The sequence below is a fragment of the Eurosta solidaginis genome, chromosome 4 (genome assembly GCF_040869045.1).
Source record: "Eurosta solidaginis isolate ZX-2024a chromosome 4, ASM4086904v1, whole genome shotgun sequence".
Taxonomy (NCBI): domain Eukaryota; kingdom Metazoa; phylum Arthropoda; class Insecta; order Diptera; family Tephritidae; genus Eurosta; species Eurosta solidaginis.
The window spans coordinates 171,877,196-172,002,675 of record NC_090322.1 but is presented as its reverse complement, the minus strand read 5'-3'; the positions used below and the strand labels follow the sequence as shown (position 1 = coordinate 172,002,675).

The following is a 125,480-nucleotide window of genomic DNA, read 5'->3' as shown; positions in this document are numbered from 1 at the left end:
AAGCACACATACCCCACTACTTAAGCTATATTTGTTCGCAAGCTAGTTATATGATCTATTGTATACTGCCATAAAACCAGATTAAATACGGAAAAGCACAGATACACCAATAATTAAGTTATATTTGTTCGCAAACTGATTATGCGATATATTGTATACTGCCATAAAACCAGATTAAATACGGAAAAACCACAGATACCCCACTAATTAAGTTATATTTGTTCGCAAACTGATTATGCGATCTATTGTATACTGCCATAAAACCAGATTAAATAGGGAAAACCACACATACCCCACTAATTAAGTTATATTTGTTCGCAAACTGATTATGTGATCTATTGTATACTGCCATAAACCCAGATTAAATACGGAAAACCACACATACCCCACTAATTAAGTTATATTTGTTCGCAAACTGATTATGTGATCTATTGTATACTGCCATAAAACCAGATTAAATACGGAAAACCACAGATACCCCACTAATTAAGTTATACTTGTTCGCAAACTAATTATGCGATCTATTGTATACTGCCATAAAACGAGATTAAATACGGAAAAGCACACATACCCCACTAATTAAGTTATATTTGTTCGCAAACTAATTATGTGATCTATTGTATATTGCCATAAAACCAGATTAAATACGGAAAACCACAGATACCCCCACTAATTAAGTTATATTTGATCGCAAACTGATTATGCGATCTATTGTATACTGCCATAAAACCAGATTAAATACGGAAAACCACAAGATACCCCACTAATTAAGTTATATTTGTTCGCAAACTGTTTATGCGATCTATTGTATACTGCCATAAAACCAGATTAAATACGGAAAAGCACACATATCCCACTACTTAAGCTAATATTTGTTCGCAAGCTAGTTATATGATCTATTGTATACTGCAATAAAACCAGATTAAATACGGAAAAGCACAGATACCCCACTAATTAAGTTATATTTGTTCGCAAACTGATTATGCGATCTACTGTATACTGCCATAAAACCAGATTAAATGCGGAAAACCACACATATCCCACTAATTAAGTTATATTTGTACGCCAACTAATTATGTGATCTATTGTATACTGCCACAAAACGAGATTAAATACGGAAAAGCACACATACCCCACCTAATTAAGTTATATTTGTTCGCATACTGATTATGTGATCTATTGTATACTGCCATAAAACCAGATTAAATACGGAAAAGCACACATACCCCACTACTTAAGCTATATTTGTTCGCAAGCTAGTTATATGATCTATTGTATATTGCCATAAAACCAGATTAAATACGGAAAAGCAAACATACCCCACTAATTAAGTTATATTTGTTCGCATACTGATTATGTGATCTATTGTATACTGCCATAAAACCAGATTAAATACGGAAAAGCACACATACCCCACTAATTAAGTTATATTTGTTCGCAAACTAATTATATGTTCTATTCTATGCTGCCATAAAACCAGATTAAATACGGAAAACCACACATACCCCAGTAAATAAGTTATATTTGCTCACAAGCTAACTATGTGATCTATTGTATACTGCCAAAAAAAACAGATTAAATACGGAAAATCACACATACCTCACTACTTAAGCTATATTTGTTTCGCAAGCTAGTTATATGATCTATTGTATACTGCCATAAAACCAGATTAAATACGGAAAAGCACAGATACCGACTAATTAAGTTATATTTGTTCGCAAACTGATTATGCGATCTATTGTATACTGCCATAAAACCAGATTAAATACGGAAAATCACACATACCCCACTAATTAAGTTATATTTGTTCGCAAACTGATTATGTGATCTACTGTATACTGCCATAAAACGAGATTAAATACGGAAAAGCACGCATACCCCACTAATTAAGTTATATTTGTTCGCATACTGATTATGTGATCTATTGTATACTGCCATAAAACCAGATTAAATACGGAAAAGCACACATACCCCACTACTTAAGCTATATTTGTTCGCAAGCTAGTTATATGATCTATTGTATACTGCCATAAAACCAGATTAAATACGGAAAAGAACAGATACACCACTAATTAAGTTATATTTGTAAGCAAACTAATTATGTGATCTATTGTATACTGCCATAAAACGAGATTAAATACGGAAAAGCACACATACCCCACTAATTAAGTTATATTTGTTCGCATACTGATTATGTGATCTATTGTATACTGCCATAAAACCAGATTAAATACGGAAAACCACACATACCCCACTAATTAAGTTATATTTGTTCGCAAACTGATTATGCGATCTATTGTATACTGCCATAAAACCAGATTAAATACGGAAAACCACACATACCCCACTAATTAAGTTATATTTGTTCGCAAACTGATTATGTGATCTACTGTATACTGCCATAAAACGAGATTAAATACGGAAAAGCACACATACACCACTAATTAAGTTATATTTGTTCGCAAACTGATTATGTGATCTATTGTATACTGCCATAAAACCAGATTAAATACGGAAAACCACACATACCCCACTAATTAAGTTATATTTGTAAGCAAATTAATTATGTGATCTATTGTATACTGCCATAAAACGAGATTAAATACGGAAAAGCACACATACCCCACTAATTCAGTTATATTTGTTCGCATACTGATTATGTGATCTATTGTATACTGCCATAAAACCAGATTAAATACGGAAAAGCACACATACCCCACTACTTAAGCTATATTTGTTTGCAAGCTAGTTATATGATCTATTGTATACTGCCATAAAACCAGATTAAATACGGAAAAGCACAGATACACCACTAATTAAGTTATATTTGTTCGCAAACTGATTATGCGATATATTGTATACTGCCATAAAACCAGATTAAATACGGAAAACCACACATACCCCACTAATTAAGTTATATTTGTTCGCAAACTGATTATGTGATCTACTGTATGCTGCCATAAAACGAGATTAAATACGGAAAATCACACATACCCCACTAATTAAGTTATATTTGTTCGCAAACTGATTATGTGATCTATTGTATACTGCCATAAAACCAGATTAAATACGGAAAACCACACATACCCCACTAATTAAGTTATATTTGTAAGCAAACTAATTATGTGATCTATTGTATACTGCCATAAGACGAGATTAAATACGGAAAAGCACACATACCCCACTAATTAAGTTATATTTTTTCGCATACTGATTATGTGATATATTGTATACTGCCATAAAACCAGATTAAATACGGAAAACCACAGATACCCCACTAATTAAGTTATATTTGTTCGCATACTGATTATGTGATCTATTGTATACTGCCATAAAACCAGATTAAATACGGAAAAGCACACATACCCCACTACTTAAGCTATATTTGTTCGCAAGCTAGTTATATGATCTATTGTATACTGCCATAAAACCAGATTAAATACGGAAAAGCACAGATACACCAATAATTAAGTTATATTTGTTCGCAAACTGATTATGCGATATATTGTATACTGCCATAAAACCAGATTAAATACGGAAAACCACAGATACCCCACTAATTAAGTTATATTTGTTCGCAAACTGATTATGCGATCTATTGTATACTGCCATAAAACCAGATTAAATAGGGAAAACCACACATACCCCACTAATTAAGTTATATTTGTTCGCAAACTGATTATGTGATCTATTGTATACTGCCATAAAACCAGATTAAATACGGAAAACCACACATACCCCACTAATTAAGTTATATTTGTTCGCAAACTGATTATGTGATCTATTGTATACTGCCATAAAACCAGATTAAATACGGAAAACCACAGATACCCCACTAATTAAGTTATACTTGTTCGCAAACTAATTATGCGATCTATTGTATACTGCCATAAAACGAGATTAAATACGGAAAAGCACACATATCCCACTAATTAAGTTATATTTGTTCGCAAACTAATTATGTGATCTATTGTATACTGCCATAAAAACAGATTAAATACGGAAAAGCACACATACCCCACTAATTAAGTTATATTTGTTCGCAAACTAATTTTATGATCTATTCTATGCTGACATAAAACCAGATTAAATATGGAAAACCACACATACCCCAGTAATTAAGTTATATTGGCTCACAAACTAATTATGTGATCTATTGTATACTGCCATAAAAAACAGATTAAATACGGAAAAGCACACATACCCCACTAATTAAGTTATATTTGTTCGCAAACTAATTTTATGATCTATTCTATGCTGACATAAAACCAGATTAAATATGGAAAACCACACATACCCCAGTAATTAAGTTATATTGGCTCACAAACTAATTATGCGATCTATTGTATACTGCCATTAAAACGAGATTAAATACGGAAAAGCACACATATCCCACTAATTAAGTTATATTTGTTCGCAAACTAATTATGTGATCTATTGTATACTGCCATAAAAACAGATTAAATACGGAAAACCACACATACCCCACTAATTAAGTTATATTTGTTCGCAAACTGATTATGTGATCTATTTTATACTGCCATAAAACCAGATTAAATACGGAAAACCACAGATACCCCACTAATTAAGTTATACTTGTTCGCAAACTAATTATGCGATCTATTGTATACTGCCATAAAACGAGATTAAATACGGAAAAGCACACATACCCCACTAATTAAGTTATATTTGTTCGCAAACTAATTATGTGATCTATTGTATATTGCCATAAAACCAGATTAAATACGGAAAAACCACAGATACCCCACTAATTAAGTTATATTTGATCGCAAACTGATTATGCGATCTATTGTATACTGCCATAAAACCAGATTAAATACGGAAAACCACAGATACCCCACTAATTAAGTTATACTTGTTCGCAAACTAATTATGCGATCTATTGTATACTGCCATAAAACGAGATTAAATACGGAAAAGCACACATATCCCACTAATTAAGTTATATTTGTTCGCAAACTAATTATGTGATCTATTGTATACTGCCATAAAAACAGATTAAATACGGAAAAGCACACATACCCCACTAATTAAGTTATATTTGTTCGCAAACTAATTTTATGATCTATTCTATGCTGACATAAAACCAGATTAAATATGGAAAACCACACATACCCCACTAATTAAGTTATATTTGTTCGCAAACTAATTATGTGATCTATTGTATATTGCCATAAAACCAGATTAAATACGGAAAACCACAGATACCCCACTAATTAAGTTATATTTTGATCGCAAACTGATTATGCGATCTATTGTATACTGCCATAAAACCAGATTAAATACGGAAAACCACAGATACCCCACTAATTAAGTTATATTTGTTCGCAAACTGTTTATGCGATCTATTGTATACTGCCATAAAACCAGATTAAATACGGAAAAGCACAGATACACCACTAATTAAGTTATATTTGTAAGCAAACTAATTATGTGATCTATTGTATACTGCCATAAAACGAGATTAAATACGGAAAATCACACATACCCCACTAATTAAGTTATATTTGTTCGCATACTGATTATGTGATCTATTGTATACTGCCATAAAACCAGATTAAATACGGAAAACCACACATACCCCACTAATTAAGTTATATATGTTCGCAAACTGATTATGCGATCTATTGTATACTGCCATAAAACCAGATTAAATACGGAAAACCACACATACCCCACTAATTAAGTTATATTTGTTCGCAAACTGATTATGTGATCTACTGTATACTGCCATAAAACGAGATTAAATACGGAAAAGCACACACACCCCATTAATTAAGTTATATTTGTTCGCAAACTGATTATGTGATCTATTGTATACTGCCATAAAACCAGATTAAATACGGAAAACCACACATACCCCACTAATTAAGTTATATTTGTAAGCAAACTAATTATGTGATCTATTGTATACTGCCATAAAATGAGATTAAATACGAAAAAGCACACATACCCCACTAATTAAGTTATATTTGTTCGCATACTGATTATGTGATCTATTGTATACTGCCATAAAACCAGATTAAATACGGAAAAGCACACATACCCCACTACTTAAGCTATATTTGTTCGCAAGCTAGTTATATGATCTATTGTATACTGCCATAAAACCAGATTAAATACGGAAAAGCACAGATACACCACTAATTAAGTTATATTTGTTCGCAAACTGATTATGCGATATATTGTATACTGCCATAAAACCAGATTAAATACGGAAAACCACAGATACCCCACTACTTAAGCTATATTTGTTCGCAAGCTAGTTATATGATCTATTGTATACTGCCATAAAACCAGATTAAATACGGAAAACCACACATACCCCACTAATTAAGTTATATTTGTTCGCATACTGATTATGCGATATATTGTATACTGCCATAAAACCAGATTAAATACGGAAAACCACAGATACCCCACTAATTAAGTTATATTTGTTCGGATACTGATTATGTGATCTATTGTATACTGCCATAAAACCAGATTAAATACGGAAAAGCACACATACCCCACTACTTAAGCTATATTTGTTCGCAAGCTAGTTATATGATCTATTGTATACTGCCATAAAACCAGATTAAATACGGAAAACCACACATACCCCACTAATTAAGTTATAGTTGTTCGCAAACTGATTATGTGATCTACTGTATACTGCCATAAAACGAGATTAAATACGGAAAAGCACACATACCCCACTAATTAAGTTATATTTGTTCGCAAACTGATTATGTGATCTATTGTATACTGCCATAAAACCAGATTAAATACGGAAAACCACACATACCCCACTAATTAAGTTATATTTGTAAGCAAACTAATTATGTGATCTATTGTATACTGCCATAAAATGAGATTAAATACGAAAAAGCACACATACGCCACTAATTAAGTTATATTTTTTCGCATACTGATTATGCGATATATTGTATACTGCCATAAAACCAGATTAAATACGGAAAACCACATATACCCCACTAATTAAGTTATATTTGTTCGCATACTGATTATGTGATCTATTGTATACTGCCATAATACCAGATTAAATACGGAAAAGCACACATACCCCACTACTTAAGCTATATTTGTTCGCAAGCTAGTTATATGATCTATTGTATACTGCCATAAAACCAGATTAAATACGGAAAACCACACATACCCCACTAATTAAGTTATATTTGTTCGCAAACTGATTATGTGATCTACTGTATACTGCCATAAAACGAGATTAAATAGGGAAAAGCACACATACCCCACTAATTAAGTTATATTTGTTCGCAAACTGATTATGTGATCTATTGTATACTGCCATAAAACCAGATTAAATACGGAAAACCACACATACCCCACTAATTAAGTTATATTTTTAAGCAAACTAATTATGTGATCTATTGTATACTGCCATAAAACCAGATTAAATACGGAAAACCACACATACCCCACTAATTAAGTTATATTTGTTCGCAAACTGATTATGCGATCTACTGTATACTGCCATAAAACCAGATTAAATGCGGAAAACCACACATATCCCACTAATTAAGTTATATTTGTACGCCAACTAATTATGTGATCTATTGTATACTGCCATAAAACGAGATTAAATACGGAAAAGCACACATACCCCACTAATTAAGTTATATTTGTTCGCATACTGATTATGTGATCTATTGTATACTGCCATAAAACCAGATTAAATACGGAAAAGCACACATACCCCACTACTTAAGCTATATTTGTTCGCAAGCTAGTTATATGATCTATTGTATATTGCCATAAAACCAGATTAAATACGGAAAAGCAAACATACCCCACTAATTAAGTTATATTTGTTCGCAAACTGATTATGTGATCTATTGTATACTGCCATAAAACCAGATTAAATACGGAAAACCACACATACCCCACTAATTAAGTTATATTTGTAAGCAAACTAATTATGTGATCTATTGTATACTGCCATAAAACCAGATTAAATACGGAAAACCACACATACCCCACTAATTAAGTTATATTTGTTCGCAAACTGATTATGCGATCTACTGTATACTGCCATAAAACCAGATTAAATGCGGAAAACCACACATATCCCACTAATTAAGTTATATTTGTACGCCAACTAATTATGTGATCTATTGTATACTGCCATAAAACGAGATTAAATACGGAAAAGCACACATACCCCACTAATTAAGTTATATTTGTTCGCATACTGATTATGTGATCTATTGTATACTGCCATAAAACCAGATTAAATACGGAAAAGCACACATACCCCACTACTTAAGCTATATTTGTTCGCAAGCTAGTTATATGATCTATTGTATATTGCCATAAAACCAGATTAAATACGGAAAAGCAAACATACCCCACTAATTAAGTTATATTTGTTCGCATACTGATTATGTGATCTATTGTATACTGCCATAAAACCAGATTAAATACGGAAAAGCACACATACCCCACTAATTAAGTTATATTTGTTCGCAAACTAATTATATGTTCTATTCTATGCTGCCATAAAACCAGATTAAATACGGAAAACCACACATACTCCAGTAAATAAGTTATATTTGCTCACAAGCTAACTATGTGATCTATTGTATACTGCCAAAAAAACAGATTAAATACGGAAAATCACACATACCCCACTACTTAAGCTATATTTGTTCGCAAGCTAGTTATATGATCTATTGTATACTGCCATAAAACCAGATTAAATACGGAAAAGCACAGATACCCGACTAATTAAGTTATATTTGTTCGCAAACTGATTATGCGATCTATTGTATACTGCCATAAAACCAGATTAAATACGGAAAATCACACATACCCCACTAATTAAGTTATATTTGTTCGCAAACTGATTATGTGATCTACTGTATACTGCCATAAAACGAGATTAAATACGGAAAAGCACGCATACCCCACTAATTAAGTTATATTTGTTCGCATACTGATTATGTGATCTATTGTATACTGCCATAAAACCAGATTAAATACGGAAAAGCACACATACCCCACTACTTAAGCTATATTTGTTCGCAAGCTAGTTATATGATCTATTGTATACTGCCATAAAACCAGATTAAATACGGAAAAGAACAGATACACCACTAATTAAGTTATATTTGTAAGCAAACTAATTATGTGATCTATTGTATACTGCCATAAAACGAGATTAAATACGGAAAAGCACACATACCCCACTAATTAAGTTATATTTGTTCGCATACTGATTATGTGATCTATTGTATACTGCCATAAAACCAGATTAAATACGGAAAACCACACATACCCCACTAATTAAGTTATATTTGTTCGCAAACTGATTATGCGATCTATTGTATACTGCCATAAAACCAGATTAAATACGGAAAACCACACATACCCCACTAATTAAGTTATATTTGTTCGCAAACTGATTATGTGATCTACTGTATACTGCCATAAAACGAGATTAAATACGGAAAAGCACACATACCCCACTAATTAAGTTATATTTGTTCGCAAACTGATTATGTGATCTATTGTATACTGCCATAAAACCAGATTAAATACGGAAAACCACACATACCCCACTAATTAAGTTATATTTGTAAGCAAATTAATTATGTGATCTATTGTATACTGCCATAAAACGAGATTAAATACGGAAAAGCACACATACCCCACTAATTAAGTTATATTTGTTCGCATACTGATTATGTGATCTATTGTATACTGCCATAAAACCAGATTAAATACGGAAAAGCACACATACCCCACTACTTAAGCTATATTTGTTTGCAAGCTAGTTATATGATCTATTGTATACTGCCATAAAACCAGATTAAATACGGAAAAGCACAGATACACCACTAATTAAGTTATATTTGTTCGCAAACTGATTATGCGATATATTGTATACTTCCATAAAACCAGATTAAATACGGAAAACCACACATACCCCACTAATTAAGTTATATTTGTTCGCAAACTGATTATGTGATCTACTGTATGCTGCCATAAAACGAGATTAAATACGGAAAATCACACATACCCCACTAATTAAGTTATATTTGTTCGCAAACTGATTATGTGATCTATTGTATACTGCCATAAAACCAGATTAAATACGGAAAACCACACATACCCCACTAATTAAGTTATATTTGTAAGCAAACTAATTATGTGATCTATTGTATACTGCCATAAGACGAGATTAAATACGGAAAAGCACACATACCCCACTAATTAAGTTATATTTTTTCGCATACTGATTATGTGATATATTGTATACTGCCATAAAACCAGATTAAATACGGAAAACCACAGATACCCCACTAATTAAGTTATATTTGTTCGCATACTGATTATGTGATCTATTGTATACTGCCATAAAACCAGATTAAATACGGAAAAGCACACATACCCCACTACTTAAGCTATATTTGTTCGCAAGCTAGTTATATGATCTATTGTATACTGCCATAAAACCAGATTAAATACGGAAAAGCACAGATACACCAATAATTAAGTTATATTTGTTCGCAAACTGATTATGCGATATATTGTATACTGCCATAAAACCAGATTAAATACGGAAAACCACAGATACCCCACTAATTAAGTTATATTTGTTCGCAAACTGATTATGCGATCTATTGTATACTGCCATAAAACCAGATTAAATAGGGAAAACCACACATACCCCACTAATTAAGTTATATTTGTTCGCAAACTGATTATGTGATCTATTGTATACTGCCATAAAACCAGATTAAATACGGAAAACCACACATACCCCACTAATTAAGTTATATTTGTTCGCAAACTGATTATGTGATCTATTGTATACTGCCATAAAACCAGATTAAATACGGAAAACCACAGATACCCCACTAATTAAGTTATACTTGTTCGCAAACTAATTATGCGATCTATTGTATACTGCCATAAAACGAGATTAAATACGGAAAAGCACACATACCCCACTAATTAAGTTATATTTGTTCGCAAACTAATTATGTGATCTATTGTATATTGCCATAAAACCAGATTAAATACGGAAAACCACAGATACCCCACTAATTAAGTTATATTTGATCGCAAACTGATTATGCGATCTATTGTATACTGCCATAAAACCAGATTAAATACGGAAAACCACAGATACCCCACTAATTAAGTTATATTTGTTCGCAAACTGTTTATGCGATCTATTGTATACTGCCATAAAACCAGATTAAATACGGAAAAGCACAGATACACCACTAATTAAGTTATATTTGTAAGCAAACTAATTATGTGATCTATTGTATACTGCCATAAAACGAGATTAAATACGGAAAAGCACACATACCCCCCTAATTAAGTTATATTTGTTCGCATACTGATTATGTGATCTATTGTATACTGCCATAAAGCCAGATTAAATACGGAAAACCACACATACCCCACTAATTAAGTTATATATGTTCGCAAACTGATTATGCGATCTATTGTATACTGCCATAAAACCAGATTAAATACGGAAAACCACACATACCCCACTAATTAAGTTATATTTGTTCGCAAACTGATTATGTGATCTACTGTATACTGCCATAAAACGAGATTAAATACGGAAAAGCACACACACCCCATTAATTAAGTTATATTTGTTCGCAAACTGATTATGTGATCTATTGTATACTGCCATAAAACCAGATTAAATACGGAAAACCACACATACCCCACTAATTAAGTTATATTTGTAAGCAAACTAATTATGTGATCTATTGTATACTGCCATAAAATGAGATTAAATACGAAAAAGCACACATACCCCACTAATTAAGTTATATTTGTTCGCATACTGATTATGTGATCTATTGTATACTGCCATAAAACCAGATTAAATACGGAAAAGCACACATACCCCACTACTTAAGCTATATTTGTTCGCAAGCTAGTTATATGATCTATTGTATACTGCCATAAAACCAGATTAAATACGGAAAAGCACAGATACACCACTAATTAAGTTATATTTGTTCGCAAACTGATTATGCGATATATTGTATACTGCCATAAAACCAGATTAAATACGGAAAACCACAGATACCCCACTACTTAAGCTATATTTGTTCGCAAGCTAGTTATATGATCTATTGTATACTGCCATAAAACCAGATTAAATACGGAAAACCACACATACCCCACTAATTAAGTTATATTTGTTCGCATACTGATTATGCGATATATTGTATACTGCCATAAAACCAGATTAAATACGGAAAACCACAGATACCCCACTAATTAAGTTATATTTGTTCGCATACTGATTATGTGATCTATTGTATACTGCCATAAAACCAGATTAAATACGGAAAAGCACACATACCCCACTACTTAAGCTATATTTGTTCGCAAGCTAGTTATATGATCTATTGTATACTGCCATAAAACCAGATTAAATACGGAAAACCACACTTACCCCACTAATTAAGTTATAGTTGTTCGCAAACTGATTATGTGATCTACTGTATACTGCCATAAAACGAGATTAAATACGGAAAAGCACACATACCCCACTAATTAAGTTATATTTGTTCGCAAACTGATTATGTGATCTATTGTATACTGCCATAAAACCAGATTAAATACGGAAAACCACACATACCCCACTAATTAAGTTATATTTGTAAGCAAACTAATTATGTGATCTATTGTATACTGCCATAAAATGAGATTAAATACGAAAAAGCACACATACGCCACTAATTAAGTTATATTTTTTCGCATAGTGATTATGCGATATATTGTATACTGCCATAAAACCAGATTAAATACGGAAAACCACAGATACCCCACTAATTAAGTTATATTTGTTCGCATACTGATTATGTGATCTATTGTATACTGCCATAATACCAGATTAAATACGGAAAAGCACACATACCCCACTACTTAAGCTATATTTGTTCGCAAGCTAGTTATATGATCTATTGTATACTGCCATAAAACCAGATTAAATACGGAAAACCACACATACCCCACTAATTAAGTTATATTTGTTCGCAAACTGATTATGTGATCTACTGTATACTGCCATAAAACGAGATTAAATAGGGAAAAGCACACATACCCCACTAATTAAGTTATATTTGTTCGCAAACTGATTATGTGATCTATTGTATACTGCCATAAAACCAGATTAAATACGGAAAACCACACATACCCCACTAATTAAGTTATATTTGTAAGCAAACTAATTATGTGATCTATTGTATACTGCCATAAAACGAGATTAAATATGGAAAAGCACACATACCCCACTAATTAAGTTATATTTGTTCGCATACTGATTATGCGATATATTGTATACTGCCATAAAACCAGATTAAATACGGAAAACCACAGATACCCCACTAATTAAGTTATATTTGTTCGCATACTGATTATGTGATCTATTGTATACTGCCATAAAACCAGATTAAATACGGAAAAGCACACATACCCCACTACTTAAGCTATATTTGTTCGCAAGCTAGTTATATGATCTATTGTATACTGCCATAAAACCAGATTAAATACGGAAAAGCACAGATACACCACTAATTAAGTTATATTTGTTCGCAAACTGATTATGCGATATATTGTATACTGCCATAAAACCAGATTAAATACGGAAAACCACAGATACCCCACTAATTAAGTTATATTTGTTCGCAAACTGATTATGCGATCTATTGTATACTGCCATAAAACCAGATTAAATACGGAAAACCACACGTACCCCACTAATTAAGTTATACTTGTTCGCAAACTGATTATGTGATCTATTGTATACTGCCATAAAACCAGATTAAATACGGAAAACCACACATACCCCACTAATTAAGTTATATTTGTTCGCAAACTGATTATGTGATCTATTGTATACTGCCATAAACCAGATTAAATACGGAAATCCACAGATACCCCACTAATTAAGTTATATTTGTTCGCAAACTGATTATGCGATCTATTGTATACTGCCATAAAACGAGATTAAATACGGAAAAGCACACATACCCCACTAATTAAGTTATATTTGTTCGCAAACTAATTATGTGATCTATTGTATACTGCCATAAAACCAGATTAAATACGGAAAACCACAGATACCCCACTAATTAAGTTATATTTGTTCGCAAACTGATTATGCGATCTATTGTATACTGCCATAAAACCAGATTAAATACGGAAAACCACAGATACCCCACTAATTAAGTTATATTTGTTCGCAAACTGTTTATGCGATCTATTGTATACTGCCATAAAACCAGATTAAATACGGAAAACCACACATACTCCACTAATTAAGTTATATTTGTTCGCAAACTGATTATGTGATCTATTGTATACTGCCATAAAACCAGATTAAATACGGAAAACCACAGATACCCCACTAATTAAGTTATATTTGTTCGCAAACTGATTATGCGATCTATTGTATACTGCCATAAAACGAGATTAAATACGGAAAAGCACACATACCCCACTAATTAAGTTATATTTGTTCGCAAACTAATTATGTGATCTATTGTATACTGCCATAAAACCAGATTAAATACGGAAAACCACAGATACCCCACTAATTAAGTTATATTTGTTCGCAAACTGATTATGTGATGTATTGTATACTGCCATAAAACGAAATTAAATACGGAAAAGCACACATACCCCACTAATTAAGTTATATTTGTTCGCAAACTGATTATGCGATCTATTGTATACTGCCATAAAACCAGATTAAATACGGAAAACCACACATACCCCACTAATTAAGTTATATTTGTAAGCAAACTAATTATGTGATCTATTGTATACTGCCATAAAACGAGATTAAATACGGAAAAGCACACATACCCCACTAATTAAGTTATATTTGTTCGCATACTGATTATGTGATCTATTGTATACTGCCATAAAACCAGATTAAATACGGAAAAGCACACATACCCCACTACTTAAGCTATATTTGTTCGCAAGCTAGTTATATGATCTATTGTATACTGCCATAAAACCAGATTAAATACGGAAAAGCACAGATACACCACTAATTAAGTTATATTTGTTCGCAAACTGATTATGCGATATATTGTATACTGCCATAAAAGCAGATTAAATACGGAAAACCACAGATACCCCACTAATTAAGTTATATTTGTTCGCAAACTGATTATGCGATCTATTGTATACTGCCATAAAACCCGATTAAATACGGAAAACCACACATACCCCACTAATTAAGTTATATTTGTTCGCAAACTGATTATGTGATCTACTGTATACTGCCATAAAACCAGATTAAATACGGAAAAGCACACATACCCCACTAATTAAGTTATATTTGTTCGCAAACTAATTATGTGATCTGTTGTATACTGCCATAAAACCAGATTAAATACGGAAAACCACACATACCCCACTAATTAAGTTATATTTGTAAGCAAACTAATTATGTGATCTATTGTATACTGCCATAAAATGAGATTAAATACGAAAAAGCACACATACCCCACTAATTAAGTTATATTTGTTCGCATACTGATTATGTGATCTATTGTATACTGCCATAAAACCAGATTAAATACGGAAAAGCACACATACCCCACTACTTAAGCTATATTCGTTCGCAAGCTAGTTATATGATCTATTGTATACTGCCATAAAACCAGATTAAATACGGAAAAGCACAGATACACCACTAATTAAGTTATATTTGTTCGCAAACTGATTATGCGATATATTGTATACTGCCATAAAACCAGATTAAATACGGAAAACCACAGATACCCCACTAATTAAGTTATATTTGTTCGCAAACTGATTATGCGATCTACTCTATACTGCCATAAAACGAGATTAAATATGGAAAAGCACACATACCCCACTAATAAAGTTATATTTGTTCGCAAACTGATTATGCGATCTATTGTATATTGCCATAAAACTAGATTAAATACGGAAAAGCACACATACCCCACTAATTAAGTTATATTTGTTCGCAAACTGATAATGTGATCTACTGTATACTGCCATAAAACGAGATTAAATACGGAAAAGCACACAAACCCCACTAATTAAGTTATAGTTGTTCGCAAACTAATTATGTGATCTATTGTATACTGCCATAAAAACAGATTAAATACGGAAAAGCACACATACCCCACTAGTTAAGTTATATTTGTTCGCATACTGATTATGTGATCTATTGTATACTGCCATAAAACGAGATTAAATACGAAAAAGCACACATACCCCACTAATTAAGTTATATTTGTTCGCATACTGATTATGTGATCTATTGTATACTGCCATAAAACCAGATTAAATACGGAAAAGCACACATACCCCACTACTTAAGCTATATTTGTTCGCAAGCTAGTTATATGATCTATTGTATACTGCCATAAAACCAGATTAAATACGGAAAAGCACAGATACACCACTAATTAAGTTATATTTGTTCGCAAACTGATTATGCGATATATTGTATACTGCCATAAAACCAGATTAAATACGGAAAAGCACACATACCCCACTAATAAAGTTATATTTGTTCGCAAACTGATTATGCGATCTATTGTATATTGCCATAAAACTAGATTAAATACGGAAAAGCACAGACACCCCACTAATTAAGTTATATTTGTTAGCAAACTGATAATGTGATCTACTGTATACTGCCATAAAACGAGATTAAATACGGAAAAGCACACATACCCCACTAATAAAGTTATATTTGTTCGCAAACTGATTATGCGATCTATTGTATATTGCCATAAAACTAGATTAAATACGGAAAAGCACACATACCCCACTAATTAAGTTATATTTGTTCGCAAACTGATAATGTGATCTACTGTATACTGCCATAAAACCAGATTAAATACGGAAAACCACACATACCCCACTAATTAAGTTATATTTGTAAGCAAACTAATTATGTGATCTATTGTATACTGCCATAAAACGAGATTAAATACGAAAAAGCACACATACCCCACTAATTAAGTTATATTTGTTCGCATACTGATTATGTGATCTATTGTATACTGCCATAAAACCAGATTAAATACGGAAAAGCACACATACCCCACTACTTAAGCTATATTTGTTCGCAAGCTAGTTATATGATCTATTGTATACTGCCATAAAACCAGATTAAATACGGAAAAGCACAGATACACCACTAATTAAGTTATATTTGTTCGCAAAACTGATTATGCGATATATTGTATACTGCCATAAAACCAGATTAAATACGGAAAACCACACATACCCCACAAATTAAGTTATATTTGTTCGCAAACTGATTATGTGATCTACTGTATACTGCCATAAAACGAGATTAAATACGGAAAAGCACACATACCCCACTAATTAAGTTATATTTGTTCGCAAACTGATTATGTGATCTATTGTATACTGCCATAAAACCAGATTAAATACGGAAAACCACAAATACCCCACTAATTAAGTTATATTTGTAAGCAAACTAATTATGTGATCTATTGTATACTGCCATAAAACGAGATTAAATATGGAAAAGCACACATACCCCACTAATTAAGTTATATTTGTTCGCATACTGATTATGCGATCTATTGTATACTGCCATAAAACCAGATTAAATACGGAAAACCACACATACCCCACAAATTAAGTTATATTTGTTCGCAAACTGATTATGTGATCTACTGTATACTGCCATAAAACGAGATTAAATACGGAAAAGCACACATACCCCACTAATTAAGTTATATTTGTTCGCAAACTGATTATGTGATCTATTGTATACTGCCATAAAACCAGATTAAATACGGAAAACCACAAATACCCCACTAATTAAGTTATATTTGTAAGCAAACTAATTATGTGATCTATTGTATACTGCCATAAAACCAGATTAAATAAGGAAAACCACAGATACCCCACTAATTAAGTTATATTTGTTCGCATACTGATTACGTGATCTATTGTATACTGCCATAAAACCAGATTAAATACGGAAAAGCACACATACCCCACTACTTAAGCTATATTTGTTCGCAAGCTAGTTATATGATCTATTGTATACTGCCATAAAACCAGATTAAATACGGAAAAGCACAGATACACCACTAATTAAGTTATATTTGTTCGCAAACTGATTATGCGATATATTGTATACTGCCATAAAACCAGATTAAATACGGAAAACCACAGATACCCCACTAATTAAGTTATATTTGTTCGCAAACTGATTATGCGATCTATTGTATACTGCCATAAAACCAGATTAAATACGGAAAACCACACATACCCCACTAATTAAGTTATATTTGTTCGCAAACTGATTATGTGATCTATTGTATACTGCCATAAAACCAGATTAAATACGGAAAACCGCACATACCCCACTAATTAAGTTATATTTGTTCGCAAACTGATTATGTGATCTATTGTATACTGCCATAAAACCAGATTAAATACGGAAAACCACAGATACCCCACTAATTAAGTTATATTTGTTCGCAAACTGATTATGCGATCTATTGTATACTGCCATAAAACCAGATTAAATACGGAAAACCACAGATACCCCACTAATTAAGTTATATTTGTTCGCAAACTGTTTATGCGATCTATTGTATACTGCCATAAAACCAGATTAAATACGGAAAACCACACATACCCCACTAATTAAGTTATATTTGTTCGCAAACTGATTATGTGATCTATTGTATACTGCCATAAAACCAGATTAAATACGGAAAACCACAGATACCCCACTAATTAAGTTATATTTGTTCGCAAACTGATTATGCGATCTATTGTATACTGCCATAAAACGAGATTAAATACGGAAAAGCACACATACCCCACTAATTAAGTTATATTTGTTCGCAAACTAATTATGTGATCTATTGTATACTGCCATAAAACGAGATTAACTACGGAAAACCACACATACCCCACTAATTAAGTTATATTTGTTCGCATACTGATTATGTGATCTATTGTATACTGCCATACAACCAGATTAAATACGGAAAACCACACATACCCCACTAATTAAGTTATATTTGTAAGCAAACTAATTATGTGATCTATTGTATACTGCCATAAAACCAGATTAAATACGGAAAAGCACACATACCCCACTACTTAAGCTATATTTGTTCGCAAGCTAGTTATATGATCTATTTTATACTGCCATAAAACCAGATTAAATACGGAAAATCACAGATACACCACTAATTAAGTTATATTTGTTCGCAAACTGATTATGCGATATATTGTATACTGCCATAAAACCAGATTAAATACGGAAAACCACAGATACCCCACTAATTAAGTTATATTTGTTCGCAAACTGATTATGCGATCTATTGTATACTGCCATAAAACCAGATTAAATATAGAAAACCACACATACCCCACTAATTAAGTTATATTTTTTCGCAAACTGATTATGTGATCTACTGTATACTGCCATAAAACGAGATTAAATACGGAAAAGCACACATACCCACTAATTAAGTTATATTTGTTCGCAAACTGATTATGTGATGTATTGTATACTGCCATAAAACGAAATTAAATACGGAAAAGCACACATACCCCACTAATTAAGTTATATTTGTTCGCAAACTGATTATGCGATCTATTGTATACTGCCATAAAACCAGATTAAATACGGAAAACCACACATACCCCACTAATTAAGTTATATTTGTAAGCAAACTAATTATGTGATCTATTGTATACTGCCATAAAACGAGATTAAATACGGAAAAGCACACATACCCCACTAATTAAGTTATATTTGTTCGCATACTGATTATGTGATCTATTGTATACTGCCATAAAACCAGATTAAATACGGAAAAGCACACATACCCCACTACTTAAGCTATATTTGTTCGCAAGCTAGTTATATGATCTATTGTATACTGCCATAAAACCAGATTAAATTAGGAAAAGCACAGATACCCCACTAATTAAGTTATATTTGTTCGCAAACTGATTATGCGATCTATTGTATACTGCCATAAAACCAGATTAAATACGGAAAACCACACATACCCCACTAATTAAGTTATATTTGTACGCAAACTGATTATGTGATCTACTGTATACTGCCATAAAACGAGATTAAATACGGAAAAGCACACATACCCACTAATTAAGTTATATTTGCTCACAAACTAATTATGTGATCTATTGTATACTGCCATAAAACCAGATTAAATACGGAAAAGCACACATACCCCACTACTTAAGCTATATTTTTTCGCAAGCTAGTTATATGATCTATTGTATACTGCCATAAAACCAGATTAAATTAGGAAAAGCACAGATACCCCACTAATTAAGTTATATTTGTTCGCAAACTGATTATGCGATCTATTGTATACTGCCATAAAACCAGATTAAATACGGAAAACCACACATACCCCACTAATTAAGTTATATTTGTACGCAAACTAATTATGTGATTTATTGTATACTGCCATAAAACGAGATTAAATACGGAAAAGCACACATACCCCACTAATTAAGTTATATTTGTTCGCAAACTAATTATATGATCTATTCTATGCTGCCATAAAACCAGATTAAATACGGAAAACCACACATACCCTAGTAACTAAGTTATATTTGCTCACAAACTAATTATGTGATCTATTGTATACTGCCATAAAACCAGATTAAATATGGAAAAGCACACATACCCCACTACTTAAGCTATATTTTTTCGCAAGCTAGTTATATGATCTATTGTATACTGCTATAAAACCAGATTAAATACGGAAAAGCACAGATACCCCAATAATTAAGTTATATTTGTTCGCAAACTGATTATGCGATCTACTGTATACTGCCATAAAACGAGATTAAATACGGAAAAGCACACATACCCCACTAATAAAGTTATATTTGTTCGCAAACTGATTATGCGATCTATTGTATATTGCCATAAAACTAGATTAAATACGGAAAAGCACACATACCCCACTAATTAAGTTATATTTGTTCGCAAACTGATAATGTGATCTACTGTATACTGCCATAAAACGAGATTAAATACGGAAAAGCACACAAACCCCACTAATTAAGTTATAGTTGTTCGCAAACTAATTATGTAATCTATTGTATACTGCCATAAAAACAGATTAAATACGGAAAAGCACACATACCCCACTAGTTAAGTTATATTTGTTCGCATACTGATAATGTGATCTATTGTATACTGCCATAAAACGAGATTAAATACGAAAAAGCACACATACCCCACTAATTAAGTTATATTTGTTCTCATACTGATTATGTGATCTATTGTATACTGCCATAAAACCAGATTAAATACGGAAAAGCACACATACCCCACTACTTAAGCTATATTTGTTCGCAAGCTAGTTATATGATCTATTGTATACTGCCATAAAACCAGATTAAATACGGAAAAGCACAGATACACCACTAATTAAGTTATATTTGTTCGCAAACTGATTATACGATATATTGTATACTGCCATAAAACCAGATTAAATACGGAAAAGCACACATACCCCACTAATAAAGTTATATTTGTTCGCAAACTGATTATGCGATCTATTGTATATTGCCATAAAACTAGATTAAATACGGAAAAGCACACATACCCCACTAATTAAGTTATATTTGTTCGCAAACTGATAATGTGATCTACTGTATACTGCCATAAAACGAGATTAAATACGGAAAAGCACACATACCCCACTAATAAAGTTATATTTGTTCGCAAACTGATTATGCGATCTATTGTATATTGCCATAAAACTAGATTAAATACGGAAAAGCACACATACCCCACTAATTAAGTTATATTTGTTCGCAAACTGATAATGTGATCTACTGTATACTGCCATAAAACCAGATTAAATACGGAAAACCACACATACCCCACTAATTAAGTTATATTTGTAAGCAAACTAATTATGTGATCTATTGTATACTGCCAGAAAACGAGATTAAATACGAAAAAGCACACATACCCCACTAATTAAGTTATATTTGTTCGCATACTGATTATGTGATCTATTGTATACTGCCATAAAACCAGATTAAATACGGAAAAGCACACATACCACACTACTTAAGCTATATTTGTTCGCAAGCTAGTTATATGATCTATTGTATACTGCCATAAAACCAGATTAAATACGGAAAAGCACAGATACACCACTAATTAAGTTATATTTGTTCGCAAACTGATTATGCGATATATTGTATACTGCCATAAAACCAGATTAAATACGGAAAACCACACATACCCCACTAATTAAGTTATATTTGTTCGCAAACTGATTATGTGATCTACTGTATACTGCCATAAAACGAGATTAAATACGGAAAAGCACACATACCCCACTAATTAAGTTATATTTGTTCGCAAACTGATTATGTGATCTATTGTATACTGCCATAAAACCAGATTAAATACGGAAAACCACACATACCCCACTAATTAAGTTATATTTGTAAGCAAACTAATTATGTGATCTATTGTATACTGCCATAAAACGAGATTAAATATGGAAAAGCACACATACCCCACTAATTAAGTTATATTTGTTCGCATACTGATTATGCGATATATTGTATACTGCCATAAAACCAGATTAAATACGGAAAACCACAGATACCCCACTAATTAAGTTATATTTGTTCGCATACTGATTATGTGATCTATTGTATACTGCCATAAAACCAGATTAAATACGGAAAAGCACACATACCCCACTACTTAAGCTATATTTGTTCGCAAGCTAGTTATATGATCTATTGTATACTGCCATAAAACCAGATTAAATACGGAAAAGCACATATACACCACTAATTAAGTTATATTTGTTCGCAAACTGATTATGCGATATATTGTATACTACCATAAAACCAGATTAAATACGGAAAACCACAGATACCCCACTAATTAAGTTATATTTGTTCGCAAACTGATTATGCGATCTATTGTATACTGCCATAAAACCAGATTAAATACGGAAAACCACACATACCCCACTAATTAAGTTATATTTGTTCGCAAACTGATTATGTGATCTATTGTATACTGCCATAAAACCAGATTAAATACGGAAAACCACACATACCCCACTAATTAAGTTATATTTGTTCGCAAACTGATTATGTGATCTATTGTATACTGCCATAAAACCAGATTAAATACGGAAAACCACAGATACCCCACTAATTAAGTAATATTTGTTCGCAAACTGATTATGCGATCTATTGTATACTGCCATAAAACCAGATTAAATACGGAAAACCACATATACCCCACTAATTAAGTTATATTTGTTCGCAAACTGTTTATGCGATCTATTGTATACTGCCATAAAACCAGATTAAATACGGAAAACCACACATACCCCACTAATTAAGTTATATTTGTTCGCAAACTGATTATGTGATCTATTGTATACTGCCATAAAACCAGATTAAATACGGAAAACCACAGATACCCCACTAATTAAGTTATATTTGTTCGCAAACTGATTATGCGATCTATTGTATACTGCCATAAAACGAGATTAAATACGGAAAAGCACACATACCCCACTAATTAAGTTATATTTGTTCGCATACTGATTATGTGATCTATTGTATACTGCCATAAAACCAGATTAAATACGGAAAAGCACACATACCCCACTACTTAAGCTATATTTGTTCGCAAGCTAGTTATATGATCTATTGTATACTGCCATAAAACCAGATTAAATACGGAAAAGCACAGATACCCCAATAATTAAGTTATATTTGTTCGCAAACTGATTATGCGATCTACTGTATACTGCCATAAAACGAGATTAAATACGGAAAAGCACACATACCCCACTAATAAAGTTATATTTGTTCGCAAACTGATTATGCGATCTATTGTATATTGCCATAAAACTAGATTAAATACGGAAAAGCACACACACCCCACTAATTAAGTTATATTTGTTCGCAAACTGATAATGTGATCTACTGTATACTGCCATAAAACGAGATTAAATACGGAAAAGCACACAAACCCCACTAATTAAGTTATAGTTGTTCGCAAACTAATTATGTAATCTATTGTATACTGCCATAAAAACAGATTAAATACGGAAAAGCACACATACCCCACTAGTTAAGTTATATTTGTTCGCATACTGATTATGTGATCTATTGTATACTGCCATAAAACGAGATTAAATACGAAAAAGCACACATACCCCACTAATTAAGTTATATTTGTTCTCATACTGATTATGTGATCTATTGTATACTGCCATAAAACCAGATTAAATACGGAAAAGCACACATACCCCACTACTTAAGCTATATTTGTTCGCAAGCTAGTTATATGATCTATTGTATACTGCCATAAAACCAGATTAAATACGGAAAAGCACAGATACACCACTAATTAAGTTATATTTGTTCGCAAACTGATTATACGATATATTGTATACTGCCATAAAACCAGATTAAATACGGAAAAGCACACATACCCCACTAATAAAGTTATATTTGTTCGCAAACTGATTATGCGATCTATTGTATATTGCCATAAAACTAGATTAAATACGGAAAAGCACACATACCCCACTAATTAAGTTATATTTGTTCGCAAACTGATAATGTGATCTACTGTATACTGCCATAAAACGAGATTAAATACGGAAAAGCACACATACCCCACTAATAAAGTTATATTTGTTCGCAAACTGATTATGCGATCTATTGTATATTGCCATAAAACTAGATTAAATACGGAAAAGCACACATACCCCACTAATTAAGTTATATTTGTTCGCAAACTGATAATGTGATCTACTGTATACTGCCATAAAACCAGATTAAATACGGAAAACCACACATACCCCACTAATTAAGTTATATTTGTAAGCAAACTAATTATGTGATCTATTGTATACTGCCATAAAACGAGATTAAATACGAAAAAGCACACATACCCCACTAATTAAGTTATATTTGTTCGCATACTGATTATGTGATCTATTGTATACTGCCATAAAACCAGATTAAATACGGAAAAGCACACATACCCCACTACTTAAGCTATATTTGTTCGCAAGCTAGTTATATGATCTATTGTATACTGCCATAAAACCAGATTAAATACGGAAAAGCACAGATACACCACTAATTAAGTTATATTTGTTCGCAAACTGATTATGCGATATATTGTATACTGCCATAAAACCAGATTAAATACGGAAAACCACACATACCCCACTAATTAAGTTATATTTGTTCGCAAACTGATTATGTGATCTACTGTATACTGCCATAAAACGAGATTAAATACGGAAAAGCACACATACCCCACTAATTAAGTTATATTTGTTCGCAAACTGATTATGTGATCTATTGTATACTGCCATAAAACCAGATTAAATACGGAAAACCACACATACCCCACTAATTAAGTTATATTTGTAAGCAAACTAATTATGTGATCTATTGTATACTGCCATAAAACGAGATTAAATATGGAAAAGCACACATACCCCACTAATTAAGTTATATTTGTTCGCATACTGATTATGCGATATATTGTATACTGCCATAAAACCAGATTAAATACGGAAAACCACAGATACCCCACTAATTAAGTTATATTTGTTCGCATACTGATTATGTGATCTATTGTATACTGCCATAAAACCAGATTAAATACGGAAAAGCACACATACCCCACTACTTAAGCTATATTTGTTCGCAAGCTAGTTATATGATCTATTGTATACTGCCATAAAACCAGATTAAATACGGAAAAGCACATATACACCACTAATTAAGTTATATTTGTTCGCAAACTGATTATGCGATATATTGTATACTACCATAAAACCAGATTAAATACGGAAAACCACAGATACCCCACTAATTAAGTTATATTTGTTCGCAAACTGATTATGCGATCTATTGTATACTGCCATAAAACCAGATTAAATACGGAAAACCACACATACCCCACTAATTAAGTTATATTTGTTCGCAAACTGATTATGTGATCTATTGTATACTGCCATAAAACCAGATTAAATACGGAAAACCACACATACCCCACTAATTAAGTTATATTTGTTCGCAAACTGATTATGTGATCTATTGTATACTGCCATAAAACCAGATTAAATACGGAAAACCACAGATACCCCACTAATTAAGTAATATTTGTTCGCAAACTGATTATGCGATCTATTGTATACTGCCATAAAACCAGATTAAATACGGAAAACCACATATACCCCACTAATTAAGTTATATTTGTTCGCAAACTGTTTATGCGATCTATTGTATACTGCCATAAAACCAGATTAAATACGGAAAACCACACATACCCCACTAATTAAGTTATATTTGTTCGCAAACTGATTATGTGATCTATTGTATACTGCCATAAAACCAGATTAAATACGGAAAACCACAGATACCCCACTAATTAAGTTATATTTGTTCGCAAACTGATTATGCGATCTATTGTATACTGCCATAAAACGAGATTAAATACGGAAAAGCACACATACCCCACTAATTAAGTTATATTTGTTCGCAAACTAATTATGTGATCTATTGTATACTGCCATAAAACGAGATTAACTACGGAAAACCACACATACCCCACTAATTAAGTTATATTTGTTCGCATACTGATTATGTGATCTATTGTATACTGCCATAAAACCAGATTAAATACGGAAAACCACACATACCCCACTAATTAAGTTATATTTGTAAGCAAACTAATTATGTGATCTATTGTATACTGCCATAAAACCAGATTAAATACGGAAAAGCACACATACCCCACTACTTAAGCTATATTTGTTCGCAAGCTAGTTATATGATCTATTTTATACTGCCATAAAACCAGATTAAATACGGAAAATCACAGATACACCACTAATTAAGTTATATTTGTTCGCAAACTGATTATGCGATATATTGTATACTGCCATAAAACCAGATTAAATACGGAAAACCACAGATACCCCACTAATTAAGTTATATTTGTTCGCAAACTGATTATGCGATCTATTGTATACTGCCATAAAACCAGATTAAATATAGAAAACCACACATACCCCACTAATTAAGTTATATTTTTTCGCAAACTGATTATGTGATCTACTGTATACTGCCATAAAACGAGATTAAATACGGAAAAGCACACATACCCACTAATTAAGTTATATTTGTTCGCAAACTGATTATGTGATGTATTGTATACTGCCATAAAACGAAATTAAATACGGAAAAGCACACATACCCCACTACTTAAGTTATATTTGTTCGCAAACTGATTATGCGATCTATGGTATACTGCCAAAAAACCAGATTAAATACGGAAAACCACACATACCCCACTAATTAAGTTATATTTGTAAGCAAACTAATTATGTGATCTATTGTATACTGCCATAAAACGAGATTAAATACGGAAAAGCACACATACCCCACTAATTATGTTATATTTGTTCGCATACTGATTATGTGATCTATTGTATACTGCCATAAAACCAGATTAAATACGGAAAAGCACACATACCCCACTACTTAAGCTATATTTGTTCGCAAGCTAGTTATATGATCTATTGTATACTGCCATAAAACCAGATTAAATACGGAAAAGCACAGATACACCACTAATTAAGTTATATTTGTTCGCAAACTGATTATGCGATATATTGTATACTGCCATAAAAGCAGATTAAATACGGAAAACCACAGATACCCCACTAATTAAGTTATATTTGTTCGCAAACTGATTATGCGATCTATTGTATACTGCCATAAAACCCGATTAAATACGGAAAACCACACATACCCCACTAATTAAGTTATATTTGTTCGCAAACTGATTATGTGATCTACTGTATACTGCCATAAAACCAGATTAAATACGGAAAAGCACATATACCCCACTAATTAAGTTATATTTGTTCGCAAACTAATTATGTGATCTGTTCTATGCTGCCATAAAACCAGATTAAATACGGAAAACCACACATACCCCAGTAACTAAGTTATATTTGCTCACAAACTAATTATGTGATCTATTGTATACTGCCATAAAACCAGATTAAATACGGAAAAGCACACGTACCCCACTACTTAAGCTATATTTTTTCGCAAGCTAGTTATATGATCTATTGTATACTGCCATAAAACCAGATTAAATTAGGAAAAGCACAGATACCCCACTAATTAAGTTATATTTGTTCGCAAACTGATTATGCGATCTATTGTATACTGCCATAAAACCAGATTAAATACGGCAAACCACACATACCCTAGTAACTAAGTTATATTTGCTCACAAACTAATTATGTGATCTATTGTATACTGCCATAAAACCAGATTAAATATGGAAAAGCACACATACCCCACTACTTAAGCTATATTTTTTCGCAAGCTAGTTATATGATCTATTGTATACTGCTATAAAACCAGATTAAATACGGAAAAGCACAGATACCCCAATAATTAAGTTATATTTGTTCGCAAACTGATTATGCGATCTACCGTATACTGCCATAAAACGAGATTAAATACGGAAAAGCACACATACCCCACTAATAAAGTTATATTTGTTCGCAAACTGATTATGCGATCTATTGTATATTGCCATAAAACTAGATTAAATACGGAAAAGCACACATACCCCACTAATTAAGTTATATTTGTTCGCAAACTGATAATGTGATCTACTGTATACTGCCATAAAACGAGATTAAATACGGAAAAGCACACAAACCCCACTAATTAAGTTATAGTTGTTCGCAAACTAATTATGTGATCTATTGTATACTGCCATAAAAACAGATTAAATACGGAAAAGCACACATACCCCACTAGTTAAGTTATATTTGTTCGCAAACTAATTATATGATCTATTCTATGCTGCCATAACACCAGATTAAATACGGAAAACCACACATACCCTAGTAATTAAATTATATTTGCTCACAAACTAATTATGTGATCTATTGTATACTGCCATAAAACCAGATTAAATACGGAAAAGCACACATACCCCACAAATTAAGTTATATTTGTTCGCAAACTAATTATGTGATCTATTGTATATTGCCATAAAACCAGATTAAATACGGAAAACCACACATACCCCACTAATTAAGTTATATTTGCTCACAAACTAATTATGTGATCTATTGTATACTGCCATAAAACGAGATTAAATACGGAAAAGCACACATACCCCACTAATTAAGTTATATTTGTACGCAAAATAATTATGAGATCTATTGTATACTGCCATAAAACGAGATTAAATACGGAAAACCACACATACCCCAGTAATTAAATTATATATGTTCACAAACTAATTATGTGATCTATTGTATACTGCCATAAAACCAGATTAAATACGGAAAAGCACACATACCCCACTAATTAAGTTATATTTGTTCGCAAACTAATTATATGATCTATTCTATGCTGCCATAAAACCAGATTAAATACGGAAAACCACACATACTCCAGTAACTAAGTTATATTTGCTCACAAACTAATTATGTGATCTTTTGTATACTGCCATAAAACCAGATTAAATACGGAAAAGCACACATACCCCACTACTTAAGCTATATTTGTTCGCAAGCTAGTTATATGATCTATTGTATACTGCCATAAAACCAGATTAAATACGGAAAAGCACACATACCCCACTAATTAAGTTATATTTGTTCGCAAATTGATTATGCGATCTATTTTATACTGCCATAAAACCAGATTAAATACGGAAAACCACACATACCCCACTAATTAAGTTATATTTGTACGCAAACTAATTATGTGATCTATTGTATATTGCCATAAAACCAGATTAAATACGGAAAACCACACATACCCCACTAATTAAGTTATATTTGTTCACAAAATAATTATGTGATCTATTGTATACTGCCATAAAACCAGATTAAATACGGAAAAGCACACATACCCCACTAATTAAGTTATATTTGCTCACAAACTAATTATGTGATCTATTGTATACTGCCATAAAACCAGATTAAATACGGAAAAGCACACATACCCCACTACTTAAGCTATATTTGTTCGCAAACTAGTTATATGATCTATTGTATACTACCATAAAACCAGATTAAATACGGAACAGCACACATACCCCACTAATTAAGTTTTATTTGTTCGCAAACTAATTATGTGATCTATTGTATACTGCCATAAAACGAGATTAAATACGGAAAAGCACACATACCCCACTAATTAAGTTATATTTGTTCGCAAGCTAGTTATATGATCTATTGTATACTGCCATAAAACCAGATTAAATACGGAAAAGCACACATACCCCACTTATTAAGTTTTATTTGTTCGCAAACTAATTATGTGATCTATTGTATACTGCCATTAAACCAGATTAAATACGGAAAAGCACACATACCCCACTAATTAAGTTATATTTGTTCGCAAACTGATTATGCGATCTATTGTATACTGCCATAAAACCAGATTAAATACGGAACAGCACACATACCCCACTAATTAAGTTTTATTTGTTCGCAAACTAATTATGTGATCTATTGTATACTGCCATAAAACGAGATTAAATACGGAAAAGCACACATACCCCACTAATTAAGTTATATTTGTTCGCAAACTGATTATGCGATCTATTGTATACTGCCATAAAACCAGATTAAATACGGAACAGCACACATACCCCACTAATTAAGTTTTATTTGTTCGCAAACTAATTATGTGATCTATTGTATACTGCCATAAAACGAGATTAAATACGGAAAAGCACACATACCCCACTAATTAAGTTATATTTGTTCGCAAACTGATTATGCGATCTATTGTATACTGCCATAAAACCAGATTAAATACGGAAAACCACACATACCCCACTAATTAAGTTATATTTGCTCACAAACTAATTATGTGATCTATTGTATACTGCCATAAAACCAGATTAAATACGGAAAAGCACACATACCCCACTACTTAAGCTATATTTGTTCGCAAACTAGTTATATGATCTATTGTATACTACCATAAAACCAGATTAAATACGGAACAGCACACATACCCCACTAATTAAGTTTTATTTGTTCGCAAACTAATTATGTGATCTATTGTATACTGCCATAAAACGAGATTAAATACGGAAAAGCACACATACCCCACTAATTAAGTTATATTTGTTCGCAAACTGATTATGCGATCTATTGTATACTGCCATAAAACCAGATTAAATACGGAACAGCACACATACCCCACTAATTAAGTTTTATTTGTTCGCAAACTAATTATGTGATCTATTGTATACTGCCATAAAACGAGATTAAATACGGAAAAGCACACATACCCCACTAATTAAGTTATATTTGTTCGCAAACTGATTATGCGATCTATTGTATACTGCCATAAAACCAGATTAAATACGGAAAAGCACACATAACCCACTAATTAAGTTATATTTGTTCGCAAACTAATTATGTAATCTATTGTATACTGCCATAAAACCAGATTAGATACGGAAAACCACACAAACCCCACTAACTAAGTTATATTTGTTCGCAAACTGATTATGTGATCTACTGTATACTGCCATAAAACCAGATTAAATACGGAAAAGCACACATACCCCACTACTTAAGCTATATTTGTTCGCAAACTAGTTATATGATCTATGGTATACTACCATAAAACCAGATTAAATACGGAAAAGCACACATACCCCACTAACTAAGTTATATTTGTTCGCAAACTAATTATGTGATCTATTGTATACAGCCATAAAACGAGATTAAATACGGAAAAGCACACATACACCACTAATTAAGTTATATTTGTTCGCAAACTAATTATGTGATCTATTGTATACTGCCATAAAACCAGATTAAATACGGAAAACCACACAAACCCCACTAACTAAGTTATATTTGTTCGCAAACTAATTATGTGATCTATTGTATACTGTCATAAAACCAGATTAAATACGGAAAAGCACACATACCCCACTAATTAAGTTATATTTGTTCGCAAACTGATTATGTGATCTACTGTCTACTGCCATAAAACCAGATTAAATACGGAAAAGCACACATACCCCACTACTTAAGCTATATTTGTTCTCAAACTAGTTATATGATCTATTGTATACTACCATAAAACCAGATTAAATACGGAACAGCACACATACCCCACTAATTAAGTTATATTTGTTCGCAAACTAATTATGTGATCTATTGTATACACCCATAAAACGAGATTAAATACGGAAAAGCACACATACATCACTAATTAAGTTATATTTGTTCGCAAACTGATTATGTGATCTATTGTATACTGCCATAAAACCAGATTAAATACGGAAAAGCACACATACCCCACTACTTAAGCTATATTTGTTCGCAAACTAGTTATATGATCTATTGTATACTACCATAAAACCAGATTAAATTCGGAACAACATACATATCCCACTAATTAAGTTATATTTGTTCGCAAACTAATTATGTGATCTATTGTATACTGCCATAAAACGAGATTAAATACGGAAAAGCACACATACCCCACTAATTATGTTATATTTGTTCGCAAACTGATTATGCGATCTATTGTATACTGCCATAAAACCAGATTAAATACGGAAAAGCACACATACCCCACTAATTAAGTTATATTTGTTCGCAAACTAATTATGTAATCTATTGTATATTGCCTAAAACAAGATTAAATACGGAAAACCACACATACCCCACTAATTAAATTATATTTGTTCGCAAACTGATTATGTGATCTATTGCATACTGACATAAAACCAGATTAAATACGGAAAAGCACACATACCACACTAATTAAGTTATATTTGTTCGCAAACTGATTATGCGATCTATTGTTTACTGCCATAAAACCAGATTAAATACGGAAAAGCACACATACCCCACTAATTAAGTTATATTTTTCGCAAACTAATTATGTAATCTATTGTATATTGCCTAAAACAAGATTAAATACGGAAAACCACACATACCCCACTAATTAAGTTATATTTGCTCACAAACTAATTATGTGATCTATTGCATACTGACATAAAACCAGATTAAATACGGAAAAGCACACATACTCCACTACTTAAGCTATATTTGTTCGCAAACTGATTATGTTATCTATTGTGTACTGCCATAAAACCAGATTAAATACGGAAAAGCACACATACCCCACTAATTAAGTTATATTTGTACGCAAACTAATTATGTGATTTATTGTATACTGCCATAAAACGAGATTAAATACGGAAAAGCACACATACCCCACTAATTAAGTTATATTTGTTCGAAAACTAATTATATGATCTATTCTATCCTGCCATAAAACCAGATTAAATACGGAAAACCACACATACCTTAGTAACTAAGTTATATTTGCTCACAAACTAATTATGTGATCTATTGTATACTGCCATAAAACCAGATTAAATGTGGAAAAGCACACATACCCCACTACTTAAGTTATATTTTTTCGCAAGCTAGTTATATGATCTATTGTATACTGCCATAAAACTGGATTAAATACGGAAAAGCACAGATACCCCAATAATTAAGTTATATTTGTTCGCAAACTGATTATGCGATCTACTGTATACTGCCATAAAACGAGATTAAATACGGAAAAGCACACATACCCCACTAATAAAGTTATATTTGTTCGCAAACTGATTATGCGATCTATTGTATAATGCCATAAAACTAGATTAAATACGGAAAAGCACACATACCCCACTAATTAAGTTATATTTGTTCGCAAACTGATAATGTGATCTACTGTATACTGCCATAAAACGAGATTAAATACGGAAAAGCACACAAACCCCACTAATTAAGTTATAGTTGTTCGCAAACTAATTATGTGATCTATTGTATACTGCCATAAAAACAGATTAAATACGGAAAAGCACACATACCCCACTAGTTAAGTTATATTTGTTCGCAAACTAATTATATGATCTATTCTATGCTGCCATAACACCAGATTAAATACGGAAAACCACACATACCCCAGTAATTAAGTTATATTTGCTCACAAACTAATTATGTGATCTATTGTATACTGCCATAAAATCAGATTAAATACGGAAAAGCACACATACCCCACAAATTAAGTTATATTTGTTCGCAAACTAATTATGTGATCTATTGTATATTGCCATAAAACCAGATTAAATACGGAAAACCACACATACCCCACTAATTAAGTTATATTTGCTCACAAACTAATTATGTGATCTATTGTATACTGCCATAAAACGAGATTAAATACGGAAAAGCACACATACCCCACTAATTAAGTTATATTTGTACGCAAAATAATTATGAGATCTATTGTATACTGCCACAAAACGAGATTAAATACGGAAAACCACACATACCCCAGTAATTAAGCTATATATGTTCAGAAACTAATTATGTGATCTATTGTATACTGCCATAAAACCAGATTAAATACGGAAAAGCACACATACCCCACTAATTAAGTTATATTTGTTCGCATACTGATTATGTGATCTAATGTATACTGCCATAAAACTAGATTAAATACGGAAAAGCACACATACCCCACTAATTAAGTTATATTTGTTCGCAAACTAATTATATGATCTATTCTATGCTGCCATAAAACCAGATTAAATACGGAAAACCACACATACTCCAGTAACTAAGTTATATTTGCTCACAAACTAATTATGTGATCTTTTGTATACTGCCATAAAACCAGATTAAATACCGAAAAGCACACATACCCCACTACTTAAGCTATATTTGTTCGCAAGCTAGTTATATGATCTATTGTATACTGCCATAAAACCAGATTAAATACGGAAAAGCACACATACCCCACTAATTAAGTTATATTTGTTCGCAAATTGATTATGCGATCTATTGTATACTGCCATAAAACCAGATTAAATACGGAAAACCACACATACCCCACTAATTAAGTTATATTTGTACGCAAACTAATTACGTGATCTATTGTATACTGCCATAAAACGAGATTAAATACGGAAAAGTACACATACCCCACTAATTAAGTTATATTTGTACGCAAACTAATTATGTGATTTATTGTATACTGCCATAAAACGAGATTAAATACGGAAAAGCACACATACCCCGCTAATTAAGTTATATTTGTTTCCAAACTAATTATATGATCTATTCTATCCTGCCATAATACCAGATTAAATACGGAAAACCACACATACCCTAGTAACTAAGTTATATTTGCTTACAAACTAATTATGTGATCTATTGTATACTGCCATAAAACCAGATTAAATATGGAAAAGCACACATACCCCACTACTTAAGCTATATTTTTTCGCAAGCTATGATCTATTGTATACTGCCATAAAACCAGATTAAATACGGAAAAGCACAGATACCCCAATAATTAAGTTATATTTGTTCGCAAACTGATTATGCGATCTACTGTATACTGCCATAAAACGAGATTAAATACGGAACAGCACACATACCCCACTACTTAAGCTATATTTGTTCTCAAACTAGTTATATGATCTATTGTATACTACCTTAAAACCAGATTAAATACGGAACAGCACACATACCCCACTAACTAAGTTATATTTATTCGCAAACTAATTATGTGATCTGTTGTATACAGCCATAAAACGAGATTAAATACGGAAAAGCACACATACATCACTAATTAAGTTATATTTGTTCGCAAACTGATTATGTGATCTATTGTATACTGCCATAAAACCAGATTAAATACGGAAAAGCACACATACCCCACTACTTAAGCTATATTTGCTCGCAAACTAGTTATATGATCTATTGTATTCTACCATAAAACCAGATTAAATACGGAACAACATACATATCCCACTAATTAAGTTATATTTGTTCGCAAACTAATTATGTGATCTATTGTATACTGCCATAAAACGAGATTAAATACGGAAAAGCACACATACCCCACTAATTAAGTTATATTTGTTCGCAAACTGATTATGCGATATATTGTATACTGCCATAAAACCAGATTAAATACGGAAAAGCACACATAACCCACTAATTAAGTTATATTTGTTCGCAAACTAATTATGTAATCTATTGTATACTGCCATAAAACCAGATTAAATACGGAAAATCACACAAACCCCACTAACTAAGTTATATTTGTTCGCAAACTGATTATGTGATCTACTGTATACTGCCATAAAACCAGATTAAATACGGAAAAGCACACATACCCCACTACTTAAGCTATATTTGTTCGCAAACTAGTTATATGATCTATTGTATACTACCATAAAACCAGATTAAATACGGAACAGCACACATACCCCACTAATTAAGTTATATTTGTTCGCAAACTAATTATGTGATCTATTGTATACAGCCATAAAACGAGATTAAATACGGAAAAGCACAAAAACACCACTAATTAAGTTATATTTGTTCGCAAACTAATTATGTGATCTATTGTATACTGCCATAAAACCAGATTAAATACGGAAAAGCACACATACCCCACTAATTAAGTTATATTTGTTCGCAAACTGATTATGTGATCTACTGTCTACTGCCATAAAACCAGATTAAATACGGAGAAGCACACATACCCCACTACTTAAGCTATATTTGTTCTCAAACTAGTTATATGATCTATTGTATACTACCATAAAACCAGATTAAATACGGAACAGCACACATACCCCACTAATTAAGTTATATTTGTTCGCAAACTAATTATGTGATCTATTGTATACAGCCATAAAACGAGATTAAATACGGAAAAGCAAACATACATCACTAATTAAGTTATATTTGTTCGCAAACTGATTATGTGATCTATTGTATACTGCCATAAAACCAGATTAAATACGGAAAAGCACACATACCCCACTACTTAAGCTATATTTGTTCGCAAACTAGTTATATGATCTATTGTATTCTACCATAAAACCAGATTAAATACGGAACAACATACATATCCCACTAATTAAGTTATATTTGTTCGCAAACTAATTATGTGATCTATTGTATACTGCCATAAAACGAGATTAAATACGGAAAAGCACACATACCCCACTAATTAAGTTATATTTGTTCGCAAACTAATTATATGATCTATTCTATGCTGCCATAAAACCAGATTAAATACGGAAAACCACACATACTCCAGTAACTAAGTTATATTTGCTCACAAACTAATTATGTGATCTTTTGTATACTGCCATAAAACCAGATTAAATACGGAAAAGCACACATACCCCACTACTTAAGCTATATTTGTTCGCAAGCTAGTTATATGATCTATTGTATACTGCCATAAAACCAGATTAAATACGGAAAACCACACAAACCCCACTAACTAAGTTATATTTGTTCGCAAACTAATTATGTGATCTATTGTATACTGCCATAAAACCAGATTAAATACGGAAAAGCACACATACCCCACTAATTAAGTTATATTTGTTCGCAAACTGATTATGTGATCTACTGTCTACTGCCATAAAACCAGATTAAATACGGAAAAGCACACATACCCCACTACTTAAGCTATATTTGTTCTCAAACTAGTTATATGATCTATTGTATACTACCATAAAACCAGATTAAATACGGAACAGCACACATACCCCACTAATTAAGTTATATTTGTTCGCAAACTAATTATGTGATCTATTGTATACACCCATAAAACGAGATTAAATACGGAAAAGCACACATACATCACTAATTAAGTTATATTTGTTCGCAAACTGATTATGTGATCTATTGTATACTGCCATAAAACCAGATTAAATACGGAAAAGCACACATACCCCACTACTTAAGCTATATTTGTTCGCAAACTAGTTATATGATCTATTGTATACTACCATAAAACCAGATTAAATACGGAACAACATACATATCCCACTAATTAAGTTATATTTGTTCGCAAACTAATTATGTGATCTATTGTATACTGCCATAAAACGAGATTAAATACGGAAAAGCACACATATCCCACTAATTAAGTTATATTTGTTCGCAAACTGATTATGCGATCTATTGTATACTGCCATAAAACCAGATTAAATACGGAAAAGCACACATACCCCACTAATTAAGTTATATTTGTTCGCAAACTAATTATGTAATCTATTGTATATTGCCTAAAACAAGATTAAATACGGAAAACCACACATACCCCGCTAATTAAATTATATTTGTTCGCAAACTGATTATGTGATCTATTGCATACTGACATAAAACCAGATTAAATACGGAAAAGCACACATACCCCACTAATTAAGTTATATTTGTTCGCAAACTGATTATGCGATCTATTGTATACTGCCATAAAACCAGATTAAATACGGAAAAGCACACATACCCCACTAATTAAGTTATATTTGTTCGCAAACTAATTATGTAATCTATTGTATATTGCCTAAAACAAGATTAAATACGGAAAACCACACATACCCCACTAATTAAATTATATTTGTTCGCAAACTGATTATGTGATCTATTGCATACTGACATAAAACCAGATTAAATACGGAAAAGCACACATACCCCACTAATTAAGTTATATTTGTTCGCAAACTGATTATGCGATCTATTGTATACTGCCATAAAACCAGATTAAATACGGAAAAGCACACATACCCCACTAATTAAGTTATATTTGTTCGCAAACTAATTATGTGATCTATTGTATACTGCCATAAAACGAGATTAAATACGGAAAAGCACACATACCCCACTAATTAAGTTATATTTGTTCGCAAACTGATTATGCGATCTATTGTATACTGCCATAAAACCAGATTAAATACGGAAAAGCACACATACACCACTAATTAAGTTATATTTGTTCGCAAACTGATTATGTTATCTATTGTGTACTGCCATAAAACCAGATTAAATACGGAAAAGCACACATACCCCACTAATTAAGTTATATTTGTACGCAAACTAATTATGTGATTTATTGTATACTGCCATAAAACGAGATTAAATACGGAAAAGCACACATACCCCACTAATTAAGTTATATTTATTCGAAAACTAATTATATGATCTATTCTATCCTGCCATAAAACCAGATTAAATATGGAAAAGCACACATACCCCACTACTTAAGTTATATTTTTTCGCAAGCTAGTTATATGATCTATTGTATACTGCCATAAAACCGGATTAAATACGGAAAAGCACAGATACCCCAATAATTAAGTTATATTTGTTCGCAAACTGATTATGCGATCTACTGTATACTGCCATAAAACGAGATTAAATACGGAAAAGCACACATACCCCACTAATAAAGTTATATTTGTTCGCAAACTGATTATGCGATCTATTGTATATTGCCATAAAACTAGATTAAATACGGAAAAGCACACATACCCCACTAATTAAGTTATATTTGTTCGCAAACTGATAATGTGATCTACTGTATACTGCCATAAAACGAGATTAAATACGGAAAAGCACACAAACCCCACTAATTAAGTTATAGTTGTTCGCAAACTAATTATGTGATCTATTGTATACTGACATAAAAACAGATTAAATACGGAAAAGCACACATACCCCACTAGTTAAGTTATATTTGTTCGCAAACTAATTATATGATCTATTCTATGCTGCCATAACACCAGATTAAATACGGAAAACCACACATACCCCAGTAATTAAGTTATATTTGCTCACAAACTAATTATGTGATCTATTGTATACTGCCATAAAATCAGATTAAATACGGAAAAGCACACATACCCCACAAATTAAGTTATATTTGTTCGCAAACTAATTATGTGATCTATTGTATATTGCCATAAAACCAGATTAAATACGGAAAACCACACATACCCCACTAATTAAGTTATATTTGCTCACAAACTAATTATGTGATCTATTGTATACTGCCATAAAACGAGATTAAATACGGAAAAGCACACATACCCCACTAATTAAGTTATATTTGTACGCAAAATAATTATGAGATCTATTGTATACTTCCATAAAACGAGATTAAATACGGAAAACCACACATACCCCAGTAATTAAGCTATATATATGTTCACAAACTAATTATGTGATCTATTGTATACTGCCATAAAACCAGATTAAATACGGAAAAGCACACATAGCCCACTAATTAAGTTATATTTGTTCGCATACTGATTATGTGATCTATTGTATACTGCCATAAAACTAGATTAAATACGGAAAAGCACACATACCCCACTAATTAAGTTATATTTGTTCGCAAACTAATTATATGATGTATTCTATGCTGCCATAAAACCAGATTAAATACGGAAAACCACACATACTCCAGTAACTAAGTTATATTTGCTCACAAACTGATTATGTGATCTATTGTATACTGCCATAAAACCAGATTAAATACGGAAAAGCACACATACCCCACTACTTAAGCTATATTTGTTCGCAAGCTAGTTATATGATCTATTGTATACTGCCATAAAACCAGATTAAATACGGAAAAGCACACATACCCCACTAATTAAGTTATATTTGTTCGCAAATTGATTATGCGATCTATTGTATACTGCCATAAAACCAGATTAAATACGGAAAAGCACACATACCCCACTACTTAAGCTATATTTGTTCGCAAGCTAGTTATATGATCTATTGTATACTGCCATAAAACCAGATTAAATACGGAACAGCACACATACCCCACTAATTAAGTTATATTTGTTCGCAAACTAATTATGTGATCTATTGTATACTGCCATAAAACCAGATTAAATACGGAAAAGCACACATACCCCACTAATTAAGTTATATTTGTTCGCAAATTGATTATGCGATCTATTGTATACTGCCATAAAACCAGATTAAATACGGAAAACCACACATACCCCACTAATTAAGTTATATTTGTACGCAAACTAATTACGTGATCTATTGTATACTGCCATAAAACCAGATTAAATACGGAAAACCACACAAACCCCACTAACTAAGTTATATTTGTTCGCAAACTAATTATGTGATCTATTGTATACTGCCATAAAACCAGATTAAATACGGAAAAGCACACATACCCCACTAATTAAGTTATATTTGTTCGCAAACTGATTATGTGATCTACTGTCTACTGCCATAAAACCAGATTAAATACGGAAAAGCACACATACCCCACTACTTAAGCTATATTTGTTCTCAAACTAGTTATATGATCTATTGTATACTACCATAAAACCAGATTAAATACGGAACAGCACACATACCCCACTAATTAAGTTATATTTGTTCGCAAACTAATTATGTGATCTATTGTATACACCCATAAAACGAGATTAAATACGGAAAAGCACACATACATCACTAATTAAGTTATATTTGTTCGCAAACTGATTATGTGATCTATTGTATACTGCCATAAAACCAGATTAAATACGGAAAAGCACACATACCCCACTACTTAAGCTATATTTGTTCGCAAACTAGTTATATGATCTATTGTATACTACCATAAAACCAGATTAAATACGGAACAACATACATATCCCACTAATTAAGTTATATTTGTTCGCAAACTAATTATGTGATCTATTGTATACTGCCATAAAACGAGATTAAATACGGAAAAGCACACACCCCACTAATTAAGTTATATTTGTTCGCAAACTGATTATGCGATCTATTGTATACTGCCATAAAACCAGATTAAATACGGAAAAGCACACATACCCCACTAATTAAGTTATATTTGTTCGCAAACTAATTATGTAATCTATTGTATATTGCCTAAAACAAGATTAAATACGGAAAACCACACATACCCCACTAATAAAATTATATTTGTTCGCAAACTGATTATGTGATCTATTGCATACTGACATAAAACCAGATTAAATACGGAAAAGCACACATACCCCACTAATTAAGTTATATTTGTTCGCAAACTGATTATGCGATCTATGTATACTGCCATAAAACCAGATTAAATACGGAAAAGCACACATACCCCACTAATTAAGTTATATTTGTTCGCAAACTAATTATGTAATCTATTGTATATTGCCTAAAACAAGATTAAATACGGAAAACCACACATACCCCACTAATTAAGTTATATTTGTTCGCAAACTGATTATGTTATCTATTGTGTACTGCCATAAAACCAGATTAAATACGGAAAAGCACACATACCCCACTAATTAAGTTATATTTGTACGCAAACTAATTATGTGATTTATTGTATACTGCCATAAAACGAGATTAAATACGGAAAAGCACACATACCCCACTAATTAAGTTATATTTGTTCGAAAACTAATTATATGATCTATTCTATCTTGCCATAAAACCAGATTAAATACGGAAAACCACACATACCCTAGTAACTAAGTTATATTTGCTCACAAACTAATTATGTGATCTATTGTATACTGCCATAAAACCAGATTAAATATGGAAAAGCACACATACCCCACTACTTAAGTTATATTTTTTCGCAAGCTAGTTATATGATCTATTGTATACTGCCATAAAACCGGATTAAATACGGAAAAGCACAGATACCCCAATAATTAAGTTATATTTGTTCGCAAACTGATTATGCGATCTACTGTATACTGCCATAAAACGAGATTAAATACGGAAAAGCACACATACCCCACTAATAAAGTTATATTTGTTCGCAAACTGATTATGCGATCTATTGTATATTGCCATAAAACTAGATTTAATACGGAAAAGCACACATACCCCACTAATTAAGTTATATTTGTTCGCAAACTGATAATGTGATCTACTGTATACTGCCATAAAACGAGATTAAATACGGAAAAGCACACAAACCCCACTAATTAAGTTATAGTTGTTCGCAAACTAATTATGTGATCTATTGTGTTAAGAAATGTTTAAAGACCGACAATTGTTTAATATGTAATATGGAATTTAATTTAATAAAATAATTTAGAGAAGTACAATACAAAGTTTAATTATTTTAATATATCAAAATTAAGTACGTTCGTCGTGATGGCCGTTCATCTACCAACTGCCTAGCTGCTCTTCGGCTCACTTCTTAGCTGTCTACGTGATTTCGCTCTCTCTCATCTTTTTATTCTCCAGGCTTGCCATCTGACTTTGACAGCTCGGCCTTTCCTGATCGATCGTATCTCCGGACGATTCTTCGCTGTCGTACCCATCGATATTATTGCAATTGTTGTGGTGATCGGATTTTTCAATCTCCAAGTCGTCGTCTACTAAACTTTGAGTACACCATGGTTTCACGTTTTCATTTGTGAATACGCCTATATAGGGTTTTCGTCGAGTTAAATTATCTGGGAGATCTTCTACTACGTAGCGGTTGTTAGGTAAAACTTTGGTTACCAAATACGGTCCTTTGTACGACGGATCAAGCTTGTGCGAGGTACCAGTGGGTTGAGGTACATAGTTAACCACGATCAAATCTCCTTCGTTGTATGGTTTTGGCGTTTTATGGGTCGCATCAAACCGTTGCTTCCATTTGGCCCTTTCAGAATTAATTCGTTCATCCACTGATTCCATTCGGAAGTCGTCGTGGCGACTAGTATCATCACGTTCATCTTGCACGGCCTGAATCAATCGATTTGTGGTGACGTCACGAAGTTTATATGTAAAAATGAGGCTATTTGGACTCTGCTTGGTCGTTGCATTACTTTGAGAGTTGATGCACCACTGAAGTTGTGGCAGTGCTTCGTCCCAATCCTTGTCGGATTTAGTGCTGCATTTAAGCGATGCCAAAATAGTTTTATTAACACGTTCTGCCTGACCGTTGGCACGAGGTGTGCGTACTGCTACTTTTGTATGACGGATGTCGTATCGTTCGATAAAGTTTTGAAACTCTTTGGAAGTAAATGCCGTTCCTCTGTCCGAAACAATTTGCCTGGGACATCCGTAAACCGTCATAAAATCACGTAATGCCTTTAAAACTGGAGTTGTTTTCGTATTCCGTAATGGTCGTATAACTACATATTTCGTGAAAGAACAAACAATTACAAGAATGTACAAATTACCGTGTTTACTGCGTACGAATGGTCCTAAATGATCTATATGTACGCAACGGAATGGTATTGGGACAACATCGCTAATATGTATCTGGGCTTCTTTTTTACCCCCTGTGACTTTATTGATACAACATTCTGGACATGATGCTATGTAAGATTTCACATATTGACGCATACGAGCAAACCAAAAGTCTTTGGATAACCGTTCATAAGTCTTTTCCAACCCGAAGTGACCTGCTTCGTCATGGCACGCTCTTGTTTATCGCCATTTCACGCCCTTCGGAACTACCAGTAGTTTATTTCCATTGACTTTACGATATAGACGTTGACCTTGTAGTACGTAGTCATCCTTCAGTTGACGTGCGTTAAATGTTTCCTTACCGTTAAGAACATCGACGATCTCTTTTAGGGTTTCATCCTGTCTCTGCATTGCCGACACCCAATCGTTGTCGATATTGACCAATTGGTATACTGATTCCGCTATCGTTATTGGTTCCGTTGGTGGAAGAGTTGGACTTCGGCTTAAGCCGTCAGCCAGTGTATTCTTTGCACCTGCCCGATGGATACATTGAAAATCAAACTCCTGTAGTTTGAGCCACCATCTAGCCACTCTGGGTAACAATGGGGTAGTTGCTTTTGTCACGGCTATAGCATTACAGTCCGTGATTGCGTTAAATTTCTGTCCAATTAAATACATTCTGTATCGTTGCAAAGTTTCAACTATTGCCAGAACCTCTAGCTCATGGCTGGCATAGTTTCGTTCAGCTTCGTTACATTGTCTACTAAAATAAAATACAGGTTTCCATTCAGTGCCGTTGTCGTTTTGTAGTAATACTCCGGATAGCCCTATGGAACTCGCATCCGTATGCACCTCATGTCGCTTAGTTGCATCGTATATTGTTAGTACAGGCTTCGTGATTATCATCGTTTTTAGTTTTTCAAAAGCGTCGTTTTGTTCCTGATTCCAAACAAACTCTGCATTCTTTTTAAGCAACATCGTTAATGGACGAGCCAATATACAATAATTTTTAACAAATTTTCTGAAATAACCTGTCACTCCTAAAAACTGTCGCACCTCTTTGGTTGAAGATGGTTTTGAATATTCTTCGATGACCTTTGTCTTATTTTCGCCGTGGCGTATTCCCTCACTGTTGATATCGTGACCAAGGAACTGAACCTGTTTGGCCATAAACCTACACTTAGATGGTCTAAGCGTTAGACCTGCTACTTCGATAGCTTCCAAAAACTCTTTAAGTACCGTGACACCTTCGTCGACTGTCTTCGTGGCTATAATGACCTCATCAACATAGCTTACCACCTGTTCACGATGCTTAAGTGACTTGATTAAGTTTACAACTATTTCCTGAAAAACCATCGGCGCGTTGACTAAACCAAAAGGCATAACGTTATGCTCAAACAAACCCTCGTGAGTTAAAAATGCTGTATACTTTTTTGATTCTTCGTTCATCGGTACCTGGTAATAACCGGACGTCATGTCTAATGTCGTATAATATTTATTACCCGTAAGACGTGAGAGTTGTTCCTCCACTATTGGCATTACGTAGTTTTTCCTTACCGTAACTTCATTAAGTGCACGATAGTCGATACACATTCGATTTTCGCCATTGGATTTTTTTACTAGAAGTACTGAAGCTGCATGTGGTGAACTACTTGGACGTATAATATCGTTGTCCAACAGCTCTGACAAAATTCTCGATAGCTCTGGGCGTTGTGAAAAGGGAACTTGATATCGTTTACCAAGTATAGGACCTGATTTAGTTACCTCTATCGTCATTTGTGCGTTTTTGCATCTACCAATGCGGCTTATATCTTCCGCAAAACAATTTTGCTTAGCAATTAAAAGATTACGTACCTTGTTTTTCTCTTCTTCAGATAAGTCGCTGAATATATTAAAACTATTTAACTTAGCTTCATCTAGATATAATACATCTCTGTCTATAACCATGTTATACCCATTATTTTGTAAGACATCCCGACCCAATAAAATTTCGTAGGGCAGCAGTCTATCCGCGACAACATAAAGAGTTATTTCTTGTTTAACGTCATTAATATTTGCGACGACGTTGACTTGCTTTGTCACTTGCACCTTGGACCCGCCGAATCCCGTAAAGCATCTGTTAGCCTCCATTATTTCCATACCATCTGTAGCTGATTCGCGTATCAAGGAACAAACGCTTCCGGTGTCAATAAATGCTTCGAACTGTTTTCCATTTAACTCAACCGATTTCATGACCGGAGGAGCTTCGTTGCTTTCATTGTGGTTACCAATCTTTGTGACTGTTGGTTTCTTGTTGCAGTTCTTGGCTTCGTGCCCTATTTTCGTACATACAGTACAACGTATCTTTCGTTGAGGTTGTGGACACTTGATTGCGATATGACCGTTCTCATTACAATTGAAGCACTTTATTTGCGTTGGCTTCGAATTAGATTTCGTTTCTGACTTCAATGCTTGCTGCGTTGGAACTGTGGATGTTGTTGAAATACTACTTGTCATCGTTAAGTTCTTGAGTGCAAGTAATAATTGACTGCATGTACCAAAGCTCATTGCTGCTAGTGCTTTTGTTAATGCACCGTCGTTGAGACCACTAATTATATGTATATTGATGGAAACATCATCCACCAAACCCTGTCTACCTATAGTTAGCATAGAATAATAATATTCTACATAGTCTTCACCATTTTTCCGCTTGCGTCTCATAAGCATTTTATGTGCCTCAGCTGCATTGTGTGTTGAAGGAAAATCGATTTTAAATGCGTTCACGAATTGCGACCATGACTGAAAAACAGGTTGTGCATCCAGCCAACGTTTGGCCATACCCTTCATTTTGTGCTGAACTGCAATCAACACCATTTCTTCTTTCCAACCGTGGCATTTTTGCAACTGCTCAATTCGAATTAAAAACTGCGTTGGTGATGCTGACGTTTTGAGTGGGTCGAATTCGGGCATCACCCCGATCATATCTTGAATAGTTACTCTTGGATACGATACTCTACGTAAATCATCAGCCGACGCCCAAACTGGTTCATTTACAACTGACTCAGCATCGTCGTTATCGTTAAATACTGGTTCAGGTGCGCTGTTGTTTGGTACCTGTGATGGATTTAAATTGAATGTCCCAAGTGCTGACGTTAACCCCGCCATTGCTTCCCTCAAGCTGTTGAGTTGTGTTCTTAAATCATTTGTTGACTCGACACTCTCGTCTTCAAGTTCTGCCGGATCTATTTCATCCACGCCTAAAATTTCTTGAAGCTTCGATACTTTGGCTGCCTTAATACCAGTCGTTGGCAAACCATTGGCCCGCAGCAGTGTATTCAACTGAATTACCCTTAGCGTATTCAGTTTGATCATTGTGCATGTAAAATAAAATATTTTATTACTAGAAAATACAATTCGTTTATATTTTATTTCACCCTCCTTGTAAATTTTAGCATTTGCCGTTCGCTAAAATTATACTACCCGTTCTTATTTCTTTCCCTTCCGCTGTATTTTACTTTGATTTTTCGTCGCTGTATATTCCTATTCGTATTAATTTGCTTTGCTACAAATTATGTTACCGATTTTCAATGCTGTATACACACTAATACCTATGGCTGTGTGTGTTTCGCTCTTCAAATGGGTACGTTGGTTCTTTTCAGCAGTGACGATGAGTTGAAGTCGATTCGCTTCGTAGCTGCGCAGTCGAAAATGTATGCGCAGTGAAGTTAGCGCCTCTGTTGTTTTGCGACGTCAACTGCTCTGTCGTTTATCTGCTGGTCGTTGTTTGTGAACTTAAGCGTAAAAGTTCTACAAAATTTTACGTTTTCCGTATTTGCAATTCGTTGCAAAATTCGTGCATTAAATAATTTTCGTTATACAACGTTGACGATACGTTGTTGCGTTTTATTGCAGTACTAATACCTGACTGCGTCGTTGAGACTTCTCTGTCCAAAAGCTGCTGCCGTTTAGCAACCACTTGCAATTTGCGCTGCTTTTCACGTTGAAAGTTCTCGAAGAATTTTTTTTTTGTACGTATGTATATTTGTACAACGTTTCGTTTTGTTGTAGGCGTTTGGATATACAATCCCGCTGTCTGAGTTGTTAAGAAATGTTTAAAGACCGACAATTGTTTAATATGTAATATGGAATTTAATTTAATAAAATAATTTAGAGAAGTACAATACAAAGTTTAATTATTTTAATATATCAAAATTAAGTACGTTCGTCGTGATGGCCGTTCATCTACCAACTGCCTAGCTGCTCTTCGGCTCACTTCTTAGCTGTCGTCGTGATTTCGCTCTCTCTCATCTTTTTATTCTCCAGGCTTGCCATCTGACTTTGACAATTGTATACTGCCATAAAAACAGATTAAATACGGAAAAGCACACATACCCCACTAGTTAAGTTATATTTGTTCGCAAACTAATTATATGATCTATTCTATGCTGCCATAACACCAGATTAAATACGGAAAACCACACATACCCCAGTAATTAAGTTATATTTGCTCACAAACTAATTATGTGATCTATTGTATACTGCCATAAAATCAGATTAAATACGGAAAAGCACACATACCCCACAAATTAAGTTATATTTTTTCGCAAACTAATTATGTGATCTATTGTATATTGCCATAAAACCAGATTAAATACGGAAAACCACACATACCCCACTAATTAAGTTATATTTGCTCACAAACTAATTATGTGATCTATTGTATACTGCCATAAAACGAGATTAAATACGGAAAAGCACACATACCCCACTAATTAAGTTATATTTGTACGCAAAATAATTATGAGATCTATTGTATACTGCCATAAAACGAGATTAAATACGGAAAACCACACATACCCCAGTAATTAAGTTATATATGTTCACAAACTAATTATGTGATCTATTGGATACTGCCATAAAACCAGATTAAATACGGAAAAGCACACATACCCCACTAATTAAGTTATATTTGTTCGCATACTGATTATGTGATCTATTGTATACTGCCATAAAACTAGATTAAATACGGAAAAGCACACATACCCCACTAATTAAGTTATATTTGTTCGCAAACTAATTATATGATGTATTCTATGCTGCCATAAAACCAGATTAAATACGGAAAACCACACATACTCCAGTAACTAAGTTATATTTGCTCACAAACTGATTATGTGATCTATTGTATACTGCCATAAAACCAGATTAAATACGGAAAAGCACACATACCCCACTACTTAAGCTATATTTGTTCGCAAGCTAGTTATATGATCTATTGTATACTGCCATAAAACCAGATTAAATACGGAAAAGCACACATACCCCACTAATTAAGTTATATTTGTTCGCAAATTGATTATGCGATCTATTGTATACTGCCATAAAACCAGATTAAATACGGAAAAGCACACATACCCCACTACTTAAGCTATATTTGTTCGCAAGCTAGTTATATGATCTATTGTATACTGCCATAAAACCAGATTAAATACGGAAAAGCACACATACCCCACTAATTAAGTTATATTTGGTCGCAAATTGATTATGCGATCTATTGTATACTGCCATAAAACCAGATTAAATACGGAAAACCACACATACCCCACTAATTAAGTTATATTTGTACGCAAACTAATTACGTGATCTATTGTATACTGCCATAAAACGAGATTAAATACGGAAAAGCACACATACCCCACTAATTAAGTTATATTTGTACGCAAACTAATTATGTGATTTATTGTATACTGCCATAAAACGAGATTAAATACGGAAAAGCACACATACCCCACTAATTAAGTTATATTTGTTCGCAAACTAATTATATGATCTATTCTATCCTGCCATAAAACCAGATTAAATACGGAAAACCACACATACCCTAGTAACTAAGTTATATTTGCTTACAAACTAATTATGTGATCTATTGTATGCTGCCATAAAACCAGATTAAATATGGAAAAGCACACATACCCCACTACTTAAGCTATATTTTTTCGCAAGCTAGTTATATGATCTATTATATACTGCCATAAAACCAGATTAAATACGGAAAAGCACAGATACCCCAATAATTAAGTTATATTTGTTCGCAAACTGATTATGCGATCTACTGTATACTGCCATAAAACGAGATTAAATACGGAACAGCACACATACCCCACTACTTAAGCTATATTTGTTCTCAAACTAGTTATATGATCTATTGTATACTACCTTAAAACCAGATTAAATACGGAACAGCACACATACCCCACTAACTAAGTTATATTTATTCGCAAACTAATTATGTGATCTGTTGTATACAGCCATAAAACGAGATTAAATACGGAAAAGCACACATACATCACTAATTAAGTTATATTTGTTCGCAAACTGATTATGTGATCTATTGTATACTGCCATAAAACCAGATTAAATACGGAAAGCACACATACCCCACTACTTAAGCTATATTTGTTCGCAAACTAGTTATATGATCTATTGTATTCTACCATAAAACCAGATTAAATACGGAACAACATATATATCCCACTAATTAAGTTATATTTGTTCGCAAACTAATTATGTGATCTATTGTATACTGCCATAAAACGAGATTAAATACGGAAAAGCACACATACCCCACTAATTAAGTTATATTTGTTCGCAAACTGATTATGCGATCTATTGTATACTGCCATAAAACCAGATTAAATACGGAAAAGCACACATAACCCACTAATTAAGTTATATTTGTTCGCAAACTAATTATGTAATCTATTATATACTGCCATAAAACCAGATTAAATACGGAAAATCACACAAACCCCACTAACTAAGTTATATTTGTTCGCAAACTGATTATGTGATCTACTGTATACTGCCATAAAACCAGATTAAATACGGAAAAGCACACATACCCCACTACTTAAGCTATATTTGTTCGCAAACTAGTTATATGATCTATTGTATACTACCATAAAACCAGATTAAATACGGAACAGCACACATACCCCACTAATTAAGTTATATTTGTTCGCAAACTAATTATGTGATCTATTGTATACAGCCATAAAACGAGATTAAATACGGAAAAGCACAAAAACACCACTAATTAAGTTATATTTGTTCGCAAACTAATTATGTGATCTATTGTATACTGCCGTAAAACCAGATTAAATACGGAAAACCACACAAACCCCACTAACTAAGTTATATTTGTTCGCAAACTAATTATGTGATCTATTGTATACTGCCACAAAACCAGATTAAATACGGAAAAGCACACATACCCCACTAATTAAGTTATATTTGTTCGCAAACTGATTATGTGATCTACTGTCTACTGCCATAAAACCAGATTAAATACGGAAAAGCACACATACCCCACTACTTAAGCTATATTTGTTCTCAAACTAGTTATATGATCTATTGTATACTACCATAAAACCAGATTAAATACGGAATAGCACGCATACCCCACTAATTAAGTTATATTTGTTCGCAAACTAATTATGTGATCTATTGTATACAGCCATAAAACGAGATTAAATACGGAAAAGCACACATACATCACTAATTAAGTTATATTTGTTCGCAAACTGATTATGTGATCTATTGTATACTGCCATAAAACCAGATTAAATACGGAAAAGCACACATACCCCACTACTTAAGCTATATTTGTTCGCAAACTAGTTATATGATCTATTGTATTCTACCATAAAACCAGATTAAATACGGAACAACATACATATCCCACTAATTAAGTTATATTTGTTCGCAAACTAATTATGTGATCTATTGTTTACTGCCATAAAACGAGATTAAATACGGAAAAGCACACATACCCCACTAATTAAGTTATATTTGTTCGCAAACTGATTATGCGATCTATTGTATACTGCCATAAAACCAGATTAAATACGGAAAAGCACACATACCCCACTAATTAAGTTATATTTGTTCGCAAACTAATTATGTAATCTATTGTATATTGCCTAAAACAAGATTAAATACGGAAAACCACACGTACCCCACTAATTAAGTTATATTTGTTCGCAAACTAATTATGTGATCTATTGTATACTGCCATAAAACCAGATTAAATACGGAAAAGCACACATACCCCACTAATTAAGTTATATTTGTTCGCAAACTAATTATGTAATCTATTGTATATTGCCTAAAACAAGATTAAATACGGAAAACCACACGTACCCCACTAATTAAGTTATATTTGTTCGCAAACTGATTATGTGATCTATTGCATACTGACATAAAACCAGATTAAATACGGAAAAGCACACATACCCCACTAATTAAGTTATATTTGTTCGCAAACTGATTATGCGATCTATTGTATACTGCCATAAAACCAGATTAAATACGGAAAAGCACACATACCCCACTAATTAAGTTATATTTGTTCGCAAACTAATTATGTAATCTATTGTATATTGCCTAAAACAAGATTAAATACGGAAAATCACACATACCCCACTAATTAAGTTATATTTGCTCACAAACTAATTATGTGATCTATTGCATACTGACATAAAACCAGATTAAATACGGAAAAGCACACATACTCCACTACTTAAGCTATATTTGTTCGCAAACTAGTTATATGATCTATTGTATACTACCATAAAACCAGATTAAATACGGAACAGCACACATACCCCACTAATTAAGTTATATTTGTTCGCAAACTAATTATGTGATCTATTGTATACTGCCATAAAACGAGATTAAATACGGAAAAGCACACATACACCACTAATTAAGTTATATTTGTTCGCAAACTGATTATGTTATCTATTGTGTACTGCCATAAAACCAGATTAAATACGGAAAAGCACACATACCCCACTAATTAAGTTATATTTGTACGCAAACTAATTATGTGATCTATTGTATACTGCCATAAAACGAGATTAAATACGGAAAAGCACACATACCCCACTAATTAAGTTATACTTGTACGCAAAATAATTATGTGATCTACTGTATACTGCCATAAAACCAGATTAAGTACGGAAAGCACAAATACCCCACTAATTAAGTTATATTTGTACGCAAACTAATTATGTGATCTATTGTATACTGCCATAAAACGAGATTAAATATGAAAAAGCAGACATACCCCACTAATTAAGTTATATTTGTTCGCAAACTGATTGTGTGATCTATTGTATACTGCCATAAAACCAGATTAAATACGGAAAACCACACATACCCCACTAATTAAGTTATATTTGTTCGCAAACTGATTATGTGAACTATTGTATATTGCCATAAAACCAGATTAAATGCGGAAAACCACACATACCCCAGTAATTAAGTTATATTTGTTCGCAAACTGATTATGTGATCTATTGCATACTGCCATAAAACCAGATTAAATACGGAAAAGCACACATACCCCACTAATTAAGTTATATTTGTTCACAAACTAATTATGTGATCTATTGTATATTGCCATAAAACCAGATTAAATACGGAAAACCACACATACCCCACTAATTAAGTTATATTTGCTCACAAACTAATTATGTGATCTATTGTTTACTGTTATAAAACCAGATTAAATACGGAAAAGCACACATACCCCACTAATTAAGTTATGTTTGTACGCAAACTAATTATGTGATCTATTGTATACTGCCATAAAACGAGATTAAATACGGAAAAGCACACATACCCCACTAATTAAGTTATATTTGTTCGCATACTGATTGTGTGATCTATTGTATACTGCCATAAAACCAGATTAAATACGGAAAACCACACATACCCCACTAATTAAGTTATATTTGCTCACAAACTAATTATGGGATCTATTGTATACTGCCATAAAACCAGATTAAATACGGAAAAGCACACATACCCCACTAATTAAGTTATATTTGTTCGCAAACTAATTATACGATCTATTCTATGCTGCCATAAAACCAGATTAAATATGGAAAACCACACATACCCCAGTAATTAAGTTATATTTGTTCGCAAACTAATTATATGATCTATTCTATGCTGCCATAAAACCAGATTAAATACGGAAAACCACACATACCCCACTAATTAAGTTATATTTGCTCACAAACTAATTATGTGATCTATTGTATACTGCCATAAAACCAGATTAAATACGGAAAAGAACACATACCCCACTAATTAAGTTATATTTGTACGCAAACTAATTATGAGATCTATTGTATACTGCCATAAAACGAGATTAAATACGGAAAAGCATACATACCCCACTAATTAAGTTATATTTGTTCGCAAACTGATTGTGTGTTCTATTGTATACTGCCATAAAACGAGATTAAATACGGAAAAGCACACATATCCCACTAATTAAGTTATATTTGTTCGCAAACTAATTATGTGATCTATTGTATACTGCCATAAAAACAGATTAAATACGGAAAAGCACACATACCCCACTAATTAAGTTATATTTGTTCGCAAACTAATTTTATGATCTATTCTATGCTGACATAAAACCAGATTAAATATGGAAAACCACACATACCCCAGTAATTAAGTTATATTGGCTCACAAACTAATTATGTGATCTATTGTATACTGCCATAAAACCAGATTAAATATGGAAAAGCACACATACCCCACTAACTTAGTCACATTTTATTTCGATTATGAATATGCTCCAATATATTCGCATCATGATTTAAAAAATCATGTAATCATACTCAGTCAGGGTTCTTTAAACGTAGCGATTCGCATCAGTAATTTGGTTGAGAGTCATTTCATCCTGACACCGGGTTAGCGTTGAACGCGAAAGATCTGACAACCGAAGATGCAGATATCCGAAGTGTAGCCACTTTTGGCAAACACAAACGATATGTTTTCTCGAAAATCTGTATATTCATATGTATGTATGTATGTATTTAACGTTTTGTTGTTGCAAGAACACGTGAACATGTGTATGCACATTTATACAAATTCATTTGAATTAGTTGAGCAAAGCATGGGGCGCATTCCAAAAGCACAACTGCTGGCGAAGTTGATTAGTTATAACTTCTTGGAACGTACAGTTGCAACTTTACGACAATTTAATGAGCATAAAAATTTTTCGCTCTATAAAAACGTTGAGTTATCGATTGGTTGTTGACAGTTGGCTCAATTTATCGTTTCAAAAGCACAATTTCTTTCGCTCAGCTGATAACTGATTATTAGCAAAATCAATTAATTGATGGAACAAAAAACAATGATCGGATTGCTGTTAATAATATAATACACTCAGACATTAACAAAACAGGAGGTCTTCCAAAAGAACTAGAAATATTTGTTGGTGCTAAAGTTATGTTGAGATCTAACGTTGACGTTGCTAAGGGACTTGTAGATGGAGCAATAAGTCACATCTCTGAAATTATATGGCTATATTACAGACGTGCTCAACTATACCATAACGATATACCATCGGTTCGCGTAACTTTGGTAACGATGGCGTTCACATAATATAGCCTAAATCAGTTCAATTTCCTTCTAAATTTAATCACGCCACAGCTTAAAGAAGAATGCTCCCGATTGTCTTGTCGTGGGCTTCAACTGTGCACAAAATGCAGGGAACTACTGTAGATTATGCTGTTATTTATAAATTATTTGCTGCTGGTCAAGCTTATGTGGCTTTAAGCCGAGTTAGGTCTTTAGCAGGTCTTCGAATCGAAGAACTTGGCTGTTCAAAGTTGAATTCGAAGAAACCTTGTAATGATAATGCATTAAAACAAATGGATAGTATGAGAAATGTTACAAATAACTAAGTAAAGATTACATAACTAATTTAAACAATATTTTACCCTACTAAAAATAAAAAAAAAAGTATATTTAAATTAAATGTAAGAAAAAAGCCCGCTTTTACTAGAACAATTAGGACTGTGATATAAACTGTAAGATTTAATAATTAAGGTGTAAAAATTTAATGTTAAAAATATATAATTATGTACAATATGGAATTTTTTTTGTCGCAGACGAAGAAGCCTAATTATCGTTAAAGGTTACAATGAACTTATAAAGTGTTATATTTCTTTACAGTCAATTTATTTTTTACTTCTTAGTTAATTTTATTAACCAATAATAAAAGCTTATTTTTAAAAAAGTATTTTTTCTTTAATTTTATTTCCGCTAATTTTACACACACCGAGGGTCACACACCGAAACTCGGCGTAAATCTCTCGGAGGTACACCGTGCCAAGTACTTATTTGTTATGAAAAATAACATGGCTGCTTTTTAACAAAAATATATAAGTTTGTAATATGGGTTATTCTTCTTGCTATTTAAAAACTAATACATTTTTTTCTGAAAAAAAAAAAATTTGAAAAATTTCAAATAATTGAAAGTAATTGAAAAAGATTTGAAAATGCGGCTATTAAATATCAAGTACCAATAAAATGTACTTATACTTGGTAATTGGTGATTTCAATTACTGAGTATTTGCAATGGAAATGGTAGTTGTACTTGATTATACTAGCTCCTATATGTACGTAGTAATTAATAAAACGTGGTCGCTTTTAAGGTTCTAGAACGAATGATTTATTCAGCAGCTATTTCTTTATTACTACATACGTATTATTTTACTTTACAGCTAACTATGTATTATCTTTCCAGGGACTACTTGTGAGAGCTCAATTAACATACATACATTATACATATATTATTCTATTAGCAGCTGTGCTGCCATAGTATTAAATTCTAAAGCTTTGCTTAAAAAGATTTAATTATATTTTGATGTGCTACCACACTACCCTCCTCCAGAATCTTCGCTAATCGAAGATAAGAAAGCAGGCTTTAGCTGATCGATTGAAATTTTTGCATGGTCTACCGTTCATATTTTTTTCAAAGTATTTCTCAAGTCTGCTAACAATTTCAAACGGACCTTTATAAGGTGAGGACAACGAAGACCTAATTTGGCCATCTCTTACAAATACGTGCGTGCAGGTTCTCAAGCTCGGATGAGTATATACTATCCTTCGTGTTTGCCAAGCAGTCTCTGTCGGCCTTAGCTCTCTCATAGCTTTACGAAGATTTTGCGAAGACTCTGCGTGGGTTTTATCGGGTTCGCTGCTTGTAAAAAATTCTCCTGGAAGTCGAAGGGACGAGCTCACTGGGCGTTGATTTGATGTCTTCTTTATAAATGCAGCGCATACCTAAAAGTATTACTGGTAGGAAGGTGGTCTAGTTCTGCGCACTGTGACACAATATTGCGGATTTTAATGTGCGATGCCACCTTTCGACAAGCCCATCCGTTTGCGGATGGTACGGCCTCGTACGCAGGTGTTTAATTCCGAGAGTTTTCATAAGTTGTCGAAAAACTGAGCTCTCGAACTGCTGGCCGTGGTCCGTGGTAATGTCGACGGGAACTCCAAAATTGGCGACCCAACCATTAATCAATGCGTTGGATACAGCCTCAGCTGTCTTTTCGGGCATCGGAATAGCCTCTGGCCATCAAGTAAAACGGTCTACTATCGTGAGGCAGTATCGGAATCCAGCAGAGATGGGGAATCGCTGGAGCGAATTTTTTTATTACCTTCGTGAAGAAATTTCTTTAGCTCTTCATTCTGCTGCTAATTCATCGTAATTTATACCTTAAGAAGTTATAGACTGAATGCGCGATAGCAGATCAGAAACGATATTTTCGCTGCCCACAATATAACATATGTCGGTGGTTATTTGGCCGATGAGATCGAGCTGTCTTGCTTGACGATCGGATGCTTTTGATGAGTTGTGGTGGAATGAGAATGAAAGAGGTCTATGGTCAATGTAGATATGGCATCGCCTACCTTCTAGCATATATCGAAAGTGTTTCACCGCCAGATATACGGCAGTGAGTTCGTGATCATATGTGCTATAGCGAGTTTCGGCCGGAGAAAATTTCAGTGATAAGAAGCTCAGTGGTTGCACTTCGTTACTCACAACTTGATTTAGAACAGCCCCAGCGGCATAGTTTGAAGCGTCTACCCAAAGCGACAATTCAGTGTCCGGTAACGGATGGGCCAGCAATGTTGCTTCTGCCAGCTGTTGTTTGCTTTTCTCAAAGCATTTGTCAGTATCAGTGGTCCATTTTAACAAGGGTTTGTCATTCTTTTCCACTGCATTTTTTAAAAATCGTCTATAAAAATTGAGCATAGCTAAAAACCATTCTATTGAACGGTCTGTGGTTTCGGCAAGTTTAATATACGTCGACATGCTTGCGCAGTGGGCGAATACTGTCCCTTGTTATTGTATGTCCCAGAAATTCCAGTTCGGTTACCCCAAAAATTGACTTCGATGCGTTTATGGATAAATTGTTATCGCAAAGACATTGAGAAACTAATCGTAAATGTTTGCAGTAAGTTTCGGGATTAGGGGAGCAATCACCACGTCGTCTAAATATGCGAACACGAAATTCAAACCTCTAAGAACCTCATGAATTAAGCGTTGAAATGTTTGGGCTGCATTTCCAAATGTCATATGAGTGAACTCACACAGGCCGAAGGGTGTGCAGATGGCTGTTTTAGGAATATCTATGGGATGGATCGGTACCTGGTGGAAAGCTTTTCTTAAATCAATTTTCGAGAATATTGAATTTCCTGCTAAGATTGTAGAAAAGTCGTTAAGATACGGCAAGGGGTACCGGTCTGGAACCGAACTGAGTTAAGGGCTCGATAATCCCCGCATAGTCTCCAAGACCCATCCGCCTTACGCACCATGTGTAAAGGGCTAGACCAGCTGCTATTCGATGGACGGCATATACCGAGCTTCATTAGAGCCTCACGTTCTTCCTTAGCAGCAGTGAGTTTTTCGGGCGACAGCCTTCTAGGGCGAGCGAAAACCGGATGGCCCCTTGTTTCTATGAAATGCGTAACGCCAGATAACGTTTTAGTGCCCAGAATCGGTGGGCGAGTGATTGACGCGAATTCTTCGATGATTTTCGAAATGTCTACGTGGCTTTTAAATGATTTAATGGACAGTACATTGCTGCGGTTGATTTTGCAAACAGATTTCGTGGCAGTCCGGCGATCAAGTAAACATCGATGTTTAAGATCTACCTTAGATCTCTTCGGAGGTTATCGCGCCTTACATTTATTTATTTATTTTTTAAAAGATCGAAGTGTGCTAAAAAATTAGCGCCAATGATAGGACAGCTGACATCAGCGATGTAGAAATTCCAAACAAATTCACGATTGAAATTTAAGTTTAAGTTGAGGAGAACTTCTCCGAATACCTCTATCGGAGAACCGTTCGCTGCGAACAATTGAGCGTTGGTGGATGTTTTGCCTTGCTTGTGGTTTTTCTTTCGTAAATAAGCACGGTTCCCTACATTTTGTTGCTCGTTTACCATATTTTCGGTGATACCAACAAATATTAGAGTTATTTGTAGGAGAGCGAACAGTAGAGCTAAGATTTTCGAATTTTTTATTAATATGTTGGATTTCAGCAGAAATCTGAATTATATCGTCGCACAAGCTTGAAATCTCTGTGCCAGAACTAACTGCGCTTATCTAAGTGCTTTGTAAACTATTTGCTTCAACTGTGGCATCAGCGACGAGGCTGGTGGGAGTCGACTGATCCAAATATCCAGAAGTGCGCTTTCACTCCACGATGTACAAGCTACATTCTGCATGTTAGAAAAAAATTCGCTGGGCTTTTGATCGCCTAATACCACCTCTTCAAGAACTTTTTGAAGACGTCTTGGTTTACTGTGGGTGAAACGTTGAATTAAAATGGATTTGAGGTAGTCGTACTTGCTTGATGACGGTGTAGCATCGATTATCGAGCGTAAGCTAAGTTGTTTTCTTGGAGGAAAACTAGCTAAAACTATTGAATATTTGCGGCTGTCGCCCAAAATTCCAGAAGCCTCAAACCAAAACTTCAATGAGTAAAGAAAAGGCTTCGAAGTCGTTGTCTGCAATTGTAGGAATTGGGATTCGCGGTAAAGAAACTGCAGCGACGTTGGACGGGATAGCTGAGCTTTGATGAGGATATTTTTCGTTTGATATGTCTCAGTGGCGCCTCATTGAGAGGTGTCAGATTCCGGATCAATCATCTTGCAAAAATCGTCGGGGTCACCAATGTAGTAATTAATAAAACGTGGTCGCTTTTAAGGTTCTAGAACGAATGATTTATTCAGCAGCTATTTCTTTATTACTACCTACGTATTATTTTACTTTACAGCTAACTATGTATTATCATTCCAGTGAGAGCTCAATTAACATACATACATTATATATTATTCTCTTATCAGCTGTGCTGCCATAGTGTTAAATCCTAAAGCTGTATACAATCAACATATTGATGTAACTAAATTTATTGAGAGGGCTATCAAAAGACGCGTTTAGGATCCAGAGTAGCCAATCCAGAAACGAAAATTTGTGTTTTTGCGTCTATCAAAAGCGCAAACGAAAAACCGAAAAATGACTTGTACCGCTCCGAAACCTGGCGAGGGATCTATAATTTTTTACGCAGAATACTTTTCTGCATTGGCGACTTTCACCCGCGCTTACATTAAATTGCACTGGCCAGTCGAACACCTCTTTGGGATTGAAATTAATTCCGTGCAAAACCTCTCTCTACACCAAATCACTTTTTGTGTACAGCAAAATTACAACAACCAAATGAAAACTTTCAATTTCAACTACTAACATCTCCTAACAGCTTAAATTATTTCTTTTCCACCATCGGATTTTTGTTCTCTGAGTCCAGACACTTCGTTTGATACCTCTCTCGATATTTTTGGACAAAAGACAAAAAGAGTTACCAACATGCCAGAATAACAAGAGTTACCAATGCGTTTCATATTGAGTACAAAGTTATAATTCCTCTATAATAATAGCTACAAGCGATAGCTTCGATAAATTATAAATTTTTATAGCGGCAATAAATTGCCACTAAATGAGGTATAAATTGTTCAGGTCTTTCGGGAGTTGTGCGTCGTGTTTTCACGAAGTGGCTGCTGGCTTGAGACTTAAGCCAGCAGACCCTCACTTTTCTCTTAACCGGACGCAGCTATATTTTTGTTTTTTTTTTTTTTTTTGTTTTTAATACGACCCTTTAAAGGCAATGAAAATTCAGCCTAAAAATGTGATAACTTCATAAAATAGGAAACGTCAAAAAATTTTTAAAACAAAAAATAAAATCTCCAAAATGTGAATAAATTCGCCAACCCAAAAATTTATAGATTATGAATATCGCGGAAAAATAAAAACTTATTTGTTGGCTATGGTATTGTTATAACAAAAGCGTTATTCTATGGCTTCAATAGCCTATTACAATAATTTACATAAGGTTGGTAGTTATTTCGCAACTTTGTTTCTATCTCATGATCTATTCATACATGATTGAACTGTACAGTCGTGAGCAAAACTTGGTCTCACAACTAAAGGCATTTACATGCGTCACACTTTTATTGCAAAGAATTAAAAAATTTTATTGACTCGTAATTATAAAAATTTATTTGTACATGATACAAGTTAAAAAATATGGCTATTTCGACTGCTGAGTGGAATATCACCATATCCCAACTGCTGTTTGGAAAGCGGCTCATCTCAAAATAATTCGTAATTCAGCGTTCAGCCGAGCTAGGGTGATATTCCACTCAACAGTCAATTTATAACAACACCCTTCAATTATTACATATCACGAAACTTAAAAACTCGTTAACTATTGGATTTGTTACATCTGTATATAAACTCGGAATACTGGAGTCCTGACAACCACCATTTAATACCGCACAAAGTTTTCCTTCCACAACGGCCCCTGCTCCAGAGTCTCCACGACATGGATTTTTTCCGCGACATCGAGCACAAATGACTGTTTCTCCGAAATGTGTCGGTGGTTCTTGATATCTATAAATATCCTTGCATCGTTCTAATTCTACTATATACAATTCAATAAATTGGAGAAGATTATATTAACCTTCAACATTTTGTTGCACCGGACCCCATCCACTAATTTGCAGTGGCATGCCCGGTACTAATTCAATTTCGCAAAGAGATATTGGTTTTACTTGATCTGTCTCCCAAAAGAATCCAGCCACTTTAACCACAGCTATATCTATATATACTGTTGGTCTATCATATTCACAATGATAATATATTGTCTCCAAAATGTGTTGTTGTCCTCCACCCCTGTTTACTTCATGTATATCGGTTACACCACGACGAACTGCGTCACATCTGGTTGTACTACGCAATGCGCAGCTGTTACCATCATATTCAGATTGACTAAAGTACCCACGCATGCATATATGTCTTCATCAAAAATTGCAACCGAATGAGGACTCTGCTCTATACTTATATCCTCACCACCTACAATGCGAAATTGCGCATTCGTATTTGTCAAGCATTCGCTAAGCACGAGAGACAAGATCGCGAAATGAATGCTTGAATACATTTTACTTTAAGACCTTTTGCACTACTTTTTAAATGTAAAGTACTACGTGATAAATTTTGTGGGCGCTATTTATACCTAATTGAGTCGTGTGTATAAAAAATTACCAAAAACTTTTTTATGGTTTCCAGAAATTTCTATAATTAGTTGAACAAACTGATTTTGCTTTATTCCAGCTAAATTAAATGAGCTCAGCTTTAACAAAACACGTGCTTTAGTTTTTAAAAAGAAAATTTCCTAGTATTTGTTTGTTTAGTATGTATTGGCGGAGTTGAATTGTGTTATTAATTAGAAATGTATACAACGACTGTATTTTTGATGACTAAACACAGAAAAGCGGCCACCGTGGTGTGATGGTAGCGTGCTCCGCCTATCACACCGTATGCCCTGGGTTCAACTCCCGGACAAAGCAACATCAAAATTTTTAGAAATACGATTTTTCAATTAGAAGAAAATTTTGCTAAGCGGGGTCGCCCCTCGGCAGTGTCTGGCAAGCGCTCCGATTGTATTTCTGCCATGAAAAGCTCTCAGTGAAAACTCATCTGCCTTGCAGATGCCATTCGGAGTCGGCATAAAACATGTAGGTCCCGTCCGGCCAATTTGTAGGGAAAAATCAAGAGGAGCACGACGCAAATTGGAAGAGAAGCTCGGCCTTAGATCTCTTCGGAGGTTATCGCGCCTTACATTTATTTATTTTTTTTAAACACAGAAAAGTATAATGGGAACAATTAATTAGTTTTATCTGTTTCCAAACTGCTAATCGTCTATTGTTTACTGTCATAAAACCATACATAAATTTTGAGCCATAACACTGCTCGAATTTAAGTGGGCTAACATAATCAAGATCTTGTGTTACATGTTAATGAGACGTTAATTTGTTGTGAAAACAATTTTTAAATAATTCCAACGAATTATGAATTCGCAGTCGTGGCGATAACCACACAGTGATAAACAGAAGAAAAGATATACGAAAGTTTTCAAAAAGGGGTGAAAACGTAAGCTGTCGGCTTCCAGATTAGTTTCTCTCAGAGGGGTTAGAAATAAAAGGCAGTGATTAATATTAAAAATAACACTTGTATTTTATTTCAAAGAAGGGTGCAATAGAAAAATTATTAGAATTAGAGTTTAAAAAGCAAACATGCACTTGCTACAGTTTTACCTTTTAATATATTCGGGGACTCTGCGTTCTGCCGGTGACGATCGCTGGAGTGACCTTTTTTGTGGGTTTGAAATATCTGTAGTTTAAAACAAAGAACTTACGAGCGTGCGAATCCTGCTGCGGCTTTAATCCAAGTGAACGAGTTCCCTTTCCACGCATTCCGTTTACCCCCAAAGCTAACAGGCCTTTGGCGGGGTAACTTAACGAAACGTCAATTTTGCTTTTAGTATCTGTGCTAACGGACGTAATAAATAAGCGGTTCTGTATTAAATTGCATTAGGGTGGCTGGCCCTTAATTTTCCTTTGGGGTTAGCCTGCTGGCCTAAACATGCCGGCCCCCTTGCTGTACGCAACCTCGCCTTGCCCTGCTGCTAGAGTAGACAATATCTAGAGGGAGAAAGATGAGAAATTTGTGGATGGACAGACTGTACGCATGAGTTCAACAGTACAAAATGTTCTTTATTACAAAATTCATAATGTAAATTCAAATTCAAATTTCATTTTTTTTTGATATTTATCTGCGACCATTTAGGCTCTAGATACTCCAGAAAGCACGAAGCCGAATATCGTGCTTTGTGCCAAGAGCGGGCCGAATGACGTTGGCAGAACTTGATTTAGAATAATGTCGGCATATACGTCTGCCCCGAGAACTAGGCGTACTGGCGACGCGACGTAGAATTTTGGATCGGCGAGACAGATGTGTGTATACATAGCCGCGATGGCTGGATCCAGGCTGTGACTAGGCGCCACTCGGTGGAAATGTGGTGTGACGACGGCATGGGTCGCAATGCGTTTGTTATCGCCGTGCTTCCCCCGCAGACACACCACACAGCCTGTCTGGCTACCCACTCGAGTTTCGTCCAGACGCAGATCCCGGACCAAGTCGGCCGATATGACGGTTGACGGCGAACAAACATCGATCAATGCTCGCACCAGATGTAGTCGTCCTCCAGCTTCTATTTTGACGATAGCGGTCGGCGAAAGCGAGATCATGGGCCGCAGTACCGGTCCAGCGACGGGGTCCAGCCCTGTACGTCCACTGCGGAACGTTAGCGGCGTCCTTAGCTGGCGAGTGGCAATGACTCCTCGAGAATCGGCGGCGGTCGACGTAGAGCGAGGCAGGCTGGTCGTGATGGCTTCGTGACGGCGATTTGTGTTGTTGTTGGCCAGCTGGGGGCGTTGTCGGTGTCGGCGACGACGGTGGGGGGTTCTGTTCGACTGTTGGCGCTCATGTTGTAGCAGGGGTCGGAAGAGCCGTGGTTCCGATCCCCCTGATAGTCGGAAGGGCAGTGGTTCCGGTCTATCGGAGAGTCGGAAGGGCAGTGGTTCCGATCTCTCTTGGACCATGCTGGCCGGTTGAGAATAGGTGTCTCTCTCCGTGATTTCTCGTCCCATTTCCTCCGCCTCAATATCGGAGGCGTATAGTGATAACGCCCCTTCGAGGTTATCGCTTTCTTCCTCCTCTACCTGTACGCTCCACGACTTGTACGGCTCACGTGAGGCTTTGGTTTGCTCATCCACGTGAAGGGTGGTGTGGTGTTTCTCGCCACATCGTCGACATCTCCCGTTGCTTGTGCAACCAGCCGTGCGATGCGCCATGGAGAGGCAATTGCCACAATAATTGCCTAGAAGAGCTTCGCGCATCCGTTCCTCAGGCGTCTTTGAACGGTAGACTGGGCATATACGGATCGGATGCCTAGCCGAACACAAATGGCATGGGACCTTGAAATAGCTGGCCTTTTTTTCATATGCCTTGCGCAATTGGCCGTAGCGGGTCATGATGCCTGCAATTAGACTCATTAAGTCATATTATATACGTGTCGATTATTTTTCAAAAAAAATATCTGGTTGTGGCTGAGTGACGAGATTACCTCAAAATTGTGACTTATAAAATTTTTCGGAACCCGGTATACAAATTTCGGTATACAAAATGAGGTATACGGCATACAAAATTAGGTATACAAAATTTAGAAACAGGTATACAAATTTAGGTATACAAATTTCAGAACCCGGTGTACAAATTTCAAACTTAGGTATACAAATCTAGATATACAAATTAGGTATACAAAACTGAGAAACAAAGCTCAAGATTTGGGGTTTGGGTGTATTTTAAAGTGCAGAGCCTTGCTATAAATGGTGGTGATGTTTACTATAAACCACCCTGGGCTCCCACCAACAAAAAATTTGTTCACAAAACTTTACCACGCCCATGCAAAAGTGACTATGAATACAACCCATGATCGTAAAATGACTAGTCAGATGACGTGGACTGACGAGAGCGCTTTTACCGGGCACCAACAAGGTGCAAAACTTTGCTGGATTAATGTGTGGACATTATTACACTGGTGGTTTAATCGGTTATTACCCCTTCCCTTGTACTAATTTTTCACCTCATACATTCATTCGTAAACGAGTTGGTCTAAGTTCTGAATTGGTATTTCATTGAATAGTAACGACTTATTTGCTATTAACGATCTACCAGATTATTTGGTGCCTTTGGCTTTTTGGCCTAAAATGGTGCAGGGTGAGTCAAGTGCTCATTAATTGCGGCCATGGGTATTGGCATCACTGTCGATCAGTTATTAAAGGCATTTCCTGAATGAGAAATGTCATTGTGAAAAATTCCACGAGGCTGTACGGTGGCATAGCAGCGGTAAGTATAGTAAATCGATTGTGATTTCTTTTTACTATCATTTTTTAATTTCTTCTATCTATTTTCAGGACAAATTCTGCACTGCATTATTAAGGCCGCTTGGGTTTTTGCTGCCAAATACTTGCATGCACATCCCACATCCACAAATGAAATTGAATGTAAATCGTAATTGCGTACCATGGCCTCTTATAATGGCATGGCAGCTATCTTCTCTTTTTTTTGCTATAAATATAAAAATTGAGAGCTTATTGGCTATATGCCATTCTCGGTTTTACCTAGTTGAATTTGAGTGTTTTCTTGCGTGGCATGCATTGGTGGAATTTTCAATGTGATCGACTATAATGAACGCATAAATGTGCAGTTGTATTGAATGCCGGTGGGGTATGTATTTACGCTGGGTATATTTTACCGACGATTCCCGCTTCACCAAAGTTCACAATCGCAATTAAACAGATTAGCAAAACGGTTGGATTATGCTGGTTATACTCATCCACTATATGACTGGATTTGATCGCGCTGGTGAATTGAATGATGATGGTGGTATAGTAAGTTATCAGCGTGTGGAACGGTTAGATTTCCTGACAGTCGTCCGGTGCTTGTAATTTGGCCCTTATCCGAACGTGTTATGGGCCGTTTGACCATTGATTTTTCGAGTTTATCTAAAATGTGCGATGTCACATCAATGGATTGTTCGCAAGATGCAGTGGAAGAAGGTTTGTAAGATTATTTTTTCGTAGACTATCGTAGGCTGGTATCATTGTCGTTGAAATTTCTACATGCAGACCAGATGTATAAGAAGACGTGGGCAATGTAGGACTACAATTACGCGATTGGGAAGTTGCACTCATGCCCTCACTGGTAAGTGTTTCGGTATTTAGGTATGTAAGATTGTGAATATTTCGATGTAACTGCTGAGCAGTCGACGAGTGTGCTTTTTCTAGGCAATGTTTCGATTGTCAAATTCGTTTGACTTGAACATTTCAGCTTCTTCGTTAAACACTATAAAATGACCTTCAAACTCCGGTTTAGGCGTATCTTCAAAATCATCAACAGTTGTTGAAATAACTTCACGATTTGTTATTGGATATCCCTGACCATCGATCATATATGATATCATCATAATTTGATCTGTTTGTGCATCGGGAAATTTTAGTGGTTTCAATATCCAAAGCCAATACTACAGGTTCAGGCCGTTAGAGTAAATCAGGACGTGGTGTTATTATTGGCACCTCCAAACCACCGCTACGACTACGTATATTATACCCTTGACCACAAAAGATGCTCAAATCAATGGATACACGTACATGATAAGGTACATCATGCTCACGTATATCCGCTATGAGATCCATATAATCTTGTTTTTTTAATTCATCAGAGATGCCGCTAATGAGGATGATAACATTTGCCTATAAAAAGTGTTAGCCCTCTCACGCTCTGTATTGTGCCTAACTGTCTGATTTAAAAATGACGACTTTAGAAAATGTTGATACTTGCCTATTAAATGATTTGGTAAATATTTTCCTTATTTATATGTTCTACATTAGCCAATTGGCCTGAGTATTTGTGACGAAGAAAGCGTGCCACGCGTGTCTGTTTTTCTTCAGGGCGTTTCAAGATTAGGGTTTATAAGCGACGGTGCATTTGAAACGCGACCCATCCTTGTATGAAAAACAGATCTAAGGCAGCAACCAAACGACGATCTTCATCTAATATTTCAGTCGCATGCATATTTATTAGATCTCCAGTGCGCTCTATACTATCCTTCACACGATTGAAACCATATTTGGAATCAATTTTGTCCTTTTCTCGCGACTGTCGATACCCTGCCCCATTGAAGAAGTCGTCACCTTATGCGCGTGTATCTGACTGAAATTTGCCTGTGTTTGGTAGAACTTTTGGTTTGTATCCTCCAGATTCCTCCATTTGATACCGTCAATAATATCATTAATAATATTTTCATCACACGATTTGCAAAAATTCCACAAAACAGCAGCTCTAATTTGGCGGTATGATGTAAGTGCGTTGAATTATATATATATTGATATATGTAGCATTACTATTTGTATTAGAACCGCTTAAAGTTCCATTTGCGCCATCTTCGTTTCCGAAACCACCATTGTCATCTTCTGGTAGAAGACGATTATGGTTTGATTGCTACAAATTATTTGAAGTCGCATCTCCATTATTTTGTTGACTCTAATACGTGTTGGGATACATAGAGTAATGTGTATTATTACTACCACTTCCATTACTGGGATAAGGAACTTGCGTATTTGTATATGTACGTATTTTAGTTCAGTGATGGCTTGTGTCCATTTTTCAGCAAGCGTGTAATTCAACATAAACCATGCAAGATACGGAATACAAAATTTGTATAATAGAAATACTAATAGTTGTGCTAAATTGTGTGGTATTGTGCCATTGTCTTTTATATGATTGAATGCCTCCTTTGATACCAAAGAGCGATGGCAATGGGCCCAAAAAAAAGTGATGGTCGGCGACAATTAGAAAAAGAGATTCCTACATAATTTCTTGCCTTTATGGGGGAATTATCGCATTACCAACGACTGTGTTCTGTTAAGGTACAATAAACCAAAGAAAATGGAGGTAGGGTTAGCGTTTAGCTATTACCTGTGAATTAATGATGTCGCTACGGAAAGTACGCGCATTTTGAGAGGTAGTGATGAATACTTTATCACTATAATGGGTGGGTAGATCTCGACGATTATTACGATTTTGATCGTATGGTGCATAAGGGTCATCTTGGTCTCCTGGTGGTGCTGGTGGTGACACGCACAGCCAATTAGATCTTGGTTCTGATTTAACCAGTTGGTAGGAGCAAAAGATGGCAGCTCCAAATTGGGTGTCTCGTTCTTTAATGAGACAATGGGGTTGAAGTTCAGGAACTACATCGGACTGCGAATCACTTGGGTTTATACTATTACAAATAATAATTCGGGATTGTGATCCATTAGCACTTAATTGGCTAAAATTGCAGTGTGATACTTTAAACGTTTTAGTGGACGCTAAAATATCAGAGATGGCATTAATAAAGCCGATATTGATAGCTGTATTAACTTTAGATTCTTCAAATGAAATGTTATGCCATGGGCCAGAGCTAAATCTTTAGCTTCGCTGCGCCTAGTTAATAATGGTTTAAATCCAATTAGATTTTTATTAACAGGTACAGTGGCAGTAGACAATACACTTGTGTATGCTCCTGGTGGACTGTTGGGGACAGCGTATTGAACTGCTTCGGCTAAAACACCGAAACAGGGAATCTCTTCATAGAGATTGTGGGTGTCCACACTTATGTTTCCGAAGAAACCTTTCTTTCCACTAACTTGCGCAGTTGGCAGTGGTGGGAAGGAAGGGAACAGGTGTTCACCTGTAATGGTGACGATGTTGCCAATACCACGGAGGTAAGTTGACATGGGCTCTCGAAGCGAATACTCTCGATTTCTAATAACATCAAGAAACCAGTTTTCTTCTTCTGTTAACGGTTCTTGGTTTGAATTTTTCAATTGTATCATTCGTGCCCAGACACAGAAAGTGTGATGATAATCCAGATACTCAGGAGTAATCTGTTTTATTAGTTGGATATCGTCGGTTCGGAGCTGTTGGTGTATGTCTCGCGAAATCTCGACAGTAGCTACGAGGTTAGGAGAAAATGTCGTACGAGCATTAAACTCCCGAACGGTTAAGCCTCTACCAAATATCGATTCAGCAAAGGGGTCACCGGTGCGGAGATTGGTTGTTGTCTCCAGCTTGGGTGGGGCAGGCATCGGCCTGGTTGGTGGCTTATTAGTTGCCGCTTGTTTATTTTGGTTACCTTTCGGTTTGGCGACGTGCTTGTTAAGCGCTTGTTGGTCGCGTTGATTTTCTGGTTTACCGAAATAAATTTTCTCAGACATTGTAACGATAGAGTGCGGTTGATATATATATAATATAATAAGCGTGTTGTTTTAAAAGTGGTGGTTTGCAAATCTTTGCGCCAGCTTTTAATAATAAAATATGTTACTTGAAGGTCCTTATGATCAAGTATTTTACTATTCATCACGTTAGATGTCAAAGCAATGACTCTTGTGACCATTGTTTTGGTTGAAATTGCACTAGATTTATAAGTTGACTTTGTTCACGACGTAGACTCATTAGTTTGGTCCTTCGTGAAGTGGGATACAATAGGAAAGATTTTTAATTCGATGCCGCAGATTCTTCTGCCTCATCGCGATTGTAAGGTAGGATGATGAGTTTTACCAAGGGTCGGGTTATCTGACCTTTCACAGTCATGATATCGACCACTCTGACGCGATCGTCAGGTCCTGGGTGTAATTTATCCACCCGTCCTAGTCTCCATTCGTTTGGAGACAAATTGTCCTCCTTGATTACGACCAGGTCCCCGATTTTTAGGTTCGTTTTGGGAAATCTCCATTTATTTCTTTTCTGCAGTTCAGAGAGGTATTCCGATTTCCACCTCTTGCAGAAGGAGTGATGTAGGGATTTTAACTTTTACCATCGATTTATGATTGAGGCAGAGTTTTCGCTGGCGTCAGGTTCTGGTGGAGATAAGAGATGTCCTCCTACCAGAAAGTGACCTGGGGTTAGTGGCTCCAGGTCTGATGCATTGTTTGACGCAGGGCTCAATGGTCGGGAGTTGAGGCAGGCTTCAATTCTGCATAGCAAAGTCGCAAACTCCTCAAAGGTGAATTTGCAACTTGAAGCGATTTTTGTGAAGTGGCTTTTAAAACTTTTCACTCCCGCCTCCCACAGTCCCCCCATGTGAGGAGCTGATGCGGGAATGAAGTGCCATGATATGGATTGATGGGAGTACTTGGATAGGGTGTTATCGCGGGCATTTTGTAGGAATTCCCTCATTTCCGCTTTAAGTGCTCTCGAAGCCCCGACAAAATTCGTGCCATTGTCGGAAAAAATTTTACTAGGGCAGCCTCTTCGCGATACGAACCTCGCAAATGCTGCTAAAAATGATTGGGTGCTGAGGTCGGAGGTGGGTTCCAGGTGAATCGCTTTCGTTGCAAAGCAAACGAACAAGCACACATACCCCTTCGACACTCTACAACCTCGCCCTCGAAAGTTCTTTATATCGAAGGGTCCCGCAAAATCAACTCCTGTGTTTGTGAATGCCCGTGAGTACGTAGTCCTCTCCTTGGGTAAAATTCCCATTAGCTGGGTTTGAACACGTTTTCGGTAAATCGTGCATTCCTTGCAATTGTGGATTGTCGATTTTATCATGTTCTTGACCCGTGGTATCCAATACTGCGTACGGATGAGGCGTAGCATAAGTTGGTTTTCCCCATGGAGTGAGATCCTATGGGTAAACTTTACAATAAGACGCGACAACTGGCAACTATACGGCAAAATGACTGGATGTCGCTCGTTGTACGGGATATCTTCGGAAGCTTCGAGGCGGCCGCCTGCCCTCATAACCCCCCTTTCATCTAAGAATGGGTTCAGTGGTAGTACCTCGCTCTTTGCTCCTATGAGTTTTTTAGATTTTAAAGCTGCATACTCCTCCCCATAATGCCTCTTTTGATAGATAACAATCAGACGTTGGGTCGTTGCTTTTATTTCGCTCGACGAAATTGAGCAAGAATTCGCCTGAAATGAGGCTCTTGTTTTTGGGTTAGTTCTTTGAAAGAATCTCCAGACGTAGGATAGTACTTTCAAAGCTCTCGAGAGGTCAGAAAATCTTGTGAGGATATCAGAGTCTGTATCTACTATTGATGAGTGTACCTGGACCCGCTTTTCTTCTGACGTGGTGGTATATTTTGTTTCTTGGGTAGGCCAATTTGAGCTATCTTCATGAAGCCAAGAAGGGCCCTCCCACCACAGGGCTTTGTTGATAAGATCTTCAGCGGGTATACCTCTACTTGCGAGATCTGCCGGGTTTGATGCCGAGTCGACATGAAGCCAGTTTTCCTTCCCTACTTTGTCAATTATTTTTGTCACCCTATGGGCAACGAAAGTGGACCACGAGCATGGGGGTTTGCGAACCCATGCCAGGACGATTGTCGAATCCGTCCATAGATAGGTTGTAGAAATGTTAAAATTGAGGTTTTTTGCGACTGACTCTACTATTTCTGCTAGCAGAACCGCACCACATAGTTCAAGGCGGGGTAGAGATATAGTCTTGACCGGGGCTACTCTGGTTTTTGCGAAGAGCAGACTTACGAACACCTGGTTCTCGATTTGTACCCTCAGGTATATTGCGGCTGCGTATGCTTTCTCGGAAGCGTCGCAAAAGCCATGTAGTTCGCTGCTCGCTACCGGGGAAAACTGTACCCAACGGGGTATACGAATGCTTTCAATATTTCGGTAGCTTTCTAAAAAATCATGCCATCTGTCTAATATCGCGGGAGATACGGCTTCGTCCCAGCCCGTGCCTTCCAGCCAAATACCTTGCATTATGATTTTCGAGGTAATAATGAATGGTCCTAGCCAACCTAGTGGATCAAATAATTTTGCTATAGCAGACAATATTGTTCTCTTTGTGAACACGACTTGGTTGTCTATGGGTTTCGTAGAAAAATAGAAATAGTCAGAGTGGGCATTCCACCTGATCCCTAAGGCTTTAACCATGCTAGCATCCTCAAAGTTTAAGAAGTTTTCATTTAATAAGTGCGATCTTGGAATACCTTCCAATAGTTGATCGCAATTTGAAGTCCACTTCCTGAGGGAGAAGCCGGCTGATTGTAATGCCGCTTGGATTTCGTCCCGTGCCTTCGTGGCGGTGGCAATGGTGTGTCCGCCCGCTAAAACGTCGTCGACATACATAAACTGTCGTAGGATGTCCGATGCGATGGGATAGGTTTCCTCTACGTCCTCTGCTAGTTGAAGAAGGGTCCTTATGGCCAGGTAGGGCGCGCAGTTTACTCCGAAGGTCACCGTCTTCAATTCGTATATGCTGATGGGTTCGCTGGTGGATGACCTGAAGACGATGCGTTGATACCTGGTGTCCCTGGGCTCTAGCAATATCTGCCGGTACATCTTTTCGATGTCACTATTGAATACGTATCGGAACAATCTCCAACAGAGTATGAGAATTGTTAAATCACTCTGAAGGACTGGGCCTGAATGAAGGACATCATTTAAACTTATTCCATTAGCAGTGGGACAGGAGGCGTTAAAAACAACTCTCACTTTAGTGGTGGTGCTTTCTTCTTTAATTACTGCGTGATGGGGTAAAAAATAGGTGTCGCATGTATCTGCCGGAACATGCTCTTCTACTCGTGCCATATGAGCTAATGTTTCATATTCTGATACGACTCGGTTATATTCCGTCTGCAATTCGGGATTTTTGGCTAACCGGGTTTCATTTCTGAAAAATTGTGAGCACGCGCTCTTTAGCGACGGTCCTAATGAGATACCCTTTTTAAAATCCTGCTTAAAAGGCAAAGACACGATATATTTGCCATCCTCATTTCTTTTGGTGGTTTTTTGATACAACTCCTCGCAGTAATTTTCGTCTTTGGTATAAATATGGTTTTTGCGAATGTCTTCCAGTTCCCAAAATGACGCTATTTGTTTATCCAGTGATACCTCATTAAAAAATGACACACACCTGCCGGCTGGGCTGGCCGCTTCCGTTTGGCCAGTTAATATCCAGCCAAATACTGTTTCCTGCGCAAGGAGGGTGCCTAAAACATTTTTCCGTATACCGCCCAGCATTATCTGCGCGTAAATATCCCCACCCAAAATAAGATCTACTTGTTCATTTACGAAGAACCTCCGATCTGCTAGCACCAAGTCCGGGAAGACTTGGTGTGTCATGGGGTCAATTTGACAGGTTGGCAGATTGCCGGTGAGCTGGGCTAAAACCAATGCTGTAGTGTGTATGCGTACACTCGGGTTTATTGATGACCGCAACTGAATGAAGCATGCCTCTTTCACTTTGGCTGACACCGTGTTGTTTATCCCTGACACTTGTGCATTTAGCTTCCGACAGGGCAAATTTATCCTTCTCTTAAGTCGTTCCGAAATGAGCGAGCACTCTGATCCGGAGTCTATTAGGGCGCGGGCCGAAAAGTTTTCGTTGTTATAAAAGATATTGACTTGCGCAGTACCTAATAGAACCCCCTTGCTTGTATTCGCGAAACAGGAATTGAAGTTGGTTGGTTGATTATTTGCCGTGGCAAACTGACGTTGGGCCTGAGCCTGTGCCGAAGTAGATGGTCTTTGATCTAACTGTGCTTGTTGGGTTGTGGTTGGTCTTGCACTCGTGCCCGCATTTTGTTGAATATGCAGGAGTGTGTGATGCCTGAGATGGCAAATGCTACAATTAAAGGAGCACGTACATTTGGATACTGTGTGTTTCGCTGAGAGGCAATTCAGACACACCCTACTGTCTTTTATAAACGCCACTCTGTCTACGACAGAGAGCCGTTGGAAGCTTTGGCATTGTGACAGCTTGTGGTTATTTTTCTTACAGCATCTGCAAGTGTTTCTAGCTACATTTGCTTGGTAGGCGCCTACTTTCTTTTGAGACGAATCATTATTATGTTTGGGTGGTGGTTGTTTGGGAGCTTTGGTATTTTTGCTACCTGTTAATCCCGAGACTGTTTCCAAGGTCTGGAACCTATTCGATAAAAATTTATCCATATCTTCCCATTTCGATATTTCAGTTTTATTCTCTATGGTCTGTTCCCATAAAGCTAGCGTACTCTCGGGTAGTTTGGTGGAGCATAGATATGTGAATATCGCATCCCAATTGCCTATGTCAATTTGATGAGCTTTTAGAGCTGAGATGCAGTTATTTATTTCCCGCTGAAGTGTTTTAATCGCGGTGCCACACTCACTTTCTACGCTTTCAAGATTGAATAATATTTTTAATTGGGTATTGACGAGAATTCGTTTATTCTCATATCTTTCCCCTAAATTCTTCCACGCTGTGTCAAACCCATCGTTTGTAAGGGGGCATTTTTTAACTATATCCCTTGCATCACCCTGCGTTTTTTGGTTGAGGTGAAATAACTTCTCAACTGGGGTGAGGCGCTTATTTCGTATGTATATTGCCGTGAACATGTCACGGAACGTTGGCCAAGAGAGGTAGTCACCTTTGAATACATCCGTATCGCACGGAGGTAGTCGCATGCTGTGTTCTGGGTCAGGTGTATCTTCTCCCTCCTTATCGCGTTTATTTAGTTTTGCTATTAGTTCAGCCATGGTTGAACTGCCGCGTACATATACGGAATACGTTGCCTGGTATTTAGGTTTGGCCTGCGCTAACACCTTTTTCTCTGCCGGTTCAGAGTATAAGAGATCCTCATAAGCTAGCTTTGCCTTTCTCCAATTATTTTTTAACTCTTCTTGGTGAATGGCTAGAGTATATTTTGTGTGTTCAGCTTGAGGTCTGTTGTTGAACTCAGCCTCAAACTGTGCCACCTCATCAGCTGCTTTAATGGATTTCTCCATATCGTTTGATATTTAACAGAGAATAGCTACTATGCAGAGCCTAATTAGAAAATTTAAGTTTGATGCTCAGAAGCAAAGGGAAGGGTTTCAATAACCTAACACCACCACTCAAAAAAAAATTTTACGCAAAAGAAAAATTTTGGAATCACCTCTTTATGATTTTTTTTAAATTTATTATAACCAAATATATATATGTATATGCAAGAAAGTGTTATTTTCAGCTCTTCGCCACTGAATACCAGATTTTATGAAAAATAATTATATACGTGTGTGTGATATAAGTATGATAAATATGTGATATAAAAATACAGTGAACAAAAAAATCGAATATAAATGTGAGGATTAAACGAGTCGAACCCAATTTATATTGATTTTAAAGAAAAAGAAGATATTGTATTTAAAAGGAAAACCCAGTGAGCCTGTATGTGTGACCGGTGTGCAATATAATATGTGAGGTTATGTCTCCTCCGCTAAAATGAATATTGCTGGTGCTAAGTGTTCAAAGAAAAGTTTGCTTGCCACAATTAACGCGTGTAGCTAGAGCCAATAAATGGTCTGTTGCAATATGAGCGTTTGTGTTTGCGCGTTTAAATTTTTATCGAGCAGAAAGCACTGTGTTAGCGAGTTTTTCAATATTCTAAGAACGACCAAATTGGTGTCATAGAAGTTGGACAAGCACCTTTTGTCACGATTAAGCTCAAAATTTGTTTAATTATTTATAAACGCGATGGTTGCAAGAACCGAAAGTGCAGTGCAGTGGAACGTTTTAAGGAAAGTTACTAAGATTTTATGCCACTGACTGCTAGCCTTAGGCTGTGTCCAATACCTCTTACCACGGGTGGGGGAGAGTATCGGATAGACAAAAGGCTTTGTAATAACACTGTTTATTCAGTAATTTTTAATCACCGCATGTGATTTATATGAAAAGAAAAAATATTTTTTACACTTTTCGTTTGTGTAACTTTTTTAGCAAATCTTTTATCACCGCATGTGATTTAAATGAAAAGAAAAAATATTTTTTACACTTTTCGTTTGTGTCACTTTTTTAGCAAATCTTTTATCACCGCATGTGATTTAAATGAAAAAAACTTAAACACTTTTTTATTTGTGTCACTTTTAAATTGAGCACATACCTTTTAACCAAACGCTTTGAATAGTGATTTGATGAAATTCTTCAGTGATGAACTGTGAACTCTGACGCTGTACAAATTCCGTTGTTGTCCGGAATGGCTGTGTACTCAACGATTAAAAACGTGATGAATATTATGGTTTTGGTTAGTGGACTGTATTTCCTCTAGGCTAGCTTCCCTTACTGGCGCTGATGGACCATGAAAACGTAAGCTGTCGGCTTCCAGATTAGTTTCTCTCAGGGGGGTTAGAAATAAAAGGCAGTGATTAATATTAAAAATTGCACTTGTATTTTATTTCAAAGGAGGGTGCAATAGAAAAATTATTAGAATTAGAGTTTAAAAAGCAAACATGCACTTGCTACAGTTTTACCTTTTAATATATTCGGGGACTCTGCGTTCTGGCGGTGACGATCGCTGGAGTGACCTTTTTTGTGGGTTTGAAATATCTGTAGTTTAAAACAAAGAACTTACGAGCGTGCGAATCCTGCTGCGGCTTTAATCCAAGTGAACGAGTTCCCTTTCCACGCATTCCGTTTACCCCCAAAGCTAACAGGCCTTTGGCGGGGTAACTTAACGAAACGTCAATTTTGCTTTTAGTATCTGTGCTAACGGACGTAATAAATAAGCGGTTCTGTATTAAATTGCATTAGGGTGGCTGGCCCTTAATTTTCCTTTGGGGTTAGCCTGCTGGCCTAAACAAGGGGTGTTTGAATACTCCCCTGAAAATGATCTGATCTTGAAATAGTTCCGAAAACAACGAACAGATTCGGTTATAGTTAAAAAATATTTGATAGCAGTCCTTCCGATATGATTCCCGAAACATTTTGCTTTAGGATTTTTTCGACACTTTTCATGTATAAAATACACCGAAATAAATTTTGTGGGTGCTATTCGTACAATACTGGGTTGTGTGAATAAAATATAAGCAAACACTTTTTCTTCTAGTTTTCAGGAATTTGAAATAATAAAGATACTTCTAAATTTAAGTTAAAGCTATACAAAGAGATTCTTGTTTTTTTATTTTTTCATGTTTTATGCTAACTCCGAACGACATCTGCAAGGCACTAAGAAGCTTTTCATGTGAGAAATACACTCAGAGTGTTTGCCAAATCGCTGCCTAGGGGCGATTCTAGAGAAACTTTTTGCTAATTGAAAAATTTGTTCCTAAATTTTTGATGTTGCTTTGCCCGAGAATTGAACACATGATCTTCGCTGTGGTAGGCGGAGCACGCCACCACCACACCACTGCGGTCCATTATAGCTTGTTTAAAATTTTCGATGAAAGTGCCTGCTAAAATTGTAACTTATTGATAGAAAATACAATGGCTACGTGACAATAGGCTGATGAAATTGTTATATTTCTTGGCTATCTACTCTCAGGCTGTGATAGCGCAATATAGAAGCAGACATAAGATAGCTTGCTAGCATAGCATTACATAATTTAGGGTCCTGTAGCCTCTTCTGTGCCAACGTAATAAAAAAAACAAAAACAGTAAAATCTTTGCTCAACTCAATGAAACTTGATGATAAGTCGGTAGAGCAGGGAGTTACACAGGCATAAGAACGAATGGCGCTGTCTTTTCCCCTCTACTGCAAGTCCATTGAATCATTCGATACCTTTTTGCTGATTATAAAACATCTGCAACGTGCTTAAGTATTTCTCCGGATTGCTATGAGGAGTTTAAAGTTTTTTTTTCATTCTTTCCTAGCGATCCATTTATTGAGCCAAGCAATTTTAACAATGCTACGTGGTTCATAAGTCAAGTTTTCTTCCCAACTATAGCAAGAACTTACACTTCTTTGTTCCGTGTCACATTAATGCTGGGACGTAATTTTAGAGGATATCCAACCACGCAGGTGAAGAGTTGGTAAAAGCCATGCATCAACTCCTAGGGAAAAGATGGACAGATGGGTGTAAGCCTTCAGATTGGAAATCAAGTATGCTCAGCTCAATCCACAAGAAAGGCGATCCTCTAACTCACGCTAATAATCGCAGAATCAGCCTAGTTATTATCGCGTACAAGGTTCTATCTAGCAATCTGTGCTTGCTTTTTAAGAATTTAGAAAGACCTCTCTGAGGCATTCGAAACCTAACGAGGCTTTAGACAAGGCCACTATGTTTCGTGCGATTGCTTTAAAGAAATTCTGGAGAAGATAATTCTAGCACTAAACCGTGATGGCTCAATCTATTATAAGAACGTAGTTACTGGTGCTGCTAAAATTGATTTAATTGGCCTTAGCAAACGCGCCATTAATTTTTCCTCTTCTTAATTAAATAAAGATGCAAAATAGTGGGTCTTGCGATAAATAAGAACAGAATGTAGAGGTTGCTATCATGCAAAAGGATTCGGCATTCCCGCATTGGCTGCCACGGCACTGTTGGAGGGTATGAATTCGAGACTGCGAAGGACTTCGGCTATCTGGAAAATAATGTCTTTGGACTACGTAGTCACTTAAAATGTAAAGTCCTCTCTCGAGGAAACAAAATTATTGCTTTGGAAGTCGCTCATCATACCTGTCCTGAAGTATGGCTTGGAATGTCGATACGGGCGATGTCGACAAAAGCTAAGATGGTTGGTTTTCTGTAAGATTTATCATTTATATGTTCTGCTGATGGAGGATATCGAAGAACTTAAAACTATGACCAGTTCGAGCTTTAAACATATATGAAAACTCCAAGCCCTCGCAGATTACGTCCTGTTTATTTTGCGAATGGCCAAAGACGTTCCGACTAAGAATGTACATACAGGAACTGAAACCCACAGGGTCATTTTACACTAGATACGTGGATGAAACAATATGCGTTTGAACTACTAATAACGAAGAGCCAGTACTGGAGTATCTCAACAAGCAGCACGGGAAGAAAATATTCACAATGGAAACCGGGAAAGACAGACGAATCAACAAGCTAGACCTCAAGATAAATATTGATGAAGTTTCCAATCGATTTATCAACAACATATATAGAAAGCCAACGGCCACCGAAATAATACTTACAAATCACCTCGACAGCATAAAACTGCAGCATTAAGGCATTTGATAAACAGGCTTGAAAGAACACCTCTTACACAAAAAGCATATAAGATAGAGCTTGAGGTAAAATATAACATTGCTGCAAAAAACGGATATAAAAACGCACTAGTAAATAAGCTCGGAAGCAATCATGGAGAACCAAAAAGAAATAATGAAAAGGAAAATACTAACACTTGGTCGACTTTGACATATACTGGAAAAGCAACAAATAAATTGGCAAACGTTAAAAAAAAACATTTACACAGCGTTCAAAATATCGAACAATTTAAGCGAAAACTAAGAACTTACAAAAATTGAGGGGATCCATTGAGCAGCCACGGCGTGTACAAGCTTAACTGTGGATGCCAACACAGTTACATAGGACAAACAGAACGGCAAATAAAAACGAAGTTGGGAGAAAAAGTTAGATATTCCAACAAAAAAACATGGAATCCAAACATCGTACCAGAGTTCAAATTCACGAATCACATGGCCGAAAATGAATGTTTTCCCAAAACCATCAATAAAACAGTCAAGTTCCTTCACATACAAGCAAAAGCCCGACGTCTGAGCGTACCCGGAAACATGGAAATCCACAAATAGAAATATTCGACGGTAGAATAATAAATGAACAGGCAAACACAATTTCTGACACAATATTTGAATATTTAAAACTTGTTTTCAAGAAACAAACTAATGGCACAGGCACAACAGACAACCACAAATCAATAAACGCACCAGAGCAACAAACACATAAAGCTGGTCAAACGGCTAGAATTACTGCCCTCTACCTACCTCAGTCAGCCACACAAATCGATCAGTAAAAACTACTCTCGGAATGAACACACAGCACATACATATACGCAAACATCCATTTTTCCAATGCCTAAAACTATAAATGGGTAATTCTCACTAAATCTTGAAATTCCTGTCATTTCAGGTTTTACAAAAATTCAACCGACATACGATGGTAACTTTTTTTCTTGAAGAGAAGTGTATTAAGCCTAATTCGTTTGTGTATAATTTTTATCCATGTGGATATCTTTAAAGAATAACAAAAATACAGTACCCTCATCAACATTCCCTCACTATGTCCCAAACCCCAGATTATAACACCTCCGAATTTTTAGATCAAAATATTCTCAAAAATTCTGTTTGCAGCTTTGACTAATTGATTAAAAATACAATAAATTTTCAAAAATTTTATGTATTTTGAATAAAATGTAAAGAACGAGTTTTTGACAATGGTTTTACCTGTGTCCCACAAAAAAAAAAATCATTCCCTCACACCTTTACCGACAGTCGATAAGTGAATGTATTTTTAAGAATTCAAACATTACCCTCATTGGTTTTTGATAGTTGGCAATACTGTCAATTATTCGAAGCAGTGAATTCATCTTGTAGTCGCTACAGAATTTGTTTCAACAATTTTTCATTGAAATTTTAAATAATTACATTTTTGGTCGTCATTCCATCACATAAAAAAAAACAGGTATTTACAATATCTAAATATTAATTATTCAGTGAAGTAGGTTTTGAGAGATAGAAAGCATATACAAAAATTTAGACGCGGCAAATTGTATTCTGGGGACCACTATGCTGTTAAAATCTAATAACATAAGTACTACAAAAGTGACAATAAAAAAATAAAAATTAATAAAAAGATTTCGTGAGAATCATCCAAATATAAGGCAAACGATATCAACAGATCAGAACAAAAATTGATAGTGATGATGACACAACATGGAAACCGGCTTGCCTCGAAACCAAATTTGACAAGGGATGACGGAAAAGCGTTCCAATATACATACATCTATTTATGAGGAAGGGGAAGACCTCCACTAAGTAGGGAGAGGTAGATGGACGAAAGTCGCACTTGTGTTTATTACTATATCTTCTTAAACTTGAGAACAGATTGGCAAAGTAAATAAAAAGTTATCTGCCAGTGGGCATTTTTAAAGAAAAAATATCACGTCAATTCACCGTTTATGAAGTTATTGCTCCCAAGAGAAAACTCGGGTTACAGTGTGGTATAATGAACTTATTTAACCTTTTATGTATACTGCACTAATTAATCATTGTTTTCATTTTCTTATGAAAAAAAATAGTGTTATTAATTGTGTGGCAAAACAAAGATGAAGTCATACTTAAATAAACATTGTCAGTTTATTGATAAAAGCAAAAAAAAAAAAAAAAAACAAGTAAGGAACTGTCTTCGGCTGTGCCGAAATGGCCAAAAATCTTTCTATCTGAACGATCGGTTGTATGGGATATATAATGTATATAGCTCTGATCAAAGTGATTTTTTCAGGATATCTTCTATGATATATTAGAATATATATCACCGAGTTTCACGTTTATACTTTCTAAATTGCGGCAGGAATGACCAAAATCGTCTTATCTGAACGATCGGTTGTATGCGAGATATATGTTATAGTGGTCCGATCCTACCGGATCCGACAAATGTCTAATATAATACAAAAATACATCCTTGTGCAAAATTTCATTGAGATATCTCAAAATTTGAGGGACTAGTTTGCGTTCAAACAGACAGACGGACGGACAGACGGACATGGCTATATCAACCCAGTTCGTCGCCCTGATCATACTGATTATACTTAATGGTGGGTCTATCTTCTATATTTCTCAACGTTACAAACATCGAACCAAAGTTAATATACCATTTCATGTTCATGAAAGGTATAATAATACGGAGTCCGGTGCCTACAGCGCTCAGATATAAGCGAACATATGTCATGTATGTACATAGAACCATTTGAGTTAAAAATTGGTATACATACATATATAAACGTTATTTAATAAACATAGATATATAACATTAAGTGTAGAATAAATATGATCAGGGCTGTCCAAAAATGTTTAAATTCAAGTGCAAATAAAAATACAAAATTATATGTACACTGAAACTTTTTAAATTGAAAAAAAAAAAAAAAATAATAATAATAGTAATAAATAATTTTTTAAATCTTTAAAGAATTTTGAATTAAAATTTTTCGCAGTGCTACAATATTTTTGTGTTGTCAATTGGTTAGTATGAATTTGAATATTATACCGAAGTGCCTTGGCTTCATATGGAAGTGCTTTTTCTTTGCATTTTCATATGAAATTCAGGCACTTTCTTATGAATCGAATTAATATGAGGGCATACGGGTGTGCCATGAAAACTTTTTTTATACTTAAAGTGTGAGTTTGTAGCTGTGCCTATTTTTCACGGCAAAACAAAAACAAAAGAGCTATAAAAGTGTGGGGGTTGAGCAGCTCTAAATATGATATCCATATATAGATTAAACTTTCAACCAAAAAATATTGAAAAAACTCAGTCTGAGTTGCAGAAACGTTATCTACGGTTTCAACAACGTTGCCAATACGAAGTCACCTTGGCAAGATTACATTTTATCGTTTTATCAAATGCATACATTTGTATTAACTGTGACAATTTATTTGAGTTTAGTGAGATCAAGATTTTCGCGAATCTCTTTCGCTATTACGGGATAAATCCCAGAGTTTCAATACTCCTTGTTTTTCAGCAAGTCGGCTTCCAAGTTGAATCATAAGCACAAGGATTTCATCGTAATTTCGAACTCTGATAAAAGCAACGAAATTGTTCTGACAATTAGCACGAAGTTAAAACATAAAATGTGATAATTACTGAATGACAGAAACTTGCAAGGCCAAACGAAAATTTCAGTCCAAAACCTACGACTGGTAATAAGATCAACAGTGGAAGAACATATTTGATCTTAATTCCTAAAGCGATGCGAAAAATACCAACTATTGGGTAAATAATATTTTTTTCCAGCTTATCCCTTTCTTCCTCCGAATCTGGGTACTGGGATTGGTATCCCGCGATTGGTATCCCTGGTACCTATGTATGTACTTACAGCGATAGCTTTTGCAGTGCGGATGTTATCTTATCTCTAAGGATAGCACATAGGTGGCACCTTAATGGTTGATGTGGTTTTAACAACCAGGGTATATGTGAGGGCAGAAAAGGTCGGATTGTACTAAAATGTTTATATGTTTTTTTTGTTTGACGAAGGTTTGAAAGCATACTATTTGTATATTCAGTTTTGTTTGACGCTGTACAAAGACGCAAAAAAAAACAAATAAGGAAGGTTAAGTTCGGGTTTAACCGAACATTACATACTCAGTTGAGAGCTATGGTAAAACATAAGGGAAAATAACCATGTAGGAAAATGAACCGAGGGTAACCCTGGAATGTGTTCGTATGACATGTATATCAAATGAAAGGTATTAAAGAGTATTTTATGAGGGAGTGGGCCATAGTTCTAAAGGTGGACCAGGGCTGACTCTAGAATTTGTTTGTACGATATTGGTATCAAATGAAAGATGTTAATGAGAATTTTAAAAGGCGTGGGCTTAGTTCTATAGGTGGACGCCTTTTCGAGATATCGCCATAAACGTGGATCAGGGTTGACCATAGAATGCGTTTGTAAGGTGTTAATGAGTATTTTAAAAGGGAGTGGGCCTTAGTTCTATAGGTGGACGCCCTTTCGAGATATCGCCATAAAGGTGGACCAGGGGTTACTCTAGAATGCGTTTTTACAATATGGGTATCAAACGAAAGGTGTTAATGAGTATTTTAAAAGGGAGTGATCCTTAGTTCCATAGGTGGACGCCATTTCGATATATCGCCATTAAGGTGAACCAGGGTTGACCCTGGAATGCGTTTGTACAATATGGGTATCAAACTAAAGGTGTTAATGAGTATTTTAAAAGGGAGTGATCCTTAGTTCCATAGGTGGACGCCGTTTCGATATATCGCCATAAAGGTGGACAAGGGGTGACCCTAGAATTTGTTTGCACGATATGGGTATCAAACGAAAGGGGTTAATAAGTATTTTAAAAGGGAGTAGGCCTTAGTTCTATAGGTGGACGCCTTTTTGAGATATCGCCATAAAGGTGGACCAGGGGTTACTCTAGAATGCGTTTGTACAATATGGGTATCAAACGAAAGGTGTTAATGAGTATTTTAAAAGGGAGTGATCCTTAGTTCCATAGGTGGACGCCGTTTCGATATATCGCCATAAAGGTGAACCAGGGGTGACCCTGGAATGCGTTTGTACAATACGGGTATCAAACTAAAGGTGTTAATGAGTATTTTAAAAGGGAGTGATCCTTAGTTCCATAGGTGGACGCCGTTTCGATATATCGCCATAAAGGTGGACCAGGGGTGACCCTGGAATTTGTTTGTACGATATGGGTATCAAACGAAAGGGGTTAATGAGTATTTTAAAAGGGAGTGGGCCTTATTTCTATAGGTGGACGCCTTTTTGAGATATCGCCATAAAGGTGGACCAGGGGTTACTCTAGAATGCGTTTGTACAATATGGGTATCAAACGAAAGGTGTTAATGAGTATTTTAAAAGGGCGTGGGGCTTAGTTCTATAGGTGGACGCCGTTTCGATATATCGCCATAAATGTGAACCAGGGTTGACTCTATAATGCGTTTGTACAATATGGGTATCAAACGAAAGGTGTTAATGAGTATTTTAAAAGGGAGTGATCCTCAGTTCCATAGGTGGACGCCGTTTCGATATATCGCCATAAAGGTGGACCAGGGGTGACCCTGGAATTTGTTTGTACGATATGGTTATCAAACGAAAGGGGTTAATGAGTATTTTAAAAGGGAGTGGGCCTTATTTCTATAGGTGGACGCCTTTTTGAGATATCGCCATAAAGGTGGACCAGGGGTGACTCTAGAATGCGTTTGTACAATATGGGTATCAAACGAAAGGTGTTAATAAGTATTTTAAAAGGGCGTGGGGCTTAGTTCTATAGGTGGACGCCTTTTCGAGATATGGCAATAAAGGTGGACCAGGGGTGACCCTAGAATGTGTGTGTACGATATGGGTATCAAATTAAAGGTATTGTAACGCATTTGCTGCAAATCCTCTTATTTACAATCCTCTGCTAAGTTCGAATCACTAAACTGTTGAATAAATAACTCCAATATTGAATAATGGAAAAATGGCCTTTATTAAAGTACTTCACAATAACACTTATACTTTGATACTCGCTGGCTTAATAACCAAACTGATTGATAACTCAAATTAAACTCTACTATTGGCCGCCAAATCGCGTGCTTAATCAATAACTCATTGATTGCTCAAATCAAACTGAATTACTTCTTACTCGCCTGCCCCGCTTTTATAGTTTACGCTGCATACTTCTAGGCTCTTCGATTTCCAGAAGTTACTAGTTAGTTCGGCTACAAAATCGCCAGCCACAACTACGTGCACAAATTATTGCTCTCTCTTGTGACAACTCAGATAAGATATATGCATGTGTTTGTGCATTGCCGCTCCGCTGCTCGTATACGTACATATGTGTAGACGCAATTATTTATTCGTTTATGTAGATATATAATGATTGAATTATTTATGTGAATGTTTGTAGTTTACAGTCTCTCGCGCATACATAGGCGTATAAGTAAATGCATCTGTGTGTGACATCTTTCGGCTGCCTTATATATGTGTATACATGATTTGATTATTGACGTAAATACTGCTTATCGTGGTCTTGGCATCGCCTTAGTGATGGTATAACTTAGTGATGTTAATATCCGTGACACTGCCCTCCACCTAAGTCTGATCGTCCCGATCAGACAAATCTCCCGATCTAACTGCCGCTAGCATCTCCAAATGTACCACTCTTCTAACCCGTGGTTTCCCAGTGGTTTGTATGCGGTAGATGGTATCACTAATCTTCTTCACAACTTTGTACGGGCCTTCCCAACTGCACATAAATTTAGCTGGAACACCTTTCCGCCGGTGAGGGTTGTTTAACAGTACCAAATCTCCCGCCAAGAAACCTTCCGAATTAAAGTTCTTTTCATGCCAGTGTTTCATCTTACTACTCCTTACCGTGGGCCGTTCCTTCACACTCTGTTGTTTGGTCAATGAACCACTTCGTAGAGCTTGCGCTGGACGAATTTTCTTTGCGTAATCGGTATCGCTCCCACATTTTACAACAGTAGTGCGCTCCGGCTTGAAACTGCCCTCGCATTCTTTCTCGGAAATTCGTTGCTTCGTTTTCCTGCGTCTTTTAGGTTTTGTCAATGCCAGTGTTTCTCTCGCAGGTACTTTTGATTTTGATTTATTTGGCCTATTCGATCTATCAACCTTTACCTTTGAATTTCGTGGCCTTCGTCGAGTATTCTCCACCAGTACCCGATTACTGCTGAACCCTTTTTCCAAACTAAAGTTAAGTGGCACATCTTGGTTCTCATAACGCATCACCCTTCTCTGCATATCGATCTTGATGTCATGGTCAACCAAGAAATCCACTCCCAATATAACTTCATCAACAATCTCCGCCACAACAAATTTGTGTAGAACCATGACCTTCCCAATCAATACTTCACATATCACTTCTTCCTGAACTTGGTTATACTCGCCAGTACCGTACGTAACTTTGCTCCAGGTAACGGTTTTACTCTCCTGTTGACCAAGTCAGATCGGATCAAGGAATGAGATGCGCCCATATCTACAGTCAGTACTCGTTCTTTGCCATCCATATTCCCTCTAACGGTAAGACTGCTCGATTTTCTACCAATTTGCGACACAGATATCACAGGGCATTCAATAGCTGGATATAGGTCTCTACCTCTTACTCTCTCTTGCTCATCTCCTCCAGCTTTGCGTTTATGGCCACCCACATTGTTGGAATTATTAGGACCAAGATCGCAATGACGTGCAATGTGACCTGGGTTGCCGCACTTGAAACATTTAATAACTCCGGCATTCTTCTGTTGAGATCCCTTCAGTGCTTCCAAAATTGTGTCTACCCACTCTGGCCTTTCTACTTCCACACGGCGTGCTTTGAAAACTGGCTTACACAGAAGCGACGCTGTTTCCTGAATCAGAGCTTGTGACACCGTTTCTGCAAATGTTGGTTTTGGGTTTGCGTATGTATCTCGCTTTGTTTCGGCGTCCCGTATGCCATTTATAAAGCTCTGAATTTTTACCCTTTCAGTGCATTCCACGGGTGCGTCCGCATTTGCAAGATGAGCCAATCTTTCAATATCTGAAGCAAACTCCTGCAATGTCTCATTTGCTTTTTGGTAGCGGTTTTGCAACTCAATTTGGAATATCTGTTTCCTATGCTCGCTTCCGTAACGTCTCTCTAAAGCGCTCATCAATGTTTCGGAGTGGTTCCGCTCGTACTCTGCGATGGTCTGTAAGATTTCCGCGGCGGGCCCTTTCAGTGCCACGAACAGAGCTGCAACTTTATCTTCAACATTCCATTGGTTCACTGCTGCGGTCTTCTCAAACTAAAGCTTAAAGACCTGGAAAGGAACAGAACCGTCAAAGGATGGTGTTTTTACCTTTGGATTACTAGTTGAAACTGCTGGGCGATTTAGTTGCAACTGTTCGATACGTCCTCTCAAAGCATCCACCTCGGCCTCGGTTTTTTCTTCAAACTGTAAAATTTTTGTATCTTGCGCCTCCAACTTCGAGGAAATACCTTCTTCTTGCCCTTCCAGTTGAGCAGAGATCTGCGATGATATCTGTGCTGAAATTTGCGCCGACATTTCGGATATTCGTGCCTCTTGTGCTTCAATCTTCGCTGTTATTTCAGATGACATTTCTGCAATACGTGTCTCCTGTGATTCCATCTTGGATGCCATATATGTCTTCTGTTCTTCCAGTTGAGATGACACTGTCGATGTTTGAGCAGATATTGCAGCTAAAATCATGTTCAAGTCTGTACTGGTAACCGTCTGCGATGCTTCGTTCTGCTCTTCAATTTTTGTTGTCTCCTCGCCATCAAGATGAAAGACATGCTCTTCCACATCAATTCCTTCTGCTTCCATTGCCTCTCGTAGCCGTTCCTGAAGTTCGAGTTTAACGCCGCTTGTATTCAATCCACGGCTCTCCAACTCCTTCTTCAGTTGCGGGATCTTCAATTCACTTAACTTTGCCATGTCCTTGTTGTCCTCTAGAACTTATTCAACAATTCCTCTTCTGACACCAATTGTAACGAATTTGCTGCAAATCCTCTTATTTGCAATCCTCTGCTAAGTTCGAATCACTAAACTGTTGAATAAATAACTCCAATATTGAATAATGGAAAAATGGCCTTTATTAAAGTACTTCACAATAACACTTATACTTTGCTACTCGCTGGCTTAATAACCAAACTGATTGATAACTCAAATTAAGCTCTACTATTGGCCGCCAGATCGCGTGCTTAATCAATAACTCATTGATTGCTCAACTCAAACTGAATTACTTCTTACTCGCCTGCCCCGAGTATGCAGTTTACGCTGCATACTTCTAGGCTCTTCGATTTCCAGAAGTTACTAGTTAGTTCGGCTACAAAATCGCCAGCCACAACTACGTGCACAAATTATTGCTCTCTCTTGTGACAACTCAGATAAGATATATGCATGTGTTTGTGCATTGCCGCTCCGCTGCTCGTATACGTACATATGCGTAGACGCAATTATTTATTCGTTTATGTAGATACATAATGATTGAATTATTTATGTGAATGTTTGTAGTTTACAGTCTCTCGCGCATACATAGGCGTATAAGTAAATGCATCTGTGAGTGACATCTTTCGGCTGCCTTATATATGTGTATACATGATTTGATTATTGACGTAAATACTGCTTATCGTGGCCTTGGCATCGCCTTAGTGATGGTATAACTTAGTGATGTTAATATCCGTGACAGTATTAATGAGGGTTCTAAAAGGGAGTGGTAGTAGTTGTATAGGTGGTCGCCTTTTCGAGTATCGCTATAAAGGTGGACCAGGGGTGACTCTAGAATTTGTTTGTACGATATGGGTATCAAATTAAAGGTATTAATGAGATTTTATCAATAACAGGCTTTTCTGATCTAAGTCCAGCGTGCAAATAAAACTAGATTATTCCACTATTATCCCAACGTTTCGCTAATCTTTGTTAGCATCTTCAGGGGGTATTTACTTTAAAAAATCCCTGCCACAAATAAAGGTTAAAATTACAAGATAGTTAAATGAGTAAAAAATTTTTAACAAGAAACACTTACACTATTGGATTTCGTATCGAAAACATGAACATAAAACAACAAAAACATTAGTCACTTAAACATATACATGAATAAACTATAATCAGTACCATCTAACCATCATGGTAGTCTTGTCAATACTAAATATTCTTCATTTTATATTTGTAAACATGCTATGTAGGCGGCAGCAATATTTTCTGTACCCTCGCGTTTGTTCATTGTCTTTTCTCGTCTTTCCATTATTCTCAGTCTTTCCAATGTGTATCGGTATTAATGAGGGTTTAAAAGGGAGTGGTGGTAGTTGTATATGTGAAGGCGTTTTCCAGATATCGACCAAAATGTGGACCATGGTTACCCAGAACTTCATCTGTTGGATACCGCTAATTTAGTTATATATGTAATACCACGAACAGTATTCTTGCCAAGATTTCAAGGGCTTTTGATTTCGCCGCAGAACTTTTTCATTTTCTTCTACTTAATATGGTAGGTCACACCCATTTTGCAAAGTTTTTTTCTAAAGTTATATTTTGCGTCAATAAACCAATCCAATTACCATGTTTCATCCCTTTTTTCGTAATTGGTATAGAATTATGGCATTTTTTTCATTTTCAGTTCTTTGACACTGAACATTACCAGAATGAAGCATGTTTATTAACTCATTTTTATAACCTTCATGAAAATGAAATGGTATATTAATTTCGTCACGAAACCCAAAATTGTAAGTCCTTAAAGGAAAATAGATAGACCCACCATTAAGTATACCGAAATAATCAGGTTGAAGAGCTGAGTTGATTTAGCCATGTCCGTCTGTCCGTCTGTCTGTTTGTATGCAAACTAGTCCCTCAATTTTTGAGATATCTTGATAAAATTTATTGAGCGGGTGTATTTGGCTGTCCGATTAGACATTTGTCGGAACCGGCCGGATCGGACCACTATAGCATATATCCTCCATACAACCGATTTTTCAGAAAAAGAGGATTTTTGTAATATCTTACTCAATTTAACAGATTGAAGCTTCAAACTTCACCATATAATTTCGTATATTGCACATATTGTTGCCTGAAAAAGTTGATGAGATCGGTCGTATATATAGTATATATCCCCCACAACCGATTGTTCAGATAAGAAACTTTTCGTAATTGCTGCCCTATTTTAAGAGATAGAGGCTTTAAATTTCAACGAATATTGTTATCTGAAAAAATCATACAGATCGGTGGTATATATAGTATATATATATAGTATATATATATATTTTCGCAATTCTAGCCCCATTTTAACAGCTAGAAGCTTCAAATTTCACCGAATGCTTACGTATATGGCATATATTGTTGTCTGAAAAAATCATAGAGATCGGTTGTATATATAGTATATATCTCATGCAACCGATTGTTCAGATAAGAAACTTTGCTCAATTTCTACCCCATTTTAACAGCTATAAGCTTCAAATTTCACCGATTGCTTACGTATATAGTATATATTGTTGTGTCAAAAAATCATAGAAATCGGTGATATATATAATATATATATGATGGTATATATAGTATATATATATAGTATATATATATTTTTTTTGCGATTTCGGCCCCATTTAACAGCCAGAAGCTTCAAATTTCACCAAATGCTTACGTGCATAGCATATATTGATGTCTGAAAAAATTATTGAGATCGGTGGTATACATAGTATATATCTCATACAACCGATTGTTCAGATAAGAAACTTTGCGCAATTTATTCCCCGTTTTAACAGCTAGAAGCTTCAAATTTCACCAAATGCTTACGTGTATAGTGCATATTGTTGTCTAAAAAAATCATTGAGATCGGTGGAATATATGGTATATATATCATACAACCGATTGTTCAGATAAGAAACTTTGCGCAATTTCTGCCCCATTTTAACAGCTACAAGCTTCAAATTTCATCAAATGCTTACGTATATAGCATATATTTTTGTCTGAAAAAATCATAGAGACCGGTGGTATATATAATCTCATACAACCGATTGTTCAGATAAGAAACTTTGCGCAATTTCTTCCACATTTTAACAGCTAGAAGCTTCAAATTTCACCAAATGCTTACGTGTATAGTATATATTGTTGTCTGAAAAAATCATTGAGATCGGTGGTATATATAGTATATACATCATACAACCGATTGTTCAGATAAGAAACTTTGTGCAATTTCTGCCCCATTTTAACAGCTACAAGCTTCAAATTTCACCAAATGCTTACGTATATAGCATATATTGTTGTCTGAAAAAATCATTGAGATCGGTGGTATATATATTATATACCCCATATAAACTGTATTTTTTAGCCCCTTTTTTACGGCTAGAAGCTTCAAAATTCATAAAATTTCATCAAATAGTTACGTTTACGTCATATATTGTTGAAATACGTGATTCGTAGTCATAGTTTTTACACGTAGACCACAAAAGACCTGAAACTTTGCATCCTCACACAAAGTACCTACCTATTTTTTATTTTATATTTATCTTAAAAATCGTTTAGGTATGTAGATCTGTTCACTATATATTTCTTATCTTATACATCCGATTTTCGGAGATTACGAATGGGATAAGATTATTGTTCAGCCCCATTCATGAAAGGTATGAAGTCTTCGGCACAGCCGAAGACAGTCCCTTCCTTACTTGTTTCCATTTGTTTTAGAAATATTTTTCGCTATAAAGAAAATAATTTTACCACATTTTATCTTCAGCGACATATGACTCCCGAAATGCTGAAAATAGGGTTTTAAGAAAGAATTGGTGCCACGCCCAATTTTAAATATTGTAATGTATTCTTATTTTGCTTAGCATGAAACCTTAAAGTCCTAAAATGTATTACTATACAGTTTTTTAAGCATAGATACTGACTATTAAGTGGTTTTGATAGGGTTTTTCAGTTTGGTTGTTAAAACAAGCTTCTGGTAACACCATGGACTCATTCAGTCTATGTGAGGTCCTCATGGACCGGCCAGCTCAACCTAACCTAACCTAAATACGTTTTATATGGTTCTTTAAAAAAATCTTTTATAAAAAAGTGGGCGTGGTTCTTAATCGATTTCGCCCTATTTTGAAAGAAATATTCACATTTATTAGAATATACGTTTATCGAATTTTATCTCGATAGCAGAACTTCTATTCGAGCTATGGCTACCGGAATGTCAGAAAATACTTGGTCAAAGAGAGGCGGTGCCACGCCCATTTTCAAATATTTTTTTTTTTCCAACTTGTTAGTATTATAGTATTTCGGAAGTAAACAAAACATTTATATAAAGTAACTTTTTGATAAAGCCGTGTTTTTTTACATTTATATACATCAACATTTTCGACTACAAAAAGCGTCATCGACATTTGCACATAGTAGTGGTGTATGGAGAAATAGTAGAGACACGAACCTTTTTGGTCAAAGTGTGTAATGCATACCAAAATTGAAAGTGGAGATTGGTGGATTAGTGGAAACACACACTTTTAGTAATAATTTTATGCACAACAATTTCACAAGTGAAGATAAATTTATGCACTTAAAGTTTGAGTGCTTATGTACATATATACATACATATAAGAAAATGTCGTTTATGACCTTTTACGATTCTTTCAATTTTTTTTTTAAATAAAAGCAGGCCTGGTCAGTGCCGAGTTTGCACATTTTTAACAGAAATTTTCACATTTTCACAACTTGTGGAGATAGAAGAACTCATCTTCGAGTTGTTGCCCGCGAAACGTTGGAAAATGCTTCGACGAAAAAAGGGCGATGCCTTTTTTCAAAAATGTGAGAACTTGCTTTTTATTCCCATTTAAGATCATTTTAAAATCTTTTGTACAAACGTGGGCGAGGCCGAAAGCCGATTACGATATTGGTTTTCAGGTACATTACCTCTTTTAAGAAAAATCTGATGAACAAATTTTTTTTTGATGACAGCTGAAACGGTTATTGATTTATAACCAGTAATAATTGTGACATTGATTTTACCATAAGTTGGCGGTGCATTTAGAAAATTTTCGAATAATCGTAATCGACCTATCAACTTAGCAAAGAAAAAAGTTATTGTACTTGCATTATTACCGTGATCTGAACTAAATCAATATTCACTATGAGCTTTGCTCAGCTGGATTAAAAAGAAACGATATTTTAGATAGTATTTAATTTTTTTTTTGCATCCAATAAATATTGTTGACATTATAAAATGTAATCTTTATACCCATATTACGTGCCCTTATTTATTTATTTAGTCTAGTAACAAATGTTTAGTACAGACACTTAAGACTAAATTACAGAAACCAGCTTATATTAAGCTATGGAAAACACTAGCAAAAAGAATTTATATTATTACAGATTAAGTAATTTTTTAGTTTAAGTTGAAAAGCGTATTTTGAGTCGGACAAATCAATATCCGAAACACTTGAGAAGCAATTAATTTCTGATAGGGCTCTGTTAATAGGCGCTTTTGAGTTATAAACAGTTCTACTCAGCCCTATGAAAAATATTTCAAAGTGGCGGAGGTTTCTGCAGGGAGTACTTAAGCATAGTTTTTCAAGAAGCAACGCGCAGTCAATTTTGCCCGTGAAAAGATCGAAAATGAACAACGAGGCCAAAAGAATTCTGCGATTGTTTAGGGATAGTAAGGATATTAGTTGGCATCGAGACTCATAAGACGGGATCGGTTCAGAGAATCGTCATGAAATAAGCGCGAAGCGCATAAAGATTTTTTGAACCCGCTCCAGCCGCTTGATGTGAACTGCGTGGTAAGGCCGCCAAATGAAAGCAGCATACTCATTTGTTTATTCTACCTTTGGTTTGTACATAGCACATATTTATAAAAGTACTGTACGCGTTACAAAAGTAAATATTTATGACTTGATATATAAAGCACACTTAGTTATACAACTTTCCAGCATATTGGTTACCATCTATACAAGTTTTTAGTGTATGTGTGGTAAAGTATGTACGTAGGGTGTAGTTTTGTATGAAATTTAGTAGTGGCGTAAATTATTTGGAGAAATTCAGTAGCGGATGTGGGATTTTGGTACAGGAAGTGTTTTCCTTAATCAATCACCCCATACCTGCAGTTTTTTACAAATCCTGCTTTAAAGTAGAGCTTACGATTTCTCGAACATGTTCGAGAAGAGATTTCTCGCGAGTCTCGCCTTCTCGCGAGATTCTCGAATCTCGAATTACTCGTAAGGCTCGCGAGATTCTCGACATTCAACTTAATCGATTCATTGGCTGCTTTATATAGAGCTAACGATTTCTTCTGGAGCACAAGCCCAAATGTCCTCCAAACCAAAATTAAAAAACCCAGAAATGTATAGAATATTGCCAATGCAGCGACTGAATTGAAAGTCGAGCAGATCGCGAGTATTACGAGTAATTCGAGCATCGCGCGAGAAGGCGTGTTCTTGATGTCTCGTTGAAAAATAAAATATTGCGAACAAAAAAGTATATGCATAATAAATATGTTTTGAGTTAAATGTCATTGGAAGCAATATAATCAACAAAAAGTAACAAGTAAAAAAAAACTAAGTGTATAAATACTGTCCATACAGCGATTGAGTAAAATATCGAGAAGCTCGCGAGATGTACGAGTACTTCGAGACACGAGAATCTCGTGAGAAGTCGAGTTCTCAATTTCTCGGGTCTCGAAAAGCTCGCTTGTGTTCGAGAAGAAATCGTAAGCGCTACTTTAAAGACATAACTCATATGAAGAGTGTATAAAAAAAATTGTGGGAAATATTTTAAATAAAATTTAGCAAAATCGCAAAATCCGGAAAAATATCATGATAATTAGTAAACTTAAGATTTTGGAAATAAAAACGGTTCCTATTGTCATCATGAAATAAACTCACATCTAGTTCTTGAAGAGTGATTTAAAAAAAATCGCCTAGTTGATTTAACAGCCTCCTTTCATTTGAGCATAGTTTCCCTCTATCTACGACGCTTTTCTTACCTTTTTTGTTTTTTATTTTTTGCTGCAAAGTAAAGCGAAAGAAAAAACCGACACGAAAATAGCAGTTACAATTTTTATCACGTCGATAAATTTTTCTTTTCGTTCTTTGAATTTTGTTACTGAAACATGTCAACCAATCTCGAAAGAGTTTGAAAAAAATTCTAAAATTCGAGAAAATTTAGCAAACTTTTCGTGTTTTTCGTTTATTGATTTTCGACAATTTTTTTGTCTTATACTTTGTTCTATACGAAGGGCGAAGAGGATTAAAACACCCTAGGGGAAAAATGTGAGAAATCAATGTGAGTATTAAGAGACCTAAAACTTGTTCTTTGACTAAAATCTTTTCTTAGTAAGACTAAAATTGAGGGCTACTAAATTGTATACTCTAAAAATTTCAAAAAAATCTTAAAGAAAAATGTCGAGATTTTCGTAAAATTTTCTCGACTTTTCGAGATTTGTTTGAAAATGATTCAAGGATTTGTTTGTTACAAATTTCCTTGGCATTTTTTTATGTTATCGAAACCAAAAAATACAAATTTAGTTGACGAAATTTGAGAAGAATTGCCACTGATATTTAAAAAACTTAATCTAATTTAAATAGGGTAATAAGTTAAGAGGAAATGTTATAAAAAAGTTTATTTCAGAAAAAAAAAAAAATAGCAATTACAACGCAAAAAATTATGAAACACATTTAGAAAAATTTTAAAGAAACTAAAATATAAATAACACCAACTAATTTTATTAAGAAACCAAAACAAGGAAGACCTCAGAAAAGAATTTTGCCCAAAGCCAGTAATTGAACTTATTTCGACTCCATTCTAGCTTTTGAAATTCCAAGATCAAATCTGTAATATTTTCAGAACTCCCGAATCGAAATCTAAAGAACTGCTGTTTTTGATTTTACTTCGATATAGAATTTCCTTCTGTGAAATGTTTGTTGAAAATGCAAAAAAAAACAAAATAATAAGAAATCTCTTAGCCCAAAAAGGGATGCGACCACCGTGGTGTGATGGTAGCGTGGTCCGCCATTTGAAGATAAGCTCGGCCTAAAATCTCTTCGTAGCTTATCGCGCCTTACATTTATTATTTTAATGGAAAATTTAGGATACAGTTCTCGCCTTGAAAGAGGCATAGTAACTAATTTCAAAAATTTTCGGATCTCCAGCTGATATTAGAGCGTATTAGGGATTAGGGCGTATAAAGACTCAGTATATTAATTTAGCGCACACATGGATCAATAGGGAGCTAACTGAAAAGTCTGACATTTCGAAGCTCTGAGTATCTCCGAACTTCCCAGCTCAATACCTACCGAATTGTATACTCGTTTTATCAATAAATCCACTAATCGACGAGAAAAGACTCTGAGACTGGTTCAGTCTGTTTTGGGACGCCAAAATCTGGAAGTCATGGGAATAATTTATTATGTAGACTATTTCTGGTGTTGGGAGTAGACATTTTTTGTATAAGTATTAACATTTATAAGCTATACAAAAGTATTAGTTGTGTCAAGTCGTTGGTCACATGAAAGACCAGAATTTTTTATTATTCTTATGGAAAACAAGCAGCTTTAATTTTTTAGGTGGAGTACTAGCACATTTCAAACGGTTGCCTGGACGTTAAGCAATTCGCTTTTAGCAATTTTGTTTTAGATTTCAGTTCAGACCTTTGAAAAATAACATTCTAGCTGAAAAATTTAAAACTAAAACAAAATAGTTTTACTAGTACAAGGTTTCTAAACTTTTTTGTTCTATATGTCGGATCTGTCAATAAGTTTAAAGTATTGGGACGTACTTTGATGAAGTGACGCGCACTTTTTCATAAAACACTTGTTGTAAGTTTACATACTAAAAATTAGTAGGCGAGAAAAACAATAATGAAAATATTGGAGTAGTAAAAAAATGTGAGGCAGAGTAAAATTATTATTGGTTGAAAGTGCGTGCGCGTCAATTCCTCTTAAACTTTTGATAATGACTTCGCATCCTGCATCATCAGAAGTGGGCAATGAGCCAGAAGAGTTAAATAGTGAAAATAGTGTATGGAAAAAATTATACCAACAACAAAATAAAGAGTTTGTTTTGCTGTTAAAAACATTTGGTTCGACGTTCAGTCCAAATAGTGATGTGCAGCTACCGGAATTTGATCCAGATGGATTTAATGTAAGTGCACGAGCCTGGATAGCCACCGCAGATATGTGCATGGCAGAGAAGCCCTTAAAGGGTGCATCTTTAATGTTGGTTCTTAGTCGTGCTTTAAAAGGACAAGCTGCAAATTGGCTAACACACATTTCATACCCCGATATGATTTGGAATGAGTTCAGAGATATTTTCGTTTCAAGATTCGACTTTTCGGAGACAAATGCTGCTTTCCTTATCAATTTAAGCAATAAAAAACCAAAAGAAGATGAGTGCCTTGCATCTTATGCAGCAACAATAATGACGTCATTATCGACCAAATGGACCACGGAAGAGATAGTCATTTCAACAGTGCTGGCACATGTGGCTCAGTTCGACCCTCGTATTCACCGATTGGCTTTCACATCAAACGTGGGAACAAGAAAGCTTTTACAGCAAGAACTAAATTCGATGTCGTTTATCAAGAGGAAAATTTCAACAATGAGCAGTGGATGTGAACGAATTGAAACCAAACGTCAGAAGCATTCCCCAGTTCCATTTGCTGTCAAATGTTTCATCTGTGGTAAAACAGGACACAAAGCGGTGATGTGCAAATATAAATTGGATAAAGCCACACAATTAACACCCAAGAAGGAATTACCAAATAGAAGTTCTTTTAATCCAAACAAGGCATCAGTCAAGTGTTATCGTTGTCAGGGTTTTGGGCATTACGCCTCCCGATGTCCAAATGCAACCGAAAATTTTAAAAACAAAACATCGAGCGGTATTGCTAATCGTAAAGTCGATATTTGTGCTGTTAAGTCGCCATCAGGTATTTTACGAGAGTCAGGTGAGCAATGCACTTTTTATTACGATTCTGGAGCGGAGTGTTCACTTATGAAAGAATCTATAGGTTCATAGTTTTGCGGTAAGCGTTTTAACAATGTTGTGAATATGTCAGGTATTGGTCACGCGAGTGTTACCAGTACATTGCAGATTTTAGCCACAATTGAAATAAATTCAATTGTGATGGAAATACTTTTTCACCTATTACCAGATGAACATTTGTCATACAATATCATGATAGGGCGTGAGATTTTAAACCAGGGCGTGTGCGTTAAAATGAGTTGTAAAGAATTAGTTTTTTAGTAAAGTCGAAATTTCAGTAAATAATTGTAAGAAGCAAATAAAAATATTCAGTATTAAAGATCTTAATACTGATATTCCATTGCAATTTCAATCGAAATTGGTGAATATTTTGAACAGGTTCAAAGAAAGTTTTACGGAAGGCACGCCTTGTACCTCTACTGCTGTTACTCCTATGCAAATACGCCTTAAAGATCCGAATAAGACCGTTTGTAGACGGCCTTATAGACTAAGTTTTGAAGAACAGGGCATTGTTCGCGAAAAAATTAATGAACTATTAAGGGTGGGAGTAATTCGGCCCAGCTGCTCTCCTTTTGCTAGCCCCATTTTACTGGTCAAAAAGAAAGATGGTTCAGATCGTATGTGCGTAGATTATCGCCAATTAAATTATAATACTATTCCTGATAGATTTCCTTTGCCTTTAATATCAGACCAAATTAATAGACTTCATGGAAGCTATTATTTTACTACTTTGGATATGGTTAGCGGTTATCATCAAATACCGGTGCATTCAGATTCTGTAGAAAAACGGCTTTCATAACACCAGAAGGTCACTTTGAGTACCTGGCCATGTCGTTTGGATTGCGAAACGCTCCAGCAGTCTTTCAACGGGCTGTTATGAAAGTTCTTGGGGAGTTAGTTCATTCTTATGTGGTAGTTTATATGGATAACATTTTGGTATTAGGAACAGAAGATGTTGAGGAAAGTATAAAAAGGATTGGCATTGTTTTACAAATACTTACTGATGCTGGATTTTCGCTTAATGTTAAGAAGTGTACATTTTTGAAGCGAAAGGTAGAATACCTTTGGTATGAAGTGAGTGATGGTCAAATTAAACCCAATCCAAAAAAAATAGAAGCTTTAGAAACTCTTCCTCCACCAAAAACGGTGACTCAACTACGTCAATTCATTGGTTTAGCTTCATATTATCGGCAATTCGTTCCAAAATTTTCCCAACTAATGTCGCCCTTATATGCCCTAACGAGTTTAAGTAAAGGAAATCTTATTTGGAGGACATCACATGAAAATATTAGACAACAAATTATAGCAGTGTTAACCGATTCTCCTGTTCTTACTATATTTGATCCAAATTTTCCTACTGAATTGCATACTGATGCAAGCGCTTTAGGATATGGTGTAATCCTTATGCAGAGAAGTGACAAAAATCTTCGTGTTGTGGCATATTTTAGTAAGAGCACCACACCTGTTGAAGCAAAGTACCATTCTTATGAACTGGAGACTCTTGCAGTTGTAAATGCTGTGAAGCACTTTAGGCATTTTTTATATGGTCGGAAATTTATTGTAATTACAGACTGTTATTCCCTGAAATCGGCACGTAGCAAGCTCGACTTGACACCTAGGGTACACAGATGGTGGGCATTTCTGCAGTCATTTAATTTTGATATTATACATAGGAATGGAGATCGTATGGCCCACGTTGATTTTTTTTCAAGACACCTACAACGTACTTTAAACAATCGCGTAGATAAAGTCGAAAGAAAAGAAGTTAACATTGCGGATATTTCCGGAAACTGGGTAATTTCTGAACAGCATCGCGATGAGGAAATTCAGAAAATAGTTTCTGATTTAAAAAATTGAAAACTTAGCGACAATTTATCCAAAACTTATGAGCTGCGGTCAGGTGTGCTACATCGCACTATACAACGCAACGGCAGAACGAAGTGTTTGCCTCGCACCCTAAGATGGTCGGTTATAAATTGCGTTCATGAATCTTTAATTCATCTCGGATGGGAAAAGACTCTCGCAAAACTTTATGATATGTACTGGTTTGAGAACAATGCAAAGTATGTCAAAAAATTTATAGACAATTGTATTACATGTAAAGTTTCTAAATCTCATTGTGGTAAATTTCAGGCAGAGCTACATTCCATTCCAAAGATCTCGACTCCGTGGCACACAGTGCATATTGATGCAACCGGTAAGCTTAGCGGTAAGTGTGACCAAAAGGAATATGTTTTTGTGTTAATAGACGCATTCACAAAATTTGTAATTCTGCACCATACCTTACATATTGATTCAATGAATAGTATTCAGGCAGTAAAATTCAGTTTATCACTTTTTGGTGCTCCTAAACGCATAATTGCTGATCAGGGTAGGTGTTTTTCTAGTTCTGAGTTTCGAGATTTTTGCAAATCTAATGGCATTGAATTGCATCTTATTGCTACTGGCAACTCGCGTGCGAATGGTCAGCTAGAACGAATAATGAGTACTCTTAAGACTATGTTTACTGCTGTAGAGACAAGCAAGGGTCGTTCGTGGCAAGATGCCCTTTCCGATGTACAGTTGGCTTTAAATTGTACGGTTAGCAAAGCGACTAAATACAGCCCTCTGGAATTATTGATAGGAAAGGTTGCAAGACCACTTGAACTGATTCGTTTTGATGAAACCGAATTGAACATTGACATCGATAATGTGAGGCAAAACGCCTTGGAAAATATTGACAAAAATGCTAAATACAATAAAAGGAGGTTTGATTAAAATAAATATCCGGTAAATAGGTTCTCGGTAGGAGATTTTGTTTTGCTGCAAAATGAAAAACGCAACCAGACAAAGCTTGATCCTAAATATAAAGGACCTTTTAAAATTATTGAAGTTTTGGATGGAGATAGATACACTCTATCCGCTCCAAAGTCTATCCGTACTTATAAGTATGCACATGATCGTTTGCGTAAAATGCCTGATGGTACTATATTTATAGATGGCGAAGATGTAGAAACTGAAAGCAATGACATAGAAATGTAAGAACACAATTTGCGAAAATTGAACATACTCGAGTTATCTATTTAGCGCGTGAAAATCAATGGCTCGCTCGGCGCTACACATGGACGGCGGTAAAAAGGACACAGATAAATTGATAGTTTATGCGCCATGTTTCTTATCACTCATAGCCAATGATCATCTCATGAATGGTGTATGTTAGTGGGTTAAGGATACATTGGGTGATAATCCTACAGATGTACAAAGGATCTTACCATTACGCTTAAAATCAGATCAATTAAAAACAGTTAATAACCATCGTATTTATTACTACATGTTGGCGGAGGAGGGCTTTAGTGCGCATATTACCGATAATAATGAGGAGCTCATTATAGGAGCACCAGCCATAAATACATGGAAGGTTGTCGCAAGAGATTTGAAGAGGGTCCAATATTGAGTAGACGCGATACGCCTGGAAGAAGGCGTGTACCACGACAAAAAGAATATTCAGTGCAATATACGCTGAATATCGAAGATCAGCCGAATTACTCATATTTTGGTTATGCTGTGGGTATAAAAATCGATTGTTGTATGTAGCAACAGCACCACAAGCAAATTTGCAATCGGCATAGGCTTATTTATACAAGTACTCCGAGGATTGTGGGCTTCGTCGTGTACAACTTGGTGAATATTTCGGTTATACGCTGCTCACAGAAGATGTCAACGGTGATGGTCTCACCGATGTTGTAATTTGAGCGCCACAGCACACAGCACCGGGCTCATTTGATGATGGCACTATATATATGTTTCTCAATTAGGTCAATGTAAGTGAAAAAAATAGAGTTTCCTTGGCGTGAAAGCTCTTCATATTAATGTTTCTCTTCGCAGTTTAACTTCGAACAAAAACTCATCGTATGGCCAGTGGAAGGAAAGGCGCACTTCGGTACTACACTTACCAGACTAGGTGATATCAATCATGATGGTTTTAATGGTAAATGATTTCTATTCTTTTTCTTCTACATCTAACTCAGCCAGCGTTTCCTTTATCCATAGATATTGCTGTTGGCGCTCCATTTGCTGATAATGGTATCGTTTTCGTTTACCTCACCAACAGCAATGGCTTACGCGAACAATACAACCAACGATTGAATTCACCAATACCGCTCATGAGCAAGTATGGTGCGCATATGTTTGGTCATGGTCTCTCCAATGGTGCCGATATTGATAAGAATGGGTTCAATGATTTTGCTGTCAGCTGTGTTTGTTTATCGCGCCCATCCAGTTGTGAAGATTCAAGCTTCGATAAAATCAAAAACTCGTGGAATCAAAACCGATGAAAATCACTGCTTGCTATAAAATTAGCACCACTTATCCACAGGTGCGTGAAGAAGATTTGGCGATACGCATTGTGGTTGGTTCTCCAATTAAACGCGTCAAGCTCATTCAAAGGCATAGAAATGAGTTAGCTTTAATTTGACGGCTGGGCTGGCGGAACAATGTCGCTCGTTTGATTGTCAGATACGCAGTAGTGTACCGGATATCTTCAAACCAATTGAGTTGGAAATGTATTATGATCTCATCAATGGCGTGCCGCAATCGGAGAGTAAGTAATGAGCTTCGCTGGGGAGTCGAACTGATAAAACGGACAGCTCAAATCCCACCCGATATGATTAAAAAACATTGGGGAATTTCTCTCTTCAGATTTTTTAACCTCACTTTTTCATTTTCTTTTAGTATTTTGTCACTATCTCACATATGATAATTTCAGTAACGGAGAATCAGATTGTCTACCTCAAATAAATATAGCATCATCGAATCATATGACATTTGCTAAGATTCTTTGAAATTATCGTATGGAAGATACCGACTAGTTGGATTGGGACTTGAATAATGGTCGCGCTATGGCACGTGGTGCTAAGGTCTCGTTTTCGGTGATATTCGATAGGGCGAGCATTACGGGAAAGACGATGATAATTACCGCTAAAGTGTTTAGTACAGGCAAAGAGGCTAACGATGCCAGTAACGTAATCACTGTTATAACGTTGGGAGGATTTACAGAAATTGATGTTCTTGGGTAAGTTGGGATAAAAACTCTGAAAGAACTATGTTCTTATTCTTAAGGCCTGATTGGTACAAAATTAAATAGGACATCCGGTTAAGGATACTAAACCATCCAGTTTCTTGCGCTTTATCCAAAGAACTTTAGATCACCTGATTAATTTTTCACATACCGAATAGAGTTCTTCGGAGTCAGGGCATCTCAGCATGCCTGGTTTAAGGGCAGGTCAAGGGAAATGGCTCCCCATTCGATTGGAGAATAAATACTTCTAGTTGCCTTTCTCGATATCGAAGTTGTAAATGTGTTAGGGGTCCTGGTTGAATTCATTGAAAAACTTCCCAAATTTCAGCGTGCAGCTCCACCGCCACAGCATTAATTTTTTTTCTCATCCACCCTGTATCGTGAGGCCAATGGTTGTCTACATAGGCGTCCTGGAAGTTATGGTCCGAGGCAAGTTTCTAAGCAGCCTCGCTATGTTTTGAATGGTTACATGGACACGGTGCGGTGAATAGTTCAACAAAGCTGTGTGGGCTGACTGTGAACTTTGACAAAACGGAAATTTTTTTTTATACTTAAAAATGAGATACCCGTCCTCATCACTACTGAAAAACGCATTTTCATCAATCTTAAAAAAGGAAAGAAGAGATATAAACCAACGTATCAGATTGTTAGTGGATGAACAAAATCGGGCGAAACGGGAGGAGTACTTGAAGAATTGTAACCTCTCTGCCGGTGTGGGTAAGCTATGGTCCACCGTAAAGTTCCCATCGAACCCGACAGAAAGGCCCTATTGCCTTTGGCGATAAAATGCTGTCGGATGCGAAAAAATGCGCGAGCGCTTTTTGCCGACAATATGTAATGCATTCATGGTTAACAAAGCCAGACGGCGGGCCAACAGACGCGCACACAAGCATAAATACAGCGCGTCCCCAATTATCATCACCGCCAAAGAGGTTGAAAATCCCATAGTTCATGCTAAACCATCTAAAGCAGTAGGTCCAGACGGCATAACCATGCCGATACTTAAAAAAACTTGGTAAAGAGAGACTTAACCATTTAGCATATGTCTTCAACATGTCCCTGTCCACGTTCGTCATTCCCGCAAAATGAAAAATGGTCGGGGTTGCTCCGTTATTAAAGCCTCAACAGGCTAAAATAGGGGAATCTTATCGCCCAATATCTCTCCTATCGTCAGTAGCCAAGACGCTTGAAGCCATTCTGCTTCCCTATTTCTCTGCAAATTTTCGTCTTGATGATTGCATCGATGGCATTAAGCCATCGACTGTCTTACACCCAAAAATATTGGGTGTGACGTTCGATCAGGCTCTTCATTTTGGTGAGCATGCAACCGCAATTGTAACTAAAATCCTTTGAATCTTTTGCCGGCTGCACTTGGGGTAAAGACAAAGAAACGCTCATTGCCACTTACAGAGCAATTGGCCAGCCGATCGAATGCTACGATTTCCCGATATGGTCGCCAAGCCTAATGGCTACTCACCGGAAGGAAATACAGGCCTGCCAAAATACTGCCCTCAGAACTGCTAAGGGCTGTCTTATTATGTACCCAGAACACTACCTACACAATGAGGCGAGAGTACTCCTCTAAAGGGAGAGAAATGAAATTCTGAACAAACAGTTTCTGTTGAATACCCAGAAACCTGGGCATCCCAACATACATCATCATGAGGAAATACGGCTCTTGAGAACACAGCCGTATGAAGAAAAAAAAGCACAAACAGGTCCTCAGTGATATCCACAAACAGGCGTCGGACCTCTATACCAGGAATGGCCTTGCGAATACAGTTCTTAAAGAAAATACCCAAAACCCGCAGAAGAGGAACGCACTCTCTCTAGGGAAACGCGCGTAACTCTAGGTCAACTTCAATCTGGGTAGTCTTACAGGTTAAGCCCGACATAAAAAATGTATGTCCTGCTTGCAATGTGACATGACATGACTCTAACCATCTCTTCAATTGCAATGTGGAACCAACGCCTCTAGCACCCCTCTCATACTAGGATAGCTAACGGGATCCGTCCGGGATCCCGTCAAGGTCATTTCGGGAATTTTTCCGGGATATTAGGGACCCTCACAGATCGTTTCTAGATGGTAATTTTGTGACTTTTTCTGGAGTAGCTTTTGCGGACCTTTGCCGATTATTTTGGAATGGTGTCCGCGAACCGTCTGGGATCCAGTTGGGGTTATTTCGGACTTTTTCGGAACTGTTTCGACACCATTTGGGACCCTTCCGAGATATTATCTGAATGGTGTTCGGGTTCCGTCCGGGAGCCTCTAAGGAAGATTTCGTGACTAGTTAGGGATCATTTCTGTGTGGTTCTCTGGATCTCTCTAGGATCGCGTCGTTGTCATTTCGGGCATTTTTCGGGATTATTTGGAAACCCTTCCTGTATAATTTCTGGATGGTTTTCGGGATCCCGTCGGGGTAATTTTGGAGCTTTTTCAGGATTATTCCGGGATAATTTCATCGTGATCATTTGGGGATCCTTGCGGGATCGGGGTAATTTCGAGACTTTTTCTGGAATATATCAGGGTAATTTCGGGATAATTTGGGGACCCTTTCCTTATCATTTCTGGAGGGTTCTTGGGATCCGGTTATGATCCCGTCAGGGTAATTTCGGGAGTTTTTCTGGAGTATTTTTAGATCATTTGCGGACTCTTCAGAGATCAATTCTGGCTGATGTTCGGAATCCGTCCGGGATCCCTTTGGAGTTATTTCGGGACTTTTTTTGGGCCTATTCCGGGATAATTTGTGGCTTTTTATGAATAATTTCGGGATCATTTGGGGACCCTATGAGGTTATCAACAAATTTAGTTCTTTATTTTATCCTATTACAAAAATAAAATACATTAGACAGAAATAATTTTTGAACATATAACTTGATAAGCAGGCCCATATATTGTGAATAGCCCATATATTTTATTTTCCCCTTGCGGACGGGTTTAGTTTATAATATTAGTAAGATTTCCGAAGTTATTTGCTGTGTACAATCCGTATCAGCGCTAAAAATTTGCCGATCACGTCAGGATTTTAGATAATTAAGGTTATATGCTCGAAAAACGGCGTATTTCCCTAGTTTTGAGGCCTTGTTGTACAGGCTATAAGAAGTTGTTGTTATTCTTTCTCTAATCATATAATTTAATACCACTTTTACTCTTTTTTTTTCAAGTGATTGACATCTTAATTACGATTCAAATTCTTCTGTGCCAATGTTTAGCCTCTCTGAGACAGTTTCGCTTTTATAAGCTTTTATTTACTTTCACTTGGCTGTTGTTTGTAATCAAATTTTGCAAGTTAAATTTGATACACTTCCCGATGTCCGATTGAGCTGAAATTTTGCACACATGTATAACTCCGATGACAATGCAATACTAATTTGCGAGAATTCGATAAATTAATCGATAACAGAGTTATCGGTAAAGATTTGTGTTCCCAAGGGAATAAAAGCCCGAGTCCTTTGTTTAGAGGGATGGTGAATAACCTGCAACGGTTCAAGAACGAGGTAACTTCGCTTTATTTGTGTATACAACGAACGTAGAAGTTAGGCTGTTATCACTCAATGTTGCATACTTTTCTGCGCACTTGATTTTGTTTTACAGATTTAACCCACAGAGCAGAGATCTGCAACCAGTAGTTGTAAACTGAACGCGACATAGGCAAAGTCACAATAAAATATGATTTTAAGTTACTTAGCACTGTTTGACACAATTTTATATGTGTCCTGTCAAAAATGCTTCAACTAACTTAGTCACATTTTATTTCGATTATGAATATGCCCCAGTATATTCGCATCATGATATAAAAAATCGTGTACTCATACTCAGTCAGGGTTATTTAAACGTAGCGATTCGTATCAGTAATTTGGTTGATAGGTTTTTTCATCCTGACACCGCGTTAGCGTTGAACGCGAAAGATCTGACAACCGAAGATGCTGATATCCTGTAGCCACTTTTGGCAAACACATACGATATGTTTTCTCGAAAATCTGTATATTAATATGTATTGTATGTATGTATTTAACGTTTTGTTGTTGCAAGAGCACGTGAACATGTGTATGCACATTTATACAAATTCATTTGAATTAGTTGAGCAAAGCATGGGGCGCATTCCAAAAGCACAACTGCTGGCGAAGTTGATTAGTGATAACTTCTTGGAACGTACAGATGCAACTTTACGACAAATTAGTGAGCATAAAAATTTTCCGCTCTATAAAAACGTTGAGTTATCGATTGGTTGTTGACAGTTGGCTCAATGTATCGTTTCAAAAGCACAATTTCTTTCGCTCAGCTGATAACTGATTATGACACAATTTTTTATGTGTCCCTGTCAAAAATGCTTCAACTAACTTAGTCACATTTTATTTCGATTATGAATATGCCCCAGTATATTCGCATCATGATATAAAAAATCGTGTACTCATACTCAGTCAGGGTTATTTAAACGTAGCGATTCGTATCAGTAATTTGGTTGATAGGTTTTTTCATCCTGACACCGCGTTAGCGTTGAACGCGAAAGATCTGACAACCGAAGATGCTGATATCCTGTAGCCACTTTTGGCAAACACATACGATATGTTTTCTCGAAAATCTGTATATTCATATGTATTGTATGTATGTATTTAACGTTTTGTTGTTGCAAGAACACGTGAACATGTGTATGCACATTTATACAAATTCATTTGAATTAGTTGAGCAAAGCATGGGGCGCATTCCAAAAGCACAACTGCTGGCGAAGTTGATTAGTTATAACTTCTTGGAACGTACAGTTGCAACTTTACGACAATTTAGTGAGCATAAAAATTTTTCGCTGTATAAAAACGTTGAGTTATCGATTGGTTGTTGACAGTTGGCTCAATGTATCGTTTCAAAAGCACAATTTCTTTCGCTCAGCTGATAACTGATTATTAGCAAAATCAATTAATTGATGGAACAAAAAACAATGATCGGATTGCTGTTAATAATATAATACACTCAGACATTAACAAAACAGGAGGTCTTCCAAAAGAACTAGAAATATTTATTGGTGCTAAAGTTATGTTGAGATGTAACGTTGACGTTACTAAGGGACTTGTAGATGGAGCAATAAGTCACATCATCACATGCTCAACTATACCATAACGATATACCATCGGTTCGCGTAACTTTGGTAACGATGGCGTTCACATAATATAGCCTAACTCAGTTCAATTTCCTTCTAAATTCAATCACGGCACAGCTTAAAGAGGAATGCTCCCGATTGTCTTGTCGTGGGCTTCAACTGTGCACAAAATGCAGGGAACTACTGTAGATCACGCTTTTACTAGAACAATTAGGACTGTGATATAAACTGTAAGATTTAATAATTAAGGTGTAAAATTTTAATGTTAAAAATATATCATTATGTACAATATGGAATTTTTTTGTCGCAGACGAAGAAGCCTAATTATCGTTAAAGGTTACAATGAACTTATAAAGTGTTATATTTCTTTACAGTCAATTTATTTTTTACTTCTTAGTTAATTTTATTAACCAATAATAAAAGCTTATTTTTAAAAAAGTATTTTTTCTTTAATTTTATTTCCGCTAATTTTACACACACCGAGGGTCACACACCGAAACTCGGCGTAAATCTCTCGGAGGTACACCGTGCCAAGTACTTATTTGTTACGAAAAATAACATGGCTGCTTTTTAACAAAAATATATAAGTTTGTAATATGGGTTATTCTTCTTGCTATTTAAAAACTAATACATTTTTTTCTGAAAAAAAAAAAATTTGAAAAATTTCAAATAATTGAAAGTAATTGAAAAAGATTTGAAAATGTGGCTATTAAATATCAAGTACCAATAAAATTAACTTATACTTGGTAATTGGTGATTTCAATTACTGAGTATTTGCAATGGGAATGGTAGTTGTACTTGATTATACTAGCTCCTATATGTACGTAGTAATTAATAAAACGTGGTCGCTTTTAAGGTTCTAGAACGAATGATTTATTCAGCAGCTATTTCTTTATTACTACATACGTATTATTTTACTTTACAGCTAACTATGTATTATCTTTCCAGGGACTACTTGTGAGAGCTCAATTAACATACATACATTATACATATATTATTCTATTAGCAGCTGTGCTGCCATAGTATTAAATTCTAAAGCTTTGCTTAAAAAGATTTAATTATATTTTGATGTGCTACCACACTACCCTCCTCCAGAATCTTCGCTAATCGGAGATAAGAAAGCACGCTTTAGCTGATCGATTGAAAGTTTTGCATGGTCTACCATTCATATTGTTTTCAAAGTATTTCTCATGTCTGCTAACAATTTCAAACGGACCTTTATAAGGTGAGGACAACGAAAAACTCATTGGGCATCTCTTACAAACACGTGCGTGCAGGTTCTCAAGCTCGGATGAGCATATACTTTCCTTCGTATTTGCCAAGCAGTCTCTGTCGGCCTTAGCTCTCTCATAGCTTTACGAAGATTGTGCGAAAACTCTGCGTGAGTTTTATCGGGTTCGCTGCTTGTAAAAAATTCTCCTGGAAGTCGAAGGGTGGTACCGTATACGAGCTCACTGGGCGTTGATTTGATGTCTTCTTTATAAGTGCAGCGCATACTTAAAAGTATTACTGGTAGGAAGGTGGTCCAGTTCTGCGCACTGTGACACAATATTGCGAATTTTAATGTGCGATGCCTACTTTCGACAAGCCCATCCATTTGCGGATGGTACGGCGTCATACGCAGGTGTTTAATCCCGAGAGTTTTCATAAGTTTTCGAAAAACTGAGCTCTCGAACTGCTGGCCGTGGTCCGTGGTGATGTCGACGGGAACTCCAAAATTGGCGATCCAACCATTAATCAATGCGTTGGACACAGCCCCAGCTGTCTTGTCGGGCATCGGAATAGCCTCTGGCCATAGAGTAAAACGGTCTACTATCGTGAGGCAGTATCGGAATCCAGCAGAGATGGGGAACGGGCCAACGACATCGACCTTTATGTGGACGAATCGCTGAGATGGTGTTTCCCGTTTGGAAAGTGGAGTTACGCAGTGGCGCTGAATCTTGTTTCTTTGGCAGGCCGTGCAGTTCTGAGCAAATCGTCTGCTTTTACGTTAGTTTCCTGACCAGACGTATCGTTCACATATTAGTCAAGCCGTCGCTTTACGCCCAGGATGTGATAAATCGTAAGTTCCGTGTAGAGCGTTTGACCGAAAGCGCTGGGTGATAAATGACCGTATTCGATCTTGCGAAAAGTCACACATAATTGACTTATTATTGCTTAACAAAGTATATGGCCTTAATTGGAGTGAATTTTTTATTACCTTCGTGAAGAAATTTCTTTAGCTCTTCATCCTGCTGCTAATTCCTCGTAATTTATACCTTCAGAAGTTATAGACTGGATGCGCGACAGCAGATCAGCAACGATATTTTCGCTGCCCACAATATAACGTATGTCGGTGGTTATTTGACCGATGAAATCGAGCTGTCTTGCTTGACGATCGGATGCTTTTGATGAGTTGTGGTGGAATGAGAATGTAAGAGGTCTATGGTCGATGTAGATATGGCATCGCCTACCTTCCAGCATATATCGAAAGTGTTTCACCGCCAGATATACGGCAGTGAGTTCGTGATCATATGTGCTATAGCGAGTTTCGGCCGGAGAAAATTTCAGTGATAAGAAGCTCAGCGGTTGCACTTCGTTATTCACAACTTGATTTAGAACAGCCCCAGCAGCATAGTTTGAAGCGTCTACCCAAAGCGACAATTCAGTGTCCGGCAACGGATTGGCCAGCTGTTGTTTGCTTTTCTTAAAGCATTGTTCAGTATCAGTGGTCCATTTTAACAAGGGTTTGTCATTCTTTTGTACTGCATTTTTTAAAAATCGTCTATAAAAATTGAGCATAGCTAAAAACCATTCTATTGAACGGTTTGTAGTTTCGCCAAGTTTAATATACGTCGACATGCTTGCGCAGTGGGCGAATACCGTCCCTTGTTATTGTATGTCCCAGAAATTCCAGTTCGGTTACCCCAAAAATTAACTTCGATGCGTTTATGGATAAATTTTTATCGCAAAGACATTGAAAAACTAATCGTAAATGTTTGCAGTGAGTTTCGGGATTAGGGGAGCAATCACCACGTCGTCTAAATACGCCAACACGAAATTCAAACCTCTAAGAACCTCATGAATTAAGCGTTGAAATGTTTGCGCTGCATTTCTAAATGTCATATGAGTGAACTCACACAGGCCGAAGGGTGTGCAGATGGCTGCTTTAGGAATATCTGTGGGATGGATCGGTACCTGGTGGAAAGCTTTTCTTAAATCAATTTTCGAGAATATTGAATTTCCTGCTAAGATTGTAGAAAAGTCGTTAAGATACGGCAAGGGTTACCGGTCTGGAACCAAATTGAGTTAAGGGCTCGATAATCCCCGCATGGTCTCCAAGACCCATCCGCCTTACGCACCATGTGTAAAGGGCTACACCAGCTGCTATTCGATGGACGGCATATACCGAGCTTCATTAGAGCCTCACGTTCTTCCTTAGCAGCAGTGAGTTTTTCGGGCGACAGCCTTCTAGGGCGAGCGAAAACGGGATGGCCCCTTGTTTCAATGAAATGCGTAACGCCAGATAATGTTTTAGTGCCCAGAATCGGTGGGCGAGTGATTGACGCGAATTCTTCGATGATTTTCGAAATGTCTACGTAGCTTTTAAACGATTTAATGGACAGTACATTGCTGCGGTCGATTTTGCAAACAGATTTCGTGGCAGTCCGGCGATCAAGTAAACATCGATGTTTAAGATCTAACTTAGATCTCTTCGGAGGTTATCGCACCTTACATTTATTTATTTATTTTTTAAAAGATCGAAGTGTGCTAAAAAATTAGCGCCAATGATAGGACAGCTGACATCAGCGATGTAGAAATTCCAAACAAATTCACGATTGAAATTTAAGTTTAAGTTGAGGAGAACTTCTCCGAATACCTCTATCGGAGAACCGTTCGCTGCGAACAATTGAGCGTTGGTGGGTTTTACCCTGACAGATTTTAAAGATTTAGGGATAACATATACGTCCACCCCTGTGTCTACCAAAAAGGTTAATTTAGTTTTTTATCATTTATTTTAAGGCGGGACATGCCATGTGCGCTCTGATTTAATTGACGTGCTAGAGTGTGTTCGCGTTTACCTGTAACACAACTTTTCGAGCAATCCTATTGTAAATTTGTTTTGTTCGGTTGCTGTTGTTGGATGTTTTGCCTTGCTTGTGGTTTTTCTTTCGCAAATGAGCACGGTTCCCTACATTTTGTTGCTCGTTTACCATATTTTCGGTGATACCAACAAATATTAGTTATTTGTAGGAGAGCGAACAGTAGAGCTAAGACTTTCGAATTTTTTATTAATATGTTGGATTTCAGCAGAAATCTGAATTATATCGTCGCACAAGCTTGAAATCTCTGTGCCAGAACTAACTGCGCTTATCTAAGTGCTTTGTAAACTATTTGCTTCAACTGTGGCATCAGCGACGAGGCTGGTGGGAGTCGACTGATCCAAATATCCAGAAGTGCACTTTCACTCCACGATGTACAAGCTACATTCTGCATGTTAGAAAAAAATTCGGTGGGCTTTTGATCGCCTAATACCATCTCTTCAAGAACTTTTTGAAGACGTCTTGGTTGACTGTCGGTGAAACGTTGAATTAAAATGGATTTGAGGTAGTCGTACTTGCGCGATGACGGTGTAGCATCGATTATCGAGCGTAAGCTAAGTAGTTTGCTTGGAGGAATACTAGCTAAAACTATTGAACATTTGCGGCTGTCACCTAAAATTCCAGAAGCCTCAAACCAAAACTCCAATGAGTAAAAAAAGGCTTCGATGTCGTTGTCTGCAATTGTAGGAATTGGGATTCGCGGTAAAGAAACTGCAGCGACGTTGGACGGGATAGCTGAGCTTTGAGGAGGATATTTTTCGTTTGATATGTCTCAGTGGCGCCTGATTGAGAGGTGTCAGATTCCGGATCAATCATCTTGCAAAAATCGTCGGGGTCACCAATGTAGTAATTAATAAAACGTGGTCGCTTTTAAGGTTCTAGAAGGAATGATTTATTCAACAGCTTTTCCTTTATTACTACCTACGTATTATTTTACTTTACAGCTAACTATGTATTATAATTCCAGTGAGAGCTCAATTAACATACATACATTATATATTATTCTCTTATCAGCTGTGCTGCCATAGTGTTAAATTCTAAAGCTGTATACAATCAACATATTGATGTAACTAAATTTATTGAGAGGGCTATCAAAAGACGCGTTTTGGATCCAGAACTGCCAATCCAGAAACGAAAATTAGTGTTTTTGCGTCTATCAAAAGCGCAAACGAAAAACCGAAAAATGACTTGGACCGCTCCGAAATCTGGCGAGGGATCTATAATGTTTTTACGCAGAATACTTTTCTGCATTGGCGACTTTCACCCGCGCTTACATTAAATTGCACTGGCCAGTCGAACACCTCTTTGGGATTGAAATTAATTCCGTCCAAAACCTCTCTCTACACCAAATCACTTTTTGTGTACAGCAAAATTACAACAACCAAATGAAGACTTTCAATTTCAACTACTAACATCTCCGAACAGCTTACACTTTGTCTTTTCCACCTTCGGATTTTGTGAGTCCAGACACTTCGTTTGATACCTCTCCCGATATTTTTGGACAAAAGACAAAAAGAGTTACCAACATGCCAGAATAACAAGAGTTACCAATGCGTTTCACATTGAGTACAAAGTTATATATCCTCTATAATAATGGCTACAAGCGATAGCTTCGATAAATTATAAATTTTTATAGCGGTAATAAATTGCCACTAAATGAGGTATAAATTGTTCAAGTCTTTCGGGAGCTGTGCGTCGTGTTTTCACGAAGTGGCTGCTGGCTTAAGACTTAAGCCAGCAGACCCTCACTTTTCTCTTAACCGGACGGAGCTATATTTTTGTTTTTTTTTTCTTTTTTTTTGTTTTTAATACGACCCTTTAAAGGCAATGAAAATTCAGCCTAAAAATGTGATAACTTCATAAAATAGGAAACGTCAAAAAAATTTTAAAACAAAAAATAAAATCTCCAAAATGTGAATAAATTCGCCAACCCAAAAATTTATAGATTATGAATATCGCGGAAAAATAAAAACTTATTTGTTGGCTATGGTATTGTTATGACAAAAGCGTTATTCTATGGCTTCAATAGCCTATTACATTAATTTCCATAAGGTTGGTAGTTATTTCGCAACTTTGTTTATATCTCTTGATCTATTCATACATGATTGAACTGTACAGTCGTGAGCAAAACTAGGTCTCACAACTAAAGGCATTTACATGCGTCACACTTTTATTGCAAAGAATTAAAAATTTTTATTGACTCGTAATTATAAAAATTTATTTGTACATGATACAGAAAAAAAATATGGCTATTTTGACTGCTGAGTGGAATATCACCATATCCCAACTGCTGTTTGGAAAGCGCCCGATCTCAAAATAATTCGTAATTCAGCGTTCAGCCGAGCTAGGGTGATATTCCACTCAACAGTCAATTTATAACAACACCCTTCAATTATTCCATATCACGAAACTTAAAAACTCGTAAACTATTGGATTTGTTACATCTGTATATAAACTCGGAATACTGGAGTCCTGGCAACCACCATTTAATACCGCACAAAGTTTTCCTTCCACAACGGCCCCTGCTCCAGAATCTCCACGACATGGATTTTTTCCGCGACATCGAGCACAAATGACTGTTTCTCCGAAATGTGTCGGTGGTTCTTGATATCTATAAATATCCTTGCATCGTTCTAATTCTACTATATACAATTCAATAAATTGGAGAAGATTATAATAACCTTCAACATTTTGTTGCACCGGACCCCATCCACTAATTTGCAGTGGCATGCCCGGTACTAATTCAATTTCGCAAAGAGATATTGGTTTTACTTGATCTGTCTCCCAAAAGAATCCAGCCACTTTAACCACAGCTATATCTATATATACTGTTGATCTATCATATTCACAATGATAATATATTGTCTCCAAAATGTGTTGTTGCCCTCCACCCCTGTTTACTTCATGTATATCGGTTATACCAGCTACAACGACGAACTGCGTCACATCTGGTTGTACTACGCAATGCGCAGCTGTTACCATCATATTCAGATTGACTAAAGTACCCACGCATGCATATATGTCTTCATCAAAAATTGCAACCGAATGAGGACTCTGGTCTATACTTATATCCTCACCACCTACAATGCGAAATTGCGCATTCGTATTTGTCAAGCATTCGCTAAGCACGAGAGACAAGATCGCGAAATGAATGCTTGAACACATTTTACTTTAAGACCTTTTGCACTACTTTTTAAATGTAAAGTACTACGTGATAAATTTTGTGGGCGCTATTTATACCTAATTGAGTCGTGTGAATAAAAAATTACCAAAAACTTTTTTATGGTTTCCAGAACAAACTAATTTTGCTTTATTCCAGCTAAATTAAATGAGCTCAGCTTTAACAAAACACGTGCTTTAGTTTTTAAAAAGAAAATTTCCTAGTATTTGTTTGTTTAGTTTGTATTGGCGGAGTTGAATTGTGTTATTAATTAGAAATGTATACAACGACTGTATTTTTGATGACTAAACACAGAAAAGCGGCCACCGTGGTGTGATGGTAGCGTGCTCCGCCTATCACACCGTATGCCCTGGGTTCAACTCCCGGGCAAAGCAACATCAAAATTTTTAGAAATAAGATTTTTCAATTAGAAGAAAATTTTTCTAAGCGGGGTCGCCCCTCGGCAGTGTCTGGCAAGCGCTCCGATTGTATTTCTGCCATGAAAAGCTCTCAGTGAAAACTCATCTGCCTTGCAGATGCCGTTCGGAGTCGGCATAAAACATGTAGGTCCCGTTCGGCCAATTTGTAGGGAAAAATCAAGAGGAGCACGACGCAAATTGGAAGAGAAGCTCGGCCTTAGATCTCTTCGGAGGTTATCGCGCCTTACATTTATTTATTTTTTTTAAACACAGAAAAGTATAATGGGAACAATTAATTAGTTTTATCTGTTTCCAAACTGCTAATCGTCTATTGTTTACTGTCATAAAACCATACATAAATTTTGAGCCATAACACTGCTCGAATTTAAGTGGGCTAACATAATCAAGATCTTGTGTTACATGTTAATGAGACGATAATTTGTTGTGAAAACAATTTTTAAATAATTCCAACAAATGGCGAAATATGCATTCGTAGTCGTGGCGATAAGCACACAGTGATAAACAGAAGAAAAGATATACGAGATTTTTCAAAAAGGGGCGGTCGAATACTCCCCTGAAAATTTTATCTTTTGAAATGATCTTGAAATAGTTCCGAAAACAGATTCGGTTATAGTTGAAAAATATTTGGTAGCAGTCCTTCCGATATGATTCCAGAAACATTTTCCTTTAGGATTTTTTCGACACTTTTCATGTATAAAATACACCGAAATAAATTTTGTGGGTGCTATTCGTACAATACTGGGTTGTGTGAATAAAATATAAGCAAACACTTTTTCTTCTAGTTTTCAGGAATTTGAAATAATAAAGATACTTCTAAATTTAAGTTAAAGCTATACAAAGAGATTCTTGTTTTTTTATTTTTTCATGTTTTATGCTAACTCCGAACGACATCTGCAAGGCACTAAGAAGCTTTTCATGTGAGAAATACACTCAGAGTGTTTGCCAAATCGCTGCCTAGGGGCGATTCTAGAGAAACTTTTTGCTAATTGAAAAATTTGTTCCTAACTTTTTGATGTTGCTTTGCCCGGGAATTGAACACATGATCTTCGCTGTGGTAGGCGGAGCACGCCACCACCACAGCATTGCGGTCCATAACAGCTTGTTTAAAATTTTGCGTGAAAGTGACTGCTAAAATTGTAACTTATTGATAGGAAATACAATGGCTACGTGACAATAGGCTGATGAAATTGTTATATTTCTTGGCTATCTACTCTCAGGCTGTGATAGCGCAATATAGAAGCAGACATAAGATAGCTTGCTAGCATAGCATTACATAATTTAGGGTCCTGTAGCCTCTTCTGTGCCAACGTAATAAAAAAAAAAAAAAACAGTAAAATCTTTGCGCAACTCAATGAAACTTGATGATAAGTCGGTAGAGCAGGGAGTTACACAGGCATAAGAACGAATGGCGCTGTCTTTTCGCCTCTACTGCAAGTCCATTGAATCATTCGATACCTTTTTGCTGATTATAAAACATCTGCAACGTGCTTAAGTATTTCTCCGGATTGCTATGAGGAGTTTAAAGTTTTTTTCATTCTTTCCCAGCGATCCATTTATTGAGCCAAGCAATTTTAACAATGCTACGTGGTTCATAAGTCTAAGTTTTCTTCCTAACTATAGCAAGCACTTACAAAGAAGTTTCCGTGTCACATTAAGGCTGGGACGTAATTTTAGAGGATATCCAACCACGCAGGTGAAGAGTTGGTAAAAGCCATGCATCAACTCCTAGGGAAAAGATGGACGAATGGGCGTAAGCCTTCAGATTGGAAATCAAGTATGCTCAGCTCAATCCACAAGAAAGGCGATCCTCTTAATCACGCTAATAATCACAGAATCAGCCTAGTTATTATCGCATACAAGCAATCTGTGCGAAAGATTGAAGCCCAAAGTCAACGAACTGATTGGACCTTATCAGAGCGGCTTCAGACCTTGTAAATCCACTATCGACCAAATCTCCTTGATGCGCCACATCCTCGAGAAGACTAATGATAAGAGAAAAGACACTCGCAATCTTTTTGTCTTCGGGTACGAAGCAGAATTTGACAGCTGGAGAAGAAGCTGCATGTATGCTGCTATGTCTGAATTTAAGTTTCCTGCAAAGTATATAAGACTCTGCCAAATGACTTTGAGTGATACCACTTGCTTTTTAAGAATTAAAAAGACCTCTCCGAGGCATTCGAAACCTAACGCGGCTTTAGACAAGGCCACTCTGTTTCATGCGATTGCTTTAAAGAAATTATGGAGAAGATAATTCTAGCACTAAACCGTGATGGCTCAATCTATTATAAGAACGTACAGTTACTGGTGCTGCTAAAATTGATTTAATTGGCCTTAGAAAACGCTCCATTAATTTTTCCTCTTCTTAGTTAAATAAAGATGCAAAATAGTGGGTCTTGCGATAAATAAGAACAGAATGTAGAGGTTGCTATTATGCAAAAAGATTCGGCATTCCTGCATTGGGTGCCACGGCACTGTTGGAGGGTATGAATTCGAGACTGCGAAGGACTTCGGCTATCTGGAAAATAATGTCTTTGGACTACGAAGTCACTTAAAATGTAAAGTTCTCTCTCGAGGAAACAAAATTATTGCTTTGCAAGTCGCTCATCATACCTGTCCTGAAGTATGTCTTGGAATGTCGACACGGACGATGTCGATAAAAGCTAAGATGGCCCTTGGAGTGTTCGAGAGAAAATTTTCTGTCAGATTTATGGCAATTTTTGTGCTGCTGATGGAGGATATGGAAGACCTTAAAACTATGACCAGTATGAGCTTTAAGCATATATGAAAACTTGAAGCCCTCGCAGATTACATCCTGTTTTGCGAATGGCAAAAACGTTCCGACTAAGAATGTACATACAGGAACTGAAATCCAAAGGGTCATTTTACACTAGACACGTGGAAGACATAATAGACGTTTTAACTACTATTAACGATGAGCCAGCATGGGAGTATCTCAACAAGCAGCACCGGAAGAAAATATTCAGAACGAAATCCGGGAAGGACAGAGGAATCAACAATCTAGACCTCAAGATAAATATTGATAAAGTTTCCAATTGATTTACCAAAAACATATATAGAAAGGCAAATAGGCTTGAAAGAACACCTCTTACACAAAAAGCATATAAGATAGAGCTTGAGGTAAAATATAACATTGCTGCAAACAACGGATATAAAAACGCACTAGTAAATAAACTCGGAAGCAAACATGGAGAACCAAAAAGAAATAATGAAAAGGAAAATGCTACACTTGGACGACTTTGACATATACTGGAAAGGCAACAAATAAATTAGCAAACGTTTATAAAAAATAAAACATTTACACAGCATTCAAAATATCGAACAATTTAAGCGAAAACTAAGAACTTACAAAAACTCAGGAGATCCATTGAGCAGCCACGGCGTGTACAAGCTTACCTGTGGATGCTAACACAGTTACATAGGACAAACAGAACGGAAAATAAAAACGAAGTTGAGAGAAAAAATTTGAAATTCCAACAAAAAAACACGGAATCCAAACATCCTACCAGAATTCAGCTTCACGAATTACATGGCCGAAAATGAATGTTTTCCCAAAACCATCAATAAAACAGTCAAGTTCCTTCACATACAAGCTAAAGGCCGACGTCTGAGCGTACCCGGAAACATGGAAGTCCACAAATAGAAATATTCGACAGTAGAATAATAAACGAACAGGCAAACACAATTTCTGACACAATATTTGAATCTTTCAAACTTGTTTTCAAGAAACAAACTAATAGCACAGGCAAAACAGACAACCACAAAGCAATAAACGCACCAGAGCAACAAACATACAAAGGTGGTAAAACGACTAGAATTACTGACCTCTACCTACCTCAGTCAGCCACACAAATCGATCAGTAAAAACTACTCTCGGAATGAATACACAGCACATACATATACGCAAACATCCATTTTTCCAATGCCTAAAACTATAAATGGGTAATTCTCACTAAATCTTGAAATTCCTGTCATTTCAGGTTTTACAAAAATCTAACCGATATACGATGGTAACTTTTTTTCCTTGAAGAGAAGGGTATTAAGCCTAATTCTTTTGTGTATAATTTTTGATCCATGTGGATATCTTTAAAGAATAACAAAAATACAGTACCCTCAATATCATTCCCTCACTATGTCCCAAACCCCAGATTATAACACCTCCGAATTTTTAGATCAAAATCTTCTCAAAAATTCTGTTTGCAGCTTTGACTAATTGATTAAAAATACAATAAATTTTCAAAAATTTTATGTATTTTGAATAAAATGTAAAGAGCGAGTTTTTGACAAGGGTTTTACCTGTGTCCCACAAAAAAAAAAAATCATTCCCTCACACCTTTACCGACAGTCGATAAGTAAATGTATTTTTAAGAATTCAAACATTACCCTCATTGGTTTTTGATAGTTGGCAATAGTGTCAATTATTCGAAGCAGTGAATTCATCTTGTGGTCGCTACAGAATTTGTTTCAACAATTTTTCATTGAAATTTTAAATAATTACATTTTTGGTCGTCATTCCATCACATAAAAAAAAAAACAGGTATTTACAATATATAAATATTAATTATTCAGTGAAGTAGGTTTTGAGAGATAGAAAGCATATACAAAAATTTAAACGCGGCAAATTGTTATGGTGCAAGATTTGTTTGGTTATGTTTGATTTCATCATTCCCTCACCGTCATTCCCTCATTTCGATTTCGTATAATTTGGTTAAAAAACATGTACTCTGGGGACCACTATGCTGTTAAAATCTAATAACATAAGTACTACAAAAGTGACAATAAAAAAAATAAAAATTAATAAAAATATTTTTTATAAATTTATTTATATCTTATTTCAGGATTTCGTGAGAATCACCCAAATATAAGACAAACCACATCAACAGATCAGAACGAAAATTGACAATGATGATGACACAACGTCAAAACCGGTTTGTCATGAAACCAAATTTGACAAGAGATGACGGAAAAGCGTTCCAATATACATCTATTTGTGAGGAAGGGGAATCCCTCCGCTAAGTAGGGAGAGGTAGATGGACGAAAGTCGCACTTGTGTTTATTACTATATCTTCTTAAACTTGAGAACAGATTGGCAAAGTAAATAAAAAGTTATCTGCCAGTGGGCATTTTTAAAGAAAAAATATCACGCCAATTCACCGTTTATGAAGTTATTGCTCCCAAGAGAAAACTCGGGTTACAGTGTGGTATAATGAACTTATTTAACCTTTTACGTATACTGCACTAATTAATCATTGTTTGTATGTTTTTATGAAAAAAATAGTGTTATTAATTGTGTGGCAAAGCAAAGATGAAGTCATACTTAAGTAAACATTGTCAGTTTATTGATAAAAGCAAAAAAAAAAAAAAAACAAGTAAGGACGGGACTGTCCTCGGCTGTGCCGAAGACTTCATACCTTTCATGAATGGGGCTGAACAATAATCTTATCCCGTTCGTAATGTCCAAATAATCGGAGGTATAAGAAAAGAAATATATATAGTGAACAGATGTACATACCTAAACGATTTTTAAGATAAATATAAAATAAAAAAATGGCAAAAAACCCCCTTATCTGAACGATCGGTTGTATGGGATATTTGTTATATATATCTCCGATCGGAATGATTTTTTCATGAAATCTTCTATGATATATTAGAATGAATATCACCGAGTTTCACGTTTATACTTTCTAAATTGCGGCAGGAATGACCAAAGTCGTCTTATCTGAACGATCGGTTGTATGGGAGATATATGTTATAGTGCTCCGGTCTAGTATAATACAAAAATACATCCTTATGCAAAATTTCATTGAGATATCTGAAAATTTGAGGGACTAGTTTGCGTTCAAACAGACAGACGGACGGACAGAGGGACATGGCTATATCAACCCAGTTCGTCGCCCTGATCAATTCGGTATACTTAATGGTGGGTCTCTTTTCTATATTTCTCAACGTTACAAACATCGAACCAAAGTTAATATACCATGTCATGTTCATGAAAGGTATAATAATACGGAGTCCGGTGTCTACAGCGCTCAGATATAAGCGAACATATGTCATGTATGTACATAGAACCACTTGAGTTAAAAATTGGTGTACATACATATATAAACGTTATTTAATAAACATAGATATATAACATTAAGTGTAGAATAAATATGATCAGGGCTGTCCAAAAATATTTAAATTCAAGTGCAAATAAAAATACAAAATTATATGTACACTGAAACTTTTTAAATTGAAAAAAAAAAAAAAAAATAATAATAATTAGTGATTTTTTAAATGTTTAAAGAATTTGAATTAAAATTTTTCTCAGTGCTACAATATTTTTGTGTTGTCAATTGGTTAGTGTAAATTTGAATATCATACCGAAGTCCCTTGGCTTCATATGGAAGTGCTTTTTCTTTGCATTTTCATATGAAATTCAGGCACTTTCTTATGAATCGAATTAATATGAGGGCATACGGGTGTGCCATGAAAACTTTTTTTATACTCAAAGTGTGAGTTTGTAGCTGTGCCTATTTTTCACGGCAAAACAAAAACAAAAGAGCTATAAAAGTGTGGGGGTTGAGCAGCTCTAAATATGATATCCATATAGAAATTTAACTTTCAACAAAAAAATATTAAAAAAACTCAGTCTGAGTTGCAGAAACGTTATCTACGGTTTCAATAACGTTGCCAATACGAAGTCACCTTGGCAAGATTAGATTTTATCGTTTTATCAAATGCATACATTTGTATTAACTGTGTAAATTTATTTGAGTTTAGTGAGATCAAGATTTTCCCGAATCTCTTTCGCAATTACGGGATAAATCCCAGAGTTTCAATACTCCTTGTTTTTCAGCAAGTCGGCTTCCAAGTTGAATCATAAGCACAAGGATTCCATCATAATTTCGAACTCTGATAAAAGCAACAAAATTGTTATGACATATAGCACGAAGTTAAAACATAAAATGTGATAATTACTGAATGACAGAAACTTGCAAGGCCAAACGAAAATTTCAGTCCAAAAACTACGACTGGTAATAAGATCAACAGTGGAAGAACATATTTGATCTTAATTCCTAAAGCGATGCGAAAAATACCAACTATTGAGTAAATAATATTTTTTTCCAGCTTATCCCTTTCTTCCTCCGAATCTGGGTACTGGGATTGGTATTCCGCGATTGGTATCCCTGGTACCTATGTGTGTACTTATGGCGATAGCTTTTGCAGTGTGGACGTTATCTTATCCCTAAGGATGGCACATAGGTGGCACCCTAATGGTTGATGTGGTTTTGACATCCAGGGTATAAGTGAGGGCAGAAAAGATCGGATTGTAGTAAAATGTTTATATGTTTTTTTGTTTGACGAAGGTTTGAAAGCATCCTATTTGTATATTCAGTTTTGTTTGACGCTGTACAAAAAGGAAAAAAAAAACAACGTCAACTAGTTATAGTTCTTTAACACTGAGCATTACTAGAATGAAGCATGTTTATTAACTAATTTTTTCCATTCGTTTTAGAAATATTTTTCGCTATAAAGAAAATAATTTTACCACATTTTCTCTTCAGCGATATATGGCTCCCGAAATGCTGAAAATAGGTTTTTAAGAAAGAATTGGTGCCACGCCCAATTTTAAATATTGTAATGTATTCTTATTTTGCTTAGCATGAAACTTTAAAGTCCTAAAATGCAGTACTATACAGCTTTTTAAGCATAGATACTGACTATTAAGTACGTCATCAAAAGGCTTTTTCAGTTTGGTTGTTAAAACAAATTTCTGGTAACATTACGGACTCATTCAGTCTATGTGAGGTCCTCATGGACCGAACAGCTCAACCTAACCTAACCTAAATACGTTTTATATGGTTCTTTAAAAAAATCTTTTATAATAAAGTGGGCGTGGACGGCCATTTTCAAATATTTTTTTTTCCAACTTGTTAGTATCATAGTATTTCGGAAGTAAACAAAACATTTATATAAAGTAACTTTTTGATAAAGTCGTGTTTTTTTACATTTATATACATCAACATTTTCGATACAAAAAGCGTCATCGACATTTGCACATAGTAGTGGTGTATGGAGAAATAGTAGAGAGACAAACTTTTTGTTCAAAGTGTATAACGCATACCAAAACTGAAAGTGGAGATTGGTGGATTAGTGGAAACACACACTTTTAGTAATAATTTTATGCACAACAATTTCACAACTGAAAATAAAGTTATGCACTTAGCAGTCCATATAAAGTTTGAGTGCTTATGTATATACATACATGTATGAAAATGTCGTTTATGACCTTTTACGATCCTTTCAATTTTTTTTTTAAATAAAAGCAGGCGTAGTCATTGCCGAGTTTGCACATTTTTAAAATAAATTTTCACATTTTCACAATTTGTGGAGATAGCAGAACTCACCGTCGAGTTGTTGCCCGCGAAACGTAGGAAAAGGCTTCGATGAAAAAAGGGCGATGCCCTTTTTCAAAAATTCGAGAACTTGCTTTTTATTCTACCTTTGGTTTGTACATAGCACATATTTATAAAAGTACTGTATACGTTACAAAAGTAAATATTTATGACTTGGTATATAAAGCGCACTTAGTTATACCACTTTCCATCATATTGGTTACCATCTATACAAGTTTTTAGTGTATATGTGGTAAAGTAGGTACGTAGGGTGTAGTTTTGTATGAAATTTATTAGTGGCGTAAATTATTTGGAGAAACTCAGTTTTCCTTAATCAATCACCCCAT

At 35.7% G+C, this 125,480-nt stretch overlaps 1 protein-coding gene, 1 long non-coding RNA gene and 1 pseudogene across 3 annotated transcripts; 2 read left to right on the top strand and 1 right to left on the bottom strand.

The window, feature by feature from the left end:
* Positions 1-64,011: 64,011 nt before the first annotated feature.
* On the bottom strand, positions 64,012-77,834 carry LOC137248338 (uncharacterized). Of its 2 annotated transcripts, XM_067779207.1 has the most exons (3): positions 77,280-77,834; positions 76,913-77,144; positions 64,012-65,481 (listed from the first exon to the last, which is right to left on the bottom strand). In XM_067779207.1, exon 3 carries the CDS (start codon positions 65,474-65,476, stop codon positions 64,226-64,228), a length of 1,251 nt encoding a protein of 416 aa, XP_067635308.1. In that variant the 5' UTR covers positions 65,477-65,481; positions 76,913-77,144; positions 77,280-77,834; the 3' UTR covers positions 64,012-64,225. The 2 variants fall into 2 exon arrangements, with proteins under 2 accessions (XP_067635308.1, XP_067635307.1); XM_067779206.1 differs by having other exon boundaries at positions 76,913-77,834.
* Positions 66,673-122,936, top strand: LOC137248339 (uncharacterized). Its single transcript, XR_010952157.1, has 3 exons — positions 66,673-67,063; positions 67,133-67,208; positions 121,594-122,936. It is a non-coding gene; the product is annotated as an uncharacterized lncRNA (long non-coding RNA).
* Positions 97,875-104,037, top strand: LOC137247756 (integrin alpha-PS3-like; annotated as a pseudogene).
* Positions 122,937-125,480: the final 2,544 nt, after the last annotated feature.

Bases quoted from the DNA above. Each gene is read 5' to 3' on its own strand.
- LOC137248338 (XM_067779206.1), bottom strand. From the start codon at position 65,476: ATGACCCGCTACGGCCAATTGCGCAAGGCATATGAAAAAAAGGCCAGC.